Source organism: Camelus dromedarius, chromosome 22 (genome assembly GCF_036321535.1).
Source record: "Camelus dromedarius isolate mCamDro1 chromosome 22, mCamDro1.pat, whole genome shotgun sequence".
In the NCBI taxonomy this organism is placed as follows: Eukaryota; Metazoa; Chordata; class Mammalia; order Artiodactyla; family Camelidae; genus Camelus; species Camelus dromedarius.
The window spans coordinates 22,279,293-22,405,629 of NC_087457.1; the positions used below are offsets into that span (position 1 = coordinate 22,279,293).

Consider the following 126,337-nt stretch of genomic DNA (forward strand, 5'->3'; position numbering starts at 1 on the left):
AAGTAAAAGCTAATCTGTAGTGACAGAAAGTAGATCGGGGTTTCCTTGAGTTGTGGGTGAAGGAGATAATGACCACAAATGGGCATGGACAAGCATTCCGGGCTGATGGCAATATCCTATATCACAAGTGTAGTGGAGGTTACACAGGTATAAATATTTGTCGAAATCCATTAAACTCTACACTTAAAATCTTTACTCTATGTGAATTACACCTCAATAACATTTTTAAAAGAACATTTTAAAAATTGTTTAAAGTATGACCAAAAGAAATACAAGTGGGCACTTGAACAATTATTTCTATACCCACGTTCATAGCAGTCTTGCAAAATATCCAAAAGGTGGAAACAACTCATGTGTCCCTTAACAGATGAATGTATAAACCAAATATAGTATACACATACAATTAAATATTATTAAAAATCTGATACATGCTACAACATGGATGAACTTTGAAAACTTTATGCTAAGTGAAATAAGCCAGTTACAAAAGGACAGGTAATGTATGATTCCACTTATTTAGGTTCTTAGAGTAGTTAAATTCATAGAAAGTAGAATGGTAGTAGCCAAAGGCTGAGAGGAGAGGAGAATGGGAAGTTAGTGTTTAGTGGATCAGAGTTTAGTTGGAGAAGATGAAAAAGTTCTGGAGGTGAATGGTGGTGTTGGTTGCACAACAATGTGAACAAACTCAGTGATACAAAACTGTACATTTTAAATTGTTTTAAAAGGTAAATTTCATGTTTTGTATATTTACCACAATTTTGATAAAGGAGTGGTAGTGAATATAATATATGAGAGGAAAAATTGGACACTCCTTTGAAATGAATGCTTTATTTCTGTGGGTGGGGAAAGCATGAAAACCAAGATTGTCAAGGAGTAGTAGCAGAGCAAACCCAGCCATGGAAAACCGACAAACAAGGGATCAAGGTGATTAGAAAAAAACAACTCCAAACAGCGACCATTCTGAACAACAGGGTAGGGGAACCCAGCAATCCAGATGATTATCTTTATGCTAAAAGGCAAAGAAATGGGCTTCTTAAGTCTCTCCCAAAGGGTTATGTTTCTACTCCCAAAAACTTTTCATGGAAGCATGAACTTCATGGGCAATTGCTGGAAAATTGGCTAATGGAAAGATCTGAATTTGGATTGGGGCCGCTGCCTGCACAACAATTTCCCTGTGGGCTAAGACAAAAGGTCATTAGATTTGGAATAGCATCCCCCAATTCAAAAGGGGAGCACTAGCAAGTTGCTAAGATTCCGAGATCAATAGGAAAGAAGAATCAGCAAAATTTGCAGGCACGGCAGCCATGGCAACAACCTTGGCAAACCTTCCACGCAGATAGCAACAAGCCACTTCAAAATCACTGGGAGATGAGCCAAGAGACGGAACAGACACCAGGACTTCGTAAATCCTAAGGATAAACTCCCCGCACATGAAAAACAAAGGACAATTTCCAAAGCATCTCCTTTGATTTCTTCTGATCTTTCTTAATTTAAGAACCCTGGCACTCAGGCCCATCTTTCAAAGGGAAGAACAAATTGCCCCAAAGTCCTTAACATCAGGTCCACTAGATCTGCGTGGAGAGACTCTAAACCCTGAAACTTGTTTTCAACAAGGGATAATATTCAAGAATATCAGGGACTTTTAAATACATGATCAAATATAACATTGATTCTGGGAAACTTGAATATATGGAGAGAAATTATTTTAATTATTGAAGGATATGGAGGAGAAAGTAGCTGAGGTGTGATAATGGCTGGACACAGAGGACCAAAGATATTCCGGGGTGATATCTCCTTTCCCTGAGGGTGTAATGGAAAGGGGTTTATTGCAATTCTAGGGATGGAAAGAGCCTTCCAAAGGTTAAAGAGTAGGACCATCAATTGGGCACGCCAAAAGGGAACCTCCAGAACAATACTGTTGCAAATGTGGAACGGTAGGACTCTGCCAAACTATATAGCAGGGATGTTGAAGAAACGGGGCATAACCCCACATACCACTTACACTTTTAGCTCTGCTTTGACTAGTCCAAAACAGAGATAGACATTGAATCAACATTCTAGTAATCTGTGGTCACTGATGTAGCAAATGCATTCTTTTAGATCCCTGTTCATTTAAGTCACCAATATAGTTTGGCTTCATTTGGCCAGAATTATACCTTTATTTTCTTACTATAAGATAAATTCTTTAGCACTAGGTTATGATTTCGTAAGGTAAAATTTAAACAGGTGTCCTTGATCTGATTCAAGTAGGAAATGTACTTATTTTATAGATGGCACATTGAGTAGCAGTTGGAAATAATTGTATTTGGAGCTCTGCCTCCCCTTCCTAGTTTGATGACTAGAGAAGATAGAACGATATAACAAAAACACTTAGTTCAAGGGCCCTTCACAAAACAATAACTTTTCTGGCAGTGTTGTTATTTGGAACAAACAAATTATGCACTGAATAGGACAAAAATTTTGTCCTTGAAACTCACATCACTAAACAGGATGCAAAGAAAGTAAGTATTGACACATTGGGGTATTACATTGAAGTATCATCAGTGGATCACATGGCTTTCTGGAAGGCAGGTTTCTTAAAGATTACAGAGATGACTTCCTAACCTCTCAGCCCATATAACCAAGACATGACCCCCCAGTGGACTCTCCAGTGATCCCTTGACATGGGAGCATTAGCAAGTCCCTAAGGAAATGACAGAGTTGTCATGTCTGTCAAACGGTGTACCCATTTTTTTGTACAAACCAGTTGCCAGCCACTTACTAGTCCATAGCTAAAATAGAGCAACCCGAAGAAAGCTCATCAAGTCCTTTTGCCACCAGCATGAATTTGATTATATCTGATACCCAAGTGGTCTCAAGGGAAAATGGACAAATGCGATCTCTATTGTTAAATGGAAGCAGTAGACCCGGGGTAAAGTAACGCCCTTCCCAGCCGCGTGCTGCGCTCCTGGAAGCCAGCCCTAGGTAAGGGCGCCCTTACTGATTCCCAAAGTACACTGCTGCTTCTGAGAAACACTGTTCTTGACCGCAGCACTCTTCAATCTGACACTTCCAAGACAATTACTTTCAAATGCCACAGGATGTGATAGCCATCCAAATCCCAGTTCAGGGGCTTACAGTGTGATTGGAAGTCGAGTCTTCTTCAATTTAGTGAGTTATCTTCTCTGTAATTGCTCCCTTCACAATGATTACTTCCTTCACAATACCACCTTGCATATAATCCATGCCCCATGGCAAAGGAGATGGTCCCAAAGCACTAATTGTATCCAATCATACAGGGCAATTTCTGGGACCTGTGGAGAACCCTCAACCAGGAAAGAGATCAAACTGTTCTATTTTAGCAAGTAGAAAAGCTAACTGATGCTAATAGAAGTTGATTTATATACATTTTAAGATTGTCTCTGTGTGATTAATATATCAACATAATTAATAAGAACAATAGAACACTTCCAGCAGCATAACGGTGTAAATTAAATGTTTCTATTTATTGGGTAGAATATTCAGTAAATGTTTGTTGTGACAAGTTCAAGGCAACGCACCTGCACCATGTAACTGGAACATTCCATTACAGGTTGACGAGGTTTTGGGCATAAGAATATGAAATAAGATGACCATTTAGAGTCTCCTTAGATCTATTTGGCCCTGAGGTCATACCGAGATTAATCTGACACTACCCAAATATTAAGTATCTTATGGCATTTGGAAATTTTGTTAAGCTGGAATAGAATTGTATTAACATGCCTGGTCCCTGCAGGAAAGTCAGTTCTGCCAAGAGAAGGGGAAACTCTAACAATACTATAGCCAACCTCACAACACTCACAATAGGCTCTCAATAGGATTTCTAAAAGAATTAAGCCCTAAGGGACCCATTATGTGTAGTGCATTAACTTGCGTTCTGTATATCTAAAATGGTACCAGATATGTTCCCTGGGAGAATTAAGAAATACTCACATTATTTTCTATAGGACTTAATTCTCTCGTAAAATCCAATTGAAAAAACTAACCAGTCAACATAAATCCACTCTAATGAGTCAGATAGCAATGTTTGTGCCCCAAGAGCTAAAAAGTTGGGCAGAGAAATCACAGGAACAATGAAACTTGCCCTACCATGATTAGAAAACAGTGGAAGGAAGTGTTTTAAAATGAATTATGTTACACACTTTCTAAGTCCACACTGGAAGGCAGACTGGTACTAAGTATAAACATTACCAGTTTAAAATTGTTCCTTGAGTTCCACGTTAGTATTTACACATTCACGACCATGTAAAAGAAAGATAACTGTTAAAGAAGGTAGCTGTCCAGGTGTGACCTGCAAAATTGTTCTGTTCAACCAGAAGTGAATGGTTCACTAACTGAATTAAATTATGTAGCTACCCCACTCCTTGCAACTTCTTTTGTGCTTCCTCTGAGCGCTACTAAGATGTAGTAGGTTTGGTTAGTAGACTCAGCTTGGGAACTTTGGAATAGTGTTAGTTGTAGGTTCTATGCAAAATACGTTTTTTTAAAAGAACTAGGGGAGTCATGCTAGACCCCTTCTCTCTCAGTAGGAAGAGACAATTCTAAAACTGGGTCAAGAAATTCGACCCATGAGAATGCAAGATTCAGTGACTCGTGAGTCTTCTGAAAGTTTATAAATCATTTGCTTCCATCATATTTTGTATTTCCAATTATTACAGGTAGCTATCACCATAAAAATGTTAGATTATATTCCTGTCGTATCTCCAAAAAAGAAAGTTTGATTGAATAATGATATTCATTGTGAGCCATCTTTGATCAGTATACTGTCTCCTCCACAGTTATAAGTTTAGACACCGGCCTTATTTTGCAAGACTTGAAATACTTGCAAAATGCTTGCTTTTGGACACATACTTTGAATATAGGTGTCAAACATTGAACCAGAAGTTGTTTTTTACTTTTATTTAGAAATAAGAGTAAAAATGGGAATGATTTTATTCTGAAGATTATTAAAGTATCACTGCTGAATCATTTTTTTACTATTTTATGTATATATAAATAAACTATATATATATATATAGTTTGACAGATTTGTCCTTTAACAAGCCCCGCAGGTGGTTTTGTATGTACATTAAGGTTTGAGAAACACCGTTCTAGACTAGTGGGTTCTTAAAAGTATGGTCTGCAGACTAACTGCATCAGTATTACCTGTGAATCTGTTAAAAATGTAAAAATTTAGGCCCCTCCCCAGACGTATACACAGAAACTCCAGGGCTGAAGCCCAGCAATCTGTGTTTTATCAAGCCTTCCAGGTTGGTAAGTGGTGGCAGCTGCTACCGTGATGATTACCACATCCCCAGTGATGACTGCTACATCTAAGGGTGGTGACACTGACAGCTGCTGCGTGGGAGTACATACAGCTGCAGAAGGGTCTTTAAGAACCTGAAGGATCTGTATCTGCGTGGCTTTGTAAATGTGTATGTGCCACTCTCCCAATTGGTCACTAAACTGCAGCCGCAAAGCTCTTTCTCAACTTAGGGATTCCAGACTCACTGTTTCCTCTTCCTTTAAGGTTCTTATTCTCCTCTTAGCCTGGCTGGCTCTTTCTCACCCTCTAGAGCCCATCAGAAATGTCACCTCTGTAGAGAAGCCTCTGACTTATTCTATCTAAATGTGTTCTATCTTTTTTTCTGTGTCTGACCCTTGTTTTTCTCATAGAGCACATTGCAATTCACAGTTATGATGTCTGTCAGTTTCCCCTCCTAGACATTAAGCTGCAGGAAGCAGGGCCCACCTCTGTCCGGATTACCACATTTTCCTTAGTGCCTAACGGTATCTTCTGCAGAGTAGGCTTAATGACTATTTACTGAAAAATAGAAGATGTAAAGGAAAAGATATCAGACCCAAACAGATATATGGTGCCGTAGTATTACTAATAATGGTGCCAGAAAGACTAATTCTTTCTGTGATCATAGTGGGTAAAAGAAATGGGCTTTGCCTTACTAAATCAAGAAAAGAAGTAAGCATAAATTGCTTATAATGTCCAATAATTTCCAGCATTAGAAGTTCTCTAAACACCAAGTTTTTCTCTAGGAACTTAGAATTTTGTCATTTTAGAACTATGTTATATAAGTAGAATAACTTCACCTGAAAAGGAATGAAACCAAAACACTAAAATAAAAATATTTAATTCCCTTTTTGAAAATGTGTTGAATTCAGTACAAATCAATAAAGCATTTTTCTAGGCCAAAGAAACCAATGTTACATTTAGAAGGCAACTGACTGCAAAAAAATATATAATCTATGCTATACTTTATTTTCAAAAAGAAACTCAAGATCTTGTTCTATGTTGAATGTGTAGTAATAATGATGTCTTCTTTACAGCCCAAGACATCACAACAAAGTAATGGCACAATAAAGGAATTTTTGTTGGGGCTTTTTTCTCTTTGTTTTATCTTCATATACCAGTAAAAAATAGACTCTTTAATAAATAAATATATATAATAAATATTTGCAAATTGAAAATGTATAAATAGGTCCATCCTTTTTAAAAAGTTCCGTCTTGGTGTGGCACGTTTCATAGCCCATGTTTCACCCAAGTTTTTCACATGTAATGCCATAACCTGCAAAATCCTAGAAGGTCCTCAGAATTTATGTAGCAATAATATTGGCCAACTATGTCAATCCATCTCTTCAACATGAAGTATCTACTTTTAACGTAGCTTTTAAAGTAAACATAATCCAGAGAAGCAAGGCACCAGCAGCAAACTAGGTGGGGTTCCCATTATCCAGAGTTTAACAGATTTCCAGCTTCAATCTACTGGTAAGGACTGAGCCAGTGTACCTACGGGAACTTAATCCACTTATAAAGAAAGATCATGATCTACTTCAAGTCAGAATATTTTTTGTTTGTTCTCAATTTTGTTTCCAAATCCAGTCTCCCAGTGGAGTATAGGCTCCATAACGTTCTGAATGTCTTCCTGGGTTATTATTTTATGATGGGAACTGTGATAAGAAAGAATAGTCATGTTTTGGTTCTTCAGTAAAGACATTATCACTTTTCAACTGTACATCAGTAGGTCCTTGTACAATTCAGGAACTCTTTCTGGATCCACTGGTCTAGGCAGGAAATGTGTAAATTTCTGATGTCTTTTGGACCTGGCACCATCTCTTGGACTTCCATCTTTGTTAAGTGCCACAAAATACCTGCGGCCAGTGTCTCCATGTTTATATATGTTGGATGAATACGTATTATACCAGTTCTCTTCAAACTGCTCCCTGAAGATGCACTCAGAAGTCAGCTTCTCCTAAACAAGAGAAGATAACCACCATTAAAAATATACATCTTTAAAAGAATTTCCTTAGAAAAGTCTCAAGTCTATATTTTTATTTCTTTGTCCATATCCTTGTCAAAGAAGGGAAAAGGTTAAAGTGCTTTTTTTGCTTCGTTCTGTTTTAGTTCTCATGTTATCTGGAATTCTTTCTCTCAGGTGACTCCATCCAGCAGCAAAGTTCAAAGAACTTCAAATGTCAATTCTCAATTTTATTTTCAAATACTTAGTAAGCGTTCTAAACTTGCCTGTGCTGCACGTTATCTCCCTTTCATCACCATCGCCACCAAATACACCTGTGGTTTATCTTGTTCCATCACTAGATGCCAAAGTTCTACACGGCAAATCTCTACTATCTTCTTGAAACATTTCAAGACCTTGCTCACACTCAAATTCCTAATTCGAGATCATCACTCCAAATCATGTATCTTCCCTTTATGAATTTACTGTTTGATGATACAATCCCCATGATTAACTGTTATCTCAATGTTACTATTAGGTAAATGTAGTAAAAGCCCAGTGATCGCTTGTCTTTTCAAGGTGGACTGTATATTATCCCCAGGGATAGACTACTGTTGCTTTTTTAATCCAGCACATACATGAAGAAGGAAGATTTACCTGCATGTTTTGCTCTTTCAATTGCAAATCTGCTCTTATGAGATTTACGCAATGCACTGTATCTCTTTCTTCTGAGCTGACAGAAAGCTGGGAGAGGGCAAGTTTTGCCCTTACAAAGGACGGATATTAAGTGGAGTACCATTTACAGAAATACAAGAACCAATTTTCCTCAGGGTATATTGAGATTCTCACTGTATATTGTGGTCTCAACTGAGATTTTAAGAAAAAAGAAGGTACCAGATAGTGTCAGCTGCTATATCACGAAAGGTAAATTCTCTTTGGAAACAGCTACGGAGACTTCAACTTTAAGAAGGGATTTCATATGAGAGGATTGGGGGAGAGTGGCACACATCAACAGTTTAACAACTTTCTTAAAATTATGTAGGCGACTGTCAACAAATAAAAGAAGGTTACTAGTGAAAGACAAGGATCTACATCGTACTGCAGGTCGAGTTTTACATTATCCTGTTACTCTAATTCTTGTGCTGTTGTTGCTGTTTTGTTGTTAAAAAAAAAAAAAAGAAAGAAAGAAAGAAAAGAAAAAAAAAATTTAAGCTGATGAAAATTAACCTGAAAAGTTTACTTTAAGTTCCATATTTAAAACATTTAAAGTAGATGTACGAATGTGTGCACTTATCCCCAGCGATGAGACTAACATTGCCTAATGCAACTCTGAGTAAGCACATGGCTACTGTAATTGTCAAGACTACACATATGGTCCAGCTAGGGTGGTTGCCGTTTCCTGTTGTTGTTTACAGTATCCTAAGATTTCATTCACTCATTTTCTATGTGCAAAGGTCAGCAAGTCAGTGATGTACACTAAGCTATGAAGGTAATAATGGGCAGAGAAAATTTACATTAAATGAATGTAAAAGTGAAAAGAATCTAACATGGCAGGAAGAAAATGTTCCCGTTTTTCTGTCTCTGGTCCCAGGATAACGGGCAGAAAGAATTAGTGTGCTGAAAGCAGTAACGGTTTGGGGTTTAAAAAATGAAAGTGAGTTACTATACTCTCACCCACACACATGGAAACTTATCAGGATACAGATTTTTAATTTCTACATAAGTAAACTTATATATGTCCTCTGATATGCATCATTAGTAAACTCTTTACTTAAAAAGAAGACAGTCATTATTTTGTGAATTACAAAATTAAAAAATAAATACGTACTGATCCATAGAGTTCTCCTTTGTCATTCATTCCAAGGTAAAGACCACTGTCCACACCTCTAATACTGACCAGTCCCACTGCCACACTGATGAATTCCAGGATACCTGAATTTATAAATAAAACAATGATTTGTATTTATTAAAGGACATACGACTAGTGAAAATCTTCCAAATAGTAGTAGATCAACATTGCAAAATAAAATGATGTATGTGGAAGTCCCTTGTAAACTGAACAGTGCTATACAAATATCTTATTATGATGAGCCTCCCATTTTGTAGACTAAAAAAAAACTAAAAAGAAAAAAATTGTTCATCATGATACAATGTTAAGGGCATAAAATCTTAAACCAGACTGGGTTTGAATCTAGTTCAGTAACTTACTGGTTAGTCTGACTATTATGTCACTTGTCTTCTTTTAATTTCAATTTCTTCACATGCAAAATGGGTAAAAGGCTTCCTTACAGGACAGTGGTAAGGACTGACACATTTAGGCTTTCAACAAATGGAAGCTATTATTATCATAAATCAGTATATAATAGAGGTACTCTTAGTTCTCCTTGATTTCATTAATTATCACCATATTCTACTCATTGTTTTGCTTTATATTTGCTTACTATGAATCAAGAAAAATTTTTTCTAGCAACAGCCAGTATACCTTATATGGGTGTATTAGCACTGTGTAGCTTATAAAGGGCTTCTACTTTTACTTTCTATCCAGTCCTCAAAAACAATCTCCTAAGATAAGTATGGAAGATATTATTATCCCATTTTACGTACAAAGAAACTGAGGTTCAACCAGTCTTGACTAGCTTAAAGACATGATGCTTGTAATTAATAGAACAGATACTTGAACTCACATCAACTGAGCCCTAATCCAATGTTTGTGCTTCAGAACACTGTTTCTTGAGGACAAGACAGTAGTTTCAGAACTTTATAGATTATATAATGTGCTGTTTCCTATCACTTGATTCTTAAAAATAAATGTTGTTCAAAGAAGTAAAAGGGCTTTATAATTCATGAAATGTGATAGCCAAATATGAAGAATTTAGCATGCAAGTAGATTTCACTTTCAATAATTTTCCAGAATCATTTCCATTTATATATAGGAAAATTAGTATTAAAAATTCTCCACTTAGTACTCAATACATGATAATAAAACAAAATAAAACAAAAAAACTTAATGCGTCCCTCTGCATCATTCTTTTTCTCTGCACACACTAACCTTTGGACTAAAGTCTTTGTTTTGTTCTTCTCTTTAGACTCCTTGCTGAAAAAGTATATAAACATTCTTTGTATGCTTGGAACTGCCTTTCTCAATAGCTTTCTACCTTCACCCCTTCACCCCCTCTTAAGCTCTACAAACAGCATAAATGTGTACCATTTAGACTGACTCTTGCTCTTAAGTCATTTCTTGATTTATCGTACAAGTTCCTGTTTGGACACGTGACTTCCCAAAGCCAAAGGAAAGTATGGAATCTGGCTACTTGCATATATGGAGGGCTTTATTCTGTCCAGATCCTGGTTCACTCTTTGGCAGAAACATGGATGCTTAAGCTCTACACATAGATTCTTAAGAGCTCAAATGAGCTCTTTCAAACTATTAGGAGATCAAGTAGAATATTAGAGCTAACAAGGATCTTACAGCAACAAGATAGTGCTAAATAGTCTGTAAGCGGCTTGGAAGAGTCAGTGTCCCTAACGGAGAGCCTAAATCAGGGAGAAGATAAGATATAGCAAGAAGACACAGACCCCATGGAATAGCCATTATAATGACTAATATAGAGGTGGGAATTAAAGGAAAATTGGACTTACTGCCAAGCTCATTATTGAGTGATTCCCGTTAGAAACAAAAATATAGACCCAAAACATTTTTGGTAGGAGAAGCTACATTAATGGAATTTCATCCAGGATATACTTACAAATGTATAATTACTTGAAGTTGTATTGAATGGTACATTCAAGTTGAAAAGTGTACTGTGGCTTATTTGTAACTTAATTCTCTTTAAGTCTCTGATTTACATTAAGATGCTCTTGCCTTTCAAAGAACAGGAACCGATTAACTGATTAGAACGTATAATAGAACCAGTTATCTAGAACAATGGAATATAAGTTTCATTTCCATATAAACCAATTATGAAACAAATCTTAAAAAGTATCCATTTTTCTTGCAAAACTAAATGGTAAACCACCTATACATTAATGCTCATCTTAAAGTAATGCTGTTATCTTGTCAAAAATATATAATTGTAGAAAGAGAGGAAAATTACATATATTCTTGGAATAATTATTTTCAGAAGTTACAACTTTATTAACTGACTTCCAAAACTTCACGTACATATAACTGGATCTAAATAATTTTGCAATGGCTCATGGGGGCTGATGGGAAAAAAGGTTATGTGTTTTTCATGTTCCTCTTAAAGATTTTAGCCACACTTTTAAATTCTGATCCTTTTTCTCCTCAAGGAAATAGTATACCACACAGTAATTTGTAATCATTTGATTCTTAAATGAGATTTGACAAGTCTTTCTTATTTATAATATGAGGTGGCAACTAAGCTAATTCCTTAACAAAGAGTAGACATGAAAAACTTTCCTTAAGAGGTAATCACAGATTTTAGATAGATTTTCTAATGCCCAGTGTCCCATAAAAAGACTTGGAGGTGCTTTGTCTTTCTGGTATCATTTTCAAAGCCAGCCCTTTTAAAAATCATAATAAACAGGTGAGTCAACCCACAATGCAACCACATCAGACAAATCTATGGAGAATAGGGGAGAATAAAGGAAAAGCCTTTAAAGGAATATGTTTGATCTCAGGCTAAACTTTTTTTTAAGGTAATGATTCCATGTTTACGTATTAGGTAAAATCTTCCTACTGTACTACTATGGAGAAAAACTATTAGAAATACAGAGCTAACTCAGAAAATTATTTAAACCTCACTGGGACCTTTTTGTTTATATTCAGTTAAAACACAGTATTCTGAATTTTTTATTTAAGCGTGGCCAAATTAGTACAAATTATCAGAAGTGTTGTTTACTTTAACATCTCAACTAGCACATCTTAGGCTTTTTCAAAATTCTTTGATGACACAGAAATGAAATTTTTAAAGATAAAAATCATTTCATAATTAATCATTGAAGCACAAGGGAAACAAGGGAAATATAGAGAGAAGCATATAATATTATACACGTTGAACATACACTTCCTTCTCACCTATACTCCCTTGGAGTAAATTATGATGTTTCAGCTATCAAAGGCCACTAGGATGCACTGTAATGCATCATAGAGGTTGTTACTCCTTTAGGCTACCAGACTACCCTGGGTCATCTTTCCTTTGTGTAACAGTAAATGTTTTGTTCCGATTATGTACCCTCACACCATAGACTGACTCAACCCAGCACAATATCGGTCCAAGTCATATTTTTGCAATTACTAAGTAAGTATACAAAATTTTAGCCAAAAAATTCTACTAAGATGGTAATTCTAATATGCAACATTTATTTACTAAGGAATGGAATAAAATACCAGTTATCAAGTCTATAAATACTTATTAATCTCTTTCCAGAGAATCAATCTTACAAAGACACACAAAGTGGAAGAAGCAGCTCTTGACATTGGGGAGATCACAGCTGAATTACAAGTGTTTTAAAAGTAGAATTTCCAAGGTTACACTATGTATCACAGAGTGGGTGTGGGGGGGAGTTTGAATATTACCTAAGCTTAATTTCTACCTTCTCTGCTTATAGACATTAGCACATTTGCGTTCATCTCTAAATCTTTCTGATAGCTAGAGGGGTTTTCTACAATGAAGGGAGTGTAGTAATTCTTAAAGGCAAGAGAATTGAGCCACCTGGTGTCAGCACAGTTCTTTAGAATCTGAATCTCAGCCTCCTCAATTTAGAAACCACTTTCCGAAAGTGACCCCAAGGTTGGCCACTAGGTCATGACACTCTGGACTCATAGTCAATGGGAATTTGGAAGAGATCAGTGGGAGCTGCAAACATATGGGTTTTAAAAAGTTAATTTTCTAAGCCTTTAAGTGCTACCAAATGACCACCACATGCTCATTTCTACATCTAGAGTTACAAATGCCCCTCAAACCGAGATTTACACTTGTCCAAAGTTTTAATGAGTACTACAAGTCAGAAAAAGAAAGCCAAGTAAGAACAAGGGATGAGGACAAGAGAGAGCCATTCAGAGATGAGGTTCTCAAAGAATTCCAGTGCTAAGTAAGGAAAAGGAAAACTGACACCATGTCGAGCCCTTTCATATTGCTGCTGACAGGTAAACGGTATCATCAAAAAAAAAAAAAAAAAAAAAGAGAGAGAGAGAGACAATGATTCCTTCTAATGATGCCCCAACTTTGACTCCTTTGAGAACGCTGGCCAGTAAACTCTAATACGATGAAAACTCCCACAGTGTGGGAAAGATTTTGGGCCTTTAGAACCGAAGAGCATCTCAAACGGACACCTAAATTAACCCCATCATTGTACAGACAAGAAAACTAAGGCTCAGACCGGTGAGGGCACTTGCTAGTCACACAGCTAGTTAGGAAGTAATTAACAGTAGAGATCTTATGGGTTTCCCAATCTAGTTTCTTAACAATCTGCCTTAATAATCATTTGGTATTTTTTTTCCCCTTTTAACCCTTTGTGCTTGCAGAAACTGCTGGAGGTATTCTGAAACACGTCCTTTGTGTTCCCACCCGTATCTTCTTTCCCTTCCCCACTTCCTCTTACCTACGGTCAATACCAAGATCTTTGCTTTCGGATTTCACAATTTCTAAAGAGGATCTTGGATTGAAGGACTGGGCATGCTCAGTAGCTGGACAGGCTTTTTTTTTTTTTTTTTTTTTTTCTCACCCAAACTTTAAGAGCGCTGAAAACTGCAGGCAGGTGATCCTGACTGTAGCAATGGTGTCCGCGGAAAGTTAATGTTACCTTTTCAGGTGAACATTTACCGTTCTCCAGGCAGATTCGTAAATGCTCACATCCTTTGAGCAGCAGCCACGAATGGGTTATCAACTGCATAGCTGTAGGGCGTGTTTAAAAAGAGGCGGGAGGCTTCCTGTTGTTAATTTTTGTTAAGTGGACGGTACTGGGGGAAATGTGAGAGGAAGTAGAAGAGAATAATAGGGATTTTCAAAATAAAAACAAACAAACATACTGCCTGCGAGGTAAGGAGTGCTGGAGAGATGTGACTCCGAGTCCAGGTCTCGGTGTCCCAGGCAGCAGGAAGGGCAGGAAAGCCAGGTGCGCGCGGAGCCCCCACGTTTCCCCCTCCCCCGCCCCCAGCGTTGGGGGCAGCAGGCCTGCTAGCGACCGAGGGGGCCAGCTAGCAGGAAAAGTCCTCCGGTCCCCAAGCTGGCCGTCCTGCAGCCCCAGCCCGCACCTCGCACTGAAAGGGTCCCGGGGGCTCCCGGCGCCGTGCAGCCCTGACTCCCTCCGCCGGCGAGGAGGGAGGCGCGAGGGGAGAGGAGCCGGAGCTGGGGGGTGCCAGTACGTACCGAAGAGGCTGTGGTCCTGCCTGGTGCCCTGCACGCTGCCGTCGGGCAGGATCTGCAGGTGGAAGCCGGTGCGGCAGTAGAGCTGCCGGCGGCGCAGGATGCCGTGCAGGTGCGCCAGCTCCGCAGCCCCGGGCCCGCCGCGGGCGCCCCGCTCCGCCGCGCCCCGGCGCTCGCCCAGCAGAGGCGGCCGCTCCCCGGCAGGAGGCAGCAGGAAGTGGGAGCCCACCTGCTGGCCCAAGCCCTCCAGGCCGCCCAGGAAGCCCCCGACTTCGGCTAAGGGAGCCATGGAGCGGCCAGTGGGAGAGGCGGAGGTTCCGAAAAACAAAAGATCACCAGTAAAAAAATGTAACAGGAATGGAGAGGTGAATGGAGAAAAATTATAGCCAAACAAGCGCAAAAAAGTTAAGGCCCGGTGACTCCTGCGAGGTCGCTGAATGGACTTTGCACTGAGAGCGGGGAAGCTTTCACTGTCTTAGCGCGATCTTCTTTCCTTGGGTAGGTGGGAGCCGGCTGCTGGCTCTGCAGAAACATCTATTGCCGCCGTGGCCAATACTAGGACTGGGCCTGGGGCTGGGGCTGGGGGCTGGGGGCCGGGGCTCCAACTCAGCAAAATGATCAGATCAGAGTCCTGTGTACATACACACCGAATATATATGCGGGTCCTCTTGACATATGCTAATCAAGTCCTTTCATGCGCGCTGGGGAGGTTCTGTTTGAAATCTTAAACCGGCCTCCTCTCAACACGTTTTTGCTCTTCGGAAGTGACCAAAAGGGGCCCTTGACGGCTCTCTATCCGTGCAGTCGCAAAAATCATTCCCACACTTGGCCACAGCCAGCCAGCAACTTCGGGGAGGTGCAGTCAAGGCCCCTCTTTGGGTTGTCTTTGGAACAACCGTGATGCTGTTCGGCTGCGGCAGTGCCGTTGCCTTTGATGTGAGCTCCTTTGCGGTGATAGATCGCTGCTAGCAGGAGCCCAGCTTGGCAGGTATATTGGAGAAGGGAAGGGGGGAAGGGAGGGAACTGGTTCGGGGGGCGGGGGTGGGGTGGGGTGGGAGGAGGGGATGGGTAGGAGGAGGAAAAGGAGAGGAGAATTGGACTCCTTGGGAGCCGCTGGGAGCCTGCAGTGGACAGGTGCAAAGAAAGGTAAGAGAGGGAGAAGGAAAAAGGGCGTTACCTGAGGCTTAGACCTGTCCAGACACACATGAAAGGAAAATCAAAGCTTTGACAGTTTAACTCACTAATTTTAAAACACTAATAAAATGTACAAGCATTACTCTTTTCTTTTATCATTTAGATGGGGGATTTTCTTTACATAATCAAGGTTAGGTTAGGAACACACATACCCCCCTTCCCAGGTTCTCTTTAATGTTTATCTTTAGTCAGATAGCACGTGATATAACCAAGACTGCTTTATATCTACAAGGAAGTTTCAAATTGTATGCTACATTTATGGACTTTTAATTAACATAATATAATAACAATATAATTATGAATCTAGGAATTAAACATAAATCCAAGTAGGATGAAAAGAGATGGTTTACATTCTTATATTTGCCACAAATAAAAATGAATACCTGTAATAGTGATAATAAATGATGAGTGACCTCTGGGCCCTTATCCAATCTGAGAGTGCCTCCCTGTTCTTAGTTGCATTTTTTTTTAAGAGTATATTTCTCTTCACATTTAAATTATAAGAACAACTAAATGGTGTTGATTCTTGACGTGTTTTTGAGAGAGAAGTTGCTGGTAAAATATGAGTGCCTGTGCATAGTTGTAAAGTCAAAAGTCATTGAATGGAAGGAGTTGGACACATGCCCATTTAAAACCTAAAACTTTGGTTTTGTACTACTAGTTAAATTTAAGATCTTTAAGTTAAAAAATTTTGGAGGCAGAAGAGTTGAGCATCCTTTGGCAGATTTATGCTTCCCCTGAGCAAAGTTTTAGGGAATCACTGAAGATTAGTTTTTCAGTCTTGTTTCATGGCCTGTTTAGCAAAGGCCTAAACTTGGGAGCGCAGATGGATGTGACTGCTTTATTTTATTTGCTCTAAAGAGATTTTTTTGCTAATTAATTGGCAGGTGCTTTAAAGTAGGTAAAGTTACACCTTTTCATCACTCTGGCCCTAAGTACTGACCCTTGTGCAACCAAGTTATAAAAGAGTCCTTAAAGCAAGTGATTTACTGTTGATAGATATGAAATAAAACAAAAACACTGGCTAAACACAATAAACAGATAAATTACTTCAGAAATGAACACAGCTAAGTCTGTTTTAAAGGTTATACCAGGTAAATGTCATATTATTTCAACTTTCAAATAACAGCAATCTGTCTTGTGGTAGGACCCCCAAATCCACCATAATCAAGATTTCAAAGCACATCTGTGTAAACATTATCACATCAGTGGAAAACATCAACCAATGAGCTTTTACTTTGAACCAAATCTTCTTAATTGCAGTGTTAAATCAAAGAAAGTTAGATCAAAGTTGTGTGAATCTCATAGCGGGATAACTAAAGTAGCCAGTACATACATTGATCACTTTTAAAGAAGATACTTAAAGGTTTAAAACTAAGATCAAGTACCTTTTAATAAGGTTTGTTTCAAGGTCTAACTTCTGTACAATACATAATGTTGTTAATTACACCACAGTGGATATAGAGCATCATCACTTACTCCTAGAGGTACCAGTTTAGTCTATAAAATATCTCCTCACATGAGCACTTTAAGTCCTGCTGTGTGATCTGTATCTCTGAGACTGTCTCTTGTATTTTTTATATATATATACACACATACATATATAAGACTTAAATTAGAGAAATTTTACCTATAGTCATGAAAGCCCTGAAACTTTAATTATAAAACTATCATCTCTTTGTACAACATTAGCATTTTCAAGTCCATTGCCTTATTTGATCACCACAAAAACGTTATGAAATAGGCACCTTTTACTTCAAGAAGGGAAAAAAAATAAAAACTGTCCTGGATTCTAGTTCAGGGTTTAGTCCAGAGTCCTAGGGCAATTTTCTTAAACTCTCTAAATGTTTCCTCTTTTGTAAAAGAAGTGCAATATAACTCCTGCCTGGTTCGCTATGCCAAGGGTTGGTATGAGACATAAATGCAAAATTATCTAGGAAAACGGTTTTAAAACTATGACATTTTCTATGTATATAAAATGCTAGAAACCTTCCATTGTTGGGAAATTTTTCTTGTTATAATTTAGCAAATATAATTCATTTGAAATACAAAATAAATCTTTTTTCCTCAGACCCAGCCTCTGCTGTGTAAGTTTTGAATGGTGCTTAATGCCATTTTATAAAGGGCCAGAATAGAAACAAAAAGATAAGGATTTCTTTTGTTTGCACTAGTCATGTGACAGGAAAAGATAACACTAAAGTTTTTTTTTTTTTTGCACATGCTGTGATGATATCATGGGAAGTTAAATAATTTTGAAGAGTGTTTTACAAGAGTGCATTATTCAACTTTTAAGTATACACTGCAATCTAATCAACTTTACCTATGCTTCCTAGAGACCACACTTGCCTCGCTGTTGTACAAATATGTGGTACAATTTCTACTTCCACAAAATGTAGTTACAGTTTTCCAGACTACATAATTCCTATATAGCTTTTCAGCAAGCATGGTGCGATGAATCTTTGTTTTTATAGATGAAAAAGGAGTTAATGCCTTTTGATACTTCCATATGTGTTTAACTTGAGAAAAAGAAAAAGAGCTTATCTAAAAGTCATGACTTATACTCTCAAAAAAATAAAAGTACATTTGCCCAACATACCTAATATTTGTAATTACAAATTATTGGTAACAACATAAATTTCCACACATAGGAAATAGAATGAATAAATGATGGTACACTCAAAGAATGGAGCATTATATAGCTGGGAACTAAAGACTAAGATAACTCTCTATAAACTAACATGGAATATTTCCAATACTATTAACCAAAAAGAACAATGTTTTAGCATGCTTTATATATAGTGCACACCTTTTCTGTAAGAAAAAAGAAAAACAACTTTTACATGTGTGTGCTTCTTTTTCTCAAAAATAAACGGGATAGGTAAATCAAAAACTAATGAAATTCATTATGTTGTTAATTGTTGATCTGAGTTGGATGTGAATGGAGTCAAAGAGATGGGTATTAGAAGAGTTCTTTGAGAACTTTTTGTAGAGTTTTGACTTTTAGAGAAATGTTAATGTTTTAGATTTTTTTAAGTCAAATAAAATAAATACTTTTATTTGGGGAGAGGGAGGATGGAATAAAACCAGGAATAAATGAACCTAACTGAATTCAAGTGCAAAACATAACCACACAGAGGGAACAATATTCAATATCTTGTAATAACCTTTAATGAAAAAGATATGAAAACGAATATACATATGTCTATGTATGACTGGGACATTATGCTGTACAGCAGAGATTGACACATTGTAACTTCAATTAAAAATGTATTTTTTTAAAAACTAAGTAACTTTCAAATACAGTTCTTTTACTATATAATAAAGGTCTAAAGATTAAAAAACATATGAGCTCTGTAGTATTGCATTGGAATTGCACTTATCAGTATTAATACATAGTGGGGGTGTGTGTATGTGTGTATCCTAGCTCTGTCCACTAAAGGAGCCTGGAAGCAAAGATACACGAAGGGCAATTGATCACACTTAGTGCCTAGATCTTAGTTTCTCAATTCAATTTCCCACTAAAATGACCCACTGATCCCTGGAAAATTTCTGGTTCTGGGACTGAGAATTTTTTTTCTTTTTCAAGACTGTTTTTAGAGACATTTTATGTTCATAGCAAATAAGAGGAAGGCACAGAGACTTCACATATAACCCCTACCCCCACACTTGCATAGCCTCCGTCATTATCAACATCTTCCACCAGAGGGTACATTTATTGCAACTGCTGAATATATACTGATGCATTATCGCCCCAAGTCCATAGTTTACATTAGGGATCACTCTTGGTGTTGTAGGTTCTGTGGGCTTGGGCAAATGTGTAAAGACCTGTATCCATCATTATGGTGTCCTACAGAGTATTTTCACTGCCCTGAAAATCCTCTGTGCTCTGCCTATTCATCTTTCCCCTTCTCCCAAGCCCAGGCATCACTGATCTTTCTACTGTCTCCATAGTTTTGCCTTTTTCAGAATGTTATATAATCATATTCATACACTATACAGCCTTTTCACAGCTAAGGAATTTCTTTCACTTAGTAATATGCATTTACACTTCCTTCTTGTCTTTTCATGGCTTGATACCTCACTACTTTTTAGCACTGAATAATATACCATTGTCTTGATGTACCAGTTTCTTTCTCCACCTACTGAATTTGGAAATTTTGGTTGCTTCCAAGTTTTGGCAATTATGAATAAAACTGCTATAACATCCAGGTGCATGTGTGTGTGGACATAACATTTTCAACTCCTTTGGGTAAATACGAGGAACTGTGACTTCAGGGTGATATAATAAGACGATGTTTAGTTTTGTAGGAAAATGCCAAATTGTCTTCCAAAGTAGCTGTACAACTTTGCGTTCCCCCCAGCAGTGAACGAGAGCTCCTATTACTCCACATCCTCACCTGCACTAGGTATTGTCAGGGTTTTGAATTTGGCCATTCGAATGGGTGTGCAGTAGTATCTCAATGTTGTGAAGGTTCTCAGTCTGCATAAAATCTCAAACCTTGAGCAGCATAGGTTGGATATTTTTTGTGGATCGTATTACACTTTGAAAAAGGAATATTAATTGACCATGAAGTCACATAATCTACAGAACCAAATTCAGGCAGAATGAAAACTTGATACAAATTGAACATCTTCGCTATTGCCTACTTAGTTCAGGAATGTCAGCTGCTATAATCCAGCCCATTCCTCACTTTACCCACCACAAAGAGCAACAAGAGTAATAAACAACAACATAGTTTGATTTTTGCCTTGTATTTTTTTCTTTCCAACTCACCTCAAAAGATACAGGCAAGATATTTGCCACTCAATGGCTATGAGACCCTGGGAAAATCACACTACCTCCCTGGAGCTCAGTTTTTCCTTTATAAAATTGGGATAGTAAAGTTATCGTATCTAACTTGCAGAAGTACTATAGGAATTATATGGATAAATGTATATGAAAATTCATTAGTGCTATAACATCTAAATGATTATTCTAATGACGATAATCATTATCTACTTTCCCTGGCTTTTGTTCCACTTAATATTCCTTGTTCTGCTCTAAGTTGCAAGAGAAAGATGGTTTATAGGATTTATAGTCTCATCCAATCTAATGGCGGTCCTTATGTGGAGCCCAGAAAAATGATTGTTATGCTTCCTGCAAAGAAATTTTAACTAAGAGTAATTTGAGATAAATCTGAAAGAAATATACTTCTAAAGCAAGTTCTTTTAGAAGTAGCCACAGCATCTGGCTAACTATGTATCCTTCATTTGTCTTTCATAAGTTCTTCCATCATCATTTGAATGTATCATAAAATTATAATGTAGTATTTTCTATTGTTCATCTCTTGGAAGGAATTTGCCAGTTACCTCAACCAAACAGCTTCATTTTACAGATAAGGAAGATGTCTTTCAGAGAAATGCCTCCTAGTCAAAGGAAAAATCATAATTTTAATTAAAAATACTTCACATCCATTTCCAATGCTGTTGCCACCAAATAATGCTGCCAATACCCAAATAGTAGTAAAAACTGATTCTCTAGAGAAACTGAAGTGTATGCCTTTTTTAGGGGGAGGGGAGGTAATTAGGTCTATTTATTTCTTTATTTTTAGAGAAGGTATGGGGGACTGAACCCAGGACCTTGTGCGTGCTAAGCATGTACTCTACCACTTGAGCTATACTCTCCCCCTATACCTTTTTTTAAAATGTGGTTCAAATTAATGTTATTGCTCATACACAATACTTTATTTGGTTGCTCCCAGAATCAGCAATTGAATAGTAGATTGGAGGAAATAACTACGTTTGGTATTTTTTCATTGCTTTATTACCTCCTCACTATGGATGTATTCACAAATGCCATGAAGCCTCTTTGTTTTTAATTTCTCCATTTTCAAAGTAAAGAAACAATATTTTAAATTAAATGTGCTTCATCCTACTGAAACATAATGCCACACAACCGCTACAAGAATATCTTATTATGATAAAAATGAAAATCAATATTCAAATAAATTGAATTTTCAGAGGACATAGACTTGCCATCTGACTTTTTTAAATGACACTCTTCCAAATTAAAAAAAAAATACATTCATAAAATTTAGGAAATCAATAGATTTAAACAATTAATAAATTTGTTCATTGTTTCTCCTTAGAATTAGTTAGAAATACAATCATAACAGGAATGGAGATACAAGTGTTTAGTTTTTCATTACATCAATAATATGGGTGAATTACATTTCCTTTAAAAGTCAGGAAATGGGAAGGTAATTTATAAAATTACCTTGAAATCTCACGTCTTTCAAGCGCAATAATGGATAAGAGTCACGAAAGCCTTATTTACCTGGTTTTCTCCCCTAATTAGAGGTCTGTTTTTGCACAACTGGAGTCTAACTCCAGGCGAAACCTGCTCATGAGGGGTTTAGCCAAGTGGTAGATGGGTCTTCACCCCTATGGGAAGGAGATCTGGAAGAAGTGGACGGGAGAAGACTGAAGGGCACTGCTCACATTTGGCACACAATTTAGGAAGACATACATATGTCTCCATTATGGTCACCCCAGAGTGAGAAGATTAGTACCTGGGAGCCAAGGAACCCATTTGTATGGCGAGGTGTGACTGGGGCTAGTGCCAGCTATGTAGGTGATGCATTTGCCTGCAGCTTGCCCTGAAGGCAGGTTAGAGAAGCTAACACAAACAACAACTACACTATTGGATGCTAAAAATACAGTTCATAATAGTGTAGTTATTGAAATACATCAGGTTTACAAGTAGCCTGGTTTGAACGTTATCCTAAGGAGAAATACATTCATTATTGCTGTCTTCACACTAGAATGTGTGCTCCATGCAGGCAGGGTCTTTGTCTATTTTGTTCATTAATGAACACAAGGGCCTACAACAGTGCCTGGCATGCTTCTTATAATTGATCAGTATCTGTCAGTTGATTGATATACACTTTAAGACTTCTCAGAGACCTGAAGTACTTGCTTTGATGTTTGTATTTATTTTTCTATTTCGCGTAAGAATGGTTCTAAGTCACAGAATGTTTACTCAAAGATGTAAAATTTGATTTGACTATTAGACAACACATGCACACTAGGAAAAATATCCTGCATCTTAAAAAATAATCACCTCTGGGCATAAAAGCCATCCTCTGAGAAGGGAAGTCGGCCACAGAGGTGCAGGGCTGGCAGGTCTCTCATGGGGCCAGCCACTAGGGGACACCAAGGATATGGGCACATTCACTGCCAGACCCTTGATAAGGCCAACAGGGACCTTGATAGACAAGAAGGAATTCTGCCAAGTTTCACTTCTCCAGCTTCTAGTCATGCTGTTGGTAAATTCCTCCTGTAAATCTCACTTCCAAAAATGAAAACAGAAAAACAGCACCATTATGGAGAGGAGGTCCTTGGCAAAGGAAAAAAAATATAGGAAAATGGTGAAAATGACCATCATCTTGATGGGGAATAAAGCGCAGCTCAGCAGATGCCGTGCAGCTGTCAAGACACCGTGTAAGTGTTGACGCTGAAACTGTTTGACTCAAGAGCTTCCTGCAAACAAGGCTATGAGTTTCTAGCTGGCAAGGAAATTGGGAAATGAGTTCAAGGACAAGCTGCTGAGTCAAGTAAATGAAATAGCAAGGAACTGAATTCGGAGTGGTCTGCGGTCATACAAAGCAAATAAAAAGAGCATTTCTCCTTTGAGAACTGCGTCATCCACAAATCTGCATGTACCAGAAAATACAACATAAAAGACACAAATGCAACAGCAAATAACTGTTATGTGGATTGTTTCTTCCTAGGTTTTTTCCCCCCTCGTGGTAGACTAAACCAGCCTTGGAACAGGAGGAGAATTTAGGAAGAAGTTCTATCTAAGCAGAGTCCTGTCAGGGAGCAGAAGCTAACAGAATTCACATCAAGTCATTCCTCCTGGTAAGACACGATCCATTCAGTTTCCTCCTCTGTAGAGCACAGGTCTTGGACTAGATTACCTCCATGGCCCCATTCAACCTAACATTTTATGATTCTCTATCCAAATTTCAAGGCATAATTTAATTGGAAAATAGAATTCAATAAATTTGCTTTAAAGACTAATTTTCACAAACCTATTTCTTCAAATTACTTAAATTCCTCATCTCTTAAAACCAGAGATATAAGGAAGATAAGCATAGTTCTAATTATGAGATTAGATAAAATACTGATATTTTAGCAAAACAAATATGAAGATAAAGATATTTTTATATTCACGAGCTTCCAACTTCTGAAGTTCTTTTAAACACAACACAATATTTCTGTAGATGTATCTGCAAGCTCCCATTGTTATGTAAATGCTATATAATTTATAATTTTGATGCTAAACATAGTTCATTTATAGTATATGTAAACTGTCTTTCAAAGTGTCTTATATTTTACTAATATCACATTTAAAAGTCAACTAAATTTCAATACAAAGCTGCAGAGTGGTGTTACCACCTTCAAGACCTCTAGTTTCACCTTTATCTGCCTGGTGGCCTCGTCTATGTTCTAGTCAGATTTAATATCATATATCGTACATAATTATCAGAGATATATTAAAAGCAAATTTAATTTTAAGCTACAGGCTGGACATAAGAAGAAAGGAATATTCACACCATGTTCTGAAATTCATTTCTCATTTGTTTCCACTTTTAAGAGACTTAAATGATGAATTACTCTGTTAGTTCAACTTTTAGCTCTTCCTCCTTCATTTCATTAATTTTCAGTTTGAGAATGCACCTGGTTTGGAATAATGACCTTGAGTTTTGTATATTGATTTCATCACTGTTTGATGTTCCTTTTTATTTAAAATTCTCTTTAGGGATGAACTCTTCACAGGCTCATAGGTTGTTTAGTAAGTAGATCAGTGTAATTACTAGCTCAATGATTAATTCTGGATATCATAGAATACAAGCTTCCATTACATAGATTTTGATCAAAGCATTTTCCCTGAAACAAATACTACACACGATAAAATCCTAATCAAACGTGGTTTCCATGTGTAACACTGGGAGGATGGAGGAAAGGACTTTATTTTTGAACAATTTGTTCAAGGAAACTCATGCACCTGGTGATGATGTTAGAGTAACTCATTTAGTGGTGCTCTATAAAGTCTTATCATCAAGTGAAAGTTTCACTTTATTTCCCTTGATGTGGCGCTCTGAGGTTTACAGGTTCCTGACCATAAGATTTGAGACGATCCTGAAAACAATTGCAATCATTTTCAAAGCACAAGACTTTTGATATGCTTCAGTTGCCAAGAAATTTATGAAGACCCATGTTTTCAGACTTCTTGCTTTTAGATCAATCTCTCATGTTTGAGGCAAACTGATTTATTCTAAGAGAAAAAGATATTGCATAGTGACCAAAACCACTTGATTATTACTTTGACTTAAAATACTTTCTTAGAACAAAATACGAATTTTAAATGTAGTAAATTTAAGTATTGTTTAGATGTATAAGAGTACTATGTTTTAAATTTGAAATAACATATTTTAATCAAACCTAAAAATTAATATTAGCCTAAAGCAAGACCTAATTACCTGGCAATATCAAATGAAGTTGGTCCCTAATAGGTATCAGCTGTTAAATGCACCAGTTTTTTTAACCAGGTAGCTGCAGACTTAACTCTAGAATAGTCTCTACCTGGTTCTGGATAGTTAGTTATACTCACCCAGACCTGAGATAATTCTTTAATTCCACATCTTTGGAAAACAGATATAATTCATTGGAAAGACTGAAAACAATTCCATAGCAATATATGTATGCAGGTTGATTGAAACCAATCAACCCCAGGAAGAGAGGGAAGGTTGTTAACCCTCTTCTTGACTAAAGGATGGGTAAATTCAGTTTGCCATTTGTGGCTAAAGGCAGATTCTTAATCCTGGTCTCTTTTGGCTTAGTTTTATGTCCTTTTACTGTTTCCTTCTTGTGTCAAACACTGTTCTTCAAGGGCTCCCAAACTCTCTCATGGATATGGTAATCTCCAAGTACCAGACAGCAGTGTGCTGGAGCCTGTTTGTACTAGCTCAATAGAGCTGATTGTTAAAATTTCAGGCATTTAGTGAGCCAAGTTGTAAGAGACATTATTCAAAAATCAAATTATAGAAATTTACAATTAGATAAATTATATTAAAATCAAAGGTGATAAGTACTAAAAACTCATCACTTCCCAATTATTTCACTGTTCCCATTATGTCTTTCCTATGTGTACAGTGGAAATTCTATCTAATGACATGCTGCTGTGTATCTTTTCACAACTCTGCAATCAGTAATGTCATGTTGGTAGCTCGACATCCGCTACGGGGGGAACTGTTTACACCATGAAATCTGCAAACACTGCAAATCAGGACTCCCTAGTTTCCTGCCCCAGAACAGGCTGTAAAACATTAGGAGAAGCTGTTCTATTTTCCAGAAACGTCTCTTCTGTATGACTCCACCTGCTGCATCCCAGGCACAGCCGACTGGCGTAAGATTAAGAAATTAACAAAGATTGAAAATATCCGTAGGCTAGACCAAGCCAATACTTTAGACTGAACTAAGACTCACAGAGATTGACAAAATTAGCAGCCAAGTCATACTCACAGCAGTATGTTAGAATAAATGTCCTTGAACTCTTCGTTCGTGTGTCTCTAGAGCTAACCTGGTTCCCCCACTTTCTTAAACCTAATTGAACCACTTTTCCCTGATTTGAAACAGATTTTATCCATAAAATATCTCTTTTATTTGAGCTAATGCAATTTCTGTTCTATTCCTTGCAAATTAGTCTGTCTTAAGGAAAACTGTTTTCAATTCTTTGTTCTGATTGCAATATAGAAACTACATGGATGTAAGGCAGAATATGGGGGCTCCAGTCCTAACTGCGTGATGAAGAGGAAATTCTTTCATTCTTTTCCTCACCAGAAAAAAATTTAAGGTGTGTACATTTTCATGGTTTTTAAGCCCTAAGATTCCACAGAGATGCTTCAAGCCTGGCTACGGGAGTTTAAAGAGAGGCTTTAAGTGGACAGGGACCCTCTCCTGTTTTCAGAGACACTGCTGTTATTTACTTTGTATTTTGGGGCTTCTATGTAAGATTTCTTTTGACAGTTTCCACTTAGGACTCCTCACCCCACCAAACAAACAAACTTCAAAAGGTTAACAATTTTCCAGACTAAGCTGGCTCTAAATTTTTTTTCCAGTCTGCTGTAAGACTGCTTTTTCCAGTCTTCTACGGGGTAAATACAAAATGTTCACATGTATGTTACAGAAACAAACGTGTTTCAGTGCTTCTGTTCCTCCTATTATTTCCATTATCTTCTTGTATTGGAGAGTTGCAAACAAGCCACAGTGGTCCTAATAATGCAGCTTAGAACATCTGATACCCTACTTCCAACAGACATACTCATCCACCAAGGCACTTTTCCCTGTAAATCCTGGACCTGGTCTGAAAATTTTGCTAGGCACAGTGTTCTGGGTGACCCATACCAATCGATTGGAGTCGGCAAGAAATGAGACTTGTTTGCCATCCCACTAAGCTTCTGCACGGATGCACACAGACTTACCTTATGCTATGCTTGATTTCTCTAATAGGTCCCTCTCGGTGCTGAGCTTTCCATCTGTCCTGAAGGCTGCCCTTCTGTTTCGTTATCTGCCCTTAAAGCAATTTCCCATCCAACACCTGACAGTCTGGGGTTAGAGCCAGAGACAAGGGTATATTCTGGTTGCACTGGGCCTTACCACCAGATACCTACTGGGCCTTCCCATATGGACATTTCACAGGAGGAAGTGCTACAGGTCAAAGAAGGTAAAACACTAGGTCGTTGCTTAAAATACCAAGTTCCTTTTGGTCTTTCCTTTCTAAATAAGGAAAATAGCTAATGAGCAGCATCTTATGGATTTTCAGGTACTAAAAGACTTTTAAAGATGCTTCTTCATTTAATCTCTTTAGGCTATATCAAGATTATCTACCTTTTCTGTTAGTCTCCAACTCTTCAACCAATTTTTGCTCTTAACTCTTTACAAGCTCCACACATTCCTTCTAAATTGTACAGTCCATAACTAAGCAAGTTATAACACACTGTAGTAAATAACGCATTTGTGTAAGAGCACTAGGAAGAAGATCTATTTTTATTTTATACAAACTTTTAATTGAAGTATGACTTACATCAAAATGATATACAAATTGTAAATGCATAGCTCTATGAATTTTCAGAGTGAATACACTTGTGTAATCAGCACCCACATCAAGAAACAGAACATGAACAAAACTCCAGAATCTCCTGCCTTTTCCCACTTCTAGTCACTACCATCTGCTCAGAGAGATCACTGTCATGATTTCGGATACCGCACGTATGTGTGTATATATATGTTGCTGTTTTGAACATTCTAAATAGAATAATACAGTCCTTTTATGTCTGTCTTCTTTGATCTACATGCTAGTTGCAGTTCAGTAATTTTCATTGCTATATGGCATTCAATTGTGTGAATATATCACAATTTTTTAAAAAATCCAGGGCACTGTTGATGGACATATGAATACTTTCTAGTTTCTGTCCAATTACAAATACTCCTCTATATTTCTTTTGGTGCACATAAGTGCTCATTTCTGTTGAGTATTTCACCTAGGAATGAAATTGATGTCATAGGATATGCATATGCTAAATTCTAGTAGTTACTGCCAACAGTTTTAGAAAGATGATATTATTTATTTTATTACCCAAGTGCCATGTTTGTATAATGAATAATCTATATATTACTCCCAGAAGACAGTTTCTGAAGACAGTAGAAACTTTAATCACTATCAGGCATGAAAACAGGCTATGACAAGTGAGAAAAAGTTCACTTGTTTTAGGCAGGAGGCTTTGCTGTTCCTTGTTTCCCCAACATGTAAGAAAAGAAGTCCCTGCCACCAGAGAGAGAATAAACACAACAGCAAGAATCGGAGTGAGACACTGTCAGCAGAGACCCTGGAAATCATATAAAATCAGAGATTATATAAACCAGATTGGACAGATGTAATGGTCAAAGTGAGATTTTCACTGGTCTTGAAGTTAAACAATTAAACGTGTACAGCTGGCAGCTTCGTAGTGTCACCAGTGAGATGTGTTAGAATGAAAGGTATCAAAGTCAAGCCACTGACTTTTGTCCATGGAGCATGCTGAAATTCCTCAGAGGACAAAAAGAACCAGGTGGAAGCATATTGCTTTAAGGCTCTAGATCCAGCAGAATTATGTCAAATTATAATATGGAAGAGGATGGCTTCAAATCACAAAATCATAAAATCTGTTTCTAAATCAGCCCTTCTCCATGACCACAACCTTTCCTTGCCAACCTCTTGCTTTCTCTTTTTGCCCTTCCAATTGCATTAATTGCATTTTAGGATGTGTTGCTTTCTTTAGTTTATCGATTTCTTTAGCATCTGATGAGCTACTTTATTTCCTTTCTCCTGATTCACATTCCCATCTTGGCCCCTCCACCTCTTCCTCACAACAATAATAAATTCCCATCTTCATTTAAAAATATTGAGGTCCTACTATGCACCAGCAGTTGGGCCAAATACATGCTCTGGCTTCATGGAGCTTAGAAGGCTTTGCTTTGACTAAGGGAAAAAGGCAGAGCGCAAACCATTGCCAGTAGAATTGACATAAAAGATAAAGGAAATTAGGCTAACTCTATATCGATCTGACAATATTACCTGTAATTTCAAAAAAAATTATAAATCCTTAATATCATGTTTTTTAAAAAAAATTTCCCTTTGAGAATTGAACTCAGAAAAATATACAGGTGATAAAGGAATCAAGTTATTTTTATGTATCTATAGTTACAGAGCATTAAAAGTGAGAAGAAAACAACTGTTCTTAAGGAAATTTAGCTTTTAGAGGGGAGGTACTGAGGAAAGTTAGAATAACTTCTGCCTGTAGAGTGACCTTTTAACCAAAGCTGTCTGAGTACTTGACAAACCTAAACTCAGTACCTCTCACAGAAGAACTTGGTTTCCAGTGACTTGCAGGGGCTGTATTAAATTTTTTAAAACTAGAGAGAAATCATATATATCATATATATAAAGCCATGTTGGAGAACTTCTGTCACTTCTCATTGTATTACTTCCCTAATTCTCTTTAGAGCTACTTGGCTTTTAATGCAGAACTAATAAAAATTCATCAGTCTGTCCAATATTCTGCTATTAGGCCATGCTGGAAGTGAATGAGAAAACCCGGAAATTGTATTCAGCTCAAAGTAAATAATTCCAGAAGAACTGTGATATTTATCCAGAGAATAAATGCTTCTGTGGGAATAGCAAAATTTTCCATAATTTAGAGAAGGCAGAAATCGAAGGAATCTTGGTGATAAAACAAGGAGCTACCACCGAGTCCTCCTTATGGCACTGGTTATATAAAACCGGCAGGCTGAAAGGAAAAGAAATACAGAGATGGTATCTCAAAATAGACACATTTTGTTCATCTGTTATAGAAGACTTTTCTATTTACCACTTTTAGCGGCTTTAAGGAAGGATAATTCCATTAGCCTAATTTAAAGCAAGATGAACTGAGATGTATCTGACAGATTACTTATAGGCAAGGGGTTAGTGAGAAATGGGACTAACAGGATCTGGGCCCGAAAACCTCATTTTGTTCGCCTCTGAAAGCCCTCAGTCTTCGTGAGAGTTGCCAGGATCTAGCCCCCTTGTGACTGCAGCTAACGGAGACTACTAAATTTAGTTGTCTACACCCCTAGACCCAGAATATTTTAAGGCCTCCTTGGAAACATTCCAGAAACGTCTTTTTAAAAAATACTAACGCTGATTAAAAAACATCATTAGCCTCACCCCATCAAAAGACGCAGTCAAAAAAAAAATCCTTTGACTTAATTTGTTATTTTTATGACATGAGCCAAATTTTAGATCTCATTTTTGTTGAACACCTTAAGATACAACTGCAAATTATTCACGACCTAGTGTCAGCAGATCAAGATACCGTTAGGGGATGGGACTGTCTTAGACGGGTGCTACCTATGATCGGGGACGCACCCAGCAAAGCAGAGGTGAAGGGTCAAGTTAGCGGAGAGGCGCCCGGACACCCGCGCACCCGAGGTCCGGGCTCGTCTCCGCCGACCTGGCTGTCGCCTGCGGTGTTGGGTTCTCGCGCAGTCAGGTGTCGCCGTGGGCGGGCGCAGTTATTTATGACTGCGGGGTTGGCTGGGAATGCGGGGCCGAGGAGCAGCCGGTGACGCCCGCTCCTCCCCAGGCTCTCCGCAGCCCGAGACCCCCGGTCCCCCTAGCTGAAGGCCGCCCGGAGGAGGACCCCAGGCCGCGCAGTTGTAGGGGTCGCTCTCGGACAGCAGAGAACCTCCGCGCGCCGACTTCTCGCGAGGTTTCGGGCCCCCTCCACCCCCTCGCCCGCCCCCTTTTAGCTCCCGTGCGGGCAGCTCCCGCTATGGCTGCGCTGAGGAGGCTCCTGTGGCCGCCGCCTCGGCTCCCGCCTTCGTCCTCGCCTCACCATCCCTTCCCTGGGCCGTGGGGGCGGCCTGCAGGGGTGGCCCTGGGCCCCCCCGGCCGGCCCTTCTCCTGCCGGGAGGAGGAGGAGGGGGCTGTGGCTGAGGCGGCTTGGAGGCGGCGGCGGCGCTGGGGGGAGCTGAGCATCGCGGCCGCGGCCGGCGGGGGTCTGGTCGGCCTCGTGTGCTACCAGCTGTATGGGGACCCCAGGGCCGACTCCGCGCGGCCGCCGGCCCCCGGGCGCCCCTCCGAGAGCGCAGCCGCGGAGCCGGAGGACCTGCTCCGCAGCCGAGGGCTGCTTCCCATCCCGGTCGCGGCTGCCAAGGAGACGGTATGTGCGTGAGCGCCTGCGCGCGCCGGGCCGGCCCGCAGGTGACGCCCGAGGGTAGGCCGCCAGGTGTTAACACCTGAGCGCGGGGAGGGACGGTGTGACCTCCTGCGGGGTGCGCTTGAGACTGTGGGCCACGGTGACGCTGGACACTGGAGATTGTCGTAGTGTGAGCTCTGCGGCCGCAGGTGGAGACGACCTGTGAGTGAGAACAAACAAAATCTTCTAGGCCAGGCAGCCGCGGGTCTGTTCACCCAGGTGTTGGGAAGACGTAGATGATGCTTCACGTGCCTTGATGCGTCACATCAGGACCTTAAGGGTAGCTGCAGCCACCACGTGACCAAAACCCAAACCCAAGGCAAAATAAAACAAAACCTGACCCAGAAGAAGGCAAGGGCATGGCAGGCAGAAAGTGGAGGGCTGCTTACGTGAGAGGAAGGACTCCCAGGCTGGGTCAAGCAACAGCAGGTGATCCAGGGGATCCAGTGCAGTAGGAGTGAACTGAAGGAGTGAGTGGTCTAAGGTCTTAAAACCCACTATATTGTTGCATGGGAGTTTATTAGTCCCAAGAGAGGAAATGCCAAATACGTGTAGCCTCACCATAGGTCAGGAGGAATGAATGAAGATGTCACCAGACTGGAAAAGAAAAAAGAAATGTATTCAAAACGAGTATGTTCCCTCCCTCCCCCCTGCTAAAGGCAGATACTCTTAAGTTGGGACAGTAGTGAGAACATGGATAGGACAGCAAAAGTAGGAAACTGAAAGAAGCGAACTCCTACAGAGGAACTTCAGAAGAAACTGTATAAGTATCATTATGTAGCTGATAACATAAAGCTGAGTGTAAGGCAAGAATGAGTAAAAGGGCACAATGTTTTTGTCTTATCAGTATATTTAATAAATGATCATGTATGACTAGGAGATTCACCTAGGGAAATTTTTCTTGCACGACCAGAAGAGTGTAAAGGAGTTAGAGGACAATAATTTAGAAAAGAAGCAGCTATTCTGTTTTTAACTTTAATGAAATTTGTATACCCTTTATTCTTTGCCCAGATAGGCAGCGGTGATCTGATGTAAGTGCATCAGTTCTTTTGGTGGAGGTTGTGATGAATTTAGGACAGGGAATCTATTTTATGGACCTTCTAGCGGCAAATCACAAATACATAGAACAAAATATTTTAATACAATTGAGTGCTTAAAATATTAGCAAATATCCTCAACCTTCATCCCTCAACCCTCACACACATAGACACATTAAGCTTGTGTCCTGATTGAACAAGTCAGAACTGTTAATCAACCTTAGGTATCTGGGAACAGATTAGGCAGATAGGGAATATTCAAATGGTATTATCTTTTTTATGTTTTTAAAATGAATTTTAAAGTTGGGAGACAGTATCATGCAGTTTTTAAAAGACCAACACTTAGAAAGCTAGGACTCTGGATCTGTCACTTCCTAGTTGTATCATTGCTTAATCTCTTAATGCCTGTTTCCTCATCTGTAAAATGAGTTAATAGTATCTGCCTCATAGACCTAGGAGAGTTAGAACGGCACCCCTAACATGTAGTGAGTGTTCAGTAAATGTTTTATTTTTATTTTATTCACTTGTTTACTTATTTATTGTCTGTGTTATATACTCTTGGACTATTGCTTATTGTTTATAAAAATTCCTGTATATTGTTTTAGAAGTCTAATAATACTAAAGTCATGTCTTACCCTTGCCAAGTCTCCAGTTGTACATTATTCCTTTTGTATTTCACCTTTTCCCCCTTCTGAAAACTTTTATAATCTTCTTTTGGTTCTTTTGAAAATTTTACAATAATGAGCTTTGGTATAGGCATTTTTTTCATTTAGTGTGCTATATACTTACAGGTCCTTTCAATATGGAAATTCATGTCTGAAAGTTCTCTATACTTTTCTTGTATTATTTCTTGGACAGTTTCCTCTTCTTTGTTTTGTTGTTGTTTTTTTTTTTTTTTCTGGAATCTGTATAAGTTTGAAGTTACACTTCCTGACAGATCTTAGTCTAAATCAAATTCTAATCTTTTCAAAATTCCAACTTTTAAATCTGCGTGTTTTTATGAGGTATACTTGTTATCTTCCAGCCTTCCTATTAAATATTTTATTTCAGCTATCCTAATTTTTTAATTCAAAGAACTATTTTGTGTTCTCTGATGTTCATGTGTTATAGCATTCTATTTTGTTTTATGGGTGCTAAATTTCTCTTTTTATTGTAAGGATATTAATAATGGGTTTTTTTTAATTGTCTTCTACTCCATGCATTGTGTTATTTCTTCCAGATTTTTTTTTTATTTTAATTATTCCTGTTTGATTTTCTAAGTTTTCATTTTCATATTGGAGGTTTTCCTCACCTATCTGTGGTTGTTGCTTTTCCATATTTGAGAGCCAGTCAGAAGTTCTTTGTACATGAGCACGCCTTTTCGTGTGGTGATCTGGGCTTTTCATTAGAGTAGCATTCAACTGTCAGTATTTTATGTCTTTTTCTCTGGTGTCATTGAGCTTCTTCAAAGAATAGGTGAGGTGGGAGGAGCAGGAATCTTCTGGCTTCAGGTGCAGGGGCACATATGTGTGAGAGCATATGGGCTGGGGGAATGTCCAGTGATGTGCTTACACGTTGTTGTCTAATCCTCTCTTTTCTGCCCCACCAGTTATTCTTCCTCCACAGCTCCTTGTGTTCCCTGGGCCTTATCTTTTCTGGTGTCTGTCCCGAAATCAGCTTACTTCAATTGGGCCTCCTTCTCTACAGTCCCTAGGTAGTGCCTCTGCTCCCCTGGGTCAGTTATCACTCCTCCAGCTCTTCTTGAGCGTTTTAATCTCCTCTCCTTTTCTCTTTCTTAGTTCTTGTATGTTTACATCTTTTAAATAATTCCTTTATTGTGATTTTTATGTGGTTAGGGGAGGAAGAGGTTGAAAGAAACTTAGGAGGTCAGCCTGCCATTTATCAGAAATATTTTAAACCTGTGTTGCCATTTCATTTTTTATGCTTATTTGATTTCCCTGAAGTGGTAGAAGTGATTCCTTTTGATGTTTAAAACTATAGCTAACAACCTTTGATTTATGCAGCCTCTTTTAAGCAACATTTCATGCTGAACATAAACCTAGCATATAAATTAACCTGTATGTGTGATGAGAATAATATAACTCTTGGGAGTGAACAGCAGTAACCTGCAGACATACAGTTCTGTTACCACAGCCTTGAAGGTTTTTGTTATAAAGACATTGCCTCTGAACTTCCTCCAGAAGGCCTTCCCTGACTCTATAGATTTGTTAAAATACCGCTGCTTATCCTGTACTCCCAGATGATGACTTTTTGCAGTTAATTGTTAATTGTCTGTCTTCTCTACTTATCCTAGCCTTTTAAGCAGTGGCGTTGTGTTGGTCTTGATCATCTTTATATCTTCATTGCCTGGTATGGAGCCTAGCCCTGGTAGACAAACGATAAATATTTGTTGAATGAATAAGCCTGTGCTAAATATTTGCATGGGACGTACACGTTGAAAAGATGCAGCCACGTTCTGTGAGAATTAATAGTTTCATATTTTGTTCAGCTAAAGTAGTTATTTATAGCATTAAAATTGGGAAGACTTCAGTCAAGGTCAAAATTCCAGGCTTTGGGAGACTGAATCACGTGACACTGTATTTATTTTAATTGTGCAAGTTTGGCTTGCCAAAATTTTTCAGTGAACTTGGCCTTGAACTTTATTAATATTATAAAGAGATGCTGACAAGATTCTGTTTAGAATCCTGCAGTGTTAGTCTTAAAGTGTTATTTTTATTAGTGGAAAAAAAATCTTTGTTCTAGAGCTGCCTTTTTGTTTCAGGTCCAGAATAAAAAAAAAACTATTAGATTGTTTAACATACTTTAATCCAGTATTTTATGTGTTTTATGTATTAAACAGAACACATGATCTACTTTATGATTTGTTCATCTTAAGAAGCTTTAACCCATTTAGTTTTACTCTCAAGTGGAAAAGAGAACAATACTTTTATCTCTGTATACTTCTATAATAATTACCAGTGATCATGCATTTTTAAGTTTCTTTCACTGTGTACCTTTTCCACCTCTTTCTAAGGCAGCACATTTGAGGACTTTTGAGGTTCTGTTCTTTCCAGAATATTGAAGAATTTGCCAGATGTGTAAATGTAGAAGAGTCCTAATGTTTTACTGAGTCAGGGGAGACGCACAGATGTGAAATTAAAGATACGTTAATTCTGTATAGAATAGCACTGTTGTAGAGGAAGCTTAATTAGGTGATCCCCTCTTTTGGTTTTCTGAATCACCTTATGACATTGTACCCACATCCCTTCTAGTGGCCTGATCATGTTATAGACTCACATATAACAGAGTGTAGGGGTTTTTTTCTAAGTAAATCATAGAGTAAAATTTGGATGAATTTGGAAAAACATATTTCCTCTTTCTGGTTATACCAAACCAGGAGGTAAAGAAATGAATGCACCTTTTTTCTGGGTCTCAAGGAAAGATAGGTACAACATTTTATGGATGTCCTTTTATTCAGATTGACCTTGGAAATTAGGAAATGAAATTGCCATGACCTTGAACTTAAATTAAAAAAAAAAATCTTGTCTGTAATTCTCTTCCAAAACTTAGAAATTGTCAAATAATGCACAGCAATGAGTTTGAATGAAGTTGTATAACAGTTTTTTCTTTTTCTTCTTGTAAAAGCTCCTCGTTAAAAAAAAAAGATTAAAAACACTGAACTGTATTTTGAATTGGAATTCAGATAAATAGTATTTGAGTTTAATGTGACTTCCTAATTAATTCTCACATTCTCACATATAATTCTGTTTGTGTAACTTTGATCTGGACTGTTTATAAGTACTAAGTAAAGTAAAATGTAGCTGCCCTCTTACTAAATATATAATTTACCTCTAATAATTTATGAGAAATAGGTGGCACTTTCTACCTGAAGGTTAAAGAAGACATTTAGGATCATTAAAAAATTATATTAACCCTAAATTTTTGCAGCTTCTTTGAGGGAGATTTCATTCATCCCCCACATAACACAAAAGCCTTGTATTTCCTAAGATTTTAATAAATTCTTATTTAATGACCAAATGAATGAATTCTAAACCTGGTATTTTTATTATTACAGTTCTTCAGAAATCTGTCTTTACAAAATCGTCTCATCCACGCAAATTTGTATTTGACTTTAGGAACTGGGAGATAATCTAAACACCTGAACACAAGGTAGAATAATAGATATATTACCTCATTGTGTTCTCTGTGAGGACTCGTGATTAGACACTGAATCATAACATTAATAGTAGATGTGAATTTAGTAACTAATTACAATTTTATAAGATAGCAGAGTGCATACATTATTGGTTTCCTTTCCTCTCTCACTCTAAGAGTATGAGAAGACAACAGATTCATCCTCTTTGAAGTTTTTAGTCCTTTAGTATCAAATGATTTGATGTTTTCCTTATTTTGAGATATTTGCACAAGTAAAATTATTTATCTAAATTGTTGACCACCTGGTCCCATACCAGTTTTCAGAAGTTGCTTAGTTGCTGTCAGCAGATGGCTCCTTTAACCCCTTCCCTCTCCACTTCTTTTTCTTTTAAATAACATGTGTTGTGTTATAGGCCTTAATGTGCTGGAGAGTATTATCTGGTCCTGGAAAAGTATTATAGACGACCATTTATGTTAGAGTATGTGATTCTGTCTAAATGATTAATATTTTAAAATACTTATGTGTCAGTTTCTCTCATCTTCATAGCCACAAAATCACGATTTGTGTATCATGTCCCATTTGGAAATAACACATTTCAATTCACCTATTCATTGATCCATTTATTCATTGAATACTTGAATACTTTTTTCAAGGAATATTTATTGACGTATAGTAGGTACTAGGGATTTCGTTGTGGATGAAAAAAATTCATGTCCTTTGTAGTTTATATTCTTGTAGGGGTACAGAATAATTATAAAATGGTAAAGTGATGTGATGGGGAAACTAGAATATACCATTGGATCATGCAGGAAGGACATATAACCCTGACTTGAGACCTTATATGAAGCTTCTTGGAGGAAGTAATATCTTCATTGAGACTTGAAGGATGAGTAGGAATTATTAGGTAAAGAGGGAGGTGGGGGGGATGAAGAAATATATTCTAGGTGGAGGGAAAAGCATATGTGAGAACAAGCATAGTGTGTTCCCAGGACTGAAAGGTCACTGGATGAAAAACACTGAAAGGTCAGTGTCTTTGAGACAAGTGTGATCAGACTTTAGGCTGGAAGCAAATCAGGTGTTATAAATCTTAAGAGTAATAGGGAGGCATTGACAGATTTTTAGCTATGAAGAAGATATAATCAAATTTGCATTTTAGGAATATCATTTCGATTGGATGGGGAAGTTGAGGGAGGAATGCAATGCTGAAAAGCAGGAGGCCAGGTAAGATGCTGTTGCTTCTTAGGTGAGAATGTTGGAGGGTATGATTCTCCATATTCTTTCATTAAAAAAATACATGTCAAGCAGTTTTTAATGATAACATTTCTTTAGACAAGATATGGTTATGGCTTTACTAGGAAAATGGCAGTGAAACAAGTTGCTGGATTGGAGAGATTCAGGAGGTAGGATCGACAGGACTGGCAGCTGATTAGATTGTAGGGATGCGGGAGATGGGTGTCTAGGATAATATTCAAGTTTTTGTCTTGGGCAATTTGGGTGTATTGCGCAGCAATTCACTGAGACTGAGTCCTCACGAGAGAAAAAAAGGTTGGGGTGGTGGACATGGATGATGAGTTTTTAACTTGCACAGTGGATCAAGGTATCTTCGGACAGCTCAGGGGAAGTTTCTAGTTGTATATATAGGTCAGAAGCTCAGGAGAGAACTCTGTAGTATAGATATAGATTTGGGAATCATCAAGTGCTGAAAGTCATAAGAATGGATGACATTGTTCAGAATACGGAGAACAAGAGGAAAGCCCTTAAGGAGAGAGCCCTGTTTAGCCTCAGTGATTTAAAAGACTGACAGAAAAAAATGGAACTCTGCACAAAGCTGCGAAGAAAGATCTAGACAGATTAAAGAAAGCCAGGAGAGTCATGGAAGCCAACAAAAGATTGCACTTCAAATAAGAAGTATCAGAATGAATGCTGCCAGAGGAGGTCAACAAAGATGAGAAATGGGATGTGTTTGATGGTTTTAGCAGTCATGAGGCCCTGGGTGGGTGATCTTGGTGAGATCCTGAAGGTGAAAATCAGATTATAGTTGGGTAAGTTGAGAGTATAGGTGAAGAAAAGCTGAGGTGGACAAGGTGAGGTAAGTGTTGACAACCTTTTTATGATTTTGGCCATGAAGAGGAGGAGAGAGGACAGTAGCTCAAGGGAGATAGAATTGGTTTTTTTTAAATGAAGACTTTTGAATATAATTTAATTTCTGAAAGAAAGAAGAGGAATGCTGAACCCAAAGGAAAGTGAGGATAATTGATTTGCTGAGGCCCAAGTTGGAGATGGGAGCTGAAAGTTAAAGCACAAGGGTAGAGTTTACTCTTAAGATTGATGCCATACCCAATGTGATTTGGAAAAGGATGGGAGGAGACAGAGAGCATACATGTCTACAGGCAAGTAGACAGAGGAGTTCCTGCCCGATGGCTTTTATTTTCTTGGTGATGTAGAAGGTGATGTCATTTTCTGGGAGCAAAATAATAGAAATTTGTGGAGTAACCATGATAGATATTTGGGGGAGAAAAGAGGATTGAAATAGCTACTTAAAACAAAAAAAAACTAGAAAACCACAAAATCTTTTATTTGCAGTTTTAAATGTGAGTTTTTAAATGATAAAGTGAATTTTTAACGAGCTCATGAAATGTAGTTTTTCAGTGAATATTTTTGTATGGTCAGAACTTTGGCTGTTCTAATTCTTGTTTATGCTCTCTCTCTTTTTGAGATGTATAAACCCTAGTGATATGATCTAATTAGTACTTTTTTTACCCATGATGTAATATTTAACTTACATAAGAAATGCACCAACACCCTATAGATTTTATTTTATTTTATTTTGTTTAAAATTGATGGGCAAGTTTAAACTGGAGTGTATTAATGCTACTGATTTCCTACAAGTATTGTGCCAAACTTTGAATAACTTTATTTTGTATAGGGTAAACACTCCTGTTTGGAGAAAGATGTGTTTTAAAAAATTGAACAAGTTTTATTTATGGCATTATCTGGCATTAAAGAAAATGCCTAGTCATTTGTCTACTAAATAGGATTTTCTAGATATATTATTTTCTTCACTTTCCTCTTTTAGTAACCCTTTATTCCTTTATCCTCTGATGTATTGATAGATTATGTAAGCTAAATAAAATGTGGACCCTTAGTGCTGTATCATTTAATTGACAGGCATAGGGTTTGCTCATTAAAGAGTTATTTTTTCCAAATTGGAAAAGTAGAATCCATGTTTTCTGTATTTTTTCCCGTTCAGTAGCTTGCATTTTATCAATTTTAATACTTCACTCTGCCTCCATAATTTAGAATACAGGAAGTGTATATAAAGGAATTTCAAATAATTTCATTTTTTTCCTGCTTTCTAATAAGGATGATACCTATCCAGTTGATGCTGTAGTATTGACTAGGTGAGAGATCTGGATTATTCCTTTCTCTGGAAGGGATATAATGGATTATTCAAGTTGCTTGCAACAATTCAAAGTGAATTTTCCCTAATGGACTTCATATCAGGTCAGAAAGCCTCTCATAGGTTAGGTACAATTTAAGCTAGCTCCACCCTTAAAATTGGTTCCATTCAAATAAGATCATCTAAACTTCTTCCAACCACTTTAAATGTGTTATTACTAATCTAAGATGGGATGCGACTTGTAATTCTCCATTGACATTCAGTCTTGTCCTCAGGATATTGAGAAAGATATTGAGATGTTACTGTCATCAAGCTCGGTGATGGAGTCCAAAGTCCTAATAGACAGCTTTTGGACTCGGGTTTGTGGTAAAAGGAGATCAGTGTGACCCGAACTTTACCACCTTTCTCTATTTGATCTTTGTTGTCACATGGCTTCCTCCAGACTGCTTCCTATCCAATTAAATGGGTCACATCAGGATTTTATGTTCTCCTAGTAAAGAATACAGTCTGGTAACTTTTTGGTCTAGTTCTGTGTAGCTGTGCTATCATGTATGCCTGTCATGCTCTCCTCTGATCTGCCAGCCCTGGTGTTTACATAATCATCATAAAAGTCAGGTGGGAGTGTTGATTCAAGTCTTTTATAACACAGACTTGGTCAAAGTCAAGACATCCTATTTGGGGAGTAATGTTAAAATCTATACTCCATACTTTGATTTAATACTCTGAATTTTATCAGCCAAAAGTACAAAAGTACTATTGTGAACAAAATATTTAACTATCAAAAACATCACACATATATATCACCAAATAATTAAAATCTAGAACTTATCCTAATTATTAAAGTAGTAATTTAAAATTTTTTATAAAACTGTAGGCAAGGAGGCAAATTTCTCAAGATTCCTGCCATTTGCTGGTCACTTAGTCAGATGGCGCTATCTAACTGCAACAAAGACTGAGAAATGTGACCTTATTCTGTGTGCTTTTGAGCCTAGCTAAACATCAGAATTCTCCCTCTAAAGAAAAACTAGAGAATGAGTAATAGTTATATGTCAGTCTTTGTTAGTTGTGAAGTATCTTGTGTTGAGAACATTGCTTTTAAGTGAAATGAAAATACTCAGAAGTAAATTAAGGAATGCTCATTTAATAAAATCAATGGTTTAGACTTCTGGTTCTATCTATACAGCATGCTATATAAATCTATCATAAAAATATTTTAAACATCCTTTTAAATATCATACCATACTTTAAAAAAATTAAAGAAAATTGCCAGGGGCAGAAATAAAGAAGAAACTAATAACTAGAACAGCGTGAGCTATGGCTTACATTGGGGAGCAATGAGTCTTTATTCATGGAATTCCAGGGATTTGGATTTTAATGCCTCTGTGGGGACAGGAGACAAGACCTTGGGAAGTTGGACGGAGACACCACCTTCCTGAAGCCAGAGCCCTCATCAATAGAATGGACTGGAAAAAAAATCAAAAAACCTTCAGCCCCCTCAGTACAAGTTGATGACAGGGAAACCTGAAGATGTCTGCCTGGGCACTGTAGGAAAAAGGACTCTCCTGAGAATGTGTAAAAATGGTCCCACCCTATTTCATATGGGTTTAGAGTTAGAACTTACATGACCTATGCAGAGAAAAAGCTGATGCAGCTGGTAGAAAGAAACACAGAACTTCTTTGGAGGAAAATGCTCTGAACATTCATTGGGCATATGTAATTCCTGCAGAGAAGACCTACAAGAGGATAAGCTCATAATCCAAACTACAAAGTGTATTAAATTCTGTGAAAGAGAGTCAGCAAACTGAGTGATTAGATTCCTGACAATTTAACAATAGGGTGATTTGGTTGAGTCTATAAATTAAGTATATTCAAAATGATTAAAGACATAATGAAAAATCAGTATGAAAAAGAATAGGTAGATTACAATAAAAAGTCAAATAGAACTTCTAGAAATGTAAAATATAGTCTTTGAGGTCAGATAGATTAGGCAGCATATACCTTAAAAGGCAATTAGTGATCTGGAAGGTAATTTTGAGAAACTACACAGAATGTAACACACTTTTAAAGAAATGGCAAATACTAAGGAGTGTTAAAGACGTGGAAAATAGACTGAGAGGGTCTAATTCATCAAGTAGGGGTTACAGAGGAGAACAGAGAGGATGAGAGGCAGTTTTCTAAGAGAGAAAACCTGAACAGTTCTCAGAAAGGAACAATAACATTAATCCTCAGATTCAGGAAGCATAAACAGTCCTGAGCAGGATAAATAAGAATAAATCTATATGTAGTCAGATTGTAGTGGAACTGTAAAATTAAAGATGAAGAGAAACAGGGCCAATTTCCTACAAAGGAGTAGCAGTTGGTCTGACTGAAGACTAATCTATGGCAGTGGATAGAAAGCAGAAGACAGTAGAGTCTCTTCAGAAAGCTGAGAGAAAACAAGTGTCCCTAGATTTCTTTACCTAGGTAAGTTATTATTTAGGAATGAGGATAAAATCAGTTCGTTTTCATAAGACTGAGAGAGTTAACCAATCTTTGATCATCATTGAAGGAGCAAATATCAGGAAGAAATGAACATGAAAAAGGGTGGATTTCAAGAAGCAATGGTGAATAAAGAAATTAGTAAAAATGGGGGTAAGTCTTAAACATTGACTACATATTACAACAATAATTATTATTATTATGAAGGTGGATCTCAATATTGGACAACAATGATATGCAAGATAATAGAGCTTGATTAGACTTGAACTGTTCTATGTGGGAAAGGAAAATGAAATTAGATGCCTACCCCGTGCCATAATAATCCAAGTGGATTAGAGTCCTAAATGTAATAAGTAAGGTCTTAAGATATTTAAAGAAATGTATATGAAAATAAAATGTTGGCCCTAGGATAGGAGGATTTTCAAAACAAGATAAAAACACAATCTAGAATGGAAAATACGGCTACATTTTACTTCATTAAAAGAAAACTATCTAATAAGTACAAAGAAGTCTTGTAATGGAAGAAGATACTTACAATACATAACCTTGCAAGGAATAAGTTTTCAGAATATACGGTGATAGTCTGCAAATTAATAAGAAATTGACAGCACAATAGAAAAGTGGACAAACGGTGTGAGCAGGTAATTGAAGAAAAAGATATTCAAAAGACCAATAAACATACGAAGAGATGCTCAACATCACTAACAGTAGGGAAATAGAACCACAGTGAAGCACTGTTTCTTACCAATTAAACTGATAAAATTAAAAATAGTGATAATAACTGTGAGCAATGGTGTGGAGCAATAAAAATTCTCACGCTCTCCTGGTATGAGTACAAATCTTTGGAAAGTAGATTGACATTATTTGTTAAACTGGAGATTTACATGCCTGTCACTCAGAAACCCTGTCTAGATATAAAACCTTGAGAAACTGAAACGTGCACAAGGAGACATGGTTAACAATCCTTTTACATGTTCCTCATTCCTCCATTTCTCATCCCACAACAGCCCTTCCGAAATGATGTGTCCCTCTCTACCTGCTGCACATCCCCCCTTTGCCCAGTCTCCAGCGAATGGCCTCCGTACTTCATGGAGGAAGTGATCTATCAGAAGGAAATTTGCTCAGTTTATTACTTCCTCTCAACTAAATTTGCCTTCATTTCACCCTGTCTTCTAGTTGCGTAGTAAAGAATGAATCTTCCTGTGAGACTAGAGAAAGGAGTTTGGAGATTGCAAGTGGGTGCTCACTTTGTGATTTTTTTTCCCTTGCAGTACCCAGTGGCCCCAGAGATGGAGCCATTTTAGCTGGTGACGTAGGGTGGTTACAGAATTTTGTCCTTGAATTTTGAAACTGAAGTCAGAGGCTTTGAGTCTAGGTTATTCGATGGGCCATCTACTTGAATGTTTTAAGTTCTCCCTGATAGATTTGGGGTGATGAGGAAACCCATCATTTAGGGACCCAAATTGATAGTGACTCTGCCATCTTCAACAAGTGGCTTTCAAGGTTCCAGGGTGTCAACATCCCAGTTAGCCTAAAAGAGGTGGGTGGGTGGGAGAGGGGGGAACACATATGGGAAGGTTTTATGGGCCAGGCTTGGACGTGACACATGTCACTTCTGTTCATATTCCATTTCCTGAACTGAGTCACATCTAGGTACAGGTGAGACTGGGAATGGACTCTATCTGCATGCCTAAGAAGATTAATTACTTCATTAATACAATTAATATATTCCTCTACCACCTCTACAACTACTTCAAACATTATGCCCTTAGCATTTTAATTCTCATTGTAAGAACTGATAACATCCCAAGTTTAAATAGGAATTTTAATCAAAACTGTGTGTATCACACAAAACAACATTATATGTGCAGATTTTATACTATCCTTGGGTAGTCCTCAGAAAAATCTCAGTCTGCAAAAATAAATCTGAACTGCCTTGATAAAACCTGAGGAGAATCTGCTTCTTACCTCCAGCTTTACTGTTTCCTTGTGGTAGGGGAAATTCACTGGCCTCAATCTCCATAGTCATCACCTCTTTGAACCTGATCTAGAGCCATTTTTCAGATGTGTGCTCTGTAATCTGCTGGGTATTTATGAGCTTGTTATGGTTCCTGCAAATAAAACACTCTGCAGTTCTGTCTTGAGGGCTGGTAAAGAACTTACTCTATTTCCTAGAGCATCATTTTTTTTGTCTTTCATAGGTAACTTTCTGGACGGGAATATTTCACACTTTCTGTTAGATGATGAAACTGAATCTCCAAACAATACTTTTTAAGTGTAAAACCTTCAGAGCTAATTTAAAGACTACGTATTAATTATGCCTTTTAAAATGTTTATTTCTCAAATGAGATATGGTGTGTAAAGAAGTTCAGTTCTAGTTCTCTGCCACTGTCTGTCTCTGTGACAGTAACTAAGTCCCTTAACCTTTTAGGGACATCTTTCGTCTATGAAATGTCATAGGTTGCGGTCATTGATTTGAATCTGTAAGGTCTGCTTAAGCTGTATAGTTTATTAATCTCAAAATCACTTTATTCTTTCTAATATCTTATTTGGTTATTGTTAGTAGTTGCTTTAATTTTGTTCCCATCTCTTAATCTCCTCCAAACTTAATTTTTAAATCTGTTTTATAAATTAAGACACTGGTTTTATAAACTTTGTCCTAGATGATGCCTTTTTGGCTTTCATTTCTATTCAAGTGACATTTAAGTTCTTTCAGAAAATTAAATGCCAGTGTGATGGGAATAAACTGCCAAAACGAGGTAATATTCTGTGATCTTTAAAAACTTGTTTATCCTTTTCAGTAATAGTTTCTACAAATGGAGAATTGATTCATTACTTTTAAAATGTTACACCTTTTGTTAGTACTTTTTTGGTACTCTTTTTAAAGTTACGTTTGCCAAAGTTAAAAAATATAGAGAATCATATACCACCGCTCAGAATTAATAATTGTTACCATTTTGAAATATTTGTTTCCCTTTTTCAGAGATAAAAACTTACGAAGTGTGCTATCTTTTTTAATAGCAGTGTTGAAGAACACTGGCTTTTAGTAGAGTTTCTCTTTACTTTATCAAATTTGTTTTTATCCTAGAAACAATGGTTAATATAGCACTATGGTTAAGAGTGTGGTCTGTAGAGTCAGAATCCCTAGATTGGAATCCCAACTCCTTCACTGAAGAGCCTTGTCAAAGCTAAATAATTTTACATGCCTCATTTTCCTCATTTGTAGAGACAGTAGTAGTACCTACGTTACAGGATTATTAGGAGGGCTTAAAATAGCCAGACACATAGGAAGGTCTTGTATATGTTAGCTATTTTTTTTTAATTGTAGCTAAATAGGGACTTTGTGTATGGATAGCAGCAAAGTTACTGGGCCACTTGTCAGATCATTGCTTCAGCTCCCAGTCTGCCTTGCATTGCCCTGCCAGTGCTGCTGCCGCTGGAAATTACTCACATTTCTTCTTCGCCAGAAGATGGTGGCAGTGACCCTGCGGGCAAAGAGGCTTCTCTCTGACTCTGCTGGGCCTCTGTTCTGCTTATTCCTCAGGCAGCACTGCGGATCTTCAGTCTGTTCCTTCAGTCAGGGGCCAGTCACAAGACAGGAACCACACGGTAATTTGAACAGATAAAGTTTAATGAAAAGAATTGTTAACTATTTACAGGGGATTAGCTACCAAGAAGGAATTCACATTAAAAGGAATACCCTAGGGCTGAGAGAGCGAACCCTTGGAAGGAGCGAAGTGGGAAGGGCAGCTGCCTCCTTGGGTTGGGATTCAGCTTCGTTGGAACAGCTAGAGCTTTTCCAAGTTGCCGGCACACCAGCTCGGACTGGCAACCTGGAAGCCTCCTGCTGGGGTGTCATTGGGCCAGTGTTGGCAGACCGGGAACCAGGGGCCGGAACTGGCCTGCCAGACACCCCGCCCTGCCGCCAGCTCAGGTACAGCAGGCCAGTGCTAGTTGGCGGGCAGGGAATGTCAAGTTGTGACTAGCAAGCAGGAGCCCTCTGCACGGGGGTACAGGTAGGTCAAGGAATCTAAGACTGATCTTATTTAATGCTTTTTGTTTGGCTGTTCACAAATGATCCAAAAGGGTACAAGGGTACATAGTGAAATCTCCAAATAATCAAGTTCTTCCAGAGAATGAAATGCCACCTTGAGGGGGATGACCTGCCAGAACATTTTAAAGCCCTCTGTAAGTAAGTAGAGAAAAATGGCAGATGGGTCACTCTATGGTTGGTGTTCTGGACTGAATGTTTTATGTCTCCCCAGAACTCATACACTGAAGCCCTAACCCCCAGTGAGGCTTCCAAGGAAGTAATTAGGGTTAAATGAGGTCGTAAGTGTGGGATCCTGACCTGGTAGGATTAGTGTTCTTATCAGAAGAGACAGCAGAGAGCTTGCCCTCTTTCTTTCTGTGCCCACACACTGAGGAAAGGTCATGTGAGGACATAGAAAGAACCTGGCAATCTGCAAGCCAGGAAGAGAGCTCGCACCAGAAACTGACCCTGCTGGCACCTTGATCTTATGCTTCTAGCTTCCAGAACTGTGAGAAAATTAATGTTGTCACTTAAGCCATCCAGTCTGTGGTGCTTTGTTGTGGTAGCCCCAGCTAACTAAAACAGTTGTTATTAGTTACTAGCTTATTACAGGTAAGTTCAAGGTGATTCATTTAGGGGAAAATAGTCCAAACTATTAATGGTGTGTTGTGTTTCTTTCTTTCAGTTGTAATCTAGAAAAGCTATCTTGGAGTGATATGCATCCAGGCCTACAAGACAGTGGCTTAGTGCAGAGCTAGAGATTTTGTCATTAAGGGTTAGCCATCACTCTCAAGAAATAAATAGAATATCATATATTGTATAGTCTAGATGTTTGGAGCTGAGCCATGAAGATTGGGAGAAAGGTAGTAGCACATACGGGAGCCACGAGGAAATGCCAGGCAACTGGAATAGTTTTGTCACCATGGACATATTTAGAGAACCTCCAACGCGGAGGTACTGAGCTACCAAATTTTATCTGTGGAGCTGAGCTTCCAAACGCTGTTTCTGGACCCTGCTGATTTAATAGAATACACACTTCATAAACTGATTCTATTGGGCAGGGGAGAAGGAAGTGTTATCATTCAGTTTTCGTTTAATGTTTTCAGTTTGCGGAGTTTGTATTTATTTGTCCACATTACAGTGAAAATGCTAAAGTTCAGAGATGATTTTTCCCAAGTTTACCTGATTAGGAAGTGTTGAAGCTAGCATTTGAGCATAGGCCTGAAGAATTATAAAGCCCATGCACTTTCATCTCATTATACCAAGCTGTCTAATGTGGAAGAACTCTGGATGGGGTGTCATGACGCCTGGGTTCTGGTCCCAGACTCATTTGCGGTCTGTGTAGCCCTGATAAAGTCCTCTCTAGACTCTAGACTAAGCTAACTCTTCTGTAAAATTGAGCTGATATATGTTCTGTTTGCTTTTTTAAAAATAACTTTATTTGTTTTGTTACTCAGATCCTTTTTCTTACTTGGTTTTTCCACTTAACCTATCCATTTCTAGTAGAGAAGTGCTGACATCTCAGCCATGATTGTGAGTTGATCAAGTTACATTCTTTTAACAGTTTTTCCATCATAGAATTTTAAGCTGTTTTGTTCATGTGTGTAATATCTTCTTGGTGAATTTTTCTTTGTCCCATATAATGCTTTTGGTTCTTAATTCCATGTATTTTCAAACATTCTGAGTAATGTTTGACTCTGACTCTTGTAAGGAACATTTATAGCTTTTTAAAAAACACAGTATGAGAGTTGCTCATTTTTAATGAAGGAGTCTAACCCAGTCATACTTATTGTGTTTATGGACATGTTTGCATTCATTTTTGCTGTATTATGTGAGCGTGTGTTATTTGTTTTTCTTTATCACCTGACATTAGACTGGTCCTTTTTTTCATTATCGTTTCTCTTCCTTAATGTCCTATTTCTAGTCTTCAAGTAGTTAACATATAAATTTAACAGTATATATATACACTTTTAATATATACATCTGAGACTCAACAATATAAATCAGTATCAGAAAATTCCCTATTCCACAAAAGACACATCGCTGGACATGTTTTACTATATCACTTTTCCCACCCTACATTTTCTGAAGTCAGCTACATTGTTAGTACCAGATAATTATTATTTATTTACTATTATGCTTTCATTTTTAAGAGGATCATTATTTAACAGTTAGAGTAAGTTTTACATCTACATTCACTCATTCATTCAGCAAATATTTGAGAGGTTGCTACAAGCCTGAAACTCTTCTAGGCACTGGGGAATCAGAAGCATACAACCTACACAAAAACTCCCACCTCTGTGAGATTTGTATTCTTGCGGAAAGTTAGAGATATAAATTTGGATATGTCAGTATATTTTTAATATGTAAAGGACAGATGAGATTATTAAGGGAGTAACTGTAGATTCAAAAAATAGAAAAGGTCCGAGAACTGACTCTAGGGCTGTCCTAGCAAAAGTACCAGGAAGGAACTGCCAGGGGGGATAGGAGGGAAATAGGAAAGTGTGGTCTTGGACATCAAGAAAAATTATTTCAAGGAAAAGAGAGTTCTTAACTATGTTAGATGCTGCAAGATGAAAACTGAGAATTGACCTCTGGATTTAGCAGCACGGAGGGCACCAGTGACCTTGACAAGCAGTGTGAGTGGAGTGGCGGAGGGGAGAACTGCTGAAGCAGAGGAAACCGAAGACAGGAAGTGCAGGCAGCCTTCTCCACTAGCCTTGCTGGGAAGAGCAGGAGAGAAGTGGCAGGGAGGGGCGAAGGTGGCTCATTGGAAGAGTGGGACAGGAAGCTTCCCAAGATGGGAGAAGAGTGTGTGTGCTGAAGGGAAGTAGTAGAAGAGAGGAAAAGAGTGAGGTAGGAAGGGCAAGGGAGGTTATTGCCAGAGAGTCCTTGAATAGGCAAGAAGAGATGAGTTGTACAAATTAAACCACTGATTACTGCTTCCTTAGAGAGATGCTTTCACTTATCTTCATATCAGATGATGAGATGATACATGTGAAAATACTTTGTAAACTTGTAGAGAGCCTTATAATGTAAGCTAATAGAACAATTCAAATGGAGACTTTAAAATAAGTGGTCAGTTACTTTTTTTTCCTATTTGACCTAAGCAAGGGAAATGCTTATTGGCTGGTCTTCAGCTGTGTGTATTTCCGTATAGATACATGTACTAAGCATCAAAACGTTTCACCTAGAGGACTTGGGGATTTTCCCACACTGAGAATTTGATGTTTAACCTTTCGACCACCCAACAAGCAGAGAAAACATTACCCCTTTTATCTTCTTAGAGCTTTTAAATAAGCCTGAAGCCAAATGAGAAAGCCAAGTGTAATACTTCCATGAACATCTTTTTAGCTAGAATAAAAATAGATGTGAATAGAATGTCATGGACAGCTCATTAGATTCTTGCCCAAAAATATGAAGTAGAGAACTATATTCAAACAATACTTGCTCTTTATTGTTTTATAAAAATGTTGGTACAGTTGCCAATATCAGGTAGGGCCTAATACCGAATGTTCAACTTCCTGCATGAAATCAAATACATTTTTTAATCATTCTTTACTTTTAAAAACTAGTATTGATTTGATTTAATAAAAAATGTTTTCACAAGAAGCTAATAAGGATGAGTAATCTAAATAATTTTGGTGAATACAAATGGTTTTTATTTTTCCTCCTTCTTTTCTTTATTCTCATGTCTCTATTTCTCAGCTGCTAAAAGGTAATGCATTATGTGGTGATCAGATAATTGATATAATTGTTTCAAGTTACCTTTTTAGTGTACTATCAGCTTGTAGGCATCGGTTTCTCTAATTGTCAACTAGTGAATCCTCTATCTGGCATTTAATCTTGCCTTCCTGGGAAAACCAGACCCCACCATGGAGTAAATTTTTGAATTGCTGACCTGAAGTAACATGAGACTGTGCCTTGGCAGTGAACCTTTGCCTTCTGTTGTTCATAAGGAGGATAATGATGTATTCTGTTGCCTGAGGCCCTGGTTTCACTACCTTAAGAAGTAACATCTAAGTACTAGTTGCAAAGGTCTGAGTTTGGAAATTCCAGAGAAGATAATTGCATTGATATAATATTTTTATTTCTTTTGGAAAGATGAGGTAATTTTAAAATGTAACTTTTATCATTTCTACCACTTCTTAAAACCACTCATCTTACTTATGTCAACATGACTTAGAAGATTCACAGAGTTCCCTGAAAACGACCATTACTTATTTTTATGACTAAGTTATGTATGTTATTTTATAGGTGTGCTTGAAATTTTTATTTCCATGTATATATACATGTGTATATTCCATTTTTGTAAGTAACAAAACTGTGATTAAAGAACTAGAATGAAGAGTGTTTTTTTATTTCTCAGTAAAACAAAAAATAGTTTTCTAAAGCTAGAAAGATTCCCTAAACATTTTTAGCAATATTGAAAATAATGTTCAGCAATTCCCCCCAAAAAATTCCCTAGAAGGTGTAAAATGTAATTTCCTAAAAGCAGTAAAGTGAAAGGCAAATTTAAAGTCTTCTACCACTAGATTTCTGTCATTTCGTTTTTCTGCTGTGACACCTTATGCTTTACAAGTGAGTAAATTTATATGCCACCTCTGAGATCCATTCTGGATAGATTTTCAATAGCAGTTTTGCAAGATCTTTTTGATATGAAAAATTCCATTTTCTCAACCAAATTTGCAACATCTAAAAATATTACAGTGATACCTTATCTTTAATTACAATATCTATATTTTCCTATCTGGTGAAAAATAGTACTATAGAAAAAGTTAACTTATCTAGTTAGACTATACCCACCTGAAGCCAAGAAATCAGAATTCTATTACATGTAATAGATTATGTTTGTCAAAATCACACGTGCTATTAGTTTCATTATTTTGAAGTTTGATAATACTTTATTTTCAAAGTGATTGTACTTTATTAATGAAAGAAATGAAGTTGTTGGAATTTAAAACTTAAGTTTGTATATATGTATATTAATTTTCAGGTAATTTTATATTTTGTTTCTATTACTTAGAATTTTGAGTTTTTAGTTATTTTAATTAGCTATTTTGAGGATAGTAATCTGTCACCAAATTTAGTTTAAGAATAGCTAAGTTGTATAGTAATAGAGCAAAAATTTGAAGACCGTGATCTTTTTACGTGTAAATGGTTCGATTCAGTTTTTGTAAATTAAACTATAGGACAGTAATGACTGTTCCACCTCCCCTAGTTAAGTGGGTAAGTTTGTGGAGGTGAAGCAGAAAACATCTGTTTACACTCGATATCTCTCAACATTTAAGATGAAGGACCAGATCCAATGTTTTCTTAATCTTACTGCAGTATTTTGTGAAAAGGTCAGGAGTTACAGCAGCATTTTGCCAAATTTGGAAGAACAAAGCGAGAGAGAGTACAAGTACAAACAGCATAAAATTTCAAGCCAACAGTGGCTGTGTCTAAGACGTTGGAAAGAAAGATACAGTATGCAGAGGATAAAATGTGTGAAACTATCAGCCTAAGTGAATCACAGCAGTTTAGTATTTTCTGAAAAATTGGTGAAGTTTATTTAGAAGTGTTATCTCCCATGAGGCTTTTAATCTTACAGATGCCGTTTGTTTTAGAAGTGAATCTCTCCAAGTCTTTGTTAAACATATATGTAATTCTTTTTTTATGATCTTCAAATATGTCTTTTTTTTAACATTTTTTTATTGAGTAATAGTCATTTTACAATGTTGTGTCAAATTCCAGTGTAGAGCACAATTTTTCAGTTATACATGAACATGCATATATTCATTCTCACATTTTTTGCTGTGAGCTACCACAAGATCTTGTATATATTTCCCTGTGCTGTACAGTATAATCTTGTTTATCTATTCTACATTTTGAAATCCCAGTCTGTCCTTTCCCACCCCCCGCCCCCTTGGCAACCACAAGTTTGTATTCTATGTCCATGAGTCTGTTTCATATATATAATTCTAACGTATTTCTCCCTAGTCCTTCATATTCTATGGTCCTTGATGTCACCCTAAGTTGTTGTGACAGAGACGGCAAGCTGTTGACCATAATCTCTTCTCTTCCCTCATAATTGTTAGGATTGTGGCTACGCAGTTCTTCGTTTTCCGTTATCTCTTGCACCTAGGTTTGGCCATGTGAGACCTAAGTTCTCTGTAATTGAATGTGAGCAGAAGTGATTTATACCTCTTCTGGTCCTCTCCTCACTAAAGCTTTAGATTCTCTTTTATTACCTCAGTCTAAATTCCTAGTGAGGCCTCTCTTCTGGTTGTCCTTCATTGCCACCTGACCTACACTCAGTAGCCCTTTGCCTCTTTATTACTCAGTTGTCAATTATCTTTTCATCCATAAGCATTCATTAATCCACACATTTACCAAGCCTCTTACATATGCCAGGCATTCTGTTAATCACTGGTTAAATTCTTACAAAAGTAATAAATATTGCCCTCTTAGCAAATTCATGGTTAAATGGCAGAAACAGAAATGTAAACAGGTAAATGCATGCAACCCAGTGTGAATAGGGTTGTGATAGAAAAGCAAGTGATAGAATAGGGATATATAAAGGAAATAACTAGAATTTATCCAAGGTACAGGGTTGACTCTGAGAAGGTGTGATGTCAAAGTCTAAGGTAGGTACATTACTATAAGGGATGTGACTGATTAGGATTGATTTGGAGTAGCATCTTCTACAGTAGAGAGGGTGCGGCAGCAGAAGTTTTCTTGCAGATTGCTTTCCTAAGAGTCTGAGTAAAAGAATCGCATTGACCGTTTGATATGGAGCAAAGATTATCTCCTTGGCAATAACTGCAAAGGTATCAAGGATTACCTCCAGAGAAAGTAAAAAGCTAAGCAGGAAATGGAAGTTGATCTGAAATATTACTAGAGTTGGCCATTGCTCAGAGACCATTACAGTTCCCAGAGCTCATCCTAGGCACAGAGTGAAATTGTTTTTATCAACAGGTTAGGACTAGACTTTGGTTAGGGTTAACTTAGTTGGTTTCATGAAGTTCTAGCTGTAGACAACCATTGAATTTGATGATAACTAGCAGATCTCTATAGCAGATGGATTCTAGAATGAAGCATCAAGGAGACCTGGTAAGTAGCAGCTTAACACCGAGCACTGGAGTAGGGAGGTCAAATGCACTGTAGTTCCAGGGAGCCACTGAAGTATTAGGAGAAGATCTCTGTCACAGATGGACAGGTAGCAACTCAGGTACTGAAACTGGGAAATAAAGAATGGATTCCAACAATTGGAATCAAATCAGGAGCTCAGTTCCTGGTCCCAGAACAAGACAGACACTACCATCCAAATCCCTGGCCTTAAAGTCTTTGGATACCTCCAGCTAGGGACAGGATTGGTTCCAGAGACTAATGTTAAGCAACTACAAAGAGTACTTATTTCAACTTCAGATGGTTAGAGAAGGAGGAAATCAGTGACACTATTTCAGTACCAGTGTTCTCATAGTAAAGACTCTAGTTCTTATAAAAACCAGGAAAACCATGAATTCAAGGTGCAAATAATATTAATTGCATTCAGTGGCTTAAGAAATTTTAATTAGAGCAGATTTTTAAGATTGATAATTAGTAAGCTATACTCCATGCTTTGACATGCTTCTTATTACCCAACAAAAATTATGTTTCCGTGGTCCTGCATTTAAGAGCTTCCTCGGTGGGTCTGCTGATAATTACAAAAACTAAAAACAAACAAACAAACAAAACAAAGGCAGGAGTACATGGAGAGAAAGGATTTCATCTTATAGCTCATTTTAAAGAGACATCTGCAGAAAAGATGGAACGTGAAAACTTTGTGTTATGTTTAAAGAGATTCTTCTTAGAAGCTGAGCTAGCCAGTCTTCAGCTCCACCTGTACTTCTGTTACCCTCCAGCCTCTTAGAGACTATTTCTCTTTGTAGCCATTATAAGTCTACAGCTTTTCTCTTTAATATTTCTTAACAACTTAAAGGCTGTCACTTCTTCAACTTCCCAAATACGTGTTTTTTAATTTGACCGTCATCCTATAGAAATTAGGAATTTTTTAAATCAACATGTATAACTCCTGTCAGTCTCTTCTGTGCAGTTCACAAGTTATACTTTACCACTTTTGAAAGGCTTATTTTTTAGGTACATAATATTGGATTGATAAAAAAGATTTTCATTTTAGCAATTAATGTTTTAACAGCTAAAGGTATATAATTAGAGATTTTTGCTTTCAGGTTAATTTACCCATTTACTTTAGGTATGTTATGCTTACTGATGAGTTTTAACTATATTGGCAATTGTAATACAAAAAATATCATTTACAGAAACTACTTATTAATGAAAGATGTTTAGGTTAATTTTAGGTTTTAGAAGTTAACTTTTAAAAGAAAGATTAGATAAGCAAAAAAGGTATTAAAATAAAGTAGATTGGCTAGTGAATACAGGTATACTTGACCTGCTCCTTGTAATTTAAGGATTATACCCACAGATTTATGCCACTGTGCTCGAGGGAAATGGCTGTATTTGTTTTTTAAAAGGCTCAGAACATTAACATGATACAAGATCACTGTCATTGCCAAGAGGATTAGTAAACCAGTTTGAATATCATTTTCCACCTTTATGTATTGGTTCTTGTTCTGAATGTTCATCATAGTGATATTCAAATTTCAGACAGTTTAGACTTTTTTAAACTTTGGAAAGTTCAAAAGCAAAGCTGAATCTTTTAAAGGTCTGAATTCCTTCTGACCTTTAGTGGTCTACTGGCTTGAAGTTGTCCCCTTCCTCAGAGATTCTAGTAGGTCAGGTCAGGTGTCCTCAGCTGAACTTCATGGATCACTCGCTGCTTCTTGTCAATCTCCAAAACACTGTAAAGTTTAACATGGTTAGAACTATGCCACAGTAAAAAAAAAATTATTCTTCACCTGTGACATTAGAGCATTCATTAAGAAAGTAGTCTCTTCGTAAACTACAGAGAAAGAAGCATGTAGACTACTGAAAGGTTTGAAAGTCGTTAGGTGTGATTAAACCAGTATTTGTTTCTGAAACAGTTTTAGATAAAGTAAGTAATCTTTCAATTGACTATTCTATAATGAATTCATTTGTATATAGTAGGCACACACCAAGTGTCTGCTGAATGACTGAATGAATTCACATTAGCTCATTAGTTGATGTTAAATATTCATCTTTGAAGCTAAAAATAGTTAAAAGAGAATGTAAATAATATAGTTTTGTCCAATATTGTCTGAGTTTTTATTTGGGGGTTTCTGTTTATGCTTTTACTTGCCCAACACATTTTAATTTTTGTTTGGGAGCCATATTTATGTTGTTATTCTGGTAGAATGGTAAAGAAACAAGAGGACCAAATGATTTCTAAAGGCCATTCTAACTCTAAACTCATTTATTTCCAGTGAACAAAGGAGACTAGGTAAACACCCATTCCTGATTTAAGGTAGGAGATAATTGTCAAAACCAATAGCAAACATTTCATTTAATGGCAGTTCATTAAAAGTATTCTCTTCAAACCATGGAACAAGACAGGAATGCTTAATGTTACTCATACTATTCAACATCATTTTCAGAAATTTAAACCTTTAGTAATCAAGACAATGAAAATGAAGTATAAATATTAAAAAGTAAGAGCTACAACTGTCACTATTTTGAAAAAACTTGTGATTATCTACTTAGAAAATCCAAGAACAAAGTTATTAAGATTAATGAAGGACTGTAATAAGTTTAGTTGGATACAGAGCAAATATACTAGAATCAGTAGCTTTCCCATTCATCAGAAATAACCAATGGAAAATGTAATAGGAATAAAAGGTTCCATTCACAATTATACAGAAACTATGAAATGAATGAGTAAATCTACCAAAAATATTTAAAACTAATGTGAGAAAACTGTAAAGCTTTACTGAAAGACATAGTTGAAGACCTGAATAAATAGACATCCTTGTTTCCAGTTGGGAAAAATCAAGTTGTCCTAAATTACACCAGAGTTCAGTGTCTTCCCAAACAAAATATCAGTGGGATTTTTAAAACAGAATTGGACAATTGATTTCAAAGTTCACTTAGAAGAGAAAATTACATATCAATCACCACAAATATTTTTAAAGATTGACAATAAGATGGAGTCTTGCTTTACCTAATGTCAAAAACATAATCAAAAGCTATAGCAATTAAAGCAGTATGATATTTGAGTAAGAAGAGACAAATCAGTGAGTGGAAGGGAATAGAAAATATAAAATCTGACCCAAGTGTTGATTTCCTCTTCTGCTCTCCATTCCATCCCATTCCGCTGCCAGAAGAGCCCACCCCTCCCAGGTGATGATAACTAATGTGCTTTAGGGTTAGGCCAGCTTACGGTGATATCATGGGAAAATTGTTTTTTACTTTCTACCAGTCTTTGGTTCATGTGAGCCGTGCCAACGTGTATTATTACGCTATGTGATTTATTACACTAAATTGAGCAGAGGCGATAGAGGAAGCAACACGACTACAGTAGCAGGAAGCCCTTTTAGGCACCCAGGCTCTGGTTATCTCTTTTATACATAAATCATATTCTTCTTTTTTAGGATATATATATATTTTTTTTTTGTCTGGGACACAAACTATTCCCACACTCCTCCTCGCACCTTTTAAGGTGATAAATAGACCAGTGGGTACCAAACGCCATCATCAAAAATGATAGGTGCTTTTGCTAAGGCAATGAGAGGTAGAACTCATATATATAGTGGAGTTTTAATGAAAACCTTTAACTCAGATTTCTTCTGATACCCTTACTTGGGTGGTTAAAGAATACAAATTGTCCCACAGTTCTGCCTGTTTCTTCTTACCTTCTCTCAATATAGGATGGATTAGAGGCAAAAAACAATTGGCCATTACTATAAAATTTTAGGGAAGTAGTGAGTGCTAAACAAAGGTAGTAGCAGTGGGTGGGTGTGAGAAATTCAAAAACAACAGGCTTTGTTAATCGGTCGTTAGTTGAAGTTAAGGAGAAGGAGGAGTTGTCAGCATTAGCTCATAGAAAGTGGATCAGATTCCAAGCTGCAGTGGTCAAGCAGGTTCGGCACAAACTGGGACAAACGACAGACTGTGCTTAAAGGGTGAAGCTTTGATGAGAAAACACAGGCATCTCATGAGCAGTAATGGCAGCACCAGGGTAGACGCAGAAGTCACAGATCAAGTCCATATTAGGTCACGGGAAATACGGGCAAAAATTGTGGTTCAGGATGTGAGACCGAGGCATGACTTCAGATTGTGGTGCAAAAACAACTCCACATTGGGTGGTCCTCCAGGAGATTCAGTGGAGTTGAGTCATGATTGTTTGGGGCCACCTAAACCCAAGGAAATGGCTTAGCAAGAAGAAAGCAGAAAAGTAAACTGTGGTCACAGACAAGATTGTTCTCCCTGTCCTGAGAGGAAGAAGAAACCCGTGGAATGTATGTGTGGAAGGGGACTTAAGATGATAGATTAAAGAAAAAAAAAAGATGCTAGATTGATTCCTGAGTATTCAGGGAGATTATTGCCGATTATTGTCATTGAGTGACTGTCTCCTACCCATGGTAGAGCCAAAGTAACTCCCCAATACAAATGGATTACCTGAGTATTGTTATTAATACACTACCGAGCTGGCTTATCTCTGGTACCAGGTTGCTTTATCTTTCTAAAGCACCATTTTCTTTGTGTCATTACTCCACTTAAGAATCTCCTGAGGCCATTTGTTTGCTGTCAGATTAAATTCCAGTGCTTTAGTCTTGCATTCAGAGACTGCTATCAGTTTACCTGTCCTTTTCCATGAATGCAAATCTTCTGTTCCAGGAAGATGATCTTTCAAATATGCCATGTCAACCTAGAATGCTCATATTTCTTCCTGACGTTAAAATTCATATTTTCTTCTTCCTGAAGCTTTCTTATTAACCTCAGTCTGTTGTGCTTTTCTTCTGTTTACTCTAACTTGACTCATTCCCTTTTCCATGTTTGTACCTTTTGTCTCTCCAACTAGTGTTTTGCTTCTCCAACATAGATAATTGTCTACTCCCTAAGGGCGGAGACTATGTGTTCTCCCTGTTATCTATGCCATTAAAAACTTTCTTTTTAATTTTTTATTTGACTACTTGTGTAATGTTTTGAAAAGTCTTAGTCTTCAAAATAGTGGGAAAAAACTGACTCATTTTGCTTGGCTTTTCATATAATAAGGTGTAACTTAGAAATACAAAATGTAGTTTCCTTACTGAAGGTTCTTATGGTTTGTTTTAGTAGGACTTCTCAAGATATTAGATGTTTAAATAAGTTTAACAGTTTGTACACAATTTGCATTATGACTTAATATACATGAAGAGATAATAAAGAGATTAAGTTTGTTATCCTAAGTAAGGATTTTTTTCTAATATAAAATAACCTTATGAAATGTGTTGAAAATATAATTTTTATATTGTTGATAGTCGTATAAATTGCTGTAAAATCCTTGGAGGCAGTTTGATAATATGTATGAAATGGTTTTGTTTGACCAATCAAGTCTACTCCTAGGAATTTATCCCAAGGAAATATTTGTAGCTGTATCTGAATATTTTCAAGGCTGGTCATTATAACATTGTTCTACAATAGTAAATTACTGTGAATTACCTAAGTAGTCAACCACATGGAATTCATTAATTGTGTTATGCTACAAATATTTACTATGTAATATTATATGGTTATTAAAAATTGTCTACTAGACTATTTGGTGGCATGGAAAAATAGCCCTGATATATTAATAAGTAAAAAGGATCAGATTACTGAACAGTATAGTATAACCCCATTTTTTGCCAAAAAAGAAAGCAAAAAAATTTTATCTATGAATTTTTAAATTCTGCCTTCTAAATTATGTCCAGTAACTATGCATCATTTTTGAAATCAGGAAAACATTGTTTTATTAAAGAATTTGTTATAGTTCAGAGAGAAAATAAATAGTGAGAAATTACTTATCTACAAGGAAAGATCTTGAAATTAAGAAAAACAAAAGAGATCCCCTCCCCACCATATATATATATACACTCCTAATTCTGTTCATCCTAATCCTAGGTAGAATTCAGAATGATCATTGATGGTAATTTGACTATAGTGATCTAGAGTTTGCAACTTAATTTCTAATCTAAGCCCTACCATTAAATGGTTTCTTTAGTGGTCACCATGAACAGCCAATCAGAGTTTCACTTTCTTCTTTTAGAAAATTAATAGACTACAGTGAATAGACTCCTAATTAAATAAGTAAACCTATCTAGAGAGCACCTATCATAGTAGGCATTCAGCAAGTGTTGGTGTTCCTTCTGAAGAAACTGCTAGCTCAGAAATTTAATGTTTTCTGAGAATGAAACTGAAGAAATGAATCACACTTCCTTCAAAGTGCCAGTTTAAAGTCTTCAAGACCTTAATGATATTCATTGTACGAGCCTTTGAACATTAATTCGTTTTATTCACATGGGTAATTATTTATAATATGATTAAGTTCTCCAGAAGACAGTCTTTTCACACTTTTTCACTCTGTTAATTCACTGTTGACATAATCGACAGCATTTATCTTCTAAAAGAAGGTGCTCCTTCATGCAGTCCAAATTTATTTGCTCTTTCAACTTCAGGTTGCTCTTGGCAGGACAGACACTGAAGACTTGGACCTCTATGCTACATCTCGGGAAAGGCGATTTCGTTTATTTGCTTCCATAGAATGTGAAGGGCAGTTATTCATGACTCCATATGACTTCATTTTGGCTGTTACAACAGATGAGCCCAAATGTAAGTGTATTTCTTAAGTTATCTCAATAATTTTGTAAGACTTTTTACTTCTCTCTTTATAAAAATGTAGAGCCATGTAAGTTTTTCAAAACAATTAACAAAGTAATATATTTCAAAAGATTACTATGATATACAGTGTCACCAGACAAATATTTCTTATAAACTCCTACTGGTATCTTTTTTCAGAAATTTTGGTTGTTTCTTCATTCTCAGTGCATTAAACTAAACACCTTAGTCTTGATATTCAGTATAATAGGCTCATATTCTGCCAAGTCAATGCTTATGTCAGACTGAACAGAATAACTCAGAGGATGGGCTTTGAATTTAGACCTGGACAAGAGTTCTTCCTGTATATGCCATGGCTCCTGCACTGTAACTGTAGGTTAATTGTTTCTCACCTGTCCCTGTGTTAGAGCAGTGGTTCTCAAGCTTCTTTTGGTATTATGTGCATTCTTGCAAAGTCACTTTAATGTCTCACTTAATGGAAGGCATCTGGATTCTCATATCTGCTTTTGTGTTCCGTCTGTTGCAGTGTTGTTTGTAGGAAAATGTCTTGCCAAATACCCAGGTCTAAATAACCATAATTTGTCTCTCAATTGTTCTTTCAAGTAAAAATTGTGTTCCGTGAAAAAGAAACTAGTTCAGTTCACCACTCAAATAGATAATCACACAGTGCTTTTTCTAAAGACAACCATGGTACTTTGGAAGGCAGCAGAAGTGCTTTTATGCACTGTTCCCATTTCATCTCACAGCGTATTATTCAATGACACGTACTCAAAGACACCTGTCAAATGCCAGGTACTGCACCAGGCACTGGAGATACAGTGGTGAGGGGAACAAAAGGAAATGTCCTCTGTCCTTATGGTGCTTACAGTCTAGTAGAGGAAGCCAACACTGATCAATGAAATTTTCAAATAAATAACAAATTATAACTGTGACAGTGCCGTGAAAGACAGTTTCTTGATGCTGTGAGAGTGTATTTTTGAGAAGTCAGGTAGCTCAGGGAAATCTTCCTTCGGGAAATAAATACCAACATGGAATATGAGTCTCGTGAATAAGAGTTACCTAGGTGAATGGGAAGTTGGGAGTGGAAAATTTCAGCAGAAGAAACAACATGTCCTGAGGTGCCATGACAAGAAGGGATGTGATATATTTGAGTGAAGAAAGAGCTGGGTGGCTCTAAGTGCAGAGAGCAAGGAGGAATACAGTGTGTGGAATACGGGTATGTGGGGTGGGGCAAATCATTCAGAGTCTGCAAGCTGATTATTAAACATTTTTGTTTTTATCCCAAAAGTAATGGAAAATCATGGTAGTGGCTTAAGATTCAGAAGAATTTTAAAGATCTTACTGGCTCTATTCAACAATTCATGACTTTAGCATCATCCAGTTTAGCAGATAGAAACGAGCTCTGGGTAGCTGTACAAAATGAAAATTTTTTTAATATGCAGAAAGCAGCAAAAACAAGAAAGTTACATTAGGCAAAAAAGCGGGTTGGTTGCTGTGAGATTACTTGCCTTTAGGGGATGGCTGGGGTCTGTCAGGCAGATTACCTGACTGGTGCTGATCAGACAATTCCTTATTGACTTTTTAAGATTCCACATTTGGGAGAGTTGACACTGTAATTAGGTCTCAATTTGATGACGTGGGGCTTAGCATAAGCGATTCCATGTTGGGCCTGTTGTCCTGTTTTCAACAGGAGCATACCATGATTAGGTTGTGTTTTGAAAGATCTTTCAGGGTAGAGATAGACTGCAGAGGGCCAGAGTGGCCGTGAGCAGATTAGAGAGGAGACTCTTGTCCAGGCTTCAAAAGCTCCTAATGATGGTGGCAATGGTGATGACGGAGTGAAGAGTACCAAGGATTTCAGGCTGGCTTAGCTGGATGGCTGACAGTAGGGACCAGGTTTGAAGGGGGAAATCACAACATCAGTTTCAGACATGATGTAGATTTGTAAAAGAGGAGATATCAAAGAGGCAGTAGGATCTAGCTCTTAATCATTCATTTCAATTCACTGAAAATCAAGGTCCCAAATAATTAGTTGTTTGCTAATCTGCTGGAAACTCTCAAATGAATGCCTTAACTTAGCTCAGAACAATTATAGCCATTTTTTCTTCAGAGACAGAGTTATGGCAAAACCAAACCTTAAAATAAATCCTCGAGATCTAAAGCATAGAATGGTGACTGTTAGTTGATAATACTATATTATATAAAACTGAAATTTGCTAAGGAAATCTATCTTAAGCATTCTCAACAGCAACAAAAAAGATAACTAGGTGATGAAAGAAAAATTTATAAAAGTTCAGAAATTAAATCTTCATTAATTTGGCAAATTGGTACTTCACAAATTAGCTTTTAATGAATTAATTTTTGATCCTTTGATTGTATCCATTGAGATCAGGGGAGAGGACTGGTAAGAAGTATGTATTTGGGACTCACCTGCACATGGTTGGTAATTAATGCAATGTATATGAATGGGATTGTCTAAGGAGGCAGTATGATATGAGGATAAAGGTGACAGTCATGATACAAAAGGCTAGAATTTAAGTAGGGCTCTTTTTTTGAGGAATTTGAAGGCTATAGTAAGGACTGTTCTCTATGTTCCTTTGATGTCCCTTTCCTCCTTCCCTCTTTCCTTCCTTCCCCCTTCCTTCATGAAATATTTATTGAGTACTTAATTACCATGTGCCAGATAACCATATTCTGCCTTGGAATTGGTTGTTTTTGTGGTTTTTTTGTCCTTCTATATTACTGTAAGTTTCCTGAGTATAGAGACTTTGTTTGTACATAGAAAAGATCATTATATATAAGTAGATATATATGTGTTCCATACATTTTTGTGTAGTTGATTTTGCACAAAGTGGATTTTTATATTATTGTTAGCATAGATTTGATAAAAATGATTCATATATATCTTGGAATATCAAATGGTATTTTTGCACTAAATTCTATCATTTTGTTAAACATATTTGAGAAGTTATTCTTTAAGTGGCACCTAATGATTTAAAACTTCATAGTTTGAAAATCTTTAATTCATTATCTTGTTAAATTTTTTCTTTATAATATATTCACTGGAAGTCTGCTGCTGGATTTCTGCTTCTTAGAAATGACTTTAGTGGTGATTCTTTTGATAGCTATTCCAAAAGCATCACTTGCAGGAAAAAAACTGATTTCCATTATAAAAAATTAACAAAAGATATTTAACAACTACAAATTAACATTACTGAATTTCTAACCAGCACTTGTAAGACATAATTAAGAATCATCACTAAAGATCAAGATATTTATAAAAACTTTTTTTAAAGTGTAAGATTTTAAAAAGAAATACCTGCCTTAAAATAGGAAATATGCTTCGTAGACTGAATATTAAATCATATACATATCAAAACATATTGAAGTTAGACAGACATGTTTAGACCTTGGCATTCAATTATTCATTTAAAAATAATAAGCCTCATGAGGTTTTTTTTAAGGATTGAATGATATCAGTTGTGTTTAGTATAATACCTGACATGCAGTAAGCACTTAATAAATGTTGCTAGCTGTCATTGTCATCATCATCATTATCACTAGAGTTCATAGCTATTATTTTTTTTTAAATCTTTAACATAATTTTATGGAATCAACAGGAATAATGGTATGTTATGTAAACATTTGCGTAATAATTATAGTTCAAATAAATGTTAATTGGGATATCTAATTGTTGACTGCAACTTTGTGTAAATCAAGAAAATTTCTTATTTTACCCACTTAACTAGAACCTAAGGGGAGAATTTCTTTCTAGAACTAAAATAAGTAATTATTTTCATGTAGCTTCAAGTATTATTTTAAGTTTTTAAAAATGTATTGTTAAAAACTTTAGACATATATAAAAGTATTAAAAATATAATGAACATCAACCTATAGCTTAAGAAATAATTTATGTCCCAAAGAATGAAGTCTCTCTTCACCTAAGTTATGTTTATATATGCAGTAATTTCATATGAAATAAAGAATTTAGAAAATCAGAAAATCCTTTGAAGAACAATCTTAATGGCTCTTTAGTCTTTATTAAAAAAAAACCGATCATACTGAACATGGTGACATGTCCGGCAGAATGAATATGTCTTTTGTGAATAACTGACCCTGGAAATCTCATAAACCCTACAAAACTCAAGAGTGTGTCTAACTTCCCCTTTTGATAAATAGCTCCTGAACGTTGCATAAGATCATATGAGTGTACTTTTGTACCATTTATTTTTCTTCTTTTCTTACTGCTATATTTCAAAAGCAACAGAATAATAAATATTATATACATTGTTGTGTTCATTATGGAAAGGAAGATGTCTATGAAACGAATGCATACAATATTATGATTAAGGTTAAATGCTGAATTCTACCTTATAGACCTGTGTTTTTAATCCCTTGATTACACATTTGCATATGAACTATCTTGGGTTCAAGAAAGAATGTTGTTGCTACACAGAGAAGAAAACTATCTTCATAAAAATCAGTTTGCTTAATTTTATAACATATTTATTCCCTTTTGATCTTAAAATGACTTATTATACTGCTTAAAAAAGAGAAGTTATTTAGCAAAAACTGCCTATCTTATAATCTTGAATTTGATATTATTTACATTAACTATGATTAATTATACAGAAATAGCCACATTGCCATGTAGAAAAATTATTGGTTGTCATTATTGTAATGTAGCTGAAATAGTTCACCAGTTCCTAACACAGCTGTATTGTAGGACTGAATCACATACAAACCTGGAGATAATTCTCTGGCAGGCATTCGATATTCACAGTGTTCAAACCTGACCAAAGAAAGCAGCAATACTGACTATGCATTTATTCCAATACTGTAAAATTTATAGTGTTTGAGGTCTTCAAGCATGTGAGGAGGAATCAGAAAAAGAAAGTTATCTCAGGTATTTTATTCAACTATAACCTTCTTAGGGAAAAAGAATGGAAAACAGGCCAAGAGTCTCTCTGTCACATAACCTGTTCTCTTTGTCTCTTTTTCTCTTTGCCCCTATCCTTCCCCTTTCCCCTAGAGAGACCTGACCTTTGAGTTATAATCAGAGATACTAATATCTCTAATTAGTATAGCTAATACAGCAGAGATCATGGGTAACACCTTAAAATTATAATTTCTCTATGTCAATATTTTATATTCCAACATATTTAATGAATATCATTATTTGTGTTTTAAGCCCAATTGGATATTGAACATAGAGTAAGTTAACTTACTTTATAAATCCAGAAATCCCCAAAGTAAGATAATGATTATGGAAAATATGTTTTCTATTCCACTGATATTATTTATTATAAGTGGTTTATAGTACATGAAACACATACATAACATAATATATAACATACATAGATCCAGATCTTGAGGTTTAAAAAAATTTTGCCTTTTAGATACAAAATTCAGTGTTATGAATTGTGATTATAAATGGTTACTGAATTTTGATATATGTTACATGAAATATTTAGTATCTAATTTTTTTATGTTTGTTTATTATAGTTGCTAAAACATGGAAGTCACTTTCCAAGCAGGTAAGTTAAAGCTCTTAGTATACATATGCACACTATATGTGCACACTACTTTTATATTTATTTATTTAATTTATTTATGTGATATATACATGTATATAATTTTTTCTGCACATTAAATCACACATGAAAGTGCATTTTTTTACCTCCCAGATGGTCAGTCAGAAAATGAAAAGGTGAACAGTTTCAAGGGTTGGTGGAGGTGTGAATCAGTGGTGACTCTCATGTGCAAGTATAAATTGGTTGACCCACTTTGGAAAACAGTTTGGCTGTATCTACTAAAATTAAAGATACATGTGCCCTATACCTAGCAGTTCTACTCCTGGGTTTAAATTCTACAACAGTGCATGTAGATGTACCTGATAAAGTTAAATTTGACTATGCCCTGTGATCCAGTAATTTCACACCAGTGTGTATACATAGAGAAACTCTTTCATATATGCAAGAGAGGTTCACAGGAATGTCTATTGATTGTTCCAATGGCCAAAAAAACTGCAACACAGTATCAAGTAAATACAGTGAATACTATACAACCGTGAAAATGAATTATAGTAATGCTTTAATTAGATGAATCTCAGAAACATAGTGACAAAGTAAGCAGTTCACAAAAATGTAAGATATAATTCCATTTATATAAAGCCTAAAGCTGGGGCAATTTTATATAAATTCCTTTTGCATTTTTATATGTATGATAAACTTCAATATAAAATGATGAAACAGTATTATAGCATAGCAATATAGGGACCGTCCTTAACCAGTTAAAAGGAGAATCCTCCAAAGGCCTACAGCAAACATCATGTTTACTTGTGAAACTTTGGAGAAATTCTCTTTAAAATTAGGTGTAATGCAGATATGTCTGCTATTACAACTACTGCTCACTGTTCTACTATAGTATGGACTGATGTAGTGCATTAATTTGCTAGGGCTGCCATAACAAGAACCACAGACTGGGAACTTAACACCAGAAAGTTATTTTCTTACAGTTCTGGAGGCTGGGAAGTCCAATATCAAGGTGCTGGCAGGGTTGGTTTCTTCTGAGATCTCTGTCCTTAGCTTGTAGATGTCTGTCTTCTCCATCCATCATCTTCTCTTGTCTTTACTCTGTGCACGTCTGTGTCCTAATCTCTTCTTAAAAGGACACCAGTCATATTGAATTAGGACCACCATAATGACCTCATTTAATAACCTTAATTATCTCTTTAAAGGCCCTGTCTCCAAATACAGTCTGAGAGTTATGACTTCAATGTGAATTTGAGGCAAACACAGTTCGGCCTATAACACATAATACGACAAGGGAAAAAAGAGTTTCTAAGGATTGGAACAGTATCAAATAATATGATTGAGAGAAAAATGTAAAAATACATAGATTTCAAATTTATTCAAATTTAAAAATTTAGCAGGGTTGCTGCTAGATGTAAGATCAGTGAGCCAAAGTTAATGTTTCTGTACCAGCAATAGCAATTAGAAACTGTACTGTCAAATAAGCTACCTTTCACAGTAGCAACAAAAACTATTAGACACTTTGTGTGTTTAGCAGAAGATTTGTAAGATATTATATTTTTAAGATATGAGTAAATGTCAATCAGTAGAGAAATTACTAAACAGTTGTGAAATAAGCGTATCAACGGCAAATGCAGTAATACAGAGCCAAAATGAATAAATACATTTAAGTGTACCAGAGTGTATCAACAGGAATAGACCTAGAAAACATAAGGTTGAGCAAAACAGCATATTGCAGTATAATATGAACAGACTGTTCTGAAAGTGCAAAGACCTTTCAGGAGTCCATGAGGTCAAACTGTTTTGTTACTAATACTGAGAGATACTTGTTTTATTATACCCTCATTCTCACAAGTGCATGGTGGAGTCTCCCAGAGGCTGCGTAGTGAGCGATGATACCATCACTCTGAGAGCTCGTAGGATATATGCTTGTGTATTTTTGTATTTTAAAAATTTATCATTTCTATCTCCACATGCATTAAATATTGATAGAGATAACTCACATAAACAATATTTCTGTTGGGTCCATAATAATTTTTAAGAGTATAAAGAGTTACATTTCAGAACTGCTGACATAGACAACTGCTGTGTAGCCATTAAAATAAAAATGAAGAGTATTTGGAAGAAAAATATGCCCACGATATATTAAATACAAAGAGTAAGTTACAAAACAGTATGTAGAAAATGATTTAATATTTATAACAACAACAACAAAAATACTATATAAATATGCCTAGGTATAGAATTAGACTAAAAAGATATTAAATAAAACTTTTCATTGTGGTTAATCCCTGGATTACCATCAGTTTTTATTGTCTGCACTTACTAATTTTCCTATAATATTTAAACTATACAATAAGACAAAATTGTACTCATTTAAGAAAATTGTATAAATCCTTTAAAAGGCAATTCTTATTCTAAGTAAATGAATTCAATCCAGCAAATATTTGTTTAGTACCTGCTTGTAATACTGCAATATAATTCTGACACTAACCACCTAGAATTAGTGTCAGACCCACAGATTTAAGGGCCAGTCCCCAACAAGAATGCCCCCATGCCAGCTGCAATTCAAGGGTCCCCAGGTCACCCACACTTCTGACCACCTGCCTACAAATCCAGACACAACTCCCCTCAAGTTTGATAATTTGTTAGACTGACTCATAGAACTCAGGAATGTTCTACACTTAGAATTTCAGTTTATAATTATTATAAGGGAACAAATCAAAGCCAGCCAAATGAAGAGACACAGGACAAGGTCTAGGCGGGTTCCAAACACAACTTCTGTACCCTCTCCCCATGGGATCAGGGTATGTCACCCTCCTGGCACATCACTGTGTTCACTAACCTGAAAGCTCCACTGAGCTTGGTGTCCAGAGTTTTTACTAGGGGTTCCAATATATAGGTACAGTGGACTGAATCACTGGCTACATCACTGAATTCAATCTTCATTCCCTCTCCACTCCTCTCCCCAGAGGTCAGGCTAGCTCAAAACCCCAACCCTCTAATCACATGGTTGTTCTTTTTGAAGGTCAACCCCCGCCTGAGTCATCTCTTTAGCCTAAACTTGGGTGTGATCCAGGCATATAGAGTCTTCCTCCCAGGAACCAGGGACGAAGGCCAGTCACATTCTTTATCATATGACACTGCTACATATAAGAGACTGAGCTAGGCACCGGGAGTGGGGAGATTGCAGCCTGAGTGGAAATACAGATTTGAATAAAATTTAGAAGTCCCTTAAGTTAACACAAGACAAGGGAGATCAGTGTGTCAATTGAAGGATCTAGACCTGAAGAAACTAAATTATTATGAAAATAAACTGCTTAGAGTCAGTGAGGATATGGCCAGTCATTTACTAGTGTGTGACCTCAGGTGAGTTGTTTATCTTCTTTAAGACTCAATAAAATATGCATAATGAGGTGTTTTGTTTTGTTTTGTTTGTACTAGCCCACTGCCAGGCATATAGAGGGCACTCAATAAAAAGTAGCTATGATTTTTTGGTCTCTAGCTGAGTTTAAGTAGAAGAGATGGAATTGAATACATGGAAACAGTTAAAATGGAGAAAGGGAAGTTAATATTTATATAATAGATATGTTATAAATTAAAGTTTATGAACTGTACTCAAAATGATTTTTTAATCTCTTACTCTACCAAAAATGTTTGAGTTTACTGTCATTTAAACAGTAAATAACCCAGCTTCTCATCATTAATCACACCTGAATTCTTACCTCTGCACCATTGCTACCCTACGGTCAAATACTACTGAGTGCCTGGTGGCATCTGTTACCTGCAGTGCAGAAATTACACGGTGGAGGAAATGAAAGCAAGGATTCACAGATGGGCTTCAGGGAGTCTGTAAATCCCCTAAAAATACCTCTCCTGCCTTTGGTATCCCAGGGATTCCTTCTTTATCTGCTAACTCAGCTCTGTAATGAAAAAGGTGGTTTATAAATGTCATAGAGCTTTTTTAGGTACAACTACATTGGGAAGCGTTTGTCTAAAGTAATGTTCAAACTTGACAGTACATAAAAATCACCTGGAGATCTTGTTAAAAATACCCATTCTGGTTCAGTAGGTCTGGGATGGGATCCGAGATTCTGCATTTCCAACAAGCTCCCAGGTGATGAGGCCTGGGCTATTATAGGGGAACCATACTTTGAATAGCAAGAATCAGATCTGGAAAAGAAGTGGTTTCAAGTGTTTTTTTCAGTATGTTCTTAGCAGACTAATTTTTTAAAATTTCAAATTATGTCAAGTTGTCTCACCAAATCCTTTAATAATTTTTTCCACTGTTAACCTGATTATAATTTTCACTTAGTTATTTTTAACATAGTATGTACAATAAATTCAAAATCATTTTAGTATCTGAGCAATGAGTTAAATGTTTAAATTTTCCAAAATAGTTCCCCTCAGCTTGATTTAAAAAACAAAAGAAAAGCTGAATAATAAGCAGTTGAAGTTTGTGTTCTTTACTGAATATTTAAGTTAAAATTAGAAAAATAAATTGCAACAGTAGCCATAATAACTCAGTACCCTATCCTTTCACTTCCTCTGGTGTCATCATTCTTTGAGTCACTATTAAAATACTCTTCATTCCTTCCCAATATAATCCTGCATCCATTTACTTCATCTACCACAAAACCCCTAAATCCAAGAGGGCTACAGAAAACAGACAGTGTGTGAAGCCTAGTGGTCTTATCCTACCTACATTAGGAAGTCTGCCGTTTCCAGTGGCTTCCATGGAACCATCCTTTTCTAACTGGCTCCAGAGCTTGAACTCACTGTTTATCTTAATTAGATTATTTTATTTGTATACATATATAAATATATCTTACATATATTTATCCAATTATTAAATTTGTCTGAAATTTTTGGTAGCTCTAATTGAATTTAATATCACATCTTTATCACTCATCTGTACATTTAGACTCTGGGCAAATACTGGGTTTTGTGGTTGAATGAACCACAGATACAGAATAGGATATAAATATAGCCATGTCTCAGGTCTTCTAAGTGGAGAATTTTTTTGCATAGGCATTTAAATATTTTTGGTCTATTTTATAAGTAAATGGTTTACCTATTAATAATCAGTATTATGATACCTTATGTCATAGGAATTGAATCAAATGCTCTCAGAAACACCACCAGTTTGGAAAGGATCATCAAAGCTATTTCGAAACCTTAAAGAAAGAGGTAAGTTAACTTTAGTATTTATGCATTTTAATATTGACACTATATTATTTATACTACTTATACATACATATTTTCCTCATACTTAAATATTTTTATAATTACATATGTGTGTGTATGCATAGAGAAGAAAAACACCAAAATATTAATAGTGGTTGTTTCTCAGTAGTGGGATTAAGAGTTGTTTTCAGTTTTACTTTTTATATATATTATACATATCTTCCAAAATTTTTTACAAAAATCCTCTTTTTTAACCATATTGAGAAGTGTAGGTTATATTTACCCACAGGGAGCATTTTTCAAAATACTGATCTCCAAATGTCTGTTTTTCTTCTTTCCATTTACTTCCAGGGAATTTCAGATTTTCCTAAATTTAATCAATATGAAAAACTTCCTGGATATATCTTTTGCCTGCTCAGTTTGAACACGTTTCTTTTAAAAACAACACTCACTGCAAAATCCACCTGTTTCAACTTAGTGTATTGTCCACATCTATATATCTAAGTTAACTTGTTAACTCATACATGTCCTTGCCATCAACTTAGCTTTTACTGCAATTTTCTTTTACAGTGCCCTTTGTGTACTAATTAATAAAATCTCTTTAATCCTAAAAAGGAATGTTTCTTAGAAATAGATTTTTATATTAAAGTAAAAGAATATACAAAATAAAAATATAAAGCAATTATATAAACTTACCTTTCTCTTTTTCATCAATTTTAACTGATATTGGTTTGAAAATAATATATTTACTCTAACATGAAAATAAGTACTTTAAAGGAGTAGTTATAATTTGTGTATTTTTATCAAAGTAGAATTAGAAATTCAAATTGCTTCCACCTGGTTATCATGAACTCTGAAAGGTGGAGGCATCTTTAATTGTAGGCTTTTCATAACTAGTGTTGTTAAATATTTACGAAATCTGGGCCATGGTATCTTTAGAGCTCTTAGAGATTTTTTTTCTGGAAATTATCTTAAAGATTGCCATTCAAATCTTAGGCTGCAGTGATAGGATCAGGAAAATTCAAAGCTCAGAAGGATTAGGTAAATTGGTGAGCTTAAAAAGTATTTCCTTAATACCTCTCATGAGAAGATACAAATTGGATTGAATATAATCTAAAAAAAATAAGTGTATAGAAGAAGAAAATTCTTTTTAGTTAGGGGAAGGTTAAATCTAGAAGCCATGGATTTAGGCAAGTCCTAATCCTACTTAAATTATATGAATATTTGCATTTTTTTTCAGGGATTATGGTCTATTCCGAGCTATCCAAAAGAACTATCTGCAATGATGGAAATATTCATATGGTAGCCACTAGCCAAATGTGGCTGTTAAGCACCTGAGATGGGGCTACTGTATCTGAGGAACTAAACTTAATTTTATTTACCTTTAATTATTTTAAATTTCAATAGCCACATGTGGCCAATGGCTACCCTGTAGAACAGTGCAGATCTATGTCATAGTGATGAGATTTTCAAGGTAATCCATGTACCCAAGAAGTTTTAGAACCATTAGTTTAGGTGAAATAGAGAGTCACAGAGAGCCTTGCCTTTTTTATAAAGAGATTAGAGGAATTTTAAAGCTAAGTTTTTAGAGCTATTGAAGATTAATTTACAGATGAATTTTATCTGCTTAAAATATAACCCAGCAAGAAAATGTTATGCAGTTTTACAAAAACTTAATTGGTTTGCAGCATTTATAAGAACGTGTATTACATAGATTTAGTTACAACAGTCAACTGTAATGCATCATGATATAGGAACTACATAGTGTAATGCTTCCAAGGAACTTCCCTTAGAAATTTTTAAAATTGAATTTTCAAAATAAACCTGGTTGGCATCTTTCTTATTCTCTTTTTCTAAAGATCACAGCATTCCTATAGGCTTAGTAGCATTTAATATTATTTTATTTTTTGACCCTGAGTGGCCTTAAATCAAATTGAAAGGTTAGTCTAATATTTTTCCATTTTTGTAATTAAAAGCATTAGGAATCTACAGTTCATGTTCAGTAATATTTTCTCTTCTCCTTGACCATCTTTATTAAATTATACTATGAGTTTTTCCACTTTGTTTTTCTTCCCTGTGGATTACGCCACCTCAAAAACCATTTAACGCTTCAGACAAGTGCCTACCATGATAATCATGATCAGAACTCTCACTGTTAAAGTAATCATTTTCTGAGGGGAATCTTGAGTTGATTATCCAGTAAAAGATGTACAGCAGTTACTAAGCTTCTTTATACTAACCAGCATCTCTGTGTGTACCACCAAGTCAGTTAGAACAACAGTAAGTGAGATGGGATTGTGGAGAGAGCCCATTTCCAGATTTTTTTTTTTTTTTTGAGGTATCCCTATGGAATCTAGGTATTGTATCTTTATATGCATTGACCATTCCAGAATCTTTCTCCCATAACATTCATGGCAGCCAACCAGAACTATGTCTATAGGTCACAATGTTCTAGTATAAACAAAGGAAGGGAATGCTTTCAGGGCCTCCTGGCTCAGTCCCTTCATGTCTTCTGACAAACTGCCTGACAGTGGCTCCTCTTCTCTTTGTTTTGTAACAAAGAGGGTAGCCTCAAAGGACATCAGGTGAAATGGAGTTTTAAACTACACAATCTGATTATTTAAGCATTTTTTATACCCTTTTACAAACATAAGGACAGTCTGGTATCTGGATTAGTGTTATTGGCTTATACCTGATTTTAATTTTCTCAGGATCCACTTGGAAAGTCAGTTAAGCCATTAATTCTAGTTTGAGTGTTAACAGTCCAAAAGCAAAAATTTGAGTAACAGAATGTGTATTTTTACCTACTCCAAACAAACTCCTTTTAAAGTTTGTAATTATGAGATTACAGAGAACTCAGGATGCAATATATATAAAATATAAGCTACTTAATTAAAATGAAACTTCTGAGATTACATTTAATAGAAGCGTTAAGCTAATCAAGAATAATAAAAAGTCATAACTTGAGAGCAGAAAAATGGTAGCTATAGAGTTGTGTTTTTTAAATGCAATACAAAGTCTAATTTCTAAGCAAGAATATCTAAATGTTTTATTCATTACTGAGAAGTAATTAAGCATTTTACAGTGTTAACCATTTCCAATCTTTTTATTTTATGTTAGAGTCATACCTTGAAAACTAGCAACAAGTTTAGGAGTTATAGCTGTATCTAAACATTATTAATAATTTTGGTTTTTTGCCAGCATATCTGGAAGCATTAATGCAAATTTTGTATGCACAGAGGCATGTGAAACAAAGTAAAATTAATTTGTTGCTTATTTTGCTATGATTTGATAGTAACAGCTTAGTCTCATGTAAAACAATATTTAGCATCTTTAAAACTGTAGGTTCTTTATTAATATTACTTCCTGCTGTTACAAGAGTAATATTTTACTTGATAAATATGAAGAGAAAGTACTATTTTATATATAGCATAACTAATACTATTTTTCTTCTAGGTGTGATTTCTTACACAGAATATCTTTTTCTTTTATGTATTTTAACAAGTAAGTGTACTTATTATACTAGTCTATTTCTGGATGCAGTTTTCTTTTTCAAGCCTAATCTTGGAAAATAAATCTTTCTTAGATTCTCTTACTCTTGAAAATCAGTTTAGGTCTATCCATACTTTTTTGCAAAATTCATGTCTAAATGCCAGCAGAAAATGTGAAGCATAGCACTGTCAAGTGTCAAAACCATAAATATTACTGTGGCTTATGGCGTAGCAATAAAATCTCATAAACTGTGACTTTAATATATATCAGTCCTTGTGGTTTAGTCCACAGGGGAGCCTAAAGTTCAGGACGGTGTAATGATTTGTAAATTTCCTGCTACACTCATTTTAAATCCCATTTTCCTCAAGACTAGGGTGAAAGCATGAGTCTTTTAACTTGTGAGTCTATCAGAAGCCCCATCATGTATCCTGAAACAGCTTTATTATTCTCTTCCTCTCATATACAGCAGTTCTCATGAAATATATGAAGGGTTTACTAAGGTGTTCAGTTAAACTTCCTTGCATTTAATGGAGGAACTTATGTGCTGCAGTTCACCATACTCCAGCCACCTCACATTTCTATTCCTTGAATTCTCACCTCAGGAATTTGTACTTTCTGCTCCCTCTACCATCAGTGCTTTTCCTCAAGATGCTCATGATATAAAAAATCATCCAGGTTTCCATTGAAACGTGAGGGCTTAGAGAAGCCTTACTTGACCATCCTCCCTAAAATAGCTCCCTCTTCCATCTCTCCCTTTTTATCCCTTTACAGTGTTTTATTTAATTTGAGGGGGAGGCAATTAGATTTTATTTATTTATTTATTTATTTAACAGAGGTACTGGGAATCAAACCCAGGACCTGGTGCATGCTAAGCACACACTCTACCACTGAGCTATACCCTCCCCACAACAGTGTTTTATTTTCTTCATAGTAGTTAAACTATTTGAAAGTATTAGGTTATTGGTTAACATGTTTTTGTCTGTCTCCCCACACTTAAATGCAAGGTCCACGATGGTGAAGATCTTATCTTTTTTGTTTACTTCTGTAACAAGAAGAGTGTCTGGCATGTGGTAGCCTCTCATAAAACAATTGGCTGATGAATGAAGAAAGGAATGAATAAAGGAATATGATTAATGAAATTTCCAACTGTGGGGATTTATGGAGATGCGTGGAAACAGGAACATCAATAAAACTATGTCATTAGAAGCCAGTCTTAAAATTCCAATACTTCTGTGATTACAAAATTCACAGTCACTGTGTTAGTCTGAATTTAGTTACGAATGATATTATGTTGGAATTCTGGTGCAGGAAGTTTGGGCAATGTGCATGTGCATTTCAAAAAGTACTGTCTATTTTTCCCTTGTTTTTTTTTTTTTCCTCCTGGACCCAAAATGATTTAAAGTGTTGCTACTGAAGGAAAGCAAGTATTGTGCAGTTAGTAATAGGGCTACCTGAGGTTGCCCCAGACTGGGAAGTCAGTATGATGATTTGGGCCCAGTCAGTGATGAATGCTGCCATGGAAATTAGAGGAGCGGGTGCCAAGGAGTGTCTCAGAGACCTGTTAAAAAGTTATCTTGTTAGCTAGAACAAGTTTAGATGCAAAGTTAGAAGTTATAGGTACCTAAACCAGCAGAGTGATAGGTACGAATAGAACAAAACTGATTAGGAAAGCCACTTGTTGAGCTGGAACAGGGTTGGTTTAAGGGTAGTGGAAAAAACACATATGGTGGGTTTTGCTTCTGACAGATGGCTTAGGCTCTTTGGATGCTGTGAATCTTCATTTGGAGTTCAGGACCCATCTTAGAAACTTCTAGGAGTTTGAACTGAAAACTTACGGGTGTTGTTTAGATTAGAACCAAGAAAAAAGTGAAAAGAGGGCTAGCATGAAGTGGGCTAGATAATCCATGCTATCTGACTATAGTTTTCTCCTCTTTACTTTTTATTAGTTTAACTTGATTCTCCCTTCCCAATAGTGCTTGGAAGGACTTCTTTTTATGTGTATTTTCAAGATCTTTATAAAGCTTAAAACTTGGTTATCAGAGATGGTATAACTTTTTATTTCTTTCTCAAGTGAATGATTATGGATGTCTAGATTCCTAAAATACATGCAAAAAAATGAACTTGCATTAAAGGCTGGCTTTTGTTTCTATTATTTTCAGAGACAGCTATTACCAGTTACGATAGTAGTAGGGCTGTGTGCTTTGCTTTTGCTGGGTTCAAGATTTCACAACAGGTAGTGGCAGGTGTATCTGTGGGAGGTCCCTTTTTAAACTTTTTGCCAGTCATCTCAAAAGAGAAGGTCAGATGTTTTGAAAAAGGCATGTACACTGAGCTCCTTTTTGAAGGGCACGTTCAAGTTTTGTTCTGTCCATGTTTTCTTCTTTATGCTTTAGAAGTGAAAAGAGAACAGGGATTGAACCTCAGAAGGGTCATAAAGGTAAAGCAGTTCATAGTGTGTGAAAGTCTATCTTTCTCAGAAAGCCATTGCTGCTCCTCTTTGGGGAGAACTGGGAATTAATTATTTAAGCCCTCTTTATTTTATAGCTCTGTGTTTGAAGCCCCTAGAAGTTTAAGCCCAAATATGCAGTTGCTCATGCTTGATATTTTTTTCCCTTAGGTCATTTCTGTTACAGTTTTCCCAAGATTTTGGACTAGTCCATTGTGTCGTATTTTTATTTTTTCTTCTGCTCTAAGTAGCTAACATATTGAAAATGTTCCAGATGTAATGAGGTGATGTTTTCATTTTAAACAAACTGACAGACCTTGGATAAGAAAGAAATACTTAATTTTGGAAGGAAGGTAGTCAAATTTTACTGTCAGTGCTGCGCAGCAGGTATCAAAGTAGATTTAAAGTGTATTATTAATGCTGTTACTAAGAGTGCTAATATATGAAGCAGAAATATATATACTATTATGTAGCTTTTATTATATTTCACTAATGAGAACATATTGCTTTTAATTGCTTGGTTAAAATATTTCTGTACAGAATATGAATAATTGTTTACAACTAATATAGATTTTGTACTTTAAAAACATTTTTCCATTTCACAAATACTTTTCCTGATTTTTCCGGCAGAACCACACGCAGGTTTTAGAATAGCTTTCAACATGTTTGACACTGACGGCAATGAGATGGTGGATAAAAAGGAGTTTTTGGTGGTATGTATGTTATAGGCTGCATTTTTTAATAATTAAATGTTGCTTAGTTTTAAAGATGAATAATACCATGTATTATAATAGCTAACATTTATTGAGAAGTTACTATGTGACAGGCAATGTGCTGAGTAATTACTTGTAATATTTACTCTGCAAAACATTCTTCTTATAAGACCTATTGATTATACCTTAGTAGAACTGGAGAAGAAAATAATGCTATAAGGTAAGCGATTATCTTCAAGTTCCTAATATGGAAAACAAAGCTTAAGTAATTAGAGAAACTTGCTCAAGGGGTTATACATGCAGAGTCCATGTTTCTACCATAATGCTCAGTTACCTGAAAGAGACCTTAGAGGTCATCTGGTCCATCTTCGTTTCATCTGTGAGCAAATTCGTGCCTAGTGAGGTTGGGTGACCCGTCCACCAACATAAAATTAGTGTCTGACAGAAGATGGGCTCAGACCCAGAGCCCCTAACTTCTGGTCCCATGTTCTTTATACCACAGGACGCTTCATCTCTTTTTACGTGTGTGCCACAGGCTCCACGTCTTTGTGTCTTAGAGATAAAGTAAAACTATAATTTCGTATGTTTAACGTTAACTATGGGTTGCCAGTCCCAACGGATGCATTTTCTTTTCCTCACGGAAAAAAATTGGTGTCAGAAAATATATTTATAATAGTTTTAATGTTTTTGGTGGATGAAGCTAACTATTTTCTTTGTTTTTAGATTATACCTAGTATGGGCGTTAGGTAGGTACTCAGGAACTCTTGTTGGATATTTGACCTTTGATTGGTTTTCTTTTCAGCTTCAGGAGATATTCAGGAAAAAAAATGAAAAGAGAGAAACTAAGGGAGATGAAGAAAAGCGTGCAATGCTGGTAAGAATAATTTATAGTAGTTTCAGGTGGGTTTTCTAGGTAAGAAGTATTTTATTCATGCTGAGAAACAGTAATTAAAGACTGTAACTTTGGAGCTATCTCTTGAAAACTTTCTAGATTTCTTATGTAGAAAAATTGCTTCAGTATTTATATGCTTTGATATCAATATTTATATCAAGTATTGATATTAAATATCTGTATCCATAATCATATTCATTAAATCATTTTCATCCATGTTGTTGCTATCCATGAGATTTGAAGGGTATATCACATAAGAGATTAATACAGATCATTATGCATGTGAAAATTTAAAGGTGAATTGCAAAGATTTAATTATAAATGTTAGTAAATTTAGTGATACTATAACAATATGAACGTTGGCGCAAAAACAAGGAAATAACATGTTTTTTTGCATTCGTAGAAATATATATTATAGATTCTTCATCTGGGAAGAGTAATGTTTTCATCTTATTCTGAAGGTAGAGCAACATTTCCCTCCATTTTCCTATTAGTTTCCTTTCTGCTTGTCTCAAGTATTTCAGCCTGACAACATCCAGGTTCACATAATAAAAATAACAAACAGGTACTGAGACCTCACTGTTGGACACTATACTAGGTGCTTTGCATGCATTTTCTCATTTAATCTACCCAACAGTTCCCTTATTATCTGTAATTATAGATGAGAAAACTGATAGTTGGAAAGGTTTAGGACCTTGTCCAAAATTCCATAGCTATTAAATGGTGAAGCTAAGATTTGAATCCATGGCTGGCCAGCTCCCACACCTGCACTTTTACCCACTATAGCATATTTCTTCCTCTAGTATTTAGATAGCAGAAACATGCTGAATTTTGTTGGCATGTGAATAACTGCTTCATTTGCAAATTAGTGGTGTGAAATAGCTTAATTGGTCTGCCAGGAATTCAAATAATTAACTTCAAAGAGTTGCAACATTTTTATTATTCTCATTGTTATAAATAAGACTATTAGGTTTTTTTTTTAAAACATGGGTTATCTGTAGCAGATGGGTGTCATATTTAGTCCCAGTAGATTTATGGAGTATGTATTTATATTTCTATTAATAAAAGCAGATTATCAGGATTATGAATACATATTACTTCTTAGGATATTTGACTATGATATATTTATCAGTATTTGTTGATCCACCCCCAATAGACTAATTATGGAAGACTCTTAATAAAAGACAATCTCTGTAGATAATATACTGAAGGAGTAAACAATTATTTTAATTGTGATCGATTAACCATAATTGACTGGATAGACAAATTGTTAATAAAATATCATTTAGGAGGTTAGATTATCTTAAAGAATCTTCTGGTATACCTCACTGATAAAAGTAGATAGTATTTCAGTGGAAATAAATTTAACTGTTTGTTTATTTATACTGATTCCAGAAAGGATTTATGGGTCTTCCAGTACAAATACAATGTTATTCTAATCATTAACATTTACTAAAATACTGAAGTCGAGTAACAAAGTAAGAGAGGAAAGGGAATAATAACAGCAGACAACCCACGTTGAGAAAAGCTGCAGTGTCAGCACAAAACCTGGCTCTGAGTTTCATTGCAGCCCAGGTAAAGTAAATTTAATACTGATGATTTAATGCAAATAAGTTCATAACAGTGATACAGTAATAAAACTTCATTAACCTGGATTACTCAGGGAAAGTCTGTCCAAACTATGAAATCTAAATTATATCAGCATACCCTGAATTGTATTATTTTATATGCATACATGTAAATCAGTGAAGCATTCTCTAGCAAATATCTGGGGAAGTAGACTTGTTTTAACTATAAATAACTTATAAGAAGTATATAACTTATTTATATGTAAAGGAATGCTTACTAAATTCATTGATCTCCACAGGTACTTCAGACATATTTATCTTACATGGTTTAATTAGTGCTGCTAAAATCTCATTTATAGAATTTAACTACCATAACTATTTCTTAAGACAATTCAGAAATAATCTTTAGTACAGCCTCTGAACTAAACAACACTCTAGGACAATACAGCGCTCTACAAATTATTGTTACTATGTTTAACAATAATGCTAATCAGCGGTAACTTATTCTTAATAATTGTCATGTTTTAAACAATGCACGTGTGAACTGATGAGATTTTTGAGTTTTGAAGCAGTTAGAGTTTAGCTTATAGTGAAAATATATGGATTACATTAGAGAGACAGTGCAGCACAGGCTCAGGAATCAGATTTTCAGGGTTTGAACATTAGCTCTGCTGTCCATCACCTGGGTGACCTTGAGCAGGTTCCTTAAGTTCCTTTGTCCTCAGTTTCTTCATTTGTACCATAATAGGAGTAATGAGCACATGTGATTGTTTTGGGGGTTAAATGACCTAAAACATAGAGCCACTTAACAGTATATGAGCTATAATAAATACTCAAAAAGATCGGCAAATTGTGAAACGTAAAATTCTCTTTTAATTAGTAGAAACACACAGCTGCTTTAAACTGAATATTCACATACCCAAATCAAAATTAAATCAAGACTAAATTTAAAATCCTTACATACCAAAATTAAAGTAACTATGCTTCAGAAGGAAAGAGGGAAATGAGCATATTTCTCAGGACACTTTCTATGTGCTAAGCTCTGTGCTATATCCATCATAAGTAGCACTCTCACTTAGTCCTCGTTACATTTCTCTCAGGTAAGTATCATGCCTTTGTATAGCAGAGAAAGCCATCTGAGAGAGAGAGAGGTTCATTCGCTGCCTGAAGTCGGGGCACTCACCAGAGCAGGACAGGATTCCACCGTAGGTCTCATGCCATTTCCACTGCCATGCTGCTGCATCCAGACCTTCCCCTTGTCCCACATGCAGTTGCTGAAGCATGTCTAAATAAAGCTGCATACTCTGGAGGAACATGTTTTACTCAAAGCAGTAGTTCTAACAAAATTACAATGAAGGTGGTTGAAATGAGCACAAGTTCATTTAATGTTTAATCATGTGAGATTTTAAAAACTTTGCTACTCATCTTTAACATTTATCCCCCTTGTACTGTGTGTGTGCTCTATATAGAATATAGCATAATGATTTGCCCTTCCTAATTGATTATTTTGTCGTCTTTTTCTTTTTTTCTTTTGCTATACTTGGGTTCATTCTGAAATGTGACACTTCATTTGGCCCTTTGTGCTCTATGTCAGCGTCTTCAACTTTATGGATACCATTCTCCTACTAATAGTGTATGTACAAGACTTTAAATGTTCTTTATGTAAATAGCCCTCACCTGTTATACTTGATAATGTTATTTATATAAAGCCATATCTGCTATTGAGAATGTTTAGGACTTTACTAAGTATAATAAAGTACAACCAAGCCAAAAATTTTTATTTCCTTCCTAGATTAATGAGAAGACTAAAACTGACAGAGCAATTGTCTATCTTTAGCTTTAGATTAAAGTAAGGGAAAGGTGAGTGAACAACAACCAAAAACCCTGGTAGAATAATTGAAATTTTATATTTTTCAGTGGTATTTGAAGAGTTAAATACAATTTATGGAGCAGATTCTCAGGCTATGCTCCTGCAGAACACAGGTATTTTAAGAACTAGATCTGTCCATCTGATATACAGTCTTTTCTTAATTCTAATAAGGAGGATATTAATGGATAGACTTTTCTAAGTTTTCAGTACTTCTCCCAGATGTTTTTAAAACCTTTGACGCCTGCCTGCTGCCTATGGTCTGTACAAAAGTCTGGTATAAGATGACATTTGATATGTTTAATATATCACTGTATCGTGTTGTTTCTCAAAAAGGATTGTAATCTTCAGACTCTTCTTTTCCTGAAAAAGTTGGGAGTTCTTGTAAATAATGTTCCAAATGTACTCTTCTTACACGCCACTGTCTCCTCTTTCCTTTCCCCTGGGAAGTGAGAGCTTGGTGGTTAGCCTAGCTACTAAACAACTACGGACAGGCCGTGGCCCCTTTTGAGTATAAACATGCCCAGTGCATTTAATTTCCCCAGGGATCCTTAAGCCACTTAGAAGGATCCCTCAAATTACACAAATGCTCCCCAAGAGAAGCTCTTAGATTCAGGGTGGCCGACTCAGTACTGCCCTGCTGCGAGTGTTCCAGACGTAGTGTCCAACTCGGGGCCTGCTGCCACCTGAATAGCGTATTTCATCAAAAGTCCGAACTATAAAAACTCATGTGTTCTAGATTTAAACATATACTTCCAGCTGATTCAGCATAAAATAAACCTACAATATCTCGTCGAAGTCACAAGGAATGGTCCTAGGGTGGGTTGGAAAACAAGCCAAGTCCCATGGGAACCTTATGACTAATTGTTTTGATCCCTTACAAGATACTTTAAATTTTTTTCTACAGAATTCATTACTGTTTTCCATGAAATAAACTCCACCATTTTCTTAAAAATTTTAAAAGATTTCTTCTATTAATTATTTCAAAAATATATAAGAATGTGCAAGATGAAAATCCCACAGATTGTAAATGCCATATGCCATGTGAAACTTAATAAATGTTAGTAATAATTATGAGTTTGTTTTTCTGATTTGTCATTGCATGAGCCATTTTTCCAACTGTGGCAATTAATATTTTTCCTTCACACTCATCAATAATTTTCACATAGATGATTATATAGTCTTTTAAAAATGCACTTCAGAGTAATACTGTTCAAAGAAGATAGGTACTAATACAGCTCTAGTTTAAGTGACATACACAAATTGCAGTCATTCACACTGAGAATATTGAGAAGTGGATTCAAATTACATATTTCATTTATATTATGCTTACTTAATAGGAAAGTATTTACATTTTATTGTGGTAATGTATATTTTATTTCACTGAAGGCATCTTTTTTCCATCTACGAATATAAAATACAGATTTTAAAGTAATGTAACTTGTTGTCATTTTTGTCCATAGTCTTAAATGGATTACATGATTTTTCAACTCCCTTAGGAGTTTAGTTGGTTATATAAACTGACTTTTTTTTCCTATAATAGGAAAATTTTGGGTCAGAAAGGAACGATTATTTTCAAAAACTTCAAAGCAAACAAGAAAAATGTATTTAAAATTAGAAAAAAATTCAGACAGCCTGAACATTTCTATGAAATATTGATGTATGTATTGTACAAATATATTAGTATAATGCTATATTATACTAATGCACTTATCTGCTAGTGTCCAGAATTACAGATCAACTGGAGGGATGAAGTACCTAATCTGAGTATAGTGCGTGGAGCTGAATATAACCTAAGATTCTACCTTTAGGAAGAAGTTCCTTCAGAAAAGGTGGGGCCTTCTGGATTTATCTGTAAAGAGAGGATCTGTGGCCTCTATAGTAACCTGTTACAAAATTTAATCCCTCCTGTAGCAGCTTCTGCCTGTGTTCTGTCAGCTTATTTCCTGCTGCAGTGTAAGGTTGAGCAGACTCCTTCGTATCCTTGAAGGTGGTTACCTTATAGCCTTTTCTATGCCAAACAACCCTGATTCTTTTCCTATTTCTCATATAGTCAACTCTTGATTATCTTACTACAGTAATAAAAAGAGATATGAAATATTCAAAAGAATAAATAATGCAAAAGTGAAACATGTTTGACTTTGACATGCTTTATATTTTATAAGTTTTTTAAAGATTATCTTTATTATGCTAATTTCATTGTAGTCCAGAAACATACCAGTTTTCATGCATTTTTTGGACATGTGTTAAACTTGTTTTATGGACTAAAACAATGTCAGTATTCATAAACGATCTGTTTTTGAAAAGAATGTGTATTCTTCAGTTTGAGGTACAGGGTTATAATATATACATAAGACCAAACACATTAATTATGTGTTTTAAATCTCTATCCTTACTAATGTTTTTCTCTGCTTGATCTGTCAAATAGTGTGTTGAATTGCACATTACAATGATAGACTTATTACTTTCTACCTATAATTTTTATTTTTTATTTTATATATTTTGAAGCATTGTTATTACCTTTATAAGAATATCAATTACTTAAATCATCTTAATGAATTAAATCTTCAATTGTGTACTATTCTTAGATCTCTAGAAATGTTTTTGTGTTAAAATCTATTTTAGTTGTCAAAATTAATATACCACCTCTATTTTATTAATATTATTTTCTATTTTATGTTTTTTATTGTCTTTTTTTCTCTAGTGATGAAGAAACTTTCCCTGATTTTTAAATATGTATTTTAGTTCAGAAATTTACTGCCAATAAAATTTAAATGGAAAATAAAATAAAAAACAATAAAAGTTTAACCACCAAATAGATAAGGAAATAAAGCATTTCCTTTGCCATGCCCTAAGATGCCCCTTCATGTCTCTGATCATAATCCCTCCTTTTCCTCCAAAAGATAACCATGATCATTACTTTTATGTCAAACAGTTCTTTGCTTTGTTTCGTGGTTTTACCACCTACTTAATGTATCCTAAACAATATAGTTTTGCCCATTTTTGTACTTCATACAAATGGGATCATATTATATGAGTTTTTCTCCATCTTGCTTCTTTGACTCAACATAATGATGGCCAGCTTCACCTGCATTATTGTATCTGGCCCTAGTTCATTCACTTTTATTGCTATAAACAGTAGTTCTCAAATGTTTTGGTCTCAGGACCCCTTTACATTGTTGAAAATTATTGAGGATCCAAAAGAGCTTTTGTTTATGTGGGCTTTGTCTGTCTATATTTACCATATTAGAAATTAAAACTGAGAAAATTTAAAATATTTATTAATCCATTTTAAAACAATAAAAAAAACTCACATTACCGTAAGCACTTTTTATGAAAAATAACTTCAAAAATGTAATGAGGAAAGTGGTATTTTATATTCTTTGCAAATCTCTTCAATGTCTGACAATAGAAGACAGCTGGTTTCTCATAGATGCTTCTGTACTCAGCCTGTTGGCAGTATGTTATTTTGGCAACAAATACTATCAGTTGTTTCCTTTGAAGTGACAGGCTCACTTGGTTCATTTTCCAAAAAAATGTCTGCCAAATACCAAAGGCCAGATCACCATAGTTTATCAATTGTTCTTTCAAGTAAAAATGATGTTTCAAAAATAAATTAATTAAAAAAATAAAAGTAAATAAATAAAAATGATGTTTCATGAAAAAAGTAGCTAATTTACCTTGCAGCACAAACCATCACACAACTTTTTTTCTCAGGACAACACAGCACTTCATGAGGCAGAGCGCTTTATGCCGCCTTCCCTTTACACGGAGTTTTAAAAAGATGTATGCTCAAAGATCTAGTGAACAAAAGTATAAGTTTTATTCTTCAGCAAGTACATTCTTAAGTGAAACTTTTTTTTAATGTGAGTTTCTGGAACTGAAGGATGTAGCAGCTTCTGAGGAAGGTAATGACTTTGGTCTCTGGGGCCGCTGCTGTCACTGGACTTGTTTTGCTGCGATGTGCTGTTGTATTACACGTACGACTAATGTACATGTATATTTTGTATGTTGTACAACTGCTCCAGCAATTTTATCCACCATTGCTTTTGCACCAGTACATGTGTCAACATAGTACAAAAGGCAAATAATGTCTTTTAAGATGCTTTAAGAAATACCTATTTTCTATTTTGGCCAATTTTTTCAGTTATTCCTCCAAGAGAAGGTTGGCACTGTTTTCTAGCCTGTCTTTAATGAAAGCCTGGTGTATCATTTTCGACCTCTCTCTTTCCTTATACTTTAGGTGTGTCTTTTTTAAAAGTATATTTTGTGTATTTTATCAGTTCTTTTTTATCTGGATTGATAATATGTGCTTTTTAATTGGAAAAATTCAGTCAACTTACGTTACTGTGATTAATTTATTTGGATTTATTTTAGCCATTTGATATACTGTTTTTTCCCCCTTTCTCACCTTCTTTTGCATCAACTGAAGTTCATTTTTCCTCTTGTTATTTTACTCTGTGTTAGTTTAGAAGACACACGCCATATTTCTATTCTTTGTGTAGTTATTCTTGAAATTTTAATAAGTATACTTAAAATAATAAAGTCTTAGATTAGGCCATATCTTTATTCTCTTTAAAATAAAGTTTTAAAGTGCTTTAATATCATTCATTCCCCTCCTGATATGGGTACTTGAAACTGCACAATGTTTGCCCTTGTCTTTTTTGAATTCCACAAGTTAGACTTCTAAAATATGTACCATCTGGGTTTGTTTGGAATTACTTACGTATTTGCTGTTCTTTACTCCTTAAATCCCTCTTCAATCTCACCCTTTCCTAAATCTCATAATCTTATATTCACAAAGTATATCCTCAAGTGATGATCTTCTGGTAAATTTTTTTTAAAAACCCACTCTCTGAAAAATTTTTGCCCTTATTTTTTCCAGATTTATTGATATATAATTGACATATAACATTGTATTGGTTTAAGGTACACAACATAATCATATATGTATATATCATAGAATAATTTCCACAATAAGTTTAGTTGACATCCATCACCTCACATAGTTATAATTTTTTTCTTGTGATGAAAATGTTAAGATCTATTGTCTTAACAACTTCCAATATGCAGTACAGTACAGTATTGCTAACTGTAGTCACCATGCTGTACATCCCCAAGACTTATTTATCTTATAACTGGAAGTTTGTACCTTCTCACCACCTTCACCCATTTCTCTACCACCACCACCACCACCACCACCACCTGCCTCTGGCAGCCACCAATCTCTTCTGTTTCTATGGGTTTTTTTTAAGTTGAGATGTAATAGGTGTATAACATAGTTTCAGGTGTGTAATATAATGATTCAATATACGTATATATGCCCTTATTTTGAAAGCTAATTTTACTAGATATATTATTATAGGTTGACATTTATTCTCAGCAAATTATATCATCCTAGTCTTCTGGCTTCTCTAGTTGAAATTGGACAGTCAGCTGTGAGTCTTAATTATTTTTCTTTTGTAGGTAATCTGATTTCTCTCTGGGTGCTATAAGATTCTGTCTGCCTTTGATGTTCTACAATTTTATTACAGCGTATCTTTTTGCTTTTATCTATGGTGAAATGTATTGGGCTTCTCAAATATGAGGGTTGTTTGCTTTCATTATTTCTTGACTATTCACTGGCAATATCTCTGAATATTGCCTCTTTCCCATTTTCTCTAATATTGCTTTCTGGAGCTTCCATAGATATTCATGCTCTATTTTATGTCTCTTAACTTCTCTTTAGTAATTTGCCATTTTTTTTAACTTTTCACACTGCATTCTGTATAATTTACTCATATTACCTTTCAGTTCACTAGCCATGTACAATATGATATTAAATTTCATTGGTTCATTTTTCACTTCTAGAAGTTTGATTTGGTTCTGTTTCTGATCAGCCTAATAATTTTTGGTAGTCTGTTTTTCCTGAAAAATCTTGTCAGATACAGCTTCATATTCTTTAAACTTATTAAACTTATTTTGTGTTCCATATCTAATAATTTCAATATCTGAGGTTGCAGCTCAGATTCTGCTGTTAGTTGTTTCTGCTGGTTCCTACTTACGGTGGCTTCTGTCCTTTTAAGTTTAGTAGATTCATATTATGAGCATGTATTTGCTTGAATGTGTCTGCGGGGATTCTTTAAGGGCTGGGTCTTTCCTGGGAAGATTTGTGTGTATGTGTATGTTTCTGTGACACTTGGGGTGGGGGGGCTGCAATCCCATGTAACTTTTAATTACAAGTCTTAGATTATGGTTTTTCAGGCCACAGTTGTTATAGTGGCACAGATTATAAAGATACAGTTTTCTTTTGTTTGTTTATATTTTTCTGTGTGTGTTTTTAAATATCACTAATAACCAAGATGGTTTACTGCCTGCTTCTATGGCCTACTGTTTTGGAGTTTTTTCCCTAGTTTGCCTAATCTCTGAGTATATATAACCTTCCTCAGACCCTAACTTTATGTAGGGTATTTGCCTGTCTGGACATGGACAATTATTCTGCTTACCACAATGATATATTCCCATCTTTCGGGGACTAGAAGTCTTTTGCCCCAACTTCCTTTTTCTTCCTTTCTTCCATCTTTCCTTTCTCCTTTATTTCCTTTTCTTTTTTCTTTCCTTCTTAGTTTGTTTGAGCTACTATAATAAAAATACCATAAAGTGGGTGGCTTATACAGAACAACATTGTTCATAGTTCTGGGAGCTGGAAAGTCCAGGAGCACCTAGCCAGCAGATTCAGTAGGGTGGCTGGTGGGGGCTCACTTCCTGGTTCATGGATGGCACCTCTGTGTCCTCACAAGGTGGAAGGGTACCAGGGTGCTCTCTTGGGCCTCTTTTATTAGGACACTAATGCCATCCCTGAAGGCTCTGCCCTCATGACCTAATCACCTCCTGAAGGCCCCACCTCCTCCTAAAACTATCACCTTGGGGATTAGGAGTCCAGTACATGAATTTTTCAGGCTATAGCTGCTTCCTTCCTTCCATCCTTCCTTCTTTCCTCCCTTCCTTCCTTCCTTCCTTCCTGTCATAAATGTCATGGAATGACTTGAATAGGATCATGCTTTGGCTCAGCCAGAAAGGCATATGGAATTCTTGACCAAAACCATAAAGCTTAAGGAGTTGTACTAATAACAGACTCTAATTGTAGGCAAAAAATATATCAGACTTACAGGGCACAGTACATTCAGGACATCAGTTTGCCTGTGCCATCCCTTTTTAAAGTTCTGCAAGAAGTCTTTGCAAATTTTCCTACTTTTTATACATCGTGATATCTGTCCCATAACCATTATAATGCTCAGTTGTATTTGGGCATTTTCCCCTATTAGTCTTTCCTGTAACCTGTGTGCATATATCCTGCTTTTGTGTTTGCTTTGCATTTCTTGCTATTAAAATCTATTCTAGTTTTTATGGCTACTTTAAGTTTGTTTTTAAGATCCTATGATATTTTTCTGATATTAAAGTTTTCTACTGGTTTTTCATGTTTTGAAAATTTATTCTTAATTTCATCATTTAAGTCATTAATTAAAAAAGTAAATACTGCCTTCTTCACAGGCACAAATATAGGAATCTATGACTGTGCCAGGAAAAATCACTGATACGTTAGCTCTTTTTCCCTGTCAGTTGTTTATCATATATTTACTTAATGCAAGGCATGACAGCAGTTGCTGTGAGAATATTGTCCCTTCTATCAGAAACTTTATAATTTAAAAGACTGCATCAGATAATACGAAAACAAATATAGCCAGTTACAATAAGTGACTTAAATATTCTAGCATAATTCAATATTTGAAGCTAAATGATCCATGGGAAATCTTTCTGCAGGAGGGTACTATTAAGCTGTAGATCTAAATAAGATTTTATTTTAAAAAGTTGTGTACTACCCTGGTAGATTAAACACAAATTCTTAAAATATTTTAAAATACACGAGAGCAAAAAGAAAATAAAAAATGTCCTAATCTCACCATTCAGAGATAATCAGTTTATTTGACTATTCAAGTTGATCCTTGAACAACGTGAATTTGAACTTTGAGGGTCCACAGATGTGGAATGTATTCACTAAATATACTATGTACCACACAGTCCAGGCTTGGTTGAATGTGTAACCATGGATATAGAGGGCTGACCATAAAGTTATACGAGAACTTTCAACTATGCTGGTGTCAGAGCCTTTAACCCCCATGTCATTCAAGGGTCAACTCTATTTACTTCTTTTCCATGCTCAGAACATGTATTTTTTCTATAGAGAGCCATGCCAATATAGTTCATCAAACTAATTTTATCCTTTCATATATTGTAAATATTTTTAATGCCATCAAAGTTTGTGTGTGTGAGAGTGTGTGTGTGTGGTGTGTAATGATGTGCAGTGTTTGGAAATAGGGGAGAGGCCTCGCTTCACAAAGTGACTCATTCCTGTTACTTTCCTAATAACAGTGTAATGAGCCTTCCTTATTTTCTAGTTTGGTAGGTTTAACAATCCCTTTCTTAATCGTATACTAACTTTCTAAGTTACAATTTAAAAATATTTCCACATTCAAAATATTTAGACAACTTTGCAGGGTATTTAATCGAGTTACCACTTATTGAGATTCTACTACCTCTATATAAAAGAAGATGAACTGTGTTCTACACTCAGCTAATTTTTCTTATTTTCTTATTTAGCTTTATAACTGCTTGGTTAAAGCTTATCTAATTACTAAATGAGATGATAAGTAGCTTCTTTGTCATATTGCTGCATTGACACTTATTGTAATTAATATGTCTATGTCACAGAAGTGATTCCTGCTACCTAATAACTTTTTATTCAGATTTTATTAAAATGTGAGAAGTAAGGCAGTGTTTTCTAGATCATAATATTTAAACATAGATCTTTGAAATAATTCCCAGATGCTTATACTTTTACTAGTGGCACGTGACTTTTGAAAATTAACACACACACAAAAATAGAAATTCTCTCATCATCAGCCACTCACTCCTAAGTACCTCAAGCAGCATTTTCTTCTCACAATAACCCAAAGAAGACCAAGCCTAAGAACCTATGAAATCTTCCCTGATAAGTCCTGACAGAAACCGTGTTTATTTCTGTTTGAAGAAACCCAAGTTAAGCTTGCAGTTCTACATTTTCATATGAAAATTAGACTATACTTCTTAATCTTGATATGGCCTTCACACCAGCCAATACTGAGATCGAAGCCAGTGTTCTGTCCTTGTAATAGGCCAGAAAGTACCTTATCTATTTACAATAGATACACTCAGCAAATCTCTGATTAGCTTTGAGTGGTTTACCTTAAACTTGCATATTGCTTTTTGACAAGTTCTGAATTAATTTAAATTTAGTTTCTCTAAAGTATGGATATGTCACTTTGATTCTTTGATGCACTAATAGAATATATGTTAGCCAACAATCATTCACTTTTAAATTAAGCTTAATTTTTACAGGTTACTGCAAAATTACCCTAAAAATCTTCTCCAGATGAATTTACTTCACATAAGGTGTGAATAAAATTTTTATTTCACGCTTTCTTAGAAGTTATGTATGTTTCAGTAGAGGGGCATCGGGGGAGGGGTGAAGAGTGTGATTCTTTTTGACAAAGCCACATTGTACTTAGAAATAGTGGGTATATACCATTTCACCTTTGAAAATGCCCTGGGTTTACCAGCAGTGTAATATAATACTGTTGTGAGCAGCAGAAAACAAAAAAGGTAAGCTAATGTGTTTTCTTTTCAAGGTTGGTTAGAAGAGATTTAAAGAGTATAAATTATCATTCTTTGTGACTATTCTTTAGATTTCAGTTGTGCTTCTTAAAACTTCTACAGGTACTTAAATCAGATGTTGAGGAACTTGTCTCCAGAAGCTATTGGGACACACTGAGACGTAACACAAGCCAAGCACTCTTTTCAGACCTCGCAGAGGTATAATTAAACTTCAACCAGGTCCTGGTACTTTTTGCCATTTTGTTCATCTAGTCCTCGTTTCATTTTAGAGTCACAATGATGAAACCAAAAATATATTTTCTGTTTTCCCTTTTCTCCAGTAAAGCAATAGTTCCTGTATATAAATGGTATGTTTGAATGTGTCAGATCTGCTGGCAGGGGCTACAAGGTTACCTGTAACAGTCTATATTAAATTCACTTGTTTGTTGTGGGAAACATGACTTTCCAACTTAATTAAAAGGACACACTGTTATTTTTCACTTAAGGATCACTTTCAGGAAATTTGAAAATGATGTTTATAGTTTCACTGAGTCTTTTAACCTTACAATTTGCAATGTTACATGAAATGCTGAAACTTCTAACTTGGTAAAAGATTGCTGAGGCTTTAGAGTTACAATAGATTTAAAGAATCCAAATCCCTAATTGTAATAGTGATGGCTTACAGTCAGTCAAGGAAGGGAGGAATATTTTAGCTTGACATTGTTTAGGATTGCCAGTGCATGGAAAATTAAAAGCAGACTGACCATTATATCATTCATTATTGGTTTTGAATTCCATAGAGACCCTTACCTTTTTTGCTGTACTCAGGTGGACTGCTCCCACCACCCCACCTTCATTATGCCTCTGTTAATAGGGATTTGTCATTTTTAAAAGATGTGCTGTGTCTTGTAAATTAAATACTGTGCTATGTTTCCTGTTGAGAATATTAGAGATGGCTGTTAGTCTTACCACAAAGGACTTTTCCGTCAATACTAAGAGATGTATTTTTCATTATCTTTTTTCTCTTTAAAGTTGGCTCATTCCTTTTTCTAAAGTTTGACTTTTAAAAATTACACTTGGGGAGTGAATATAGCTCAGTGGTAGAGCACATGCTTAGCATGCATGAGGTCCTTGGTTCAATCCCCAGTACCTCCATCAAAATTAATTTAATTTAGCTTAAAAGTAAAAATACAAATTACACTTCAGAATAGCTAGAGAAGTAAACTGGAATCAGGTGTGACTTCTGTTATCCCACATGCAGTGTTACTCAATGGACACCTCTAGACCAGGGCAAACACTTGGAAATGTCAATTTTATCACTTGTGCTCAGTTTTAAAATCCTAAAACAAAGAAGGCATATTGCCCTACTCTGTCTGCAATATGTAAATATGATATAATTATGACCAGTAATTGACCTTTAAAAACTATCTTTTCAATTTTAACTATTTTCAGGTGTGAAGTAGTAATAGCTATTTTATTTGCATATATTTTAGAAGGCCTTAATTCTGCAAGCATTTACGCAGGCACATAGTAGTCAGGGCCTAAAAGCAAGAGCAACTGGGGACACTAGTCATCAGAGTCCCTACAAGCCAACTGTGCCCAGCTTCAGATTGGCTCTGCCCACACTAGACTGTCCACCTCTCAGCCTCCAACCTATCTTTAATCTCACTTAACGCTGCTGGAAATTCTCACAATTAGACACAATCTGCTTATTAGATGTTGAATTTAATTTAATCTTGGGAGGTTTAATATCAGAAGGCCAGTCAGCTCTTATATGCACTCAAAGATTGCAAGATTGTGTAAGCTCTCCTGAAGATGTTCATCGCTGTCTTAGATGTGTGCTAGAGCTGGTTTATGGCTTCCCAGGGCTAATTGTGCACATCTCTTCTGTGACATCCTGTTGGTACTTTCAAAGCAGCGATGACAGGAGTATTAATACCATAGAAATTGCAAACACTAAAAGTCAGGCTTTTTTTCCCCATTGAGAGCCAATTTACTAGCATACCATTGGCTGTAATCAATCCACACTATTATCATAAGCTGCTAAATTAATGAACTGACTCAAACATCACGAAAATTTGATGGAGAGGAGAAAAGGAAGAAATAAAACCAAAATTTATATTGTGTTTCTAAGTAAAATAATTATTGGGGGATTATCTCTGCTACTACCCTCCCACATTGGAGAGGCTAATTGAGAATTAGCTGTAGTTAAGTTAGAACTCATTATAATTCCTTATAGGTTACTACTGACGCCAGTGTAACACTGAATTGTTTATAGCATTTCAGGATTCAAGTTAGTTAAAAAAGAAAGCTTAGACATCTATTTGTATTTCTTTGTTACATATTTAAAATATAACTATTGAGATAAAGCAGTTCTCTTTGCATAATGTAGGTAAATTTGAGATTAGCCTTTCATATCATTATTCCATAGCTGTTTCTAACCATAGATTTCTTCAGTTATAGTAAAAGCATGTTACAGTGAAAATTTGAATATGCCACAGCTGATACCACTTTCTAACCAAAATAATAGATAATAAATTCATAGTACAATATAAGCCCCCATCATGCAACTATTGAGTAACAGTCTGTGGGTACCCAAATTATAGAAACTGGTTTGAACTTAATAAGTGAAATTTAAAAGTTTTATTTGCTTTAGCTTTTACTAATCCTTAATAAGTTTCAATAGATGATTCAAAACCTTCACTAACAAATCAAGAGTTTGAAGATTTCCTCCAGCTCTTGGATAGAGCTTGATAAGATTATCATCACATAGTAATCAATAAAAATATGTTGAAAGAATTTCTTAAAACTCTTTAATAAACTTTTCATTTTATGCAAGTTTAATGTTTATTTCATTTTTGATGAAGTCATTTAAAGTAATTTTTAATCAAAACAAAATTAGATAACGTCCTTTCATGTAAATGGCCAATGGGTTCTTTTGTGGCTTTTTCTTGCTTTGTTATGAAAACACCTGAATTCGTTTTGTTTTAACAATAAGCACAAGAATCTAAGGGATAAAGTCTCTATTTTTGTCTCAACTCGCCTGTGATTTAAGTTATATAACACTGATAGGCTACCAGGGACACTGGTATGGTTTTCAGTGACTCCCAGCAGTACTCTGTTTCACTGAATGGAGGGAAAAGTTTTCACCATTTCCATTTTCCGATTTTTCTCTTTACTGTCAAACTGTTCCTTATGCCTCTATGGGTCTGGATTATCTGGATAAGTGCAACCTAAGTCTAATAAGATTTTGATGATGAAAGACTGTAAATGAAGATTTGCTCTGCTCAGTGGGCATGAGAAAAACTCACTGAATGAGGTCATTATTTAAAACCTGTGTAAAACAAAGCCATCTCATTTCAGTGCATTATGTCTCGAGGTAAAGAATTAGAGCCCTAGAGAAAAACATTCCATAATTACGTTACCTGAGTTCACTAAATTTTGGTGTTCCTGTAACCTCTCAGTTAAAGGCTTTTTTTTTTCAAGATCTCTATACAATATATGTGTAGTTTCAATAACGAAAAAGAAATGAGTATACCATGTAAAAATCTTTTTTGCATTAAGCTGCAACATTGTTACCTTTTCTACCTTGTCTAGTCCTTTTTCAACTTCCTGGAATATACTGATTTGACAGAAATAAATGATAATAGCTAACATTTATTGAGCATTGACAATACACTGGTTATAGTACTGACTTAACATGTGTTTTCTCATCCTCACAACAATCCTTTAGGGTAAGGACTGTTGTTATTCCTGAGGATTATAGTATCATCAGTGAGATTAACTTCCGAAGGTCGCTTAACTATTGAGGAAAAAAGTCAGGATTCAAAGCCAGAAGTCTGACTCTTGAGTTCCTCATCCTGTTTGCTCACCACACTACTGCTTATTCATGAAGCAATAACTTTTTCTGAAACTGCATCCCCCCTCCTCTTAGCCACGTGGCGCCTCTTCCACATTCCATTCCTCTGGCTTCCAGATGGAGACCCTGGTTCTGCATGCTGACTTCTTATTGGTTAGAGCCTCCACTCTTAGGCTCCATTTAGGTGTCCTTCCTCCCCCTACTCAATTATGCTGTTCCTTGGATAGTAAACTGATTAGACTTGATTATACACAATCACAAAATTAACATGTAATCTGTAATTAACATGAGATATCTTCCTCCCCCCACCCCCCCAAACACAGAGGTCTTAATGCTTTTGTCCAAAGCATCTGAGATTACCAATAAAAACATTTATATATTTCATTTACACTCATATTCTAATTTTATCTTCAAAATGGTTATTATCAATAGGGTTTTTCCCATTTTACAGATAAGCTGAAGATCAAAAAAAGTCAGTGAACTCTGGTCTTCTGAGTTTAAATCCTGTCCTCATTCCATCACATCAGTCTGCCTTCTCAATCGGAAGCTACTGGTGAAAATGGCAGTGCCTTTTGAGCACTGCTCAGAAACTACCCTAGTCTACTGTCACATATGGGGCCGTGAAAGCCTGGCACCACGAATAGTCTGCAGCATCCATAACAAACTTGTTGAAGAAGGTGTATTTGAAAGATAGCACGTGACACCTGGCATCTTGGCTGTTATTTTTTCTCAAGTGGTCAGATCAAATCACTATCAGATCTTCAAAGAAGTTGGTTGTATCATAGGGAACTTCTCAGTTATTCCAGCTCCTGAGAATACTTGGAACTCGTCAGCAAACTGAAATGAGAAGTAGTAGACATAGCCAAAACCAATTACCAGGAGGTTACATGCTAGAGACTATTTAGGAAAATCAAAATTACAAGTATAGACCACAAGGATGATTACTAAAGAATTTAAATAATTTGAGATAATTTAAAGTAAAAGATGTCCTGCATGTTTTTAAGGGTCTTAAGGCGAGCTATGAGTAATCAATGTAGCAGAGAGATCCCTTTAGAAAGATAGTTTCTTGGACTAAAAGAGGGCATGTTGGAAGGGAGAAGGCCAATCAGAAGATGTAATCTTTACAACTCTACTCTAGTCATCAGAAGGGAAGAATCAGATTTGGTCTAGGGAGAAGGAAAATAAAGACCCAACAAATGTGAAGGATAAAATAGCTACCTTCATGAAAGATTGGGAAGGGGGCCATGAGGAATCAAAGGGTTACCAGATTTAGTGTGTGGAAGATGGTAAGATGAGGTTTTCTGTCAGGGAACATAGAAGACGACTGATCCTTTGTAAAGAAGTATATATTTTCTATTTCTCATGTTTCCTATGGAGCGGTATCAGGATTCTGGTCAAGAAGTAGTATGTTTCAAATATGTAGCTTTAGCTGGACATTTGCAGCTAGTTTTTACATGTAGAAATGGTAGTAATTATTTCACTTCTTATTTTTCTTACATATCCCAGGATAACACATGGGAGAGTTATAATCACTTGAATTTTATGATTTTTTATAACTGAGTTTATAAGATAGGTATGAGTTAATGGCCAAGTGAAGAAGGAAGGAAAGAAACAGGAGGAAGGGAAATAGAAGGGGAAGGAGGGAAGGAAAAGAAGAGAAAACCTGTAAAACTACATCAAAGTAAAAGAAATAAAGAAGATTTTCATAGGCCATTTAGCTCCCTAAGGATGATGATTCAGCTATTTTAAGAATATAATTGTTGGAACTTGTTTATCAAGTTGAGTGGGGAAGGGAAAATTCTCTGGAATTAATTTCGTATCCATTTAAAAAATAATGTTAAGAGTCTTCTTTGAAAAAAAGAATTATAGATGATGTAAATTCCAAGGTAATATTACTATAGTTTCTCTTTCAAAATACACTATGTTCTATTCAAATTATAAATATGTATACAATAGGAAAGGATCACAGTTCAAGGAAGCTATTTCGTGAAGCTTGGGACCGCTCCTTTGCCAGCCCTGTATGTTCAATGCAGCTGAGGAATTTACCTCTTTCGAACATCCTAAATGAGTGGGTTTTTCAGGCTGATTAGGAAAATCCACACTAAATTACTTAAATGAAAATAAAATATTTCATGATTACTAAAGGATTTCAACTCTTTTAGATAATTTAAAATATAGATACCTATATGCATAATTTGAGGTTGAAAACCTCTTAATATAATCATAGATTTAAAATTTTTGAAGATAAAGATCAATTTTATCCATACTTCTATTTTCTGTTTTTGAACTTCATTTTAACTGTAATGGCATTTTAAAATACAGTCTTATGCTTTTCCTTCTAAAGTTAATAATTCTAATGTTAATATATTTATGTTCCTTGGGGGATATTGGGTATCCCTATTCTGTTTTATTTCAGCTAACTTTTAAATTGTGATTTTTTTTTAAGCGTGCTGATGACATTACAAGCTTAGTCACAGATACTACACTTCTTGTACACTTTTTTGGAAAGAAAGGAAAAGCTGAGCTCAACTTTGAAGATTTTTATAGGTGAGCTTAATTTTTATCTTTGTATTAAAATGTTAACATAACACCAGAAAGGTCTGTAGGAATCATTTAGTGCAGTGATACTCACCTCTTTGCTGCTTTCATCTTAACTAAAGATACTCTCTATAACAAATACCTACTTCCATCAGTACCTGTATACCAGTGGTTCTATTGATAAATATAACAGGAAATCACTGAATAATTTTTTAAAAAGTCTGGATATCTGGATTTATTATTTCCTATATTTTCAGAAGAAAGAATGTTACCAATTCCTTAGTCTCAATAAGCCGCAATAATAATAATAGTAAGCAGTTATATAGTGCTTACTGTAGTGAACACTAGGCACAACATATTAACTTCTTTAAGTCTCATCACTACCCTGCAGGGTATTTTTGTTATGCCCATTTTACAGATGAGGAAGCCAAAGTCCTGAAGGGCTAAGTACCACCTATTACCATCACTATTTATCTTAATGTTTCTCTCTTTTCGTCATAGATTCATGGATAACCTCCAAACAGAAGTTCTAGAAATAGAATTCCTTTCCTACTCTAATGGGATGAATACTATCAGTGAAGAAGATTTTGCTCATATTCTTTTACGATATACAAATGTGGAAAATACGTCAGTATTTTTGGAAAATGTGCGTTACAGTATACCTGAAGAAAAGGTACCTAATCCCCATATTTGTTATTATCTTGTAATTATATAGGTCTATAAAATATATTGTCTTTTTGTTAATTCTTCTGCTCCTCTATGGATTAATAGATACTTTGTATATATTTCATCCTTTTTCTCTCTGCCTTCAGTGCTCTGGCTAAATTTTTACATTGATTAATTTAAAATTCTGGGTATTTTTCTTACATATGCTGAAAACCCTTCAGGTTATTAGCAATTGTTTTATGCAAATTATGAATACCATTTTTAAGAGAATTCTGGTGAGCTATATGCTTTGACTATTATATAAACATCACCTCATATAAAACAGTTTTACTGACATCACATCAGTCACGCTTTATTCATTTCTAGAATACCCTTAGTAAAAGGTCCTTAGAAGATGGCTATTGATGAGTGAATGATCTTATCAGCAGCTGAAGTGAGGTTTTTCAAAGAGTTTGGATGGCATGAATGGTTAAGAACCGGGGACAACTGATTGTCTATTTGTTTAGTAGCAAATGTTTTGTCAGCAATTCTGAGTGGCTGCATTATCTAGTGGTATTTGAATGCATCATTGCAACCCAATAGAACTGGTGTTACAAGTACCCCTTCAAGCATGGGATGTTTTGGATATATTGCCTTCTATTTGTGTTTATAGAAGGATCAAGATAATCTATCCAAGAAAAACTTGCAAATGGTTTGACTTTGTTTAAAATGGTTACACTCTGTGCTAACAATTCTGTAGGTCCCCTAAGCAGTGAGGAAAAAAGGACTTGATGCATTTGAACATTAGCTTATATAATGTCTTAGGGATCTTTTATCTGTTTTACATGTTGAGCTGAATTTTTTCCAGTTCATACACACTTCCCTAAAAATAAATATTGGAAATTGTACTGTTTTGTCAAGCTGCTAGTGTTAGCTGTTATTCAGAGCCTTGAGGAATCTTTTTTTTTTTCACCCAGTGGAAACTTATAAAAAATCTGTAATTCAAAAAGTTTCAATTCTAGGGTAAGGAGTGTAGGGAATTCTTTGTACTATTTTTGCAACTTTTTTACATCTGAAAGTATTTCAAAATAAAAAATTTTCTTTTCAGTTAAATTCAGCTTCTGTTTATTTTGTTTGTTTGTTTTTGTTTTTGTTTTCATTATCTCATCAGTCCTTGCCACCTCCACCCAAGTCACCATTCTCTCTTGCCTGGATTATTGCGATTGCCTCCTAAATCATCTCTCTGCCTCCAACTTTGCCTCCATGTGATCTGTTCTCCATTTAGCATTTAAGGAAATCCTTTCTATAATGATTCAGATCTCATCATAGTAACCTCCCATGTTTCTCCTTACCGTGGGCCCCAGGGCCTACACAGGCTGCTCCCTCGTTACCTCTGACCTCACTTCCTCCCATTCTCCCCCTTCCTCGCGCTGCCACAACCACACTAGCTACTGTACAGTTTCTCAAACCAGCTAACCTGCTGACTCAGGGCTTTTGTACGTGTTCCCTTCTCTGCCCAGAATGCTTTTCTCTTAGATACACACATGGATCGCTACGTTATTTCCCAATGACGCCTAACCTTCCAACCTATTATATAAAGAATCGCCTATTATATAAGTAATACATAGCCTATTATAAAAGTGATAACACAGTAGATGAATTATAACTCTCTCCCTTGACATTCTTTATTCCTTCTTCCCTTAATCTGTTTTTATTTCCATAGCCTTATCACCTTCTAACATACTGTATAATTTACTTATTTTCTTTTTTTTATTGTTTATCTGGATAAACAGTAGAATTTACTTAATTAAGTGTTGTCTGTCTCCCCTACCTAGAAATATAAGCTCCAGGAAGGCTGGTATTTTTATCTGTTTTATTCACTCATATCTTGACAGTACTTAGAACTCCTGTCAAATGAATTGAGAGTATTTAAAGATGTAGAACTTAAAGCTTTTCTGGTTTTGTGAATTTTGCCTACATATATATCCACTCATGTGAAATGGCTGATATGCCAGGTTATTTATTATAGTGTTGTTTATAATAGCAAAAGATTGGAAGCTACCTAAATGTCTTTCAATAAGTTACTGGTTAAATAAATTATGTAACTATAGCATGGAAAAAGGTGCAGCTGGAAAAAGACTAAGAAAATTCTTTATGTACTAATACAGAATGAGCTCTAAGATATAGTAAATGAAAAAGAGCACAGTTTAGAACAGTGTGTATAGTAAACCACCATTTTTTAAAAAGATAGCCTGGGCTAATTCTGGAAGGACCCACAGAGCTAGAAACATTGGTTCCTCCAAGGAAAGGAGCTACGTGGCTAGGGGACAAGGGTAGGTGAGAGGGAGATTTTGGGTCGTATACTCTCTTGTGCCTTTTGAATTTTGAACAGGTGAATATATTGCCATATAAAATAAATCACTTTAAAATGTTTTAAATACCATGGGACCAGGAGAACTTATCTAGGAGAGAATGTAAACAGAGACTGTAAAAGGGAAGGGAAGAAGGCTTCTCACAAAAGCCACATAATGTAAATATTAACAAGCACTCTACTCCCGTTTTCCATGATATCCTCCTGGTCTTCTAATAATTATTTCAGACTTATGTACCTCGAGCAAAGATAACAGTTGCACACACTGGAGCACTCTCATGGCTATGGGCAGAGCACAGTATCAGCCAGGACAACCAGTGTAATTATGGTAGCAGTTTGATATCCACAGCATTTTCTGATTTGTCTTTTTATTGAATTATGTCTATTAACTATCTCGGTTTTTGCCTAGTTATGCCTTGCCACAGTTCAGTCCAAGTGCACCTATGTATGCATGTTCGTATCCTGGGTGACATATTTCAATAAGTGTATGTAATTTTTTATTCTTGTAAAGTATGCATAACATAAAATTTTCCACTTTAACCATCTTAAAGAATAAAATTCAGTGGCATTGAGCACATTCACAGTGTTGTGCAATCATCATTACTACTTGTTCCAGAAATTTTTCATATCTCAAACAGAAACCCCATACTTACTAATCACTCCCCAGTCGTCCTCCTCTCAGCCCCTGGCAACCACTAATCTGCTCTCTGTCTCTATGGGTTTGTCTCTTCTGGACATTTCACATAAGTAGAATCATACAATATATGACCTTTTGTGTCTGGCTTCTTAAACATAGCATACCTTTTTCAAGGCTTATCCACGTTGTAGCAAATATCAGCACTTTCTTTTTATTGCCAAATAATACTCTGTTATGTAGATAGTACCACATTTTGTCTTTTTGTCAGTTAGTGGGCATTTTAGTTATTTCCAATTTTGGCTATTCCAATAATACTGTTAAGAACTTTTGTATACAGTGCTTTATGTGGACATATGTTTTCAATTCCAGAGAATTAGGTATATACCTCCGAGTAAACAGCTGGGTCACATGGCAATCTTAATGTTTAACATCTTGAGGAATTGCCTAACTGTTCTCCAAAGTAGTTACAGCATTTTACAGTACCATTAATGATATATGGCTGAGTAGGATTCAGTTGTATAAATAGACCACAACTAATGTATCCAGTCAGCTGTCGATGGACATTTAGGTTGCTTTCATATCTTGGCTATTGTAAATAGTGCTGTTGTGAACATTGGGGTGCATGTATCTTTCTGAATTAGAGTTCCCTCTGGATATATACGCAGAAGTGGGATTGCTGGATCATATGGTAAGTCTATTTTTAGTTTTTTGAGGAATCTCCATACTGTTTTCCATAATGGCTGCACCAAACTGCATTCCCACCAGCAGTGTAAGAAGGTTCCCTTTTCTCCACAGCCTCTCCAGAATTTACCATTCATGGACTTTTGATTGATGGCCATTCTGACTGGTGTGAGGTGATACCTCGTTGTAGTTTTGCTTTGCATTTCTCTGATAATTAGTGATATTGAGCATTTTTTTCATGTACCTATTGGCCATTTGTATGTCTTCATTGGAGAACTGCTTGTTTAGGTCTTCTGCCCATTTTTGGATTGGGTTGTTTGTTTTCTGTTATTAAGTTATATATTCTGGAAGTTAAGCCTTTGTCAGTCACATCATTTGCAAATATTTTCTCCCACTGCATAGATTGTCATTTTGTTTTGCTTATGGTTTAGTGTGTATATATTTTTGATGTGATAGATTTTCAGTTATCATCATGATTTTATTTTTGTTAAAATGTAAGCTTCTTTTCACTTCATTTCTAACAATTAGGACATACTCTATTCAAGTCCCAGTGGTTCATTACAGAAGTGATTCTGGGAGTAAGAATGTGGAGGGAGAAGAAATGACCATACTCCTCTTTCTCTGCAGCTCCCCCGACTGTCCTTCCCTTGCTGCTGTTAAGAATGGATTGCTTTAAATAATCTCCATCAAAATGATATGCCCTGCTTATCAATTTACAATTTCATATTTCTAAACACAAAGAGTATAATATACACAAAAGAATTACTGTGTTGTTTTGAATTTGACTTGTCTTTGCAAACATAAGAACTCTATTTTGAAAAATCTCAAGGTTCAGATGGAGAACATTATATTCTATCATTCTTTGATTTGCTTTTAATTTTAACCTCCCTAAAAGTATTGACATTTTTGTTTACACTTTGCTTAAAAATATCCCATCCTCTTGTTTTTCACTTTTACCATCATTAACCTGTCACCTTGACACAGAGACTGTTGCTGGGGCAACTGATTACAGCACAAACTGATACAGAACCAGAGCAGTGGCCGGTTTCCCTGGTAACAAGCTCTTCACATCAAGACAAACCCCTTCTGGCTCAGTCTCCCTAACTGAGGCAAATAGTTCTCTCTGGAAAAACATGGCAATTGGGATCAGATCACAAACCAGAATCCAGAGCTGGAGTGGCCATAAATGAATATAAAGAAAGAGAAAGAGAAAAACTGAAAAGACAGGATTCTCCTGAAAGCAAAGAGGGTTTGTAATTGAAGTGGAACCAATAGTATCAAAATTTGACATTATTATTTCAGTAACAAATTGATCATAAATATTATTTTGATAATAAATCACTTACTCAGTGGTTGGCTTATATGAAAGTAGACACTCTGGTTCTTTGCCCAGCTTTCCAGTGCTGCCTCATTAGTTTCCCTTCCCCTGAGACCCCAGTATTAAGGTCAGAATTTGTCAAGCCCAAACTCATGGCCCTCTGTTCTTTTCTATTTACTTTGTCTCTCAGTTTTGTTCATTTTGCCAAGGAGAACGTGTTCATTAAATGCAGCTCTTCATATCCAAATTTGTATTATCAGAGATATATTGTGCTTATTCAGTAATTGACGTAATAGCAGTGGTGACCATTTCAGTTTATGTAAATGACAATTCCAGAGTCCTTTCCATGCTCCTGCCCAGAGGCCTGAGTGCAGAGTCATTGTGCTTCCTCCTGCTGTTCTGGCAGCCTTCCATGGCAGGAACAAGTGAAAATACACTCCCATTGGCTTATTCGACATTCCAATTTTGCATTGTCATTATAAAGACATTAGTGACCTAATGCAGAAATACATTTAGGGAATACATGTACGGGAGAAACTGATTTTAGGGTCCCCCCCCCCACAATGATCATACTTACTTTTAGGGTTTAAAAAATTCAGGCCTGAAATCAGGGTTTTCAAAATTGAAACTTTTTAACTTATTTTTATTGTAGCATGTTTTGAACTTTATGCTGCTATGATAGTGTTTTAAAAATATTTTCACCTAACATTGTTCATGGTAACATTACCCAGTGGAAATAAATCTGAGTGAATTTTACATTCCACTTGGAAAAGGTTTACAGAATGTGCCCTGGAAATATTTACTTACAAGATATATTGCTGATGCTTGATCTATTTATTTCTAGTAAGTGTAGATACTTATTTTAATAAATTTGGCAATGCTAAATATATTTACATGTATTCTCCCAATATAGGGTATTACCTTTGATGAATTCAGGTCATTTTTCCAGTTTTTGAACAACCTAGAAGACTTTGCAATAGCACTGAATATGTATAATTTTGCAAGTCGTTCTATAGGACAAGGTAAGTAATAAACTTTTAAAAATTAAAAGCAAAAAATAATCCTACACTGTTTCTAGGGACTTTGACAACAAATTAACTAGATATATAATATTAGTCATCAATTTGCCTGCAAGTTTGGTGTATACTTCCAGAGCAAATTTTTTTTCCCTAAGCAAAATTTAAGGAAATATATTACATTTTTGTATTAAATTTATTATTGCCCTTCCCTTCATATTATGGAGAAAGGCTAATGACTAACGGTTCAAAGAGGAAGACACCTCATGGCTGCTTGGTGACACTGAGGGACACATGTCTACCTATAGAAGAGCCAGCTGGTTGTGCCTCAGACAGCATCACAGGATAATATTTATAGTGTTTACCCACACTGCCTGCTGGCTCAGAAACCTGAATTTTGTCAACAGAGCCACCTCTTGGCTCTGGACTTAAACATTAAGCGAGTTTTAAGAATGATGTATAAAAATGACTGTCAATTTTGCCTTATTTACCAAAAAACACAACTGCCACTGAATTCAGAATGCTGTTGTCCTCAGGACCAGCTCATTCTTTCCCTGGAGGTAGACTCACAAATCAAGTCCCCTCTCCGGGATTCAGTGCCTATGACCACTTTCGCTTCCCCCCTGGCCATATCCTTTTAAAATGTCCTTACCATGGGAGAACTTTTCTGTTTGTATCTTTAAGTTGATTTCCCGTGTCTGCCATAATCTAACAAGTGCTAATCCCCCAGCTTCATCTCAGAGCACAGTCTTGTCATTTTCTTACCAAGTTCTGGGGAGAAGGCAGACTGCTGCCCCTAAGTGCTCATGATGTTTCTCTTCTCCCCAAAACACAGGTAGCGAATCCCTTATATGGCTTCATTGACTTACTCACTGAGTAACAGAAACCTGAAAGTTTTTCATATCCCACCCTTTGACTGGTCTAGGTGTTCAAATAAGGCATCTTCTTATCTCAACACATTTTAGTGTTTGAGTTAAAACCCAAACCTTTGGGAGCCCTGCCTTAACAGACCAATTTTTACTGCCATGGTAAACCTACTTGTCAACCTTAAAAAGAAAAAAAAGTCAGTATCTGCTTACCTGGTTCAGAATGGGAAGTTGCTCTTTTACTTTGTGGAACTGGGAAATGAAAAAAATCACTCTTGTAGGTGCTAGGAATATATGTCTCTCTCTCTTTTTTTTCTCTCTCTCTGTTGCTACTTCTTGCACCTTAATTCAGGTTATTGCCTCTTACAAAGCACTACTGGTGTAGCCACCTCAGTGGTATTCCTGCCATTACCCACCTTCCTGTCCAGTGTTTCCTGAACAACCCACAGAATTCTCTTTCTAAAACAGACTAACCTTGACACACCTGCTATGGAAAATGCTTCAGTTTCCCAGTTGCCTGTTGAAGAATGTACAGATTCCTCGCCTCCCAGTCCCCACGCAGAGCTCCCCAGCTCCTGCGTGTCCAGATGGCTCATTTTCTGAACATGCCTCATAGTCCTGTCCTCCTCCTGCCTTTGTTCATGCCTGTCATCTCATCTGCTATTTCCTCTCCTCTCTACAAGCGGAAACTATCTGTCCTTCAGGGCTCGGCTCAAATACAAAACTGCAGCCTTTCCTAATCACTGTCCCTCCCCTGCTCCGCACTGCAGCAGAAGTGGCATTTCTGCAGTCTCACAGCACTTTGTTGCTGCTTTTTGTGTGGTCCTGTGTAATGATTAGTTGGGCAGGTGTCTCATCTCCCACCTGAACTGTAAGTTTCTTGAGAACTTACTCACTTTAAGAACTCAGAAGTGTCTGTCGCTGATGGTAGGTGTTCATTAATCATCTACTGAAGATGAATGTGTTACAGCCTACCGTACAGCTACTGCTTGGCCCTCTCAATTAAAACCACAAAAATTTTTGTTCCCTAAGAGACAGCATGACTACTGAAAAGTGATATGTTACATAAGATCACGACCCATGTTTAGGAAAAAACTTCTTTTATAACTTGGCTAGTAATTAACACATCTTATAAGAATAATGTTAATGGTTTGCCCCTTTTCTATATCATTTACCTAGATGAATTTAAGCGTGCTGTCTATGTAGCCACTGGCCTCAAACTTTCACCACATTTAGTGAACACAGTCTTCAAGATTTTTGACGTTGACAAAGATGATCAATTAAGTTATAAAGAATTTATTGGAATTATGAAAGACAGACTCCACAGAGGATTCCGGGTAAACCTATAAATTTCAAGCCTATTGATATCCTTTTTAAAAACTGAAAGAAAAAAGTCCATCTAAGTTTCAGAAATAACTTTCATAAATTTTTTAAGGATATAAACATGCAGTATTATATTTGAAAAGAAAAAAACTAAGGTCCTACCTACTTTCAAAAACAATTTGAGGTGATAAAAGATAATACTTTTTAAGATGCAAAAATCAGTTTTAATTTCAATAACTTATTTTCATATTCAGTTAATGTCTTCTCAGTTTGTTGGGAGAAATGTTGCCAAATATCTTGATTACTTCAGTCTATACACTGGCTATTCAGACTTGTTAGTAAACAAAGAAATATCACTGTTTCTCATTTTATATGATGCAGATTTCCACTAGGCAACATGAGGTTCTTAAGTCACTGCATATTCAGTGCTTTTTATATGGAAAATGAGGTAAAAAAGAAAAATGGTTTCTTCTGTCTGTTGAATTATTTTTTTCCTGTTAACACCTTATATGCAAAGTAATTACAAGAAATTCAATGATTTTCTTCCTCAGAAATGTGTTTTAAAGAATGAAATGTAGCATGAATCATTAAATGTTTACAAATTTAATGCATTTGGATATACCGCAACTGGAAAAGAAAAACAAATTTTCTATTAAGATTAACAGCTAGAGTATTCAGTCTTACCTCTTTGGTAAGAGAACCCCTAAAGATTATACATTTAAAAAGAAAAAAAATTATTTGTACAAGAAATCAAGATTCATCTTAGACAATTTTTTTTTTAAGATTTTTAATGGATTTTTAAAATCCAACATGTCTTGATAAAGATACTGTGTACTTAACTGCCACCTAGTGGTTACTTGTTAGCATTTGCAGTGATGGCACAAATACCTAAAAGGGCAAATCTTGAAAATCATTTCTTTTTCCTCAAATATTTTAGAGCAGCAAGATCAAATTAAAATATAAACTAGCTATAAGTCTCTGGCACTGTATTTCTCTCTTAGGTGTTATATATTTTTATTTTTGATTTATTTATTTATTGCATCTCTGTGACCCTGTAACATTTTATTTACATTTGCATACTTTTAATCCTCGTTTCACAGGGTTATAAAACGGTTCAGAAGTATCCCACTTTTAAATCCTGTCTGAAGAAGGAACTTCATAGCAGATAAGTATGTTTAGGGTCATAAATTATTTTTCTATTATGACATTAGGAAATGACTGAAAGAAATAGAATTATAATTTATTTTTAATTTTTAGCTCACTAACGCAGATTTAAGAATTAGTCTTTTAATGAATTTATTTTAGACAAGTAATTCAGTTAAAGAATAATCATTATAAGAAAGCATTCAGTTGCCAGTATTAAGTTGTGATCTAAAATTGAACTGGATTAAATAGTCATCTGACTAGAATTTTCAGAGTGTCCTGACTGAAAAATTTTCTGTTTAACCTGCAGTTCTGTACCTGAGCAGATACAATATAATGAATCCAGATTGGGTTTTTATAATCTAGGCTCGTTAGCATCTACAGAATATTTATCACTATTTTTTAGGATCATGATTCCAAACATCTGCTACAATAATAGAAACTAATTTTTTAGTTATTTTGGGTGCCTGGCACTATACTAGGTGTTCTTCTATATGTAGTGTCTCACTTAATCCTTACAGGTAGATATCCCATTTAACAGCAGAGAAAATAGAGGCTTAGTGAGTCATTTGCCCAAGATAACTTCCTAGTAAGTTGCAAACCAGGATTTGAGCCTCCTTTTGTGTGATGCAAAACCATCTTAGTTATTATTTACTACACTATCACCATAGAATGAAATAGTTGAGGAAGATACAAGTGATCTGTTCAGTTTGTATCAAACCAAAGAAATACCTCAAACTTGTTGCTGATCTCCAAATAAGGGATTTGTTTCCTCTTTTTTCTTTTAAAAGTCAGTTGCATCCATAAAATTTTGGTCAATTGTGTGTTCTGATTAGATCTTTGCAGTGAAGATTTGTTCATTTATATGTGCTTACAAATATGTATTTCTTGCTGTTTTCCTCAAGCTTAACACCTTTATATTTGTCTATAGCAGCATTACTAAAATCATCCCATAAGATATCAATGCATGTTATTTAAAAGCAAAAAAAAGCTGCTTAGAAGTAAGTATGAGAAATAATCATAATAAACATGTTTCATAAGTTCCTTTCCCCTTAGAACCTATCAGATCTTAATATGCCACTACTGATTTGACTCTCTAAAAGAAAACCAGGGTATTTGGTACTTTGCAAAGTAGCTTTGAAGCCTAATGTTTTGTGGAGCCCATTTAGGGAAATGCTGGCCTAAAATGTTTAGTTGTAAGTAGGCTTAGTTATTTATCTAAGGTGGTAACTGTTGTGATTGGGCTAACAAAGAAGTCAGGTCTTCCTAATCTCTATTTTGAGGAACTTTATATTGCCCTGTAAGAAGTTAAGCATTTAAAAAAACAGTAGGACTGTCCCATTTATATGTCCATATCAGTAGTGTTCCCACCAACTTGTGATACTGTCACACTGATGCTATTGATTCTATGTAGTAGGACACAGAACCATAGATACAAATGACTACATAGATTCTAGAGCTATATAAGAGTGAGAATTAGACAAGTAACTAAACAAAACACTGAACTTTTTTTTTTCATAGCAGAGTGAAAGTAGATTTATCCAAGGAGATACACACTCCATAGACAGAGTGCAGGCCATCTCAGAAGGCAAGAGAGGCCGCGAGGTGTGGGGGTGTTTAATTTTTTTTTTTAACTGAAGTACAGTCACTGTTTAATTTAAAGTATATAGATAGAGTGCCGGCCATCTCAAAAGACGAGAGAGAGAGGTGGCCAAAACACTGAACCTTTAAATTAAAGTCTTAAGTCTTAAGTGATTGAGTCTTTGATTCTATGTTTTCTGTTGGGTGTTTTGTTTTGTTTTGGTTTGTTTTTTTCTCCATAGCATACTTTACATGTGTTTTACTTGCCTTTTCTGTTGGGTGTTTTTATTATGGGCCTTACTGTTTCCTGTTATCATAATAATTGGTTAATGCCATCACCTCTGAATTTCTTCCTAAATAAATACTACTTTTATGTATTACATACGTGTATTTTTTTAATTAGGCACTTCTAAAGCAAAGTTTAAAGGATTATTATCTACTTGAAAATGCAAGAAGCAAAAATTTCAGAGAGCAGAAGCAGGTCTGAGATCAGAACTTGCAGAAATGAAGGAAAAGGTGAAACACTAATTGTAATTTTTTCTTGAACTGAATTATTGAACATAAGACCGATAAGCTGCATCTTCTTACTAACTGTAAATGTTAAGTGTTATCATGTTGAGCTTTTGCCTTGATTTACTGAACTCTCTGCACTTTTTCATTCCCTTCAGAAGTATATAGATTCTTCCAGCGACTATATAAGAATGTATTTAAAAATTTTTTTAATTTATTAGAAAGTTGTCTCATTTCAAAATAATGTATCATTTCTGGAATATAGATCACTTAAAAATGAACAGCAACATATTTCCTTTGGTTTTGGACTGTGAACTTACTTTTAGAAAATGAATATTCCTTGAGATTTATCTTAGGGCCCTTAGAATTGTTAATAAATCTCCATCATTTACCAGGTCTTTAATTACATTGAAATAATTTTGAAACACAAATAGAAATTGAACTACTATACAATATGATGGTTTATATTGTACTTTTAACTTTTAAAAGTCCTTAATTAATACATATTGTTGAATCACGTAAAGTTCTTTTTTAAATTTTTGTTCATTTACCAAAGTCAATAGAATGTCTAGTATTCTTTTATGTATACAGTAAAGAAATTTAAAATGTAGATTTCTTTTCCTCAAAAAAGTCATACATTGAAGGTAGAAATAGTGGCAGTTTTTGTAGCAGTGGTCATTGTTATTGTCATTATTGTTTTAAACATGATGCAGCTCCTGATGGCAGATGGTATATGTTAATAACACTAGTAAAAATAATACCTTAGGCTCTGTAACTTATTGCATATTTTTAGTACATGTTGTAGTGTCAGAATGAGAACCATAAAAGACTAATATAAAATGGTTTAGAAGACTGATGTATATATTAGGTAGAAGTTAAAATTTTGTTTCTTGCAAAAGGACCACATGCAAAAGTAATGCATAACAACCAGTAATAATGAATAATTTAAATCTAATTCATTATTTCAAAATAGTATATCTTAAAAGAGAAAAGAAAAACTTCCTATTGAAAAACAACAAAATTAGATTTTTACATGGAGGAAACAATCTGATAGTATTTAATGGAAATCTGTTCAATTAGAAAAGTATAGTTTATAAAAGGATACTATACAAAAATAGAACAATGAATTTAAATTAATGTATTTATTATATGTGGAAGATAAGTTTATTTATCTTCTTTTCTAAGATGTATTAAATATAAATTGCACCTTCCAACATCTTGCTTTTGCATATGAAAAGAGGAAATACTGACTTTGTTTTTATAAGTTATTAAATGTAAAATTGGTAGTTCTGCATCAGCCTATTTATAAAGTAATGTTATTTCCAAGAAAATGTTGTTAGTATTGACAATGTATTTGTTAGACTTTTTACATTCTTTATCTGATATTATTTATTACATTGATATAGAAATATATATTCATTAATTTGAGGATTTCATACAGTATAATTTACTTTCACCTGCTCTGAAGGTTGATTTAATTGATTGACTAAATGAAAATATCTACCCTCTCATTTAACATCCCCCAGCTCTATTTTACCTTATACTGAATGCTCTCAATATTATGTGCTACCTAAAATAATTGAAAAAAATGCCACTTACTTTTATTTTTGACTATAAGCTAGATTATTTTGCATACATGGAAAAATTGCTATCTAGAACAGTCCTATAAATACAGATTAAAAACTGAATAAGCTCATTGGGATTCTTTATAATTCTGTCATTCTCCCAAGGAATACTACATACGCAATCTTTATTGCTTATCACAGTGAATGGATATTCATCATTCATCATTATAAGACTGCAGCATAATATTAAAATCTAAATAAATAAAATATTCTGATCAATTAAAACGGAGTAGAGTAGTAAATTATAGTGATTCTTCATATATTACCACTCTTGAACTTTATCACCTATAAAATGAGAGGTAAAAATATGTCACTGGATTGTTGTTTACATCAATTAAAAAACTTTAAATGCTCTGAAAATAGTAACGTACTAAATTACATGTATGCTCTTCTCAGTATTTCCTTCTACAGACTATTCTTTGGAAAGATGAAGCTACACATAAAATTTTAGTATCATACTCTTTACAGAAGACTGTATGATAAAAGGTTTGTGGTAATTATCAGAATCATTTCATATTAAGAATTTCATTTAACTTAAGTTCCAGTTTATTGTTCTTATAAAATGTAATTGTAAAGTGGCCTGTCTTACATTCTTATGTTATCTTAAAATAAATATATCTGCTCTTGAATCAAGAAATTTAGTACTTTGCTTTTATGTATATCGTGGACTAATGTCTTTCTGGAAAATGTCACCTACAAACTTTAGAAATCTTTGTTGATTACCAAACCTTCATTGATCTTATGCCCCCTGCTATAGCAATACATTGCCAAGAAATTAATCTCATCAACACTTTTGTAAGTAAACAAATCACAGAGCCATAAAGCCTCTCAAAGTGTATAATAGGAATTCATACATTATAGAATTATAGCCATTGGCACTGGAAGACTTTCAGAAAGTTTACATGTGAATGGAGTATCAATTTTTGCTTTCCAGAACCGACTGTTTCAATGGCTTAAAATTATTAAACCAACACTACAGCTGCCCTTGGTTTACTAATGTTGATATTTTGTAGGCATCATCTTACTAAGACAACTCCTAGAAATTTACCGGTTTTCAAAATACACTGCAGTAGTCCTCCCTTATCCACGGCTTCATTTTCTGTGGTTTCCGTTACCTGTGGTCAACCTGGGTCTGAAAATATTAAATGGAAAATTCCAGAAATAAGTAATTCATTAGTTTTAAATTGCATGCCATTTGGAGTAGCATGATGACATCCCACTCTGTCCTACCTGGGCTGTGAATCCTCCCTTCATCCCCTCTATCAGATCAACTGTCATGGTATCACGGTGCTTGTGTCCAGCGATCCTTATTTTACTTATAATGGCCCCAAGTGCAAGAGTAGTCATACTGCTCATTTGGATATGTTAAAGAGGACTTGCTTGCTTTAAGTGAAAATGTGAAACTCAGTAAGGAAAAGAAAAGTCGTATGCTGAGGTTGCTAAGATCTACAGTAAGAATGAATCTTCTATCCCCGAAGCTGTGAAGAAGGAAAAAGAAACTCACGCTGGTTTTTTACTGTCACACCTCAAACTGCAAAAGTTTCAGCAACAATGTGGTAAGTGCTTAGTTAAGACGGGGAGGCATTTAATTTGTACACTAAGGTATTTTGAGAAAGACCACATTCACATAACTATTATTACAGTATATTGTTATAATTGCTCTATTTTATTATTAGTCACTATACCTAATTTGTAAATGAATCTGCATCATAGGTACGTATGTATAGAAGAAAACATAGTATTTACAGGGTTTGGTACTTTGCATGGTTTCAAGCCCCTCCTGTGGGTCTTGGAGTGATGTATCTCCCACAGATAAGGGGATCTGCTATCATCATCCTCCTTTTTATAGACATACAATAAATTAACATTTTTACATAGTGCTTTTACTTCCAAAGGATGTTAAAATATGAACTATAAATACTCAATAAGTATAAAGCTAAAATTATGAGTAGTAAGAAAGCATTGTGGTTTTTTTTCTTTTAATTGGCAGCATTTGACTTTCTTAGTAGTTCATAAAATAATGGTGTGTCTTGCAGTCAATCACATCTTAAATTCTGTGAAATACTGTGATGAAAATCAATGCAAAGATGTAATTCTTTTACACCTTTATATCTTTATAATTTTCTTTATATTACCATCAGTACTTTTGGCACATATCTTAAAAACTGAGGAATATACTTGTAATTGTGACTATATGCATATAGTTTTACAGTGCTCAGATGGAGTAAAAAACATATTATAAAAATTTTCTGGAAAAGATAACTTTCGTCCACTATTGAAAAGGAAGGGAAGGACAAGTGTTTATGCGAAGTAGAGAGTAGGAAGAGAATGGAGATGGAATCTTGAATGACAGTAGACTTTAAAAATTGGGATTTGTAGTCAGTTTTTAGAAAACTAAATTTAAGGAAATGCAAATTAAATCAATAATGACAGTATATCCACTCACATACCAGACTGAAAAGATAGAAAGCTTTTATAGCATGTAGCATTGGTAAGTGTGCGGGGCAATTGCTGGTGAGGCTATGACTCTGGGTGCAACACCTTTGGAGGGTAACATAGAAACAGCTCAAAGTTCTGATCTAGCACTTTACTTCTGGGATTGCAACATCCCAATATGTGTATTTAGATATTAGCATGAAAGGGACCATAAGCTCATGTATTTAATGAGCTGTTATTGAGTTGTTTGGGTGTTTTTATCATGTCTGTTTACTTTTTTCACAAAATCACATTTTTAAAACTTAGTACCTCAGTCTGGGGAAAAAATGGGACTAAATCATGAAGGTTATGTGCTGGATAGATTATTTCACCAAGTCCAGAGTTAGGTTACTTCTTCTTGAAGCAGATAGAGGTAGTTTTAAGAAAAAGAAAAGTGTAATGGTGATTGTGAACTTATGGGACTATCACATGCTTCAGTTTGGATGGCGGAGATGAGAAAGGGATTATTTGATATTGATATTAATGGATACTGAGTATCAGTGAATAGCAGTCACTGGATTTAAAAAGTTAAAGATAGCAGCCATACTGTCTTACAAAACATATTTTGGTGACATTTACCTAAGAGGCAAAGAACTAAACTTGATTAGTCTAATCCAGTATGACATTTGCTATTTCAAATTCTCAAGAACGAAGCAAGCAGCTTGAAGGTAAGCAAATTAGTCTTCTAGCAGATTTTAAACTGTAGTAAAATGAGAGTTTAGGACAGAATGAAAGACAACTAATCAAGATATTTTCAGTCTGTAGTATGTAATGCTTTATTCTTTGCAAGCTCTAGGTGCTATAAGAGTTAAAACTTCAAGCTGAAAAATCTACAAAAAAAACCCACTCTGAAAATCTATACTTTTTTATGTCATCGCTCTTTGGTGCTAAGAGGTTCTCAAGAAAGTGAGTATCTTATGTACCAATTGTGCTGTAATATTTAATTACAGTGAGTGTACAGAAGATTAGCTCTCTCAAAGATTCTTTTGAAATCAGATTGGACATCAAAACTGCATTGTGCCCTGCTAAGTCAGCAAATTTAAGAAAGAGGAGAAGGTGATGTCAAGACTTATTGCAAAATGAACAAATAAAGGAATAGGATTTGCATGGTGTTCAGCCTTGTAAAGCATGGCCAAATGTCAGCCTTTGTTTGTCAACTTAAATATATTTCTCTAAAATTTATGAAGATTCAGTCTATGGAAAGTATCCTTTAGCTAGTATTGAATTTGAGAAATAAAGCAACACGAAAAATGCTAAGTAGATTATACTAATAACTCAGTTTTTCATAGTGATTAATTACCACACAAATATGTACATTAGTAATTCAGGTGTAGATATCTGTTGTCTTTTTTGTTATTTTTCTGATTATAATGTTAATACATGTGTTTTTGCTCCTGATACTTGAGATTTTAGAAGCTCAGAGGTTAACCTCTCCTCCACAATAGCTAGACCCCTCAGACACAACATACACTGAAGCATTTCAGGCCTCCAGGGATTTCTCCCTTCAAAAAAGAAAGTAAAAATAAAACTTAAAAAATACAAGAATTGAGCCCCAAATAATCAAGTATCTTGGATTCTGAGTTGGACTTGCTGGAAATACCAGGAATATAGGTGAGATCTCAGGCCAGAGCAACAGAGTTCATGGGTGCTTGAAACTAGAATGTTAGGGAGTCTGTAGCTTTGTGGAGGAGTAGGATTTCTCTGAAGCCAGAATTCTATACTGACAGTATATGAATGTATTCAGCCTTGAGACAGCAATCAGGTGGAGAGCCTGAATCTGAGGCCCCTTCCTCTAAGCTAAAACCCTCAAGGAGGTCCTGAATTGTCCTGAGACAAGTGTACACACGCAGAGAGATACATACATACGACTGGCTGAAACAGAAGAAACCATCCCACAAAACTCTCATAGATTACAAATCAAGCTTAACCTCTTAAACAAAGACTACCAAATTCACATAAGGCCTGCCACTATTAGAATCAGCAGAGACCATAAAATCAGACCCCAAAGAATGCAGTTGTTGGAACTGAAGACAGAAGGCATACAAACTATGAAATAACAAAATTGAGTTACAAAAAAGAAAAACTATAGGAATTAAACAGATACACTTACCAGGTAGAATTTCTGGAAATAAAATATTTAATTGCTGAAATCAAAACCTCAATCAAGAGTTTTCAGTCCAGTCGTGATTGAGTACCTGGTATTAAACTTATTGTTCTATCATAAACTACAGTGTTATAGAACAAACACTTCAGGGCTTTGATCCTTGCAAGGAAGGACACACATGTGATGACCTCTACATTCATTCTGGCTTGCTGCCAGAAAGCACTTTCAAAACTACAGCAGAGGGAAGTGGATCCCAAACAGAAAACAGGAGTTTTGTGGGATAGAAGAAATGAGATGAGAAAACAGCTACTGGTGGTCACACAGGGCTGAGAGACATGGGAGTTCAACTCAGCCAAAGTGTAGAGGCCTCACTGAACAACCCAAGAATTAAATTAAGGACATCCCTTAAGGAATAAGGCTACTCTCGAGTAAGAGTGATTCTAGACCCATCCTAATAAAACCTAAAATTAACCCTTGATAGGAGCAAGCTGGTCTGCCAGTATAGTAACTACCTGCCAAAAACAAAATTCAGTGCTCTTTCAAGGAAAACAACAAAATCCATATTTTTCAATAATGTAACATCCACTGTATACAGTGGACAAGTATATATGCTGAGCAAGACAATGTGACCCTTAACCAGGGGAAAGAGCAATCAGTCCACAGAAACAGAAGTTTGAGTTAGTAGATACAAACTTTAAAAGCTCTTATAAATATGTTAAAAAAGGTTTAAAGGAAAAGATGGACATAATGAGAGAAGAAATGGGAATTATATGCAAAAAATTAAAACTATAAAAAAAAAAACCAAGTGGAAATTCTAGGATTGGAAAATACAATATTCAAAATAAAAAGTCATTGTATGAACTTAATAGGAGATTGGGGAAAGAGTAAAAAAGGATCAGTAAACTTGAAGGCAGAGAAAGACCAAGCTATCCAAACTGATGCACAAAGAGGAAAAATTACCGAGGGGAAGAAAGTAGTAATGCATCGGTGACCACATAAAGCAGTCTACTATAAGTGTAATTATAGATCCAGAAGGAGAAAGAGAAGGGTGGAGTGGAGTGCAGGGGTGGGAGGAAGACAAATGCTCAAAGAGAAAATGGCCCCAATTTTTCCAAATTTGAAGAAGTGCATAAACTAGAGTTTCAAGAAGTTCAAAAAGCCCTATAAAATAAAACCCAACAAACCGTATAAAGAAACCTACACCAGGTCATATCCTAGCCAAATTTCTGAAAAGCCAAAGAAAAATCTTTTTTAATCTTGAAAGCATCCAGAGACAAAGATACATTATACACAGGGTTGGTGATAAGAATGCCTGCTGGCTTCTCATCAGTAACAATGGAGAATGAAAGATAATGGTATAACATCTTTAAAGTATGGAAAGAAAAAAGGAAATGCAACCTACGCTACTACATTCAGCAAAATAACCTTTTAAAAATGACAGTGAAATAAAGATACCTTCAGATACAGATTATCAGAGAGCATGCAACCAGCAGACCTGCACTACAAGAAAAGTTAAAAGAAATCTTCAGGCTATTGGGCAATGAAACTAGCCAGAAATTTTTATCTATTCAAAATAATGAAGTTTGCCATAAATGGTAAATGTTTGGCAAATATAAAAAAATTTTTATCTTGAACATGTAAAAAGGCAATCAACTGTTTAAAGCAAAAATAATGCAGTGTAGAGTTTATTATTAAAATGTTTGGTTATATCATAAAGGACAGAAAGGAGTAAATGGAAGTATCTTGTAAAAGTCTTACATTATAGTGCAGTAGTATAATATTCATTCAGTCAATGCATATTTTAATCCATGGAACCATAGATGAAGTAAAATGCAATAATAAAAAGAAATCTTGACTAACCCAAAATAAGGCAGGAAAGGGGGGAACAAAAAAGAAAATTAGGATGACAAATAAAATAATAGCAAAATGATTACATAAACTCCAACCAATTAATAATTACATTAAATGTAAGTTTAATAAATATTCCAATTAATAGGTATTATCAGGCTTATTTTTTTAAATAAAGGTAATATATAAAAGATGTACTTAAGATATACAGACATGGATGGGCTTCATGTAAATGACAGAAAAAAGAGTATCATGCAAACACTAACAATAAGAAACTGCAGTGGGGAGGGTAATAGCTCAGTGGTAGAGCACATGTTTAACAATGCACAAGGTCCCCAGTACCTCCATTAAAAAAAAAGAAAGAAGCTGCAGCAGTTATATGAATGTCAGACAAAATATGTCAAGGGAAGGAGAATTGCCAGATGTATTCATTGGGCCAGTGTTTCAGTTCAAAGGTAACCAGGCAAGAGGAATTCTCTCTTTATTGGGGGAGTGCCGTGCCTTCGACTGATTGGATGAGGCCCACCCACATTAGGGAGGGTAAGATTTATGGCTTTCATTATCTGGGTCACACTTCTCATAAAATCTTTTCTAGATCCTATATATTTACTGTTGTTTTTAAGAGTAGGAATTTTTCCCATTAGATTTTCTATCTGATTACTCTTGGTATGTAGAAAGCAGTTTGATTTAATCAGCCACTTACCTAAATTCCTAGTAATTCTGACATCTTTTTTTTTATTTTAATTCTCTTGAGTTTTCTGTTGGCCAGTCATATTATATGCAAATGATAATAACGGTCTTTGCCATTCCTATATTATTGCTCTTATTTATATTTCCTGTATTACTGTGTTGATTATAGCTTCCAGAACAATATAAAATACTAAGAGCAATAGCAGGAACCTTTTGATTTCCTGTTTTAATAGGATTATATCTAAGTTTTCAAATGAAGCATAATATTTTCCTGTTGATTTCAGACAAATACTTTATCTCGTTAAAAAAGTATGCTTTATTTCCTGAATTTGGAAGAGTCTGGAAAAAGTAATGAGTGTTGAATCATCTCAAATGCCTTTTCAGCTTCTACTGACATGATTATACATTTTTCCAATTTGGTCTCCAGATGCAATATATCAGCTTTATAGGCTTCCTAATATTAAATTATTCCACATTATTGTAATAAATTCTGATCATGGTAGACCATTCTTTTTATTTCCTGGTCTTAGAAAAGTTGCCCTCCCCGTATCAGGTTCCTTACCTTTAAATTGGAGCTAGAAATTGTATCTGCCCCTGCTATAGAGATTAGATAATTCACATAAATTCATATATTACCTAGCACAATGTCTGGCTCATAGGGTAAGTTCAGCTACTATTACTATTATTGTTATTAGTTAATAGGCTTGAATATGTTTGGAGTGGGGCAAATTATATTTCCTACAGAAATTTTTTTATATTCATGAGTAATATATTTCTCCTATTTTCTTAAAGAAAATAAAACAGGCATTTTTAAATTTCCATGTAGGAATCATAGGAAGGAAGAGTAAAAGTTATTTTCTCAATATTTTATTTTAAAATCGTGTTGTTTTTTAAACTTACCTCCTTATGGCTCAGATACAAACTCCTTCATACCATTCTTGGGCAGGGCCGGCTTCATGGTCATGTGGACAGTGTAGGAGCACGAAGCCCCAGGACAGAAGAGCCCCACACTTGGGTTTAATGCCCTGCAGTTGAAATTCTTAATAATATCATCTTTGAATTTTTGTTTTGTAAGGGAAATCAGTGGGAAAACTCGAGCTTCTGCTCACACCCAGTCCTCCCTACTCCCAGGGATGGGTTCTTAGCCACCCTCTGCTTTGCCCAGCCTGACCCTTCCACCCTTGCCCAGCAACTGTCTCCACCCTTCAGCCCCATGGCAGGAGTCCAGGTATGGGTAGGAATGGGGAAGGGCACCCACACCAGACAGAGTCGGGGGCAGAGCACAGTGGAGGCCATCCTGCCCTGGACTGGCCGTGCCATGGTGCATTGGCTGGCAGCCAGCCAAAGGTCACGACTTGGTGGAGATGAGTTTACATCCCACTCCTAATCTGAAGACTCAGAGCTTTCTAACTCAGAGGCAGCAGTACCCTTGGGGGTTGCTTAGTCACTGTGGGTTGGGGTATCATGCCTGTGGGAAGGAGAAATGTCTGCCTGGACTTCCTCAGGGTGCTCCCCCACCTAAAGCCTGGTACATGAGTCCAGCAGCCACCATGAGCAAGTGCATGTGCATCCTGAGTCATGGGATAGGAGCCCAGGGCACCTGTGAAGGTCTACACTCACCTTGGAAGCATCCCCATGCTGGAAGGAGCATGCCCTTGGCTTGCTTCATGCTAGATGAACCTTCTCTTCTTCCTTCCAGCCTTCCAGAGTCTGACCTGTGATACCTCTTCTGGCCACCAGGAAGCATTCTCAGAAGCTGCGCCATTAAATATGAATTATGTAATTTCAGTGACTTCACATAGGAGGTAAATGGTCTGATATTGCATTTTAAATAGGCATTGCACAGTATAAAGATGAATGGTAAAAGTCATGCTAATAACTTAGATTTTTAAAGTCTTATTTACTTAAAATGAACAGCAAATAAAAAAAACATCATGGCACATTGAGAGAGACCATGGAAGAAAGAAGAAAGCTTTATATTTTAAAACCTTAGCAATTTCCCCAACTTTGTTGAACAAAGAGCCCTGAATTTTCATTTTGCACGAGGCTCCAAAAATTATGTAGCTGGTCCTTCCTGGAATGTGGACATCTGGGCCACTGTGCAGGGGTGTCTGTGGGTTTGGTGAGATACAAGATAGTAAGAAACAAAGAAAAGAGTAACATTTTATGCTACTTGGAAGTGGATATTGATTTTCTCAAAACTATAATGGAAAAAATGGTGGGGTTTTTTTTGTTGTTAAAACATAAGATAAAAGAATACTAAGATGCTAAGTGTGCTGCTCATGACACCCGAGGGGTATGGCAACCACATAGCATTCAGGCTCAGGAGAATTTGATGTCTAGAGAGCAGTTACAATGAACCATCTGACCTGACCACTGCAGTATCAACAATGTGGCTCAGGGACTCTACTTAACAAGAAAATTTGAAATAGGTTCACTTAAAAAAAGGTACAAAGTTATGCTCATAACTCCAGCAGAATATAAATTTATAAAGAATGAGTCATAGCAAGGTGTTAAAACATTTTAAAATTTCACATGAGGCAGAAAGTATTTCAGTAAAAATGGGCATTTAAAAGACACACTGAAGTCCTGTGAGCTGTGGACTATGGGTAAATGACTGTGATAGATAACCTAGCCTTCGGACAAATTAAGGAAGAAAATAATGAATGACAGCTGGGAAGAAAAAAAAAAGCAAGAACTAGCAAATAATGAAGTCGGCTTTGTCTGTCTTTAATGCACCCAATGCTGAAAAGAATACTGGTCACCTCTGTAATAAACAGACACATCATCATCTTCAAACACAGAAGAAAAGGATAAGGAACAAGTCTTTAAAAGCCATTGCAATGGTTCTCACATCTGGTACTTCAATAGTTACTGTCGTGATACAGTGTCTTGCTAGAGAGGTTATTTTCATTCAAGATGAATATGTAGTTGATTAACACTTTTCAAGAAGCAATTGTCTGAGGTTCTCTGTACTTGATATCCTGGTACTAGTTTCTCATTAAGGTAATTTGTGAAATTTTTCAGTTAGGTTCCTATAGTATGTTAAAAAATCGATTTGTTTTTAACCTTTCAACTAAATGAATGACTCAGTGTATCTGACAGGTGTGGACTTGCATAATTGTAAAGCTAAATGATCCTTGAACAGAATTGAGAAAATGGGCAAAGACTAAAAGCAGAATTCAAGATGACATTATTTCAGAAAAGGACATATTGGAAAATATGCATAAACAGATGAAATACTTTTAGCCCATCCATTCAGAATGGCAGGGTTAAGCAGAGCCTCGTGAGTCGGACTTCCCAAGTTCAAATCCTGGCTCTGTCACCCTCACCTTTGCAGTTAAGCAAGGTTCTTTCTACACTTGCCACGCCTCAGCATTTTCATGTATAAGATGAGCTAATGATAGCAGCTGAGTCTTAAGGTGGTTCCAAGAACTAAATGGGAAACTGCCTGTAAAGCGCTGACTTCAGCAAACACATAATAAGTGATAGTTATTCTTCCCAAAATAATATCCCTATTCATTTAGAATTTGCTTATCTGTAATCATGTTCATAAACTTGACCTGAAAGATTAACACAAAAGTAAAACTTCATGGGCTACTGAAAAGTATAAAGTGGTATACTCATTAAAGTGGACTAAAAATAGTGGAAAGAAAATCTTTAAAAAATCTCTACTGGTAAATACGGCCAAACAGTTTAAATCGATCCTGTATATAGCTGCAATTCTAGTTGTTGTCACTGTTTTCTTTCTTTTAATATTTCATTCTTTTTGTTTGTTTGTTTGTTTGTTTATCTGTTATTCTAATATTTAATTTTTTAAAATTTTGGTGGGGGATGGGGGTAATTAGGTTTGTTTATTTTTGGAGGAGGTACTGGGGATTGAACCCAGGACCTTGTGCCTGCTAAGTATATGCTTTACCACTGAGCTATCCCCTCCCTCCTGTTGTCACCGTTTTCATTTATTAAATTCTCTTGGTTTCCAGGCACCTACTTAACTTTACTGAATATTTTATGCTGTGCATGTGAAATATATAGTCCATGTACCTAAGACTATTTTTGTCTACTAATTTTCCTTGTTTCTAAAAACAGAAAAGAGGAATGCCTATGGCTAAAAAAAAAAAAAAAATTCTGTCAGCTCCTTCTGCTGATATTTCAGGATTCCAAATTATATATTCACATGATTTGGATTTTCCCACTCTTAGTTTTAAAAAAACAACACCATGAAGTTAAGTCAAAAGTTAAAATATATTGCTTCTTACAGCAGAAAATTGCTTCTACTGCTCAAAACTAAGTTGAAATCTAATCAACCTGAAAACCATACACACACACACACATACATATATGTGTGTATATATATATTTTATAAAATGTATTTTTAATTTGGCTGCAGAGCCCTGTCACTCATATTCCCATACAAACACCTTTTTTATTTTTAAATGTAATATTTTCCTTTAAGAATTGGGAATAAAGCTTTATTCTTGTTGAAAAGCATTCCTCAGTCCTGTACTTAGCGTAGTACCTGGGATCTGGTGAATAACTGATACATGTTGAAAGAATAAGTGGGTGAGTCTAAGAATAAAGGAATGAATAAAAGTAAGGCATATCAAGCGTGAAGAGCAAATATAGTCTTTGCCTGACTTGGACTTAACTCCTTAACACGTTTCCTAAACTGTCTCTGCCCTCTAATATTAAAACTAATAAATACAGTTACTCACATACTTGAGAGTTTCCTAGTAAAACGCACATCCCAGAACTAAAGTGCTTCAGCCTCAGTGAAGTGAATTTGCCTCCTGTGATAGTAACTGCTGATAGCAGCGAACATATATTCATCATATATATTGTGCATATAAAATGCTAAGTACAGTATGCACATATGCACATGCTCTGTATGTATAGCTTCTCTTTATATACTGGGCACTAGGCTAAGTCTTTCTTTTGTTATTGAAGTATAGTTGATTTACAATGTTTCAGGTGTACAGCAAAGTAATTTATACATATATATAAATATATGTATTCTTTCCAATTATAGGTTATTACAAGATATTGAATATAGTTTTCTGTGCTATACAGTAGGCCCTATTTTTTATATATTTTATATTTAGTAGTATGTATCTGTTAATCCAAATTCCAAATTTATCCCCTCCCCACCCTTCCCCTTTGGTAACCATAAATTTGTTTTCCATGTCTCTGAGTCTGTTCCTGTTTCGTAAATAAGTTCATTTGTATCATTTTTCAGATTCCACATATCAGTGATGTCATATGATATTTGTCTTTCTCTGACTTACTTTACTTAGTATGATAATCTCTAGGTCCATTCATATTGCTGCAAATGACAAGGTTAAGCATTTCTTATACATAATCTCATTAATATCCTCAACAATCCTATGAGGTATTGGACACTATTATATTTCCTGGCTTATATCTGAGGCTTAAAGAAATTAAGTCATTCCCCTAAAGTCAAATAGCCATTAAGTATAAAACTAAGAGTCAGACTTAAGTTTGTCTAATTCCTGAGTCAGTCACTCAGCTGCTGTGATAAATTTCTTACTGTGATACAAGAACACTGAGGGGTGGACAGAGGTAACCTCTAACTCCTGGAAGAGCTGTTAGTGATAGTCAATGGTTTGGTGAGAAATTTAGGCTAATGAGCAGACTGGAAAGAAGTTGTGGCCAACTAGGCAAGGGGGAAAGATGGGATATTAAGATACAAAACTGGCTGAGATACTGGCCTATATTTCAGGTTGTAATATTCATCATTCAAACCAGGACAGCTGTGAAAATGAAAGGGGACTCATTCATAATTGCAACAGGATAACACCCCAAACTGGGACTATCCTGGGTAAACTAGGAAATACAGTCACCTTTCCCAAGTCTTGCTAACTTTTTCTCTTTTATTCCTTCTTCCCCCCCCCTTCTTTTCCTTCTTCTTTTCTCTCTCTCTTTGTTCTCCCTATGTCTCTCACCAGCTCTTTCCTTAAGTGGCAATAATTGGCCATGATTATCAGGAATTGGGGTGCCCACTAAGTGCCTCATATTTGAACTTATTTAGACAAATGCTACAAAACAACATTTCCTTTGCTGCTGTATTAGTTATCTATTGCTGCATAAGAAATTACCCCAAAATGCAGTGGTCTAAGAAACATTTTATTATCTCACACAATTTCTGAGAGTCAGGAATTCAGGAGCAGCTTGGCTGGGTGACTCTGGCTCAGGGTCCCTCATGGTGTTGCAGTCAAGCTGACAGCTAGGTCTATAGTCAACCTGAAGGCACGACTGGAACTGGACGATCGACTTCCAAGCAAGCTCCCTCACGGGGCTCTTGGTTGGAGGATTCTGTCCCTTACCACCTGGGCCAACCCATAGGGCTGTTCATGACATGACAGCTAACTTTCTCCATGGCTTTCACAACAGCTAATACTCCATAGCTCTCAGATCTGTTCTCCGGGCTCTTGGTTCTACCACCTTAGTTATCCTTCCTTTGCCATAAAAGGCAGCACATGTTTGCAGCTGTGTGATTTCCTCCGTGGTTTCCCCACTTGTAGTAGTTTGGAAGTCTAAAGACCTCTTCATCACGTACTGTCTCTGTCCCTGGCAGTCCGAGCTGGCCCATTTCTGTGAAGATAATTCTCTTTAAAACTTCTTGGCTCTCCTATGTACCATATTGGGGTTCTGTCCATTAGACAGATGCCACACTCACAGATCTTTTTGGGATGAGACCTTCCCTACCTTGGGCACCTGCTGAGACACTGAGGACTTGACTGGAGCTAGGGTATCCACTGCCAAAAGGACTCACTCACGTGGCTGTTGACTGGAGGCTTGTGTCTCTTGCTACTTGGCCCCTCCATGGGTCTGCTCAGGACATAGCAGCTAACTTCTCCCAGAGCAAGTGATCTGAAGGAGAGAGGAGGAAGTCACAGTGCTTTTTACACCTAGTTTTTGAAGTTACCCACCATCAATTCTGCTTTATTTTATTCATTAGAAGCAAGTCACTAAGTCCAGTCTATACTCAAGGGGAGGAGAATTAACCTCCACTTCTTGAAAGGAGGATTATCAAAGAACTTGTAGATGTATTTAAAAATCATTTCAGCTGCATAATTTTTTTCAAACTTTGACTCTTTGATTTAATTCTATCTATGGGACTTTATCCAAAGAAAACAATAAAATATAAGGGAAATGCTATATGAGCTTAGCTATTTACATTGTTTATACCAGTGTAAAATTAGAAAACACACTTAAATATCCAGCAATAGAGGAATGGTTTGATGAATTATTGTACTTCTACAGAACAGAATAGTGTGCAACTATTTAAAA

At 35.8% G+C, this 126,337-nt stretch overlaps 2 protein-coding genes across 4 annotated transcripts; one reads left to right on the plus strand and one right to left on the minus strand.

Annotated features, from left to right (window-relative positions):
- Positions 1–6,140: 6,140 nt before the first annotated feature.
- Positions 6,141–14,864, minus strand: FGF20 (fibroblast growth factor 20). Its single transcript, XM_031440209.2, has 3 exons — positions 14,579–14,864; positions 9,076–9,179; positions 6,141–7,262 (listed from the first exon to the last, which is right to left on the minus strand). The coding sequence occupies exons 1-3, from the start codon at positions 14,862–14,864 to the stop codon at positions 7,017–7,019; spliced, it is 636 nt and encodes a 211-aa protein (XP_031296069.2). The 3' UTR covers positions 6,141–7,016.
- A 15,996-nt stretch (positions 14,865–30,860) lies between these two features.
- MICU3 (mitochondrial calcium uptake family member 3) lies at positions 30,861–112,538 on the plus strand. 3 transcript variants are annotated; one of them, XM_031440210.2, is made up of 15 exons: positions 30,861–31,557; positions 60,269–60,422; positions 65,934–65,965; positions 71,074–71,152; positions 74,606–74,653; positions 77,718–77,800; positions 78,603–78,674; positions 81,855–81,893; positions 91,920–92,015; positions 98,102–98,202; positions 98,695–98,866; positions 104,759–104,867; positions 106,907–107,064; positions 108,151–108,219; positions 110,178–112,538. In XM_031440210.2, the coding sequence occupies exons 1-14, from the start codon at positions 31,168–31,170 to the stop codon at positions 108,217–108,219; spliced, it is 1,602 nt and encodes a 533-aa protein (XP_031296070.1). In that variant the 5' UTR covers positions 30,861–31,167; the 3' UTR covers positions 110,178–112,538. The 3 variants fall into 3 exon arrangements, with proteins under 3 accessions (XP_031296070.1, XP_064333571.1, XP_064333572.1); XM_064477502.1 differs by lacking the exons at positions 30,861–31,557; positions 110,178–112,538 and adding an exon at positions 31,607–31,755 and having other exon boundaries at positions 108,151–109,709; XM_064477501.1 differs by lacking the exons at positions 81,855–81,893; positions 110,178–112,538 and having other exon boundaries at positions 30,862–31,557; positions 108,151–109,709.
- The last annotated feature ends 13,799 nt before the right edge of the window (positions 112,539–126,337 follow it).

Bases quoted from the DNA above. Each gene is read 5' to 3' on its own strand.
- FGF20 (XM_031440209.2), bottom strand. From the start codon at position 14,864: ATGGCTCCCTTAGCCGAAGTCGGGGGCTTCCTGGGCGGCCTGGAGGGC. The intron at 9,180-14,578 runs GTACGTACTGGC...TTATAAATTCAG, and splicing joins GCAGGACCACAGCCTCTTCG to GTATCCTGGAATTCATCAGT. The intron at 7,263-9,075 runs GTACGTATTTAT...TCTCTTGTTTAG, and splicing joins AAGGAGAACTCTATGGATCA to GAGAAGCTGACTTCTGAGTG.
- MICU3 (XM_031440210.2), top strand. From the start codon at position 31,168: ATGGCTGCGCTGAGGAGGCTCCTGTGGCCGCCGCCTCGGCTCCCGCCT. The intron at 31,558-60,268 runs GTATGTGCGTGA...TTTCAACTTCAG, and splicing joins TCGCGGCTGCCAAGGAGACG to GTTGCTCTTGGCAGGACAGA. The intron at 60,423-65,933 runs GTAAGTGTATTT...TGTTTATTATAG, and splicing joins TACAACAGATGAGCCCAAAT to TTGCTAAAACATGGAAGTCA.